The 144,179-nt window shown below is 38.9% G+C and overlaps 3 protein-coding genes, 1 long non-coding RNA gene and 1 other non-coding gene across 8 annotated transcripts; 2 read left to right on the forward strand and 3 right to left on the reverse strand.

Annotated features, from left to right (window-relative positions):
- Positions 1-1,292: 1,292 nt before the first annotated feature.
- Positions 1,293-22,658, reverse strand: MEP1B (meprin A subunit beta). The gene is made up of 14 exons (XM_010977656.3): positions 22,596-22,658; positions 20,764-20,782; positions 19,877-19,921; positions 19,749-19,792; positions 17,016-17,094; positions 13,353-13,470; positions 12,443-12,621; positions 10,674-10,892; positions 9,893-10,045; positions 8,369-8,584; positions 5,319-5,762; positions 3,641-3,820; positions 2,131-2,257; positions 1,293-1,506 (listed from the first exon to the last, which is right to left on the reverse strand). Exons 1-14 carry the CDS (start codon positions 22,656-22,658, stop codon positions 1,293-1,295), a joined length of 2,100 nt encoding a protein of 699 aa, XP_010975958.3.
- Positions 22,659-38,362: 15,704 nt separating this feature from the next.
- Positions 38,363-65,430, reverse strand: RNF138 (ring finger protein 138). Of its 2 annotated transcripts, XM_031438998.2 has the most exons (8): positions 65,389-65,430; positions 64,884-65,073; positions 54,221-54,386; positions 52,616-52,731; positions 44,496-44,552; positions 43,558-43,669; positions 41,907-42,014; positions 38,363-40,706 (listed from the first exon to the last, which is right to left on the reverse strand). In XM_031438998.2, the coding sequence occupies exons 2-8, from the start codon at positions 64,991-64,993 to the stop codon at positions 40,638-40,640; spliced, it is 738 nt and encodes a 245-aa protein (XP_031294858.1). In that variant the 5' UTR covers positions 64,994-65,073; positions 65,389-65,430; the 3' UTR covers positions 38,363-40,637. The 2 variants fall into 2 exon arrangements, with proteins under 2 accessions (XP_031294858.1, XP_064337592.1); XM_064481522.1 differs by lacking the exons at positions 64,884-65,073; positions 65,389-65,430 and adding an exon at positions 63,767-64,720.
- Positions 65,431-65,583: 153 nt separating this feature from the next.
- Positions 65,584-105,334, forward strand: LOC105086722 (uncharacterized). 2 transcript variants are annotated; one of them, XR_010378661.1, is made up of 3 exons: positions 65,584-65,667; positions 68,973-69,359; positions 104,315-105,334. It is a non-coding gene; the product is annotated as an uncharacterized LOC105086722 (long non-coding RNA). The 2 variants fall into 2 exon arrangements; XR_836948.3 differs by lacking the exon at positions 104,315-105,334 and adding an exon at positions 69,580-69,809.
- Positions 72,990-73,096, forward strand: LOC116148840 (U6 spliceosomal RNA). The gene has a single exon (XR_004132438.1). It is a non-coding gene; the product is annotated as a U6 spliceosomal RNA (small nuclear RNA).
- Positions 76,343-108,561, reverse strand: RNF125 (ring finger protein 125). 2 transcript variants are annotated; one of them, XM_064481523.1, is made up of 6 exons: positions 108,193-108,561; positions 94,636-94,789; positions 91,071-91,165; positions 88,420-88,507; positions 82,788-82,895; positions 76,343-80,347 (listed from the first exon to the last, which is right to left on the reverse strand). In XM_064481523.1, exons 1-6 carry the CDS (start codon positions 108,354-108,356, stop codon positions 80,261-80,263), a joined length of 696 nt encoding a protein of 231 aa, XP_064337593.1. In that variant the 5' UTR covers positions 108,357-108,561; the 3' UTR covers positions 76,343-80,260. The 2 variants fall into 2 exon arrangements, with proteins under 2 accessions (XP_064337593.1, XP_010975581.1); XM_010977279.3 differs by having other exon boundaries at positions 88,417-88,507; positions 108,193-108,550.
- Positions 108,562-144,179: the final 35,618 nt, after the last annotated feature.

The following is a 144,179-nucleotide window of genomic DNA, read 5'->3' on the forward strand; positions in this document are numbered from 1 at the left end:
TAGCCCCAATCCAGTGGCTGTTGATGTGGGAAGCCCCCTTGCTTCAATTCAGGACACCTAAGGGACCATCCCAGCCCCAGAGCTCCCTTAGGGGGTGCCGAAGTGTCAGCTACAGCCATATCACAGTCCAGTCTCACCCTCTGCCTGCCAGCTTCCCTCACTCCATCACAGGTGTTCCCAAGAGCACGTCCAGGTAAACATCTTGCATGCAAATATTCATCTCAGAGTCTGCCTCCCAAACCCATCTGAGACAGAGTACTTTCAAGAGTCTGTTGCTGTTGTGGGGGAGGGTATAGTTCAGTGGTATGTTCTTAGCATGCACGAGGTCCTGGGTTCAATCCAATAAACAAACAAACAAACCTAATTACCTCCCCCAACAAAAACTCAAGAAAAAAAAAAAGTCTATTGCCATTATACAGAACTTCTGAGGCAAGACTAAACCTTCTACTTGAAAATCTTGCCTTAGATAGCTACCACGCCTGCAGCCAGAATAGGTTGGAATCTTCTTTAATGGAAAAGCCCTATACGTGCCTAGCACTCCCTTCCTACAAGCCTGAGCCCGACCTTTAGAACCAAAACATTTACAGGTCACCTCTCTCCTTAACCAGGAAGGTTGAAACGTGTAGGCAAAATCAGGTTAGACTTCAGGAGGGTCAGGGACCCCTACCCCAGAAAAAAGTGCACACTATACACAATTCTGGATTCAGTTCCGAGAGGATAATAAACTTTCCCCCCAAAGCCTCCATGGACCCCAATTTAAGAACCATTGATTTGTAGTAAGGGTTACAGGCACTCATAGTCTCAAAGCCATTGTCCCCAGCATAAGAAATAAAGAGTTTGTTTTTGTTTTAATGGAGGTACTGGGAATTGAACCAAGGTCCTCAAGCATGCTAAGCATGGGCTCTACCAATGAACTATACCCACCCCTCCTCACAAGAGTTTTTGTTTTTTTTTTAAGATATAAAAAAAATCCTGGAGGATGGGAAGGGACAGACTGGGATTTCAAAATGTAGAATAGATAAACAAGATTATACTGTGTAGCACAGGGAAACATATCCAGGATCTTGTGGTGGTTCACAGTGAAAGAGAATGTGACAATGAATGTATGTATGTTCATGTATAACTGAAAAATTGTGCTCTACACTGGAATTTGACACAACATTGTAAAATGACTATAACTCAGTAAAATAAAAAAGTTTAGAAAAATAAAATACATAAATAAATATAACAGAAAAAAAACTTTTTAAGTCCTGATTTTTCATCAATAGGTATTGAATAACCAGATATCAAATTCAACTTACATTTTCCAGAGTCGTATTTGCTGTGTTTGAACTTGTCTTTGTATGATACTTCTTCCGGGTAAAGTAGACACTGATGAGGGTGATTATCAGCATCAGGGCAAACATAGCAGCCGTGGAAGAAACAGCAATAATGATGGTGTCTCGTCTGGAGCCTCTCTGTTCACACCTTTCTCCCATGTACCACCAGTCTTCCCCCGACGGACACCTGCACATTCAGAATGTGACCCACAGTTATGCGTTGATATTTAAACCTGAAAATCTCCACAGCTGAAGGAGTGGGTCAACACTCAGGTCATGAACAGATGGGATTATTTGTCACTGACTCTGGACTAGAGGGGTTGATTAGTCTAGCACAGGAGGCCAGGCAGGGCCAACAGGAAGGAACAATGGAATTGCTCCAATTCTGGGACTTAAAACTGCAGCTCCAAGCTGGGACAGGAACGGAGCGTCGGTAGTGGAGAAAATTTGGTCCTCAGTGTCCCAGTCCCTCCATGTCCCAGCTATGACCGTGGCCAAGCTCTTCTCAAAGCTTAGGCATCTCCTTCTAGAAGATGGGGACAGTCCCGCTTAACCGCACTAGACCTTTGTGAGGACTTAATAAAACAGGTAACTCATGAGGACTGTTTCAAGCAATTAGAATATGACATGCTACCTGTGCATAAATAATTTCATTGTTCTGTGGCTACCCGAAGTCTCACATGGAGAGCAAAAAATAAATATCCTATGAATGGTTTTGAGATGAAAATCAACTGATTTCATTCAAGTGGAATATCAGTACTGAATCCTACATTGTGGGAATGGCAAAAAGTCGAGCAAGTCTGATCCTTACCTGCACTCAGCATTGCCTTCTCGGACAATGCAGATACCGTCATTCTCACATCGGAAGCTTGCACAAAGATCATCGCTGCTGAAGGTTGGGACTGGCTGGCTTTGTGTAGAATTAAGGTGGGATATGTCTACAGAGGGCGGGAGGAGAGCATGAAGGGAGATCAGTTTGGACGTTAACAAGCATTTGATCTTTAAGTTTCAAAATAGATGCCCAGGATTCAGGCTTGTGAGAAACTCAAGTCATCTTAAAGCATCATTCGGCAACATTCATAGGCAGTGAAATAATAAATAGGCAGGTTGAAATCTCGACACAGTTGGGAGCTGGGTGAGCCCAGGGGGCTACAAAGGAACACATGCTTGCCTGGGCCTGGGCTTGCCTCAGCTTGCAGAAGGGGTCCACACCCACATTCCCAGCCCTAAGAGACCGACAGGGAAACCAAAGCTCAGAAATGCGAGGCACCCGAGGGGTTTGCCCAAGGTCACGGGTCTCTTGCCTGGTGGAGCCGGTTGGTGGATATTTGGTCCCCTAACAACCAGGGTTGCACTCTTGGTGGTGTTTTCTGTTACTTCTGGTCCAAACACAGTCCAAAAGACTTGATGAGTATATGACTTTGTCCCTGATACATTTTTTCCTCCCTTGGCAAAAGTTATTTCTGAATAATTTTTTCCAAGATGTATTGCCTAGATTTACTCTCATTGACACTGACGTCAAAATTTCATGGGTTTTATTCACACCATCTTTCATCACAAAAAAGATTCTGATTTACTGAGATGCAAGTGGGTCTCTAATAGGAAATGAGTTAAAATCCTACCACATAAAAGATGAAAAGCCACCAGCATTCCTGGAAAATGTGTTTTGCGGTTGCCACGGCTAAGAAATTTTAGAAGGCAATAGATTAATGTTATTAATGGCAAGATATATGTGTGTGCACATCTGTGTATATATACATATTTGATAAAGACTATCCATTTCCAGTTTAATTTTATGTGCTTGTGCGATATTTTTACTTCTGGAATCCTAAATTCTAGGGTAAAATGGCGATACTTTTTTCCCTTTTGTTTTGGGTTTTTTTGTTGTTGTTTTGCTTTTGTCTTTTGTCAGGGAGGTGGGGGAGGGAGGTAATTAGGTTTATTTCTTTTTAGAGGAGGTACTAGGGATTGAACCCAGGACCTTGTGCACGCTAGGCATGCGCTCTACCACTTGAGCTATATCCATCCTCCCCCACAAAATGGCTATACTTTAACTTATTTCTAAAGAAGTTTTCTGGGCTAAAGGTTTCCACTATTGCTCTATGTAGTGATAATTAAATTCCTTTTCCTGGAGCTGTCACTGTTTCCATTTAAATTATTTTCATATTGTTAATGATTCATACCCAAAAAAAACAAAACCCACTCATACCCATTTCCTCCCACATTGCTAATATATCTAAAAATAGAATCCAGAAAAACACAGAAAATAATCATGGGTCACCAAAAAAATAGCTTAGATAAAACTATTTTTATTGACATACCTTCCACTGTCAGTAGGATATAAACATCATTTCCTTTTATAAAATCTCTGCTTTTCAGCTGCTCCAGGGTCATAAAGGTGCTGGATCCATAGCCCCCACCTCTTCGAAACTGAGTTCCATTAGAGAAAAAAGCTTTTCCTCCCACTTTGGAAGGCCTGTCCCAAAAATAGTTTCCATTACCTGAAAAGGCAATTTATATTAATGGATTGTATTTAACGTCATCATAGCTTTTGGTGGTAGGAAAGCACAGGCAATGTGAAACACAATTAGGATGGAGCGCAAAATAATTAAATGATGCTATGGACTTGTGATGTATTCCCTGGCCAGTCACAGGAGCTTGTTCACATGTTCTGTCCTAAAGGAAATGAGACTGTGTGGCAGCGAGGACCACATTCTGGAATACGAGTGGAGTGGTACCAGAAGTTTCCTAGGTGGTGACCGACCAGTGTAGAAACTCTTCTGCCCATTAGAATCATTCTTTAGTGGCCTTCTGAGTTACAGAGAGTCTTTGCAACTGAGTTAAATCAATGTGTTACTGAGAGAGTTTTTAATATTAGTGTAGAACAATCTATCTCATTAACTGAATTACTCACCTCATAGAGCAAAGTCCTTCAGGGGTAGAAACAGTGAGAAGCAGTGGTTCTGAGAAAAGGGGCGACCCACCCAACCCTGAGCGCTTCTCAATGTCATTCAGGGAGAAATGTTTTGGAAAAAAGTAAAGAAATTCTGAACATCAAGTCCCTACAGTCCTCTTTGTCAATATATATATATATTTTCCTATCAGATTAGGGCTTTTTTTTTTTTTTTGCCCATGTCACTTAGGTCCATTCTTTTCATATACAGAATTCAGATTTGGCAATAATGTTCACCTTGCCATAATTCTATTTTTTCCTTTATTAGGTGCCCAGAGGGCAAAGGATTATTACAGCTAGAAATGTAATCATTGCTTTCTGTTTTGAGACTGGAAAGACGGGGAGTGACGTCATCATCAGCAAGCCCTCCAGAACTTTTTAATAAGAAGTTATGGCCCATTCTCACACCCTTCCCAGCACTACAGAGCATCTATTCAACATCTTCCTTCTGATCACAATCCACCCCCCATGACAAAAGCTGAACTGTTTCTGACCATTCCAGGGGCAAGACCAGGACATTATGGGTTAGGAAAACTCAACATCTGAGGGTCTCTTCACATCAGACCCTTGCACAAGCTTCCATACTTGATCTGAAGAGATATTTAAAACACATCTGTGGGGTTATTACTACTGCCTCAATTTTACTGCTGAGGACACTGAGGTTCCACGGGATTATCTGCTCAAGTTCACAGAGCTAATGAGACACCAAACTTGGACTTGATCCAGGTGTGTCTCTTTAGAGCCTTGATCAGGCTCTAAAGCCAACCCTCCTTGCAAACCCTGGGAATTCAGGTACCGCATCAATCCCCAGGAGTACAGTCAATATCTTCCCAGTGTGTTGGCATCCCTGCTGGCTTTCCTGACAGTCTCCTGCCTGGGAGACGCTGTCCACAGCTGCTGAAGCCTTTCCCCTAGCTATCTTCTGATCCTAAGATTTGGAGCTCAGAGTTCCCTAGGTAATGACTATGCAGCCTTCCATGCCCAAATCACGCATCCCTCTTAGAGCAATGATTGTGTGTGAGCAATTAAGAAGATTAGTCACGAACCGCTGATCATAAATGGGTCTGTCGTGATACTCAGCTCCCTGGACATACACCGTCGAATGTCAGGGTTTTGATCCAAGATTGTCATCGTGGCTTGTTGCCAAGGACATGGCCACTGTAACTGATCATCGTTGGCTCCAGAGATCAAGTGGAAATATATTCCTACGTTAGTCAAATTCGTTAGTTTCAGGGAAACCTGAAAGGCATAACCTTTAGAAGAATAAAATGGAGGGCTGAAGAGAGAGCTATTGGAACTGTCGAGGAGCTGAGTGAAATTCCTTATATGCCAGGTGTGATGGGGGCACTGTGTTTCCGAAAGATTGATGTCATCAATAGACAGGCCACCCAGTGAGGCCCCAGCACCTCTGACCCCTCCGAACACCACTCGAAATTTGTTGGTCACGTTCAGAGTTACGTGGCGAAGTTGCCAGCTCCCAATGGGTATATCTGCAAAAGAGACATAATTATTTCAAAGAAGGCAAAGGACGATGAATCATGTGCCAATCAACAGGCTCTAACTTCACGGACAAATGACCTTCCTGGGGCTACTGCTTCCTGCAGGTGCGAGGGGTGGATTTCTCACTCCTCCAGCCCAGGCCTATTTACTTCGAGGTACTTCTGTGAGGCGGGGCCGCTCCCTGGAATATCTGGATGTTGTTTCTCAGAGAGGTCACCCTTTCCCAGAGAAGGGTGAGCAAACAAGAACACCTAACTCATGAATACTCCGTGCCCTCCTGACCAGTTACCTCCCATTCAGTTAGTTAAACAGACAAGCAAGCTCAATACTCTACCCTTGTGGCCCAGATTCCTGTAATTCTCAGCCAAAGCCGCCTTTAAACGATTTATACTTTGATGGCAACACTTTCTTCACATGCAAAATTCTCAATCAGCTTTTGGGCAGTATTAAGCAGGAATTCATCAAACCCTAGAAAGTCCACATCCTCCAATTTACTCTTCACGCCACTGGCCAGGGACTCAACATTACAAATATTTATCTGATATTTGGTACCACCTCCTTTCTCCCCAAACCACACTTCCCCCTCCACTATGATCCCCTACCCCTAGCTAGCAGCACGTGGCGTGCCACCTTGTGGTATTTTCTTATACCATGTACTGTGGGAGCCCATGACTGGGTTAATAAATTGTAACAGACCCCAGCCACTTGTGACCTTTAGGAAAAACGAATGTGCTTTGCTAGCCGGCGCCTGTGTGTCCGCACTCCTGTCTCCTTGCTGTAAAAAGCAGAAGCAATACCTTGCTTGTATAGTTGAGGTTCTAGCTTAGGGCTGCTTCCAGTGACAAAACCCACAATGTACCTCAACAAGAAGCAGTCCATTTAAAATTTTTCAAAAGCCCCCCACTCTGGTAGAGAATAGCTCAGGAATCCATGTCAAACTAGTAGTTAACACAAGGCTTAAACATACTGGTGCTCAATGAGAAATGCAATTGCTTTTGAAAATAAGTTAGAAATATCCAAATTACAGAAAATGCTGTTATTGTCCATGGAAGGACTCTAGATTGAACAAGAACCTTTCATGAGAGCTTCAACTTCATCTTATCGGTACTTTCAGTTTAAATTCTGAGCTCCTCAGTAAGTTTCTTAAGTACCTTTTGTGCCACTGTCAATCAGTAATAACACCCACAGATTGCTAATGCAAAAGGTTACACATGGTGGGGAGGGTATAGCTCAGTGGTAGAGTGCAGGCTTAGCATGCACGAGGTCCTAGGTTCAATCCCTGGTACCTCTGTTAAAAAAATTAATTATCTAAAAAATATAGTTAATTATTTTAAAAAGAGAAAAATTAAGTTATTTTAAAGAATAATAAAAAGATTATATGTGTATAATCATATATGTGTATATGTAATAATTTAAAATACAGTCTTATAATCATATATATTATATGCATTAGATACATATAACCCTAGTATATAATGTGTGGTATTTTATAAATGTATATATAAAACAAGATTAAGAGCCTCAGCTTGTAGGTTTTCATGAAGGAAACTATCTATGTTTCTCACTGTTAAACAGGGGGAAATGGCAGGACATATGGCATAAAGTGGATGGGCTTTATAACAGGTTTTAGTCAATTCATTCAAACCAAGAGGACCATATGTGCAGCAGACAGTGATACAGTTGCCACCTCACAGCCCCTCCCTTCCTCGGGGAACCTTCTGAACCAGCTGCTTGAATCAGTGGTCAGCCTGAGCCACCTCCCTGACACATGACTGGAAGGAAGGGCACGCGTCGTCCAGTCGCAGTGGTGCCCTCTCTCCACTCAGCACCTTCTCCAGAGCCTGCATTTGACCCAAGTCACAGCAATGAGAATCCTTCACTGGGGTTTTTTTTTTTTTAAGCCAAATATTAGAAGAGTCCCTTCTCCAGTCGGAAGGCACATTCGGTAAAATGTAAGCTAGGAAGTGAAGCAGCCAGAGCATCAGTTTCATGGACCAAGCCCATCTGAGATAACAGGGAAGGTCCTGCCTGAGGCCACGTCCTTTCTTATCTTTTCTACAATTTAGTTACATTCAGCCAGTAACTCTTCCAATTTTGCCTAAGCTAGTTTCCATTGTATATTTTTTTAAATTGAAGTACAGTCAGTTATAATGTGTCAATTTCTGGTGTGCAGCACAATGTCTCAGTCACACGTATACATACATATATTTGTTTTCATATTCTTTTTCATTAAAGTTAATACAAGACATTGAACATGGTTCCCTGTGCTGTACAGAAGAATTTTTTAAATCTATTTTTATATATACTGGCTAACATTTGTAAATCTCAAATCCCATTGTATTTTTATTACTCTCCAAGAACTGACCTCCTCAGTGCCAGAGACTGATCTAAAGTTTCTTCAGCGAGTGTCACATATTATGTAGCACAGAAGGGACTCTCATTTTAGCTTCCTAAACACAGCATAAAACAAGGAGGATCAAGTTTTAAGTTGAAAAGCGTAAGTCCATAGCCCCTACCCTGTTGTAAGTTGTTGCATTAAGTAAAGCGTTAAGACTGCCTTGCTCTGAGCCCAACAATAAGAATGTTGACATTGCACCTTTTATTTCTTCCACAAGGGTTAGAGTGCCGTTCACACTGGCTGCAGAATACTCCCTGACATAGATGTTCAGCTGGTCACCTTCACTCCCACTGTTATACACATAAAATTGCAAGCACTGAAACCCTCGTTTGGGGTATAGGATCCTGCTTTCCAGCAGTGCTCTGGCCCCCTCATTTACGGAGCTCCTGTTGAAATGCATGAAGAAGCCAGCACCTGTCAGGAAGACAAAAGCAGACCTGAGAAAACAGAGACTGGCTGTAGGAGAGCGTGTCTTTGGACACTGTATTTCCACTTACTCCCCACTGTCTGCAGGGCACTGTGTGCAGGGCATTTAAATGCAGTTCTTGGAGCAGGCAGTTTATGAAAAAAGCAACACTAGATAACCGTTTTCTTACTATAGACGTTAGTTTTCAAGCATGGAAAAAAGTGTCACCTGTCTATCCTCTCCCTCTCTCTCTTTCTCTCTCCCCTCCCTCCTTCCCTCCAGCCTTTCCTCCTTCCTTCAGGACCACTATCCCCTATTCAAATCTACATTTAAAAATATATATTTTATTGAAATATATTTGACATGTACCACTGTGCAAACTTAAGGTACATAACATGTTCATTTGATGCATTTACATAATGACATGATTGTCATCGTAGTAATGATTCGCATTTCTATCACGTTACATAATTATTTCTTTTGTCAGTGGGATTAATTAAGTCTAGTCTCTTAGCAAGTTTGATGATTATAATACAGTATTGTTGTCTATGTTCACTGTGCTGTACATTAGATCTCTAGGGCTTATTTACTGCTTGTTGCAAGTTTGTACTTTTAAACATCTGTCCTGTCCCCTCAACCCCCCAAAAAATGAAAAAGGAAAATCGTACCTCCTTGCTATTAGAGACTTCAGCTCCTGCCCAGACCATCTGAGCTGTTAAGCAAAAGCCCTGAGTTCTGAAGTCCTGTTTTACATATTTGCTGCCACAAATGTGCATATAAATAAACATTTGGCCCTTGTAGCAAAATAGATGACTATTTAATTCAAAACAAAATTCCAGTGGAAAAGGATACTCCTCTGAATAAAATTAAATAAATTGTACTTTCTACCTTCCTTTTTAAGCATTTTTGTGACAAGAGCAACCAGCTGAAATTCTGAAACTGATTAAGTCACAGCCTGGTGCTGTTCACTGGCAAGTCTCTGGGATTCCACAAGCTTCCAGAAAACCACCCCACTGCTCCAGAGACAAGAATCCTTCAGGGAGGGGCAGTCCCCTCCTGCTGTGGGCACCTACTATGGGTGGAGGCTTCACACAGCCCAGTTCTGATTTGTAGGAAAAAAGCAAACTCAGAGAGTAAAAGCAGAGAAATGAACCACATCCTTCTAACACACAGAACTGATTCCTGAGTAGCGCCGGATGGGTTAACCTTAATACTTCTGATAGAAATGAGCACTAACATCCCAGGATTTCACAGGGGAAAAAACAAAATGCCAGAGCCACTGACAGTAAGATCTGGAAGTATGTCGTTCCTGTTACCTTTGCACTGGCCCATGTTGGAATAATCACTCTCTGGGCCCCCAGGAGCCTCGGAGACCCTTCGCCAGTCAGCACTGTCTTCTGAACTTTGAATCATACCACACACGTTTTCCAGTTCAAAATCACACGAGTCCATAAAGCTCAGGGAAGAGGCTGCGAAAGCAAAAATACAATCATCGACGTTCTAGATAAAAGCATGATAATCGAAGTAACAAAAACGGAGCTCATCTAGAGGAACTGGGAATTTCAGGCTGACAATACAGGGGACACCTCGCTGATTCTGGGTGGCGGTGGCTTGAAGACCTCTTGATCCCTGCGGAGCCAAGACACTGAGCAAGATTCTGTAGCTCTGAATAAGCTGCCTGCCCCAGGTCTTTTTTTTTTTTTTAAACAAATTAACTAATTATTGAAACCTAAATTTACACAGTGATTCAGACTAATAAACCACAACCCACATTATCTGATCCCATTTATATTACGACTGTACCCCTCGTTTTGGGTGAATTAGTAATAGCTTCAAAAGTTTGAATGGGCATGGAGCTACAGGACTCAATCTGTTTGCATATCTGAAGGCCAGAACTTGTAAGAAAAACCCCTGTCATAGATTGGAATCAGGTGTGATTCTGCGTTGTTTTTATTTTTTCCTGAATATCAAACTATGATGATGAACCTATAATTTCAGAAAACCCAGCAAGGCTAGGCAAAAATGGCACAGAGCAGAATTTCTTCCCACATAGCAGAGAGAAACAGAAGTCATTTCAAAGAAGTCATTGTCACATACTACAGTTATACAGTCGATTCAACTTCAAGATATCCAAGTCACTGAAGTCCATTCGTTGGCCGATCACATCCATGAAGTCCGGGATTCTCGTTACAATTGTTGGCTCTGATCCATTTTTGAAGGCAGTTTTACTGTAGTGCATTACTGAATTGTAATCGTAGGGAACATTCAGGAAGTCCGATTCTTGGTCATTACGGATGATAAAATTGTGTTTTCTGTCTAAATGATAGAAAAAAATCTCTAATTACTTGAGGTTCACAAAATTTAGTTTATTTAACATCAAAACCTCTTAACTTAGAAATAAAGACTATACTAACCATAGTGCAAACTTGCTACCAATGAGCTATGGTATTTCAAGAGTGTTTCATACATTTTTATCTTAGTTGTAATATTCAAGCTTAGAATTGTGATACCAGCCGTCATGCTAAACTTATCTAAGGTTTCATTACAGCCCGAAGTTGGACTTTAGAATTTGGCTGAAGGTTCTAAGAACTGCTAATGGAGAGAAGCATTCTGAAAGGTGTTGTTGAAATAGTCACTGTCATTGGCAGGCAGTGATGGAAGGTGGGGGCATCCACAGCAAATGGACATGAAGGCAAGAGGACCTTGGCAGATGTGCTGGGATGGGACCAGGGAACCACTGACAGTAAGAGTGAGTTTTTTCGTTGTCATACATACATGAACAGTCATTAGAAAGGATTGACATCATCAGCAATTTTATGGTTACTGGAGTATGTGTAGATGTATGTAAATAAAGACATTCAGAGAAGATTCCTGACCACTGAGCCTCATACTAATGGGCAACTGGTTGCAACTTGAAATCGAATGGTTTTTGTGGACACAATAAGGTGGATTTGATCGTTAAAGGAATCAATGAGTTATCAAATCTAGGCAGAAGTTTCTAACAAAAATAAGATGTTGGGACGTCTAAAGAGTCAGTTTAAAGCTAAATATTTCTCTTGTTCTAGAAATCTTTTAGTCTGCTTCAGAGCTTCACCCCAGCTGACATCACCAGACTGAGTGTGGGCGGGGGTGGGGGCAGGTAAGGAGCATGAGCAGTGCTGTTAAGATTGTGACGTCAGGGGGCCTCCGCACCTAGCAGCCCTCCCATGACAGCAATGCCATGCCTCCTCCCCCAGACCCTGCAGAGGCAGGAGAGATGGGGAAACTAAGTGTCTCTCTGGAAATAGTACACAAAACATGGTTATTAAAACCTTTCTGACTTGGAGCACAAAGTCACAAAGAGTTTGGAGCCCTTCAGCCACTGCAGTGTTTCTCAATATGAGCTCTATGGAATAACAAATCTCAATACTCTACAAAAAGGGGGGGAAAAAAAGACCATGATCAAGTCACATTGGGAAATGTTTCTCTTCTTGCAGATTCACAATTCACGTTAGTCTAGCAAAGGCGTCAAATGGTACAGCAGTGTAAATAATGCTAATTTCTTTTGACCTAGGATTTCCCAAACTGATTTGACCGTGGATTCCTTTCCACACATCTGTGAACAAACTGTGGGACGGAGCTCCACAAATCATTCTCTGGGAAACATTGGTTTGTAAGCTCACCTCCAGCTCCCACTGGGGCTCTGGAACACCCCAGCAACCTTCAGGCACTTCAACTCACACTGAGTTAGAGCCAACAGAAGTAAGGAATCAAAACATCAGCGTTTTCCCACTAGTAAGAGTCGGCGCAGATGGCAGAAGAGGGCACGCGTTTAGAAATTCAGTATTTAAACCTAACAATCGTGTAAGAAAACAAGAGAAGTGTACTTGTCATAATTCTGTCCCAAATTATGCTGATGTAGTCATCCCGATCGGAACGCGACTGTTCGTGCCAGAATCCCAGCGCATGGAGAAACTCATGTTGAACTGTTCCTATTTTGTCACAGTTCTTCCCGATGGAGAGTTTTTGCATCCCAACACGCTGATTTCCCACTGAAGACGAGCAGCTTCCAGGAGAGTTTACAGGAGAAGGGGGAGAAGGGATTATAATGATGCAGGTTGAGGTCTTTGCGCAAAATCCCTAAAGCCTAATTCACTGAGTTAGCACCTAGATCCTTCACTTATGTCTGGACACCATGCATTTCTCTCATAACCCCGGTGAGGTATGAAAACAACCTTCCAGACCAGATCATCTTTGGAGAACTTGGGCTGACACCAAACATTACAGAGGTGTAAGTCATCCTCCAGTCAGCCAGTTCCTGATTTTTTTCTGGAAATTTCAAAAGTTTCCATATGGTCCTTGGTATGCTGATGAACATTAATAAGAGTCTTAGAGATACGGCAACCTCTCAGAATTGCTAAACTTGAGTCAAGTAACTATCATCTCCTTAACCCAAATAGTCAGAGTTCTGACATTAAAATAAATCTAAATACATTCACACGCACACGTGTGCACTCATGTTTTACTTGAAACAAGGAGTCTGTAAACTACAGACAGGCTGAAGTTCACAGAGTCGTGGGATGGATGGCACATGATCCCACCTTCCTTGTCTTACCATTGGCAGTCTGGTTGCATGTGAGAAAACACTCTGTTTTATGGCTAGAGAAACTAGACCCAGCAAACAGCCCTGGAAGCCCTCACTCCCCTCAAGGTCAGGGTCTCAGGCAGTTGCTGGGCTATCACGCCCCAACCGCAACAGGTCTCATCGGGACACAGAAGACGAACTCTTCCATTTACCCACTGCCGTTGTACACTGATACATAGTTGGCTTCTCCAGACCAAGGCTTGAAGTCAATGCATGTTTTCAGGCGATAGCGTTCAAACGCTTTGAGGATAACTCCCTTGGCATTCATTCCTGAAGGAAGAAAGCAAACACAAATACACTCATTAAAATTCTCACCATTGAACTCTTCACCATGGAAACAGGCCATGCCATATATTACTTATTATGAGTCAGTCTCTTCATGAATGTTTAGTGTTTTATTTTTATAAAATGTAGTATTCAGCTCCAATTAAGTATCACGTGCAAGTCGTTCTTTAGATGTCTTATTTCCTCCATATTTATTTCTTCAGAGCCATTAGAGGTGCTTTACCAAACAGCCAAAGGGAGTTTCCCTACCTCAGAGAACAAATATATTGGTTTACAGGCAACCAAAATGAACATCAAAACATCCAAGCTTTCCCATTATTAATAGTCAGCTAGTCAGCTTCACCTAAGAAGCTCACAGTAGAGTTCTCAGTCTGAGGAACTTGAGATGAGAGGGCCCTTGAATGGGCTAAAATTGTATACACAATGTTATGTCTGTATCTATCCCTGCGGAGTTCATTTTCTGGGGAGAGTGTTCATAAGATTTGCAAGTGAGTTCAGTGTCCAATATAGGAATAAGAACCATTACTTTGAAATTGAGTGATGCTAACAGGTTAGATAGACATGGAGCTCAAAAAAGGCAGAGGCATGAGAGCAACAGAGACGTGCAGGAAAAGAAGCTCAGAGAGCGACCTCTAGAGGAAGGGGCTGTATCAGATGCCTGTGGAAAGATGGTCACAAATGCAGTCAGGTACCCGTGAAGTGAAGGATGGTGGGAGACAGTATGGCAGAGTAGTAGGCGCGTGGACTTTGGAGCCAGACACACCTAAGTTGTCCCCTATCCTCACCACTTACTTTTGATGTACAACCTTTGCCAATTTAAGTCACCTTTGGAGCTTTAGTATTATCATCAGATCCATTGCGAGGGGAATCGAGATCAGCTTTGCAGGGATGTTGTGAGAAGCAGAGAAAGTAGAGGTGAAGTCCCCAGGACCGTAGTCCCCCTTATCTGTGGTTTCACTTTGTGCAGATTCAATTACTCACAGTCACTGAGGTCCGAAAGTATTAAATGGAAAACTCCAGAAATAAACAATTCATAATTATTTAGTTGCACACTGTTCTCAGCAGCCTGATGAAATCTCATGCTATCCTGATTGATCCCACCAGGGACACCCAACCGTGAACATCTGTCATCTGCTCCTCATACCCAACCATCAACATTGTCACGGCTCCATGACCGGGTGTCACCCGAAGCAGATGGTCCCCCTCCTGACACTTCGTCAGGTCAGTGTAGTCCTAACGCTTTACATCCCAGTGCCTACGTCATTCACCTCATTTGAGTTCATGATGTGGGCATTTTATCGTCTCATATCATCACAGGAAAAGGGGTGAGTATAGTACAGTAAGATATTCTGAGAGAGAGGCCACCTTCACATAACTTTAGTTACAGTTTATTGTTATAATTTTTCTATTTTATTAATTACCGTTGTTAATCTCTCACTGTGCCTTTATCCCTTTCCTCCTCTCCCCATCCCTCACCTCAAATCCGGCACCCAGGCAAAGAATTGTAATTCATTCACAGGAAGCTATTCATGGACACTTCTAGTGTTATGCCTCTCAGGTAGGTTGCATCTAACAGCCAAATGACACCCAAGGCTTAAGCTAAAAGTCTAAAGTCCTGCTGGTGGAATTTCACATGTTGGCTCACCAGAATCTGAGTAACAGTGATCTCTGATCTTTCATGGAACACAGTATGAAAATAAAGCTGATCTATGGATCACCTGTTAAATGCAAGGCACTGAGTGAGAAGTTCATCCGTACCCATGGCTTCAACCATCTCCTCTATCTTGAATAACTCCCTGTTAGATTTCATCGTGAATGGCCACACCAGACGCCAAGCTGTTATATATTCCCGCCACAGTGAGCTTGCTGCTTTTCAAATTCTGCGTGGCACATACTTCTCTAACCCACCGTCTTCCAGACACATCCCCTGTTCCTGTTAAAGGCACTACCGTCCACCCATTTGTCTAAGACAGAACCTTGGGCGCTAGCAGCTCTTTCCCCAGACCCACCTTCTTCCTGACCTCTTGCAGTCAATCACCAAATCTAATCACCTCCTGAGTCTCTTTTAGCATTATCCACTCTGTCTATCCTCACTGAGAGAGCCTTGGTTCAGAAACTTTTCAGTCCTTCCCTGAATTTCTTCGAGAGTCTAACTGATCTCCCTGCTTTCTTGTTGCCCCACTGACAACACATCTTCTGTACTGCAGCCAGAGGGGTAGCAATGCCATTTCTGCATTAAAACTTTTGGTGGCTCCACATTACCACCCGTATACACACCAAGTTCTTTAACATGGGAAACACTCAAGTCTTTCCCAGTCTGGATTCTGCCTGCTTGTTCAACTTCATTATCTCCTCACTCTCAACCTAAGTCCAGCCAGAGGGTTTCTCCCTTCCCCGAGCCTTTGCACATAGCGATCCATCTGCCTAGAGCACCCTTCCCCTGCTGTCCGAGGCTGCACTAGCCCACGTGGTACCTTCTGTGAGTCAGAAAGAGCCACCTCATCTGGCAGACACTGCAAGTGCTGGCTTGGCAGGTGGATAAATAGAATTTCATGCAAAGAAATGAATGTCTCCTGATGAACAGAATGCAAACTTCATTTCAGTCCCACTTGTCCCCCTCCCAGGCACCTATGTGTGGTATACAATTTACACAGCCTCATGGCAGCCCTACCATATAGTATCCCCTGCTCCCTAATGCATGTGACTTTATATCTAGGCTGAGTTAAATGTCCTCCACCACGCTCCCATAGCTCTTCAAACATATCATGAATCATATCGTTTATATAATTCTATTATAATTAGATTTTTAAATTAAATTTTTAATTTTATTTTGGGTGGCTGGGGGAGGTAATTTGGTTTATTTTTTTTTTACTTATTATTTATAACAGAGGTACTGGGGATTGAACTGACATTGGTCAGTGATATCGTTTCTGTCAATCCACAGGTAAAACGAGGGCTATATTTAGAGTTTTCTGTTACAAAAAATTCCTAATATAGAAAAGCTGTCCTTTCTTTTGGATGAGATTTTTCTGACTTTTTAGAGTTAAAAAGATCATTTATTCTATGAAAAGAAGATGATAAAAGATAATGTATTCTTGTTTAAGTTCCTGACTTGGTAAAGTAAAATGCTAGTAAAACAACGCCAGTTTCTAAAGTTTTGTTTGGTTGTTCTTTGTTTTTACCTCATGTGTAAAATCTGAAAATATGTGAAATTACTGCTTTAAAATAAAGACCAGCTCCCTAGTCTTTATGTCCCACGCATCCAATACAGAGTAGGCTCTCTCCCATAAATGTTGGTTGAATTAATCCTTTTATTGGTCAAAACTCAGCAAATATTTCAGACGAAATAATTTAGATTCTTTTCATTGTTCATTTTGCTTTTTTTTTTTTTTTAAGGAAGTGTATATAGCCACACAAAGCAACACACAAATAAAACCCTTAGAGACCGTATGAGTCTACCCTTGGAAAGACTGTCATCACATTCTGCCAGGACATACATGAGTTGTGGATATTCCAAAGTGCATACGAACCCAAGCTGTCATCCAGGACATATGGAATAGTATGAGGCCACCTGTAGTTTTCTCCGATGATGGAATTTCTTTCTTGCACCTGTCAAAAACATATGAGAAAGGGTTACCTGAATGAATCAGGCAAAAATTTATGAAACAATCAATAGTTATTCTAGAAATCAAGAAAGTAAAGCTCTCCTAGCCAGCATGTGTGCATCCATGTACACATTGTGTACCCCTACTTTTATATTATAACAAAGGTTTTGTGAGGAAATCACCAATTTCTATCATTAATTTTGTTGCTAACGTTGAAGAAGGAATCATGCAGAATCATGTACAGAATGACTGTTGGAAAACTGAACCATAGACATGGTAGAAAATATACAAGAAGAAAGTGATACCAAACCTCAGTGACATTGGTCTCATAACATCCGAAAAAAATCACACATGAGCTAGGCCAAAGGTTTCAAAAATTTTTTAAGTATTTGAAATTTGTATAATAGAAAACTAATAATATTTCATTAATGCATTCATCCAGCCAATGCAATGAACATTGTTCAGGAGAACAGAGAGCGACTGCTAACAAAAGGACCAAGGCCTGTACGTTCCTGGAGCTCATGTCTAGTGGAAGAGACAAACAGCATGCAAGAAGCAAATACGATTAAACAGAATACATGTAATAATAGTACAGGAAATTTAAAAAGGGAGATGTGGACAAGAATAAAGGGACGGGGGAGTGCATTAGATCAAGGGGTCAGGACAGGACTCTGAAAGATGACATTTAAAGTGAAATGGTATATTCAATATCTTGTAGTAACTTATGGTGAAAAAGACTATGAAAACAAATATACGTATGTTCATGTATGACTATAAAGCATTGTGCTGTGCACCAGAAATTGACACAACATTGTAAACTGAGTATACTTCAGTAAAAATATATAGAGAGAGAAATTTAAAATTTGAGAATTGAAAAAAAAATAGTCTTTCTAATGGAAATTAAAATGCAAAATAAAAACCTTTCATACAAAAATAAATACATAAATAAAGCGAAATGGGAGTGATAAGAAAGAGTCAGGACTGAAAGGGGCCCTGGAAGGGTCATTCCAGACAGAAAAAAACAGTAGTTGTTCACCTCTGAGGTGGGACTATGCTTGGTCTGTTTTGAGCATGTTTTGAGGCCAGTGGCCTTGTGAGTTGGGAGAGAACAGAGATGACATAAAAGGAAAGAGGACATGGGAGGAGAGGTAGGCAGGAGTTAAATGGTGCAAGGTCTTGAAGGCTAAGGGTAAATCTGGATATTATTCCAAATGCAATAGGAAGCTGTTGAAGAGCTTCAAGCCAAGAAGTGAAACGGTGGCATTGCCTCAGTTGAGGACATGTTATACTTGATGTATCTCGTAAACATTCCAAGGAAACTAACAGACTGGCATCGGGCTAGACCAGCCGGGAGCTCAGAGTTCCACTTTGGAGTCATCAGTATAGAGATGATATTTAAAGTCCTGGCACAAGGTAGGATCAGAAGGAGATGTTCATAACAGCACTAGTTACAGTAGCCAGTACATGCGAGAACCTAGATGTCCATTGATAGGTGACTGGATAAAGAAGTTGTTTTATATATATATATTTATATTCACAATGGAATACTACTCGGCCATAAAAAAAGAATGAAATAATGCTATTTGCAGCAATGTGGATGGACCTAAATATGATCATACTAAGTGAAGTAAGTCAGACAGAGAAAAACAAATATTATATGATATCAGTTATATGTGGAATGTAAAAAATTATACAAAAGAACTTATTTACAAAACAGAAACAGACTCACCAACATGGAAAATGAACTTATGGTTACCAAAGGGGAAAGGGGGTCGGGGGAAGGGTAAATTAGGAGTTTGGGATTGGCTGATACAAACTACTAGATATAAAATAGATAAACAACAAGGTCCTTTTGTGTAACACAGGAAACTACATTCAACATCTTATAACTACTTATAATAAAAAAGAATATGAAAAAGAATATATATATATATATGTATAACTGAATCATTATGCTGTATACCAGAAATGAACACAACACTGTAAATCAACCATATTTCAGTAAAAAAATAAATAAATAAAAATTTTTTAAAAGAAGGAGAGAAGAACAGACTTAGGACTAAGTCTCAGACAGTGCAGTTTTGTTTCTTGAGTTGAAGTTCACAGTGGGGGTTTAGAGGTGTTTAAGCTCATTTAAGCTATATGAAACGTACCGGTGTTCACCTGCGTGCCACGATGGCTAGGTAAGAACCGGTACTCTTTATGAATAGTTTGGGACAATCTTTACTTGGCAACACTATTTTCAGCTGTCAGGATAGAAGTCACAAAATCTATCTCTTATGGTGAAAACCCGGATTCGCTGAATTTGCAAATTCAGTTTAATTTTGCTTCAAGTAGATTTAATCAGTGAGGTTCTATCTAAAAATGAGAATATCATATTGTTCCAATAATGGAAATCAATCAGATCAGTAAGACCAAAGCCTACAAGGTGAGTGACAATGGCTTTAACCACACAGACATCTGAGTAATGGCTGGAAGACATTATTATATGAGTCCCTTAGTGTATAATGTACTCATTGAATAAATGTGTCAACCAGGATTCTACACCCTTAGAGACAGTTGAGCTTAAGAAAGCCCATGCTGTCTGATCGTTTTCAGATACTCTGTATTTTCACTTGCAATCGTTAATAAAAAGTTCTTCCTTGCATTATTTCTCACCTCATCAAGGCTGATGTCTCCCTCAAAAAGATCCAGTCCCAGCTCTGAGAGGGAAGGTAAGAATTTATATTAGCAAATTGGATTCAATCTTCCCACTTAAAAAAGAATGTAAAAAAAAATCCACAAACCTTCATTGATATCAAATATATCCCGGTCCATTCCACCATCTATATCTTTAATAAAAATAACAAAAAAAAACACATTGAACATTGTGTTTATGCAAGAAGGAAATCTTTATCAATTACTGATTAGAAGTAAGCAAAGTTCTTTTGCCTCAGAAAGTGATTACCAGGTTGATTCAATATACACTGATTGATTGATCGATCAACCAATCGATCGATTGATTGATTGAGCACCTCCCATAAGCCAGGCGTGGGTCTCTGGGACTTTTGCATACATTCTCTTGTTTTATCCATGTCCCTTGAATGCCAAATGACTTCAGGGATAAGAAACTGATCACCCCATATAATATTAAGAGTAATTTGAAAGACTAGATTAAATAAGAAGAAAATTTTTAAATCTGGTTAAACCAGCCCGATCTACCCATATATGTATATCCCTTGCTAATAGCGTACCTTGGAAATCTCAAGGAAAATTCCTCATCTATATTTGAGTTACTCTTTTAAATTGCAAAGGGGTGGATAATATGGCCAAGTCTCTAAGTGAACAACTGAATAGGACAGACATCAGGTCCATCTGATTTGGCACAAAATAGCAAAAATAATAATAATAATAGTAGGCATTTATGGGATGCCAACGTGTCAGTCACTGTTTGGACTTTCTTACACTGCCATCTATTGTTTTTTTGCTGAGTATGTGGAATCCTAGGGCAGAAACAATAAAACACTCCTCAAGAAATCGAAGGAAGCCAGTGTTTGATCAAAGTTCAATGCAATTATGCAATTATGCGTTGTGCTTAGCATTAAATGTATCCTAAGTTCTTCTGTTCTGTTGTTCTACTCTTCATGTAACTTTCTTTCACTATGACATAGGGCAAAACTCAAAGTAGACTCACCAAAGTTTTCCGGAGTTGGCTGGGAAACAAACACATGAAAAAAAAATTATTAAGATGCCCATGACATAAATGTTCTTATTGGTTCCAATTTATATCTAACCATTTGAGGGGGCTTCTTTTTTTCATTAATATTATGGGTTACGTCCTGGCATATATTCAAGAGAGCTAAATTGGAGTCTAAGATAACTTTTTGATCCAAGGGTCTTCTCACTTCATATTAAAAAAATGAAACCCTGTTGTATGAATTCGAAGAAACAAAAAACCAAATTCACAGATTTGAAAAGAAGGCAGAACCTAAGACTCATATGTTCAAATAAGTCATCCCTTTAAACTTGATTTTCTAACGGATTCATGGTTTTGTGTTTGAAAAACCTAATTTATTCTCAACCTTGAAATAATATTGTAATTTATAATTTATTATTGTAATGTATAATAATATTTATAATCATTTTAAATATTATTGAAGACCTCATGAACCATGGTTTACTTTCATATTTCCCTCAAGGCTCTGCCTTCAAAGACAACAGCAAATGTTTAAAAAAAAATCAATGGCAATTAAAAAAAAACTTCTGAAAATAGATTCTCTATAGGTGACCAAATGAAACTCAGACCACATGCACAATGGAAAACATTAAGTAAACCTGAGATTTCTTAGTAAAGTCTAGTTTCAAAAGCCCACGGGACTGACAGTTGGTCTGGGTTATATTCCTGTTTCCACCAGCAGACAGCAAGTCGGTCTCCTTCCTGATAATCTGAGTGTCTGTGCCATATGGTCAGTGCCTGCTTTGCCTGAGTGTTGTGAGGGTTACGTGACGTAACCTGAAAGAACTTGGTTAACTATTAAAAAAAATGTCATACAAATGTAAGATACAGTCCTACTAAAATATAGCTTACGTCTCTAAATGCTGGAGTCAGCTGGAGTGTTTGGCAAGCAGTGGGAACAAACTGGTTGGATGGCTACCATCCTGTTTGATGTTAATCAGTGCCATGATTGTCTCACACTCCAGCCACACACAGCCACACACTCACAGAGGAATGCCGAGGCTCCTCCTGAAGAAAGTTGTCGCGTATTTGTTCACAATTACAGTTTCAATACGTCTTAAATGGTATTCCCCTTCTCACTGCTCTAGCTCTGTTCACACATGACCAGCTCACCATGATAATTGTTATTTTAAAAATTCACAACTAAAGGTTCCCCCCAAGTATTTGAAACTTCATTTAAAACCTCGGGTTGGTGTGTGATCCAAGCTGCCTGTCCCTGTAGAAAGGTTGATCTAACCTGATGAGGAAGCAGAAGGGAAAGCCCCCGCTACAAAACTTGGTGTTTGCTGTGCCCGACATTCACCCCTCACTCCCCTACACCTCATGCTACGGTAACAGCAGTATGCATCACATTTCGCAGTAAAAATGGAATGATTTTTCAATTTCACGTTTTCCATCTTATCCAGAGAAAACTTGGGGGGAGAGTACAGCTCAGGGGCAGAGTGCGTGCTTAGCATGCACGAGGTCCTGGGTTCAATCCCCAGTACCTCCATTAAAAGTAATAATAACTAATTCTAATTACCCCCCCCAAAAAAAACAGAAAAAAAAAGAAACGGAAAAAACAAATTAAAAAAAAAAAAAAAAGAAAACTTGCTACACAACAATGAAACTGAAGGAAAAACATGACCTCATGTCACTGTCCCTGACTTTTCCTCTGGTGGGACTTCTCACGCCCCGTGCCCTGCCTGTCCCTGTCTGCCCCTACTCGCCAAAAAGAAACGCTTCTGTCATTAACATTATTCCTTAAAAAACAAAAATCATACATTATTTTCCATACATTGTTTCCTTACCAAGCCAGAAACCAGGAGGAGAACACCAAAGAACAGAAATGAAGACAGACCCCAAGAATCCATGCTGTCCCTTCCAGCTGAAAGTTGCAAACTAGGAAATTCAGAGGCGCATTTACTTCTTAAAAGGCAAACATCATAACGTATAGCCTTTGATCTCAGCCATCCACCTGGCACATCAGCTCCCTGCAGCAGTAAAACCTCCAATCAAAAAGTTAAAGTCCAGGATCCCCAACACATTCTGCAGAGTTCATTGGCTGGTTTTCGTGTGGATCTTTTTTTTTTTTTCTTTCCTGTGTCAACATTAAATTGCCAAGTGCCTGGTTGAGACTTGTTCATGAAATAAGTTCTCTAATGTATAATACTGGTCCCCAACATTATTAAATGACACTTAATAATAAATAATAAATAATGTAAATATTTGGGAAGCTCCTTCTGCTCATCTAGCCCTGAGCTGCTTTAATATATCCACTTATGTCCCTGGCTGTTTATTGTTCATTCATTTAATAAAAATGTATTGAGTTACAAAATCCAATAATGTCCTAGAAATCTGGCCTACTTGATAGTCACATACAAAGTAGCAAAGCTGCAACGTATGTCACTCCTGAAAACTCCCGCCAAGCAAAGTCGAGTGAGAGTTAAAGGCGAGGCATAGTCACTGATTTTTCCGAAACATTCGTCTATCTGTTCCCAATCCATCTCTCAATTTTTTCTCACTTTATCTTTCTTTCCTCAGGATAATTTCTCTTTAGAAACAGCCTATTCTCTCACTTCCTAGGGTTTCACCCTCAACTTAAGTGTGATTGATCCAGGATTGTGTTTTTGAAAGACTCATTTTTGCCCCCAGTATTTCCTTCCCCACCCTGGACGGGTCTTGGTCCCATTCCATGCTAATGGGAAGATTGAAAAGACACGTCGCACAGACCGAGGACTTGGGAGGATGCTTCGTGAAGATAAGCAAGTCAATCCTGCCCTCTGAGGACAGAATGAGAGTTAAAAGGGAAAGTTAAAAATGGCAGGGGTGATGGATTTCTCACCTGCTCCCTGGGACCCCACAGATAGTTTATAGGATCCAAAAGCAAACACACCTATTTCCTGGCAAGAGATCCAGGGAAACAACCACACTCTACAAAGGAAAGCATGTCTTCGGAGGAGGAGAAAAGCTCCTATGAGGCCGGGAGTGGCCCGGAAGTATCACAGAAAGCCACCAGGCCTGAGGGGCCATGTGGATAGTGATCTTCTCCACAGCAGTTGCACAGACTGACAACCACAGGCCAGACAGAGGGATGGACGTTTCCGAGGATGCTCGTGAGGACAGATGACACTGGGATGAGCTAGGGCCTCGGGCTATTAAGCTAGGGCACGAGCCTAAGGGTAAAAGATGGAAATCCTGAATTGGCTGCAGTTAAGTTTCTCTGACTTCTGTGGATAGGGACCCAAAATAATAATTACGGTCACAAAGGTATTTATAGTGTACAGTAGCTTTTGTGAGCTGAGATGTAGAACTGAGACTCCGGACTGCATTCGATGTGCCAGGACAAACAGCTCACATTCGAAGTTAGGGAATTGGAAGCAGGGAGAGAGGAAGTACCAGTTCCTAGGACAGGCGGAGCCTCTTTGGAACCCTAATTACAGCATACGGACAGAGCCTCACTCGGAATCTCACGGGGAGGCACTGAGGCACGGCTGAAATCCAACCATAATGTGTTCTGACTACAGTTAATAGAGAGCTTGACACGTCCTTCTTTCCTGGTTGTCAACGAAGCTCTTTAAGGCAGAAGATACACTGGGCTGGTCTAACATATCCCTAGGCCCCGTCACTGTACCCCAGCCCTAGGAAACTTCTTCAAGCCTCATCATGGAACCTGGAGCTGGATCCTAGGAAAATGTCTCTGCCTCTAGTTGCTGGTCCTCCTCTGGTCATCCTTTCTCCCAAGAATTCATGAACAGGAAACCCAGTGCTTGAGATTCTAAGCCTTAGGGATTGCTCTGAAAGCCCTTAAACCATCAGGAAAGCACAGTTCACTTAGGAATGTGACTCTCAAGATCTCCATGGAATAAGCACATTGTAGAGCTGAGCGTAGCAGATCATGAGTGTAAAAAACTTTCTAACAGGAAACAGTACAGAGATTGCAATAAAGATCTGAAAGACTTTGTATCTTCCTTCTTGTAGTGCCTGTTTCCTTAGCCTCATTCTCCTTCCAAAAAAAGGTTTCAGAAACAGAGTTATAGGTACAGAGAACAAACAGGTGGTTCCTAGAGGGGAGTGGGTAGGGGAAGAAAGAAATAGGGGAGAGAGATTAAGAGGTGCAAACTTGCGGTTGCAAAATAAATGAGTCATAGGTATGATGCACAGAGCTCAGGGAACACAGTCAGTAACCATGTGATCCCTTTGTATGGTGACACATGGTTAGACTGATAGTGATGATCACGCTGAAATATATAGAAGCATTGAATCACTATGTTGTGTAACGGGAACTAACTCAGTGTTGTACGTCAATTATATTTTAAAAACAAACAAACAAGCTCATAGAAAAAGAGATCAGATTCGTGGTTACCAGAAGCAGCGGGTGGTGGGGAGGGGGAATTGGATGAAGGCTGTCAAAAGGTACAAACTTCCAGTTATAAGATAAATAAGTACTCAGGATGAAGTGGACAACATGATAAAGATAAATAACACGCTGTATGTTATATATGGAAGTTGTTAAGAGACCATATTCTCAGAGTTCTCATCACAAGAAAAAAAATTTTTGCTACTTCTTTAGTTTTGTATCTATATGAGAGGATGCATACTGTGATAATCATTTCATGATATATGTAAGTCACATCATCATGGATGTAGTCAAATCACCTTAAACTTACACAGAGCCGCATACCAATTATGTCTGAATAAAACTGGAAAGAAAAAGAAGTTTTGTAAGTTATTTCATTAGTTTCCCAGTACTAGCTCTTTATGAAATCTTATAAGCTCTTCTATAACATATTGGGGAGGCACATATATTTAAATTAAAATTAAATTAAATGGATCTATGAAAAAGGGAAAATGGGGGGTGTGTGATAACTAAAGGGATCCCTGAGCAGCTAGGGGAACACAAATTCAATAGGGGTCCAGCCAAGTGAAGGGCAAAAAGAGCCCCTGAGACATCTGCTTCCCTGGCATTGAGCAGATTAAATCACGTTCTTCACACAGATTGTATAAGCCTCTTCTCCAAATTACCATCTATTACCCCATTTTTCAAAATTGTGGTATGTTACTGTATCATTCAGAGTTCTCCAGAGTAGCAGAACCAATAGGACGTGTATATAGATAGAGAAAGAAATTTCTTTTCAGGAATTGGCTCATGTCATTATAGAGGCTGGCCAGTCCAAACCTGGGCCAGCAGGTTGGAGACCCAGAGAAAAGCTGACGCTGCAGCTTGAGTCCAAAGGCAGTCTGCTGGCAGAATTTCCTTTTCTTTTGGGGAGCTCAGTCTTTTGGCTCATAAACCCTTCAGCTGATTAGATGCGGCCCACCCACATTCAGGAGGGTAGTCTGCTTTACTCAAAGTCTACTGATTTAAATGTTAATATCATCTAAAAAGTACCTTCACAGGGACATTTAGACTTGTGTCTAGATGTCTAGATACTGTGGCTTAGCCAAGTTGACACGCAAAATGAACCATCACAATTAACTGTTTTGCTCTTCTTTTATCTGCAAGACTCTTCACGGTCACCTGTTTATGGGATGGTCACAATAGAGGTGGCTGCTGTTGCCACTTCATGCAACTGGCTTGACTGTCAGCCACACCCCTGGCTGAAGACAAAGATGCAATCTATTATAGTTCTCAGATACCGGGAAAATATCAAAGGACCCAGAGTAACCCTCCACATTTCAAGAAGCCAATTGGCTGAATCAGTGAGGAGCAACTCTAGTCCCACATAGGACGGTCTGCAAAGCTCTTCTGCAAAGAGGCAGCCCACAAAGAAACAGTAGGGGGGAAACTGCTGCAGCATGATGAGATAAGCATCTTCCTCCCACCACGACAAAAGGATCTCCTGGTAGCTCCCAAAGTTTTGCAACCCTACTCTAGCTCCACTGGCGATGAATGAAGAATTCACTCCAAGCTAGGACAGGTCCAGAGTGGGCATCTGCTGACTCTGTGATGGAAATGGTCACATTTGAGACGGTACCTAAGTTGATATCTGTACATCTACTTCATGGGCCTGTTCAAGAGTTTTAATGCCCTCAGACTCAAGTCCAGTTTACGACCCCTGTAGTTCAGCCTACAAACACCTGGAAGAAGGGATTAATCACTATTCTGTGCTTTGGTTACTCTTCTTATGGTACTCATCACCCCAGCTTATAGTTATTTTTTCTACATCTTCCTCTCCCAAGTAACTAACAGAAACCATGCGAATTTGTAACTCTAGTTGTCATGGGAATTGGTAACTCCAGTTCTTGGCACTTAATAGGTGCTTGGTAAACGTTCGTTGGAAGAAATGGAAATGAACTATTGAAAACCAGTATCTCGAAACGGCTCCAGATGCTATAAGCCTACCCCATCTCTCCACTAGGCACATAGCTTTTCTTTTTTTTTTTTTTAGCACAGAGTCCAATAAAACCACATGGTTGTGTCCTGCATATTTTTGTCCAGTAAGAACTAACATTTCCCACTGGAAAGTAACGCAAGGCTTTGTTGTGATCTATTGTTCTGGGTTTCCCGTGTGCACATCAGTGCTTCACGGTTTCTTTGGGCCAAATCAGACTTACGTGCAGTGACAAAGGAGACTTTCCAGAGGGTGGGCTCATGTACACCCAATACTAACATGGTTTAAAAAGTCACTCACTGATATGAACATATTCAGCATATGCTCACTCCATTCATTTTCAGGAAAATTTCTGCCAAATGCCTAATAACCATAGTTTGTCGGTTGTTCTTTAAGTAAATATGGTGTTGTTTTGTTTTTTTTTTTTTCACGGAATGAGAAAAGCAGCTAGTTCACTTCGCATCTCAAACAATCACATAAGTGCTTTTCCTGAAAGACATGTAAGTTGAGAGCATGCATCAGTGGCTCTCTGGGTCAGTTAAGGTGACACTGTTAGAGGCCCTTACATGCAATCACTGAAGCTTAATTAATCTCGTTTAACAGCGAGCAGGTGGCCCCTTCTAGGTGCCCAATACAACGTGCGTCATCCAGCCTGTTTTCCTGGTGTTGGCTTTTTGCTTCACTTTGTTTTACAGTGTGCCTGCGGAGGTAAGCCACCCAGACGTGTGCTCCAGTGACAGATACTTTACAAAGAATGTGTCAGCGACACTACCTGCCGCAACAACGGGAAGAAAGCGAAAGGTAAACAGGGTCCCGGCGCATCACACAAGACTGGGCTGGCGCCTCCGGGGATGAACTTGACTTTGCTGTGGCGTCGCTGAAGTGTCTGGGTGCCAGTGGCCCTGTTTAAGCATTTGCTGCTTCTGGGAGGGGAAAATCTGCTTGACAGAAGCAGATTTGAGAAGTTATTCTTTTCCTTTCCTTCTGTTTTCTGGGCTCCAGGTTTTTTGTTTTTTTTTTTTAATTGAAGTATAATTGAGTTTACAATGTTAGTTAGTTTCTGATGTACAGCGAGGTGATTCAGTTTTACATGTATATATTCTTTTTCACGTTCTTTTCCATTATGGTTTATGACAATATATTAAATACAGTTCCCTGTGCTATATGGTGGGACCTTGTTGTTTATCTATTTGATATATGGTAGTTTGTATCTGCTAATCTCAAACTCCTAATTTATCCCTCCACCCCCTTTCCTCTTTGGTAACCATAAATTTGTTTTCTATGTCTGTGAGTCTCTTTCTGTTCTGTAAATAAGTTCATTTGTATCATATTTTAGATTACACATATGTGATAGCATATGATATTTGTCTTTCTCTAGCTGACTTCCATTAGTATGATAATCTCTAGGTCCATCAGAACTTTGGGTTCCAGCTTTTCACTCTCAGTAACATTCAGCCTGGGCCACATTAATCACGGAAATTGTTGAGAAAGAGAAGACTGAGTGTAGGATTCACTTCATTGTTGTCAACTGTGAATAGAGAAGTTCTCCGAAGCACTCGGCTGTGTGTCTGGGTCTCGCTCCTTCCCGTAATGTATGTGTTCCTCCGCAGCTGTCACCAAACTTTTTGCCTTGAACCCCTTTTCATTCTGAAAAGTGACTGAGGGACCCCCACAAAGAAATTTTATTGTTCTGAGTTATCTATCAACATTGACCTTATTAAAAATTAAAACTGAGAAAAAATTTAAATAAACATAATTCATTTAAACATAACAATTTAAAACCTAGCACATGTTAACATAGATGATACACTAATGAAAGATTAGTACATATTAAAAAACAAAAATAAATTGGTGAGAAGGGTGGTATTGTTTTATATTTTTGCGGGTCCCTCAATGACTGGCTTAATGGCAGACAGGTGGATCCTCAGATGTGCTTCTGCACTCAATTTGTTGCAAATATTGTTATGATTAAAGTATAAGAAGAAAATCTGGCCTCAAACAGAAATGTGGTTGAAAGAGGAAGGAGTGTTCTCATAGCTTTTTTGGATCATTCTAGCTGTTCTTCTCAAATACTGCACCCACTTGACAAGCTGTAGTTTCTTAAACCACGTCAGTGAACTTTTTGCACTCTCTCGTACTAAAATCCATTGCTCTATCTTGCATTTCAAATGGGTCCTTTATCTGTATGTGATTTGTAATGTCATTCGTCTTTTAGAAAATCTAGATCTTCCAAATGTTAACACTTTTCATTTTACCTTATTAGATGAATCTCTCTGTTAATGTCGCCATCAATCTCATCAGAAACATTTATAAGAATTTGGGAAACTGTCAAATTCATGATGGCAAGGTAGGGGTTTACCGCAATTCTAAATTTCTCTTGAAAGCTCAATTTTTTATCATTGGCAATAAATACTGTTAGCTGGTTTTCTGGACATTTTAGGCTTGTCCCATTGATTTTCCAGCAAATTCCATAACCACACTTTTGTCTGTCAGTTGTTCTTTAAGTAAGTATGGTGTTCCAGGAAAAAAGCAAGCTTGCTCAGCTCACAGTTCAAACAATCACACAAGTGCTTTTCCTCCAGACAAAGATCATGTTTGAAATGGAGCAGAAGTGCTCTGTGTGAACCTCCATTTTTGTCACACATAATATTAAAAAGATGTGCACTCAAGGGTCTAGACTGAATGAAGTTACTTTTTATAGCTTCATCAGGACATTTTACAGGGAGACTGTTTTGTTGAGGCACATGGTTTTTATAAAACAAAACAATACAGAAAAGTTTTCTACTCAGTTCTGCTGTGAACCTGAAACTGCTCTGAAAAATAGTCCATTAATAAAAAAAAAAATAAAGAAAGGAATGGAAAGCAAAAATATTCCTTAAAAATTTTTTTTTAAATAAACAATTAAAAAATTATATATAGGAAGCCACAGTCTGGAATATAAACCAAACTAGAGTACATACTGGAGACAAGTATGTAAGGAAGTTCATGAACAGAGGAAATAACTGAAGAAAACTAAAGTATTCTTTCATTAACACATCCATGCATCTGTTTCAAAATATCAACAGAGAGCCACAGCCAGACACTGTGCTAGATGTTGGAAATATAGAAACAAATGACATGATCTCTGCTCTTAAATAGTTTACAGGGGCACTTAAATCAACTGTAAGGATTCAATCTAATGACGGTTATAAAAGAATGCATGTACCAAGTGCCAAGGTCACGCAGCGAAGTACTTGCTTAGAGCCGACACCTGGATTTAGGAAGCCAGTTTAAGAGCTAGCGGAGATGGGCTCTTGGGCCAGTCCTAGTGGAGAAGACTAGAGAGAGCCCGGTTTTACAGGGTTTACTGGTCTCCAAAGTCACACTAAGAGGGGGAGAAGGAGCCCCATCATTCTGAACTACAGACTACGCCCTCGGGTGGGGAAGAGAGTCACGGCGACAGCGTCTGAGCACCGGATGCTCAGGTCCCTGGTGGTGTCATCACACCGATTCCTCACACACACACATGTCGTGGGAACCTTCGGATGTGGGTCCGTAATGCTCCGCTGTTCTATGAGCAAGGACTTTGGCTTTGACAGCTGTCGCTGTGGGTTCCAGGCCCTTGTGTTGTTGCGAAAGGGGCCAGAAGGGGAAGATGTGCCTGGAGTAGGGGAGAGGCGATTCATTGCAGGTTTGGGTCAGAATAAAAGGAAAGAACAACATTTGCTTCAAGTGTCACAATTCAAGTGTTATAGTGGAAGCTGCTGGTCAGCGTTTCCATGGAGATGGCTCCTCGGATGAGAGTTCTGAAGGGTTGTGCCCAGACCAGGGACACGAATGAGTGACACCTCACAGATGCAGCAGGTTAAGTCATCGTGGTTTTCCCACAAAGTAGATGGGATGTACAGGCTACTGTTCCATCTTCATTGGAGGGAAGAGAGAGGAAAAAGAGAATGAGCTTAGTTGTGGGAAGAAGTGTCATCTTATCGAGTTGTCACCCTCCAGATCCACAAAATCTCCCAACCCTTGGGAACCCTAATCTCCTTTCTGCCTCTATGGATTTGCCTATTCTGAACTTTTCATATAAATGGAATCATACAATATGTGGTCTCTCGTGTCTGGCTAACTGGCCCTTCAATTCCCAGTCACAGTGCATTGCAAACCACTGCCCTGCTGGTCGCAAAGAGCCCCTTTCAAAACCCAGACTCTGCCCTCAGCACTCTAGGTGGGGTTTGGAATGTGACTTCTAGATAAAGTCAGGGTCCTTTTTCCTCTTCACTCCTGATCCACTCCCCAGTAACATCTTAGTTAAAAAATAGTGTATTTAAAATAGCATGGGAAGACTCTCAAGTTTATTTTGTCATCCCATTGTAATTGTGCCATAAATCAATTTGCTGTAATATGTTTGAACATTTATATATGCATGAGAGCTACAGATTGTATTTTATGGTATTGGCATGATCTAAAAAAATAAATAAAATGCCATCTCAATCTCTCATAACCAAACCAATATACACTACACGGTATTTCAAAAGTTCAGCCTCCACCAGACCTTCAGTGCTTTGAGCCTGGCTCCTAGATTAGACTCTTTGAGGCGGAAAGAACAGACTCCGTGAGCTTGGCTCCCAGGAAGGCTCCCACTTCCCCATTGGAGTCCCTGTCTTATCACCTGCCACACCCTCCATAAACTGCTCTGTCTACTCTGCTCTCCTCACCTCCTCCGGAACACACCTTCCTACGCCTGTTTCCTGGCACTCTGCCCTGGGAATACTGCCCCCCTCCTATTACAATCGAGGTATAACTCACCTCCAAAGACCAAGTCAATGTCTGTCTGCTCTTCCTTGACTTCCACAAGGTGATCTCTCCCTCCTCTGAGACGCATCAGAATTTATTTTGCCATACACCTCTGGAGATGTTTTTGTGGAAGTCTGCCCCTTCCTCTTCCTGGTAACTTTATCTCGGTTTCCCTTCAGTTCAGCTCAGCAAACGTTTATTGAACATCTACTGTATTTGAGGCAGGATGGGACGCACTGGTTCCTGATTTATCAGTATATGTTTTATGTCTTTATAATATATGAGATAAATGTTATGTAAAACATATAGACATTTATATGTGTATATTTTTATAAAGAGTAGAGTAGCCTTTATTAAGAGGATTAGGTTCAAAAGTAAATAGGTGAAAAACCAAATAAAAGAAAATTACCCCCCAGAAGTGCTCAAATAGTCTATAAACCCCACAGTAAGAGGTACAAAGCCCACCTGAGAAAACAGCCAACTTGTGCTTGAAACACCTCAGACTCCGTGGGGTTTCTTGAGTGACCCATGTGAAGTGTGAAGGTGATGAGACTTTGCTGTGTATGAGCATGCACTTGCATGTGCCTGTCCTTTTTTCTAGGAAAAACAACATTAGAAAGATGTGTGCAGCAAGTACTACAAATCACAGCCTCCTTCTCCCTTCCCTGTTCGAATTGCCCCAATATGACTGTCTGGCCACATATATCCCAAGCAACTGGTCTGTCAAGGTTCTATCCATAATGTCATGGTTCTAGGCTGCCACCTCGTGGCTGTTACAGGTATGTGTTTCACCAGCCTTATTGTGCCTCTTGTAATTTGATGCCATTTCCAACACCTTCTACATTTTCATCCCTACCACTAACTCCACCCTGCTTTTAGGAACAGCGTGTTCCTTATGTGACAGATGAAGAGTAGAAATATGTCCTTCCTTCCCCAGAGCTGCCAGTCTTCCTGTCATAGACTCATAAAAATGGATTACAACACTTTACATCTTTCAGTGTCCCAAGGGCTTAAAATCATGGCAAGGTTGCACGTTACATTAGAGTCTGGTTATAATTATGGTTTTCTCCCCCAAATTACCATGTCATTTTTTATTTTAGAACTCCAGTGTCCCACGAGCCATAACAAATTCCTTCCATGAGAATTTCTGGAGCGCCAGTTAGCCTCTGCCTGGAGGACCCCAGCCCCATGAGGAGACATGAGGGATCGCAGGACAGTGCTGTGATGCGATCTTCTTACATTGAAGATCTTCATCCACTGGGAGCCTGGGAAAGAGCATTTGAATCTCTCTGAAGGAGTAAGGGATGTCTTAAGGCTGAGGCTTACGCCAGAAGGTCAAAGGACCCAAGGTCAGGCGGAGGTTAGGCATTCCAGGCAGAAGGAAGAGCAGCACTGTTTTGATGCGAAGCACTGGGACTGTATTCCCAGCGTCTCCAGCCCAGGCAGCACTCCAGGATTTTGTTTTTAGCAGACTTGTTCAAGCATTCCTAGGAGAACCTTACATATTTTTATTCTTTTCTAAACAGAATCTCACACTGAACCATAGGGTATTCCTGAGATACAGTTTGACCAACCACCGCATCACCCGATGTTTGTTCTCTCTTTCCTTTACGCGAGCTTCCCATTTCACATTCACTTATTCAAAGGTTTTTTTACAGCTCATTCATCCCTTGAAACTGGACCGGAAACTGGCTGAGACTGACATCTCCAAGAAGTTACCAAAAAATCACCTTCACTACCTAGTAGGGGATGGAAAATGGGGAAAGAAAGTCCTGCTTTGGCCCTCTTGACATGAGAAGCCATTTTTGGCCTAAGCCATCTTGGGATCTTTGCCTGCCTTTGAACAGGTTTCATCATCAATGGTCTTACAAGAGTGAGGGAATGCAGGAACAAAGGAAAAGCAGTCAAGAAATGATATTTCAGCGTTCTAGCTCCTCCTCGAGGGATCTACCTCACAAGCTGATGCAGTCTTTGAGTTGCAGGGAGTAAGGCCCCCACTCAGACAGAGGATGGACTCATGATGTTGACTTTCCTAACTTTAGTCAACTAAAACTTGGACTCTCTTGACCTTGGGCCCTATTCTATGCTGTGTTCTCCTCTGTTCAAGCCCCTTCATGAATATGCATATATCCTTAGCTTACAACTTCCTCAATTTTGCTGTTCAGAGGCACAGTGTCTAGGGAAAGAGCCCCAGTGTTCTTCTTACTTGCTGCAGGTAAATAAATCCTTCCTTCTCCCAGTCTTTGCCTTGGTTGTCTTTTGGCTCGACACCCACCAAGAGGTGAACCTAGTTTTTGGGTGAACAGCAGATGCCCACTAATTAGCTCAGAGATGGACAATCCACAGTGAGACAGGAAGGGGGCAGGGCACAGTCATTCATGGAATAACACAGCAATTAGCACCGAGATGGCGGAAAAGTCAACACCCAACAGACCCTGAGGCCCAAGACGGCGGGAGATTCGACCTGCAGGGGACCTGGGGCTTCATTACACACATTATAATGTACTAGCATGGTGAGTGACACACCCAGACATCATTACAGTTCCAGGTGAACCATGACAAGTCGGAGAGGGTGGTGGCCTAATTCCTGGGAATCCCTGCCCCTTCCCCAGGGTAGTTGGAATAATCCTCTCACTTGTTAGCATATAAAAACCAGCAACACAGCACCTTGAGGCCTCCAGGTTGCTCTCTTGCCTTCTGAGAAGACCTATGGAGTGTGCCTCTCTCTAAATAAATCTACTTTTACTCAACTATGGCTCTCTCCTGAATTCTTTCCTGCATGAAGCCAAGGACCCTCATTTGGTGGGGTGCATCCCAGGGACTCGACACAGACCTGGGACACAGCCATCCTCTCACGCCCCATTTTCCTGTATCAATGAGACAAGCCCTTAGGAGCCTTAGGAGATATATAATTAAATCTCTATCAAAAGAATTTAGGCTTCTAGGTCATTTCATTCACTATTGGGCTAGCTTCCTGTATATAAAAGACCTAAAGGAATCATGAGAAAGATTTTCTGAAGTACATTTCACGGTCTAAAGGTAAATCCTTTAGAGAAAAATGGTGGATCCCTGTGAAGTTCATTGGGTTATAAGCCAAGGCAATGTTATTTATTGAAGAGGAAACAAAAGTAGGAGAGAGAATTATTGAGCACAAAAAGCTAATCAAGTCTACCTTTAAACTGTCATTGGGGAAAGAGGGTACAGCTCAGTGGTAGAGCGGGTGCTCAGCATGCATGAGGTCCTGGGTTCAATCCCCAGTGCCTCCACTACATACATACATAAATAAACCTAATTATCCCCCTCAAAAATAAACTGTCGTTAATTTATTTAGAATTTGGGGGAAGAGTGGGGGCAAATATCTTGTCCTTTGCAGTGAACACTGAAAAAGGTAAATGAATGAGTTAATGATTAGTCAAAAATAGACCTGAACGAATCATAGATTTATAATAAATCAAATTAATATATTTTCTTTAAAAATAGGCATAAATGGGATGTGATTATTCATTGATATTAAAAAAATTTTTTAAATGAGGAACCAGGTAAGAAAACAGAATTGATTGAAAAAATGCAAAATTCAATACTGTAATGGTGCAGGTACACGCAAGATTAGTGGGGGCAGGTCTGTATTTTACCAAGAAAGGACTTATTAAAGTGACCTATTTTAAAAAGCATTTGAATATTAACACAACAGTGTTCAAACGTTGTAAAAATAACTACTTTTTCAAAGCAAAACATGCCAACACAAATAAGCAAAAAGTGGATTTCCTGGGAACTTAAATCCACCTAAAGTAGTGTGAAGTATTTACTTATCTGCAGAATTCTTAAAGCACCTTTTGAAGTATCAGAAAAAATCTAAACCACCAGCTAGCACACAAAAATAAAGTTTCTCACAACAAACAGGTAGCTAGCTAGAGAGAATGGACAGATTTATGGATGAAAAGATCAAGAGAAAAAGACTTCTTTAAGTACGGAGTTTTTAAAAGAAACTGCATACAGTGTTGCTTAGGGATGTAACCTTTGTAGGAAGTTTGTTAGCAGTCTTTTTTACAGGAATAAATTTGCTAGGAAACAGTGCAAGAACTTGTTCATATTCTAGGTGAGCAATAAGCAACCCATACGTGGGAAGTGTGCTGATTCTTCAATAGTATTTTCTATGAATATTTTTCTTAATATAGCCCAACTATGTAAATGTTTAGAAAATTATTTTCTTACATTTAGTATTATATGCTGACAGTATATTTTTAATACCATACCATATTCATTATGGGCTCATTAAATGTTATATGAGATTGCTTTTTAAAAGAAGTTCTACATTTAAGAATGTACCACACTTTTGAGGGATAAAAATCATATAATCATTTCAATAGATGCAGGAAAAACATGTGACAAAATTCAACATTCATCAATGATAAAAACTCTCAACAAAGTGGGTACAGAGACGACATACTTGAACATAATAAAGGTCATAAATGACAAATCCACAGCTAACATCGCACTCAGTAGTGAAAAGCTGAAGGTTTTTCCTCTAAGATCAGGAACAAGACAAGGATGCCCACTCTTCCCACTTGTATTCAACAAGTAACAGCCTCTTCAATAAATGGTGTTTTAAAAAAAACTGGGCAGCTACATGCAAAAAAAAAAAACTAGGTCATGATCTTACACTATACACAAAAATTAACACTAAGTGGATTAAAGATTTGAATTTAAGACCTGAAACCATAAAATTTCTAAAAGAAAACATAGGTTTTCTTGGCATGGGTCTTAGCAATTTTTTAAAAAAACCTGACTCAAAAGGTAAAGGAAACAAAAGCAAAAATAAGTAAGACTACATCAAACTAAAAAGCTTCTGCACAGCAAAGGAAACCATCAACAAAAGGAAAAGGCAACCCAAGGAATGAGAGACGGTATTAGCAAACCATATATCTAAAGAGGTTAATATCAAAAATATACAAAGAACTCACACAACTCAACAACAAAATAATTAAAAAACAGGCAGAGGATCTGAATAGATATTTTTCTAAAGACGTACAAATGGCCAACAGGCACATGGAAAGATGTTCAACATCACAATCATGGAAATGAAAATAAAAAGCCGTAAGATACCTACCACCTCAGAACTGTTTATACTATAGCCAAGATATCAAAACAGCCTAAGTGTCCACCAGTAAATGAATGGATAAAGATGTGTTACATACAAACATTGGAATACTGGCCATAAAAGACACACAATCTGAGACACGGATGGACCTTGAGGGTATTTTGCTAGGTGACAGACAAATACTGTATAATTTCACTTATATGTGCAATCTAAAAAAACAGACAAAATAAAAGCAAACTCATAGAACAGAGAACAGACTGCTGGTTACCAGAGGGAAAAGGAATGTGGGGGAAGGTGAAATGGGTGAAGGGGATCAACTGCACGGTGATGGAGTAACTAGATTTATGGTGGTGATCACTTTTGTAGTGTATACAAACATCGATTTTCAATGTCATAAACCTAAAATTTATATGGTGTTACATACCAATCTTACCTCAATAAATAAAAAAGAATGTACCAAAGGTTTTGCAGAAGCCAACAAGTAGATCCTAAAATTTATATGGAAACGCAAACAACTAAGAGTTTTGACAAAGAACAAAGTTGGAGGACTTTCTTATGGATTTCAATACTTACCATAAATTTATAATTATCAAGACAGTGTAGTGCTGGCGTAGGGACAGATACAGTTCAATAGAACAGAATTCTGAGTCCTAAAACCCTTCTACTAAGGTCAATAAATTGTTATCAAAGGTGCCGAGGCAATTATCTGGGGAAAGGCTGGCCAGGTGCTGGGTATCCTCGTAACTCTGTCCCATTTCCCATCTTCATTCAGAATTGTACTGCATAATTACACTGCATCCCCAATGGTATCACAGAATGAGTACTTTGCTCGTATTTCTAAGTTTTATACTACATGTATTTACATGTATTCTGGGCGGCACTTTTTCTACACATTTCACTGCCTCCACAAAGGGTTTATTCTTTGAGTAGCCGCCTAAAGAGGTTCCTATAAAGTTATGATTCACTGAAGACTAGTCATTAATAGTTATTAAGCACGCAACAGGTGTTATGACACTGTATTTGGCAATATATTCTTCTAACCCTAATATCTTATTTAAGGGTAATACTTCCACTTTAAAATGTCTGTTAAACAGTTAACTAGCTTTCTGCCTGGCTGCTAGCAAGGCTTAAAAATCCTGCTGCGTGAACATTTGACAAAACAACTTTGTAAGTTGATTAACATTTGAAATAAAGAGAAAATAGGTTTATAAAGTTAAACCCAACATACAGCATCAGCATGTGGTAGCTTTCGCCTACCTACTTTTTCAAGTGCAAGATAATGGGTTATCTCCTACATGTCTTTCAGGGTGAGTTACGTGAGTTAAATGTTACCATGTTTGCCTCTAGACAAAATTTTAATTAGACACACAAGTAGGAGAAAACCACGTTTAATTGAAAAATAAAGCAATACATCTCAAATAAGATTCTGTTTAACAACATAAACTGTAATTTGTTGAGGGTAATAGCTTTCCTAAAAGTATTATGAAATTTAGGTAGAGTTATCAATACAGTTTCCCTCCCTTATCCTAACTCAGCTATATGCATATTAAAAACAAGGAATTTCTCATGAATTTAAACTATCTGTAAAGGCAATCCCTACTCCTAATTCATTGACAAAAGGATGGGAGGTTTTAAACAAACATTTGCATACTGAGGAGTTCCCAAATAACAGCAAATAAAGTCAGTATTTTCCTTATGAAAAAACATCTATGAAAGACACATGACTATTAATGATATTTAACTAATCCACAAACTTCAAAACACAATTTCATCAAGATGATCCCTACAAATTTCCTTTAAAGGAGTTCTCAGATCTCAGAATGGTTTTAACTTGACATACTGGAAGTACTAAATTTTGAAAGAAAGTACTAAAGTTATTGCTTTAAACTGGAAAACCTATGGTCAAGTCTTTAAAAAGAGTTTGTTAAACAGCTATCCTTACAATTACACTCACGTAACTGCAGAGAAATGTTCAAGCACATAGTAAACATCACTATTTTGAATGACAGAACCAAGGCATATGTTCACATGTATGGCTTTTTTGGTGACTGTTATTACTACCCATAAATAAAGTCATTACTGTTTGACTGAAAAAGGTTTTTACAAAACTCCACTTCCAAAATTAACATTTTTTATTAAATCAAGTTTAAAAAATGTTCACTGTAAAAAAGTCAACAAGGGTTTTAACAAAACCAAAATATACCTTTTTATACAATATATGTATATATTAGCAGCAAACTACTTCTGAGATTTTCTTTTGTTTAGTTATTTATTTCAAAGAAAGAATAAACATTGTATATTAGTATGGAATGTCAGCTAATCCACCTTTCATCTTTTATTCTGGGATTTGGACCTTCTAGTACAAGTTATTTTGTTTTTCAATGAATACTAAGAACAAACCCAGTTTTGACTAAAAAGCAGTGAGACAGAATGGCTGGTAGAACCTGTCCCATTACTGCAGTCATACATTATCTCTAAGATAACAAGTGAGCACCATATGAACAGGTAATTGTGTCGGTGTGTAAACTCAATTTTTAAGGTATAACAGTAGCCAACTGGACGACTTAGCGTGTTACTATACTTCTTAAAAATTTGGTGATATACAAAATTTTAATCCAACCAGATATTTACTTCAATCCTATATTGCTTGTCCATTTAAAAAATCTTACTAGAAATTCTGTATATGACCTCACAGCTGCATGCATACTTGTGTGTGTGTGTATACACATACAAAAGTGTATGTGTATACACATACATCTTTAGCTTCGAATGAATTTCTAAACTGAGATGAAGTCAAATCTCTCATCTAAATATATATGTAGAATGTAATATCACTAACTGAAAGCTTAGTTTCATCTTAGCTAACCAGAAATTCTAGCAACTGAAAATTCTGAGGCCAAAGAGCTGTAACTCAGCTCACTGTACTTTAGGCTTAAAAATTCTTTAGCCAAACAAAAAAGTTTTGAAATTATCTACTGCCCATCAAAGTAAAATTTTTCTCGATACTTCCTTCTAATAGCAAAAAGGAAATATCTATACAATGAGCTTTTACTTTTTAAAGAGTTAAAATTATTAAAGAAATCTCACTAGTCTTCAAAAATACTAAACGTTATATAAATACAATTTTCTTATAGTTCAATTCTTCGGCTAGAATCTGTATTAAAAAAGTTTCCTTTGGATTGTTTTGTTTAGCACTTCAAGTCTCCATTCTGCAACTCAGAAAACTGGCTCAGATTTGTTAGGTTTATATCCAACGCATCTTTCAGAATTTGGTATTGTGTTACCTGTGCACAATAATGTCAGTGGGAGGACCTGCACCAAATTTCAAAAGCAACGTAAGGTAAAATTCAAGAATATGTAATACAGAAAAGGCTAAGTACAACAACGATTCCCTTTTCACCATTACATTAATGAAATATAATCCTTTTACTGCTTTTAAAGATAATGTCCTAACTTTCATTTCTTAACTTATCAAGAGGATGAAGTTTTTAGATGGCCCACCTTTATTTTTCAATTAAAAAACTAAAACAACACACTGAATTACTTTTATTAATATACATATCAAGTTACTGAAACGGTGACTTCATGTAGTTTTCTCCTTAAAGATGGCACTTGCAGGTACAAAGATGCAGAGATGTTTACAGCCTTCAGATGTTTACTTGAAAAGATTCTTCAACAGCAGTTTGATACTGGGTTTCCTCGTCTAGCTGAAGATTCTAAAAACAGTAACATTAACATGTCAATAGGAAAAACATACTCAATTACTCAATACTTTGCCCAATAACTTACATATCTTGATCCACATTACATATACTTCAATTTGTTGCATTATATACTATCCTTTAAAATACAAGAAATTAAAGACCTGAACTTTAATAAAAAATTAAGCTCAGCTATAATTATTTAGCAATAACTGATAAACCAGAAAGGTCAGCAGAGAATGAAATGTGAGAGTTACAGTGCCTCATGATAAATCATTAGCTGGAAGTAGTATAGTGAAGGGTAACCCACAATCAGAAATGATAAATTTTGTGTCATCTCTAGAAAAGAATGCCAAATGTCTGAAGGTAAATTCATTTTAAAGAAAATAAGCATTTATTACATTAAAAGAGTTGAATTAACAATGTCTTAATCACAATATAAAGCTACAAACTAAAGCTCACTCAATCCGGTTGTACTACTACTCCTTAGCTTAAAAAATTCTATTTTCTTTCAATTAGGTCCATGGATTTGCTTTAAGATAGGCCTCCACTGGACAATCTCAAATAATTAAAATTATATATTCATCTATGGCAAGGTAAAACAATCTGACAATTGGATTAAAAGTGGTTCACAAAATATGTTTTATTTTTCCAAACACATAGTTCTGTTCTTACAATGAGAATTTAAGAATAACCTACAATTATGTCACAAAAATGATAAAATTATGAGTAAATCTGAATTTTACATACATTTGAACTATTTTTAAATAGCATGACTAAAAATGCAAATTACACTATCAAGAATGATATAATTTCAACACCGGAGAGCAAAGAAAATGTAAATTGTTTATGCTGTTGTTAGATTTGCCTGTGCTAACTTAAACTGGGAAACAAGTATGAACCACTCTTTGTCAGGATTAATCTTGAATTAGACAAGGTTTTAATTCACTGAAGATAAATAAAAAGATGCAATTTCCCAGTTAATAAAACAGAAGTCATCTTTTTAATTATCATGACACATTTGGGAAGTAGGTATTAATTTAAGCTCATGCTTTGCCAAAGATAACCTATATTATACAAACAATAGAACATGCTCTGTAACCATCCAGTGTGATACAGTATCTCTCCTCAAAACTCAACTGTAGATTGAAAAAGTTAGTTTAACTTTAATATTTAAATGGTATTTTCTTACTTAATCTTGAAAAATTCACTTACCACAAATTCTCCATAATCAAACTGATGCCTTTGATTTAGATGACTAACGAAATTTCTGGTAATCTGGCTAGGATCTCCCCAAGGAAGAGACACACAAATAGGACATGTCTATGAGAAACAGAATGTTTTAAATAGAAGATAATGAAAATAATCAAACACTGTAATTATTGAAAGTATTAAAATAACATGGGTTTATGTTACTGAAAACATCTACATAAATGCATTTTCTAAGGGCCAAATTTCATGACTAGAGAATTTCTAGACCAAATTACCTTAGAGAAATCACACTAATAAAACACAACACAATAAAAAGAGCGATCTTACATATTCTTCTACTTAAATCTGATTATTATATTGTTTCAACAGAAACATCACATCCAGCCTTTACCAACTATAATGATAATTATCATTAACCAGTATGTAATCTCATTAGAGCCACACAATAACTGTAGCTTAATTTCATTTAGAAGTAAAATAAAAGTAAAAGAAGCTTTAAATTGTGTCCTTAAGGTTTCAAATGAAGTATATATTAAAAAGTAAATGGATTACAGACTAAAATGAAATAACAGAACTTTAGTGACTATAGCAGAAGTCTGTGCTATGCTGAATAATGCCATGTAACAAATGAAATCTCTTAAATATGAGATTTCTCCTGGAGATGTCTCTGGCACTGCATATATTTATTTAACAGTAAATGACCCTCTCCCAATGAGCAAGGTATACGAGAATTTAAGGGCATACTGAGGCACATTCTTCCATGACTTTTTCTAGCACATCCACTTAAACTGCTTAGATTTATCCACAATCCTTATTTTATCTGCAACATATGCCTTCTAATTTCTGAAGAAAATATTTATACATCAAAATGGGAAGTATCTTGGGTGGAGGGTATAGCTCAGTGGTAGAGCACATGCTTAGCATGCATGAGGTCGTGGGTTCAATCCCCAGTGCCTCCACATTCAAAAAAATGGGGGGGGGGGTAGTATCTCTACCAGCTCAGTTTCTCCTGTGCCATCCACAGTTGAAATTGGAACCCATGTTCCAAAATAGGAGTTGTAGGACCATTAACCAATCTTGGAATCCTGAACTCTGCTCTATCTTCCTCAATCATCCAACAAATCTTACCACTTTCTTACACACCCTCAAACTGGCATCAAAAATAAAAGTAAGATTCTTTTCCTTCCTTGCTTTATGCACTCATATACTAGATTCTGCAAGAATGTAATTTAAAATATCTACTGACTTTATTCTTACTCACAGGTGTTTTCACCTGCTGCAGATTCACCTGACCAGATACAGGCTACCTGCATCCTACAGACCAAGAAACTAAGAGGCCCCAAGAGAGTCCGGTGTTCTCCCACTCCTCAGAAAGGAGTCCCCAGTCCAGCTTTTCTTACTTCACTCTTTTCCAGGATATTCTCTTACTTTACTCTCACAAAAAGCATCTCCGTTTTTATAAGTTAGTTACTGGAATTTTAAACACCTTATTTTGCTGCACAGTTACCAGTCTTTTGTTGACAAAATCTATGACAAAATCTACTTTACTGATAATGCCCCATCCAAACTTAAATCAACTACTTTCCCTTGTACACATGAAGTGAAAAAATGGAACAGCATACCTTAAACAGAATCTTAAAACATATGTACTTACCACAGGGACTATCTGAAACAGGTGGTTACTGTTACAGTGATCCAGTAAACGCTGTCTGGTAAAATTTGACTCTTGACACAAGGGACACTTAAAGGTGGGATGTCCAGAAGAACTACAGAACAATTTTAAATGAAGCATACTGAATTTGAAATCGTAACATGAAAATGATGCTCTCCTATTTTTTGAACTATTACTTTTAAAAAGTTATAATTATTAGACTAATCAAAGATTCTCTCATTTGAAAAAAAAAACATGTTTTCAATAAATAATCTACAACAGACGTTCCCAAACAGCATCAGTTTACAGTACCCTTAGTGTCAGTAAATTTTTTCATGGTGTTCCTAGGCCTAAACAAACAAAAAAACCTAGTTGTTCCATTCATTAAGTAATTAGGGTCAAACAACTTAATTTAGTCATTTCTGTAACCAACAGATGTCAGTGTATGTTCCTTGAAATTTTTAAATATCCCGTGGTGTCCCAGTTTGCAAATGGCATATCTAGAAAATTAAAACTTTTAAAAAATTCCCATCAATATGGTATCTTTAATTATCCTAGTTACTAGGAATCTAACATACAAAATTCATAGGAAAAGTGAAAAACAAAAGTACCAATCATCAGAATGATCAACATCTCAAAACATTTTGAGGATCATGCATCACTGAGATTTAATACCTCTGAGTTCCAGCAAGGGACAGTTCAATACTGACAATTCTACCTAAATTATTTATGGAAGAAACCCGACCACAGTGAAAGAGGAGAGCTAAACTCCTCTAATTTAATGTGATCTGTAAAAGCAGCAACTGCATCATTTAGTTCTAAACTGCTAACTTCTAGTTTGTCTGATGATTTAACTGAATTTTAAAAATTTAATTTAAAAATCCATTATTATAATGTGATAGGTATTATTTACTAAAGTAGAAGAATTTTCAAAAGCTTACCTTGTATTCTCTTGATAAGCTTCTGTGTTATCAGATGTGGATGTTTCACTCCTATTACTTAAGAAGCACGGGGTAGGGGGTACAAGTTAATACCTCAAGTAATAAAGCACAATACAGATTCATTAACTCAAATTGTAATGAAGAAAACTAGTCTGAATTTGTTTAAAAAGCCTGAACTTCAAGTAGTTCTGAACTATGATGTAATTATGACATTAACTTTTCAAATAAATTCTGATAAGAAGATTGTTTATGAGGTCCTTATTCACAGCCTTTAAAATTAATTTATGCCCAGTAACAAAAGTATAGAGAATACAGAATTTTGTAGAACTATCTTAAATCCATAGCATGAATATTTCCCCAGGTCTTTCAGACTTTCAAATTAAGAGACTACTTTGCTCCTAACCAGACTACTAAGTTTTTGAATGCTGGGGTAGAACCAAGAACTTGTGAACTTTTTGACTTCTAACTAGGATACAGTTAAAGGTTGTAGCCTCCAAAATGGAGTAGGTTAAGAAAATATTTGAATGTTCATTATGTTTATATTTCCCCAAAAGGAACTAGGCTTTCCAACATTTAATATACAGAATAACTTGATGTCCTCCCTAGAACCCCATGCCAAAATCATATGTCATATGCAGTATTAGAGGAATCCTGAGGGAAAAGTGGGCATTCCATATGGGGACTGTCACTTATGCATTACAGAATTTCATCAATGTAGTCAATTTTATAACAAGGCCTTCCAATAGCAGAAACATTAAAATAAAAATGAGATAGGCAATGGACAAAAAGTTTGTACCACACAGAGCTTTGCTCTTACATCTCAATACCAGAGTTAAAAGAGCTGTGAAACTTAAAAACCAATTATTCATTTTTCTTTTACAAAAATCGATTATTCATTTCTTTTACAGACAAGCAGTACTGTATCGTCTACCTAACAGATGTGCACCAATGACACTCATTTCCCTTCTATGACAATGTTACGTCTCCACACCTAATTTTATGCAAGTAAGCTTTCCTTATTCCATACCCAAAGAGGAGACTATTAAACCATTATTTTGCACATTTTTGTCAGATAATAACTTGTCTCTGCAAGTAAAGTGATATTTTAACAATGTAGAGACTAAAAACTGCTTTTTAAAATAAATTCAAACAATGGAGAGTGCATTTATTAAAGGGATATTATGACTATTACCAAAACAGTATCATCTGTTTTTTAAAATTTCTTATCTATACACTGAAACATGGTAACAGATTTTTCTAATCAGTTTTTAAATCTTCCAAATAAATACAACCATTGGGTTTTGAACATGCCCTTATAAAGCAGTATAACAACTTCCAGTTGGTTTGTAAGAACAACTAAAACATCATCAGGGAGGATGACAATTTTAACAAAAGTCTTTTTGATATTTATTGAATGGGACTGAAAAATTTAGGAATCTCAACCTCTGACAGCTTCCATTTCGATCTATATTTTGTATACTATGTAGGTATCTTTTTCAGCCATGACAGTCATCAAGACCAAGTATCAAAGTAAAGTGAATTTAGATCCAAATCTTTAAATTACTGTCACTGTGTTAAACCAAGATTTTAAGAAACTTTAGAAACCACAGTCAACAATATTGTTTTCAATGAAAACAGTGATAAAAGTTAAAGAATGAAAATATTTTATACCACCAAGTACAGCAAAAAAATTTTTTGGTCTGCATCCATTTTATGTAAGCCAAATCTTTTTAAGACTGACAAAGTTCATAACATTTTGTAACAAAGACAAAAGAATACCATTGACTGACAGCACAATCATAAGGCATTTTTTTTTTAATGGAAGAGATACCATATTTCTAGGTGGGAAAAATCAGAATCATATGATAGCAATTTTCTCCAAATTAATTTATGATTTCAAAAAATTCAACTTTTAAAATGCTTCTGATCAAAAGCTCTACAGGAATTTTTGGGAAAGTCAAAAGTCTGATACTAAAATTCATATGGAATAGCAAAGGGCCAAGAATAGAAGAAACAATTTTTGAAGTAAAACAAGAGGGAGAATTTTCCCTAATATTAAGACCTATTGTTAAAGTCACAGTAATTAAAACAGCATGGTACTAGAGAATAAATGAAGCAATAGAACAGAATAGAGACATATAGGACCAAAATGGCATTATAAATCAGTGGGGAAAAAATGGACACCTCAATGAATGGAACTGAGACAAATGCTTATCACATGGGGGAAACTCCTCCCACCTCACATTATACATCCAAAATAAATGTGAAAAGAACAGCTTTAAAATGTTAAAGAAAATATCTTCTGTAACTTTATAATGTGGGAAAGAATTTCTCAAGCATGACAGAAAAAGCAAAAAGCATAAATAAAAAAAATATATATATATAATACCGCTGTATGTCAAAAGACACAGTAAGACTAGCCAAAGACTGATCAAAGATATTTGCAATCAGGCAATGAAAGCAAAAATAGGAGGGACTGCATCAAACTAAAAAGCTTCTGCACAGCAATGGAAACAATCAATAGAGTGAAAAGGCAACACATGGGATGGAAGAATGTATTTGCAAACCATAAGATCTCTGAAATACATACGGAACTCCTACAACTCAACAGCAAAGAAACTAATGACCCAACTACAAAATGGGCTAAAAATTTGAATAGACACTTCTCCAAAGATGATACACAAATGGCCAACAGGTATATAAAAAGACTCTGAATGCCACTACATCAGGAAAATGTAAATCAAAATGACAACGAAATATCAACTCACATCTATTATGATAGCTATTATTAAAAAAACAAAATGAGGATGTGGGGAAACTGGAACCTTTGTACGCTGTTGGTGAGAATGCAAAATGATGCAGCCGCTATGGAAAATAGTCGTAGGAAAGTTCCTCAAAAAAATAAAAAATAGAACTACCATATGATCTAACAATTCCACTTTTGCATATTTATCAAAAATAACTGAACTTCGGATCTTGAAGAAATAGCACTTCCATGTTCACTGCAGCACTATTCACAATGGCCAAAATACAGAAACAATCTTGTGAATGGATAAAGAAAAAGGTGTGAATGAACAAAGAAAATGTGCAAAAAGAAAACATACATGCAATGGAATATTATTCAATCTTAAAAGAAAATCCGCAAACGTGATAACATAAATGAACCCTGAAGACATTATGCTAAGTTGAATAAGCCAGTTACAGGACAAACATACTGCATGATTCCACTTATATGAGGTATCTAATAGTCAAGCTCACAGAATCAAAGCATAGAATGGTGGCTTCCAGGGGCTGGGGAGAGGGAAATGGGAGTTGCTAATCAACATGTACAAAATTTCAGTTACACAAGGTAAGTTCTAGAGATCCGCTGTACAACACTGTGCCTATAAACAACAATACTATATACTTAAAAATCTGTTAAGAGGGGAGATCTCATGTTAAATATCCTTACCACAATTTAAAAAAAAAAAGAAAAAAAAAACTGTGCATGACTATGTCATTTTATGCTGTGGTATTATAGAAAGCAGTTTTTAAAATACTAGCATATCTCATTTCTAGTTTTTTTTAAAATATGAAGAAAAAACTCAAGTTCTATGTTTACATGTTTCACAAAACAGCAAAAAAAATTGTTTTTAATTCTTTGGGAAAAAATGTAAATATATTTGTACTGTACATAATAAAGAATTATTATCCAGAATATATCACGAATGCCTGTAAGTAAGGAAAAGAACATTTTATCTAATACTTATACCAGACTTCTTAATAAACAGTTACTTAGCCACTTAAAATGTTCAACATCTTGGAGAAACTGTTAGGAACATAAAACTATTTGCAACTTTCATTCTTTCAGTCTTTCAGTCTTTGTGAAGAGTTGTATTTGGACTAAACTGTTACGAGCCTACTGACATCCAGTTATTAATGTTTATAAAGAGTCAAGATTACATGAAAAGCCTGCAAACAGATCAAATAATTTCCAAGGAAGGTAAAACAGACGTGGGCTCTGGTATCTTAATGATTACATGCAACCTCCCTCTCCTCCTCCTCCTCTTTCCTAGTAGCTAAACAGAAAGATACAGTCTTATATGTTAAAAGCAGGATTTTAATTGTTATGAACTAGAAATGGCCTCAGTAAAATAACCAGCACTGCTACATAATTTTTATAAAAAACTACCCCATACCAGTTTCATTAAACATCCACCAACATTTATTAGTTTACTGTAAATAGTTTTACCCTGACTGATCTGACTGAAACTAGTGCTGGTTTATTTCGGATGACTCAACTGGAAGTTACAGTGCTTACAGATGGAAAAGGGGACTGCATATGCCTTACCCATTCCTGTATATTCATTAACATGTAGAGTGTGCCCAGTAGTTCAGAAGGCGCAATAAATGTATGTTGAATTAATGAAATGATCTAAGGGTTTTAATCTGATTTTTTTTTTTTTTACTACTGATAGGGGCATGCAAATACCATTTTAAGAATTTCCATAGCCACAGAGTTCAGAATTTAAATCACCCATTTGTATTTATAAGGGAATACTGTGAACTGTATTCTAAGAAAACATGGGCTCTACTCTGAGGTAGTCCCTTGACTTTAATAAAGCAATGAATTTTCATAAAATGCCACCAAATCCTGCTCAGCTAACTATTATTAACTATATGGACCTGCTTTCTTTTTTAACATTTTTTTTATTGAGTTATATATGGACCTGCTCTTAATAAGCAATATAAAATAAATCTGCTCCCCAGATACATGACAAAGAGTAGAACCCTAAATTCTCCCAACTGAATGCTTATTAAAAGCTTAACTGCCAGAAATAATATTCACGGAGAACTGCCCGAATGTACAGAACCACCATACCTAGATTAAGCCAGATTATCAGAGAAAAGCCCCTGGAAGAAAAGCTTTAATAAACTGCAATAAGACACTGCGATAGCCTACACTGAAAGTCTTTGAAGTACAGCCCTATGTAACTCGTTCTGTGTTTACCACAGGAAAGATGACGTTTTTACTGTGTTCATTTCTTCCTTTAAGGACCTATGGGCAAAGCTTCAGTACCCTCTCTTTTAGTATCAGGAATAGCTGTGTCTCTCTTTAGGAACTATTTGGTTTACAGTATCACAGACACTGTTAATAACAGTGGGTGTTTTCTTCTCTGTACTAACTACTTGGAAGCTGTGAAGCACAGTGTCTGGAATATTACAGTACATCTGGGTATCTTTTGCCCCTCTAGATCTTCTCTTGGCCTTTTATTTTTCACCATGCTCTGTGTACTGAGAAACTAACCTTCATCAACAGGTTCCCTTCTCTGCTTCCTAGACGGGTTCAGCCCAGCAGGAAATTTAGAGGAAGAAACAAGAGGGAGGTCAGGATACTTATTTCCCAGACTCATTCCCAGCAAGACTGCCTTGACTGGTTGCATCGCTCTTCAACTGTCCTCTCCACACAGCTTTCTTTCTCCAAGTTCTGGTGTCTACTTTCTCCCCTCCCCTCCTTTACACAGACCAGACTGTATCACTATTCCTTGTGACTTTCTATACCCTGCTTACATAGTGCACCCAATACTCTACTCTTTAAAAATAGTCCCTTCACTAAGTTCTCGTCAAATTATCTAATTTGAGCACAGTATCTGTTTCCTCCCAGGATCCTGACTATACTCTGCCTTCATATCTTATATTTCCTACTCTTTTTAAAAAAATCTTCTTTTCCTCCTTCAACAATTTCCTTACCAGAAATTCATATACCAACTCAATTTTTCCATCGCAATTAGAATTTTGCATAGGATATAAACATGATCAAGACTAGGGAGCCTATTCTAGATAAAAAAGACAAGTAAACAGAAAAGATTTCAGAATAGCTAGTACTTGGTCTAAGTCTTCAAAGAGAAGGAAAAATCCACTAGCTGCCAAAGTGTGGGTTGGAATGGTGGAGAAAATATGGAGGTGAGGAAACGATGATGATGATGATGATAATTAAAAACTAACATTTACCAAGTAAGGTACTATTCAATATGCTTTACCTGTATTTACCTATATATTGACTCCCAACCCAATGAGGTATTAATAGTATTATCACTATCCCCTCCTTCCTTTTAAATAAAGGAGAAAACTAAAGTACAGTTTTTGCCAAAGTCATACAATTAGTAAATGAAAGAGCCTGGTACCCAGGCAGTCTGGCTCCAAGCCTTCATTTTTAACAACTAAGCTATATTGCTTCTCTAGGATGGCAAGGATATGGTGGGAATAATTCAACATGGCTAAGACATACGATCCAACAATGGGTAGCCAAGAAATACAATGGCTAAAAAGAAAGGCAACTGCCAGATCAGAAAAGGCTTTATAATTAAGTAATTTTGTCTTATTAAGCTGGTTGTTCAATTAGAGCATGGAACTCCTTGAGAATCTTGACATCCTCTCTCCAGAAAAATGCACATATAGTATACACAAAAAAATCAGGCAGTTTAGGTAGTTCACAGAACCCTGACTGGCCCAACTCAGAATGAGAAACACTGCTCTGGAGCAATAGAAAGTCACTGACAAGATACAAAAAGGAAGGTATAAGGACAAGGAGAAAGAGGTCAAAATTGCACTTCTGAAATATCACTTTGGAAATCGTATATAGGACAGATTAAAGGAGGACCACCAACTAAAAGAATACTGCAATAATTCAAGTCAGAGAAGATGGCGACTTGAGCGAGGAAGTGACAACAGGGATAGAAGAAAGCACAGATGAGGAATACTGCTATTGGGAACAACAGTACCTATGACCTATTGGATCTGAGAAGTAAGAGGGAAGAAGGCACGTCTCATGAGAAGAAACTGAGTCATTTAAAAAGCAGTGATTGCCCAAATCATATATACTAGGAACTTTGCTAAGAGCTGGAGACACAGTTGTTGAACAAGACAAACATCATCCCTGCACTTAAGAATAATCTGTTGGGTTAATAACAAATTGTTGAGTAATTTCAATACAGTACAATAATGAAAAAAAAAAAAGCACAAGGGATGAATCTAAGAGAACTTAAAAAAATCACAAGATAGGAGTAACCAATTTTATCCAATAACAGAGTCAAATAAAACAAGAACTTAAAAGAATTTTGCAGGCTAGGCAATCAGAAAATTACTAAAGACCTTTACCAGACAAATTCAACTGAAGAGTAGAGAAGATGCCTGACTGCAGTATACGTGCTTAAGAGTGGTTAAATTACTGAAAATTAGCAACATGTGAAATGAAATGCTACTAAAACAAAATCTTAAGAGACTGCTTAACATATTGTCTCCCGGGAGCCATTCTATATTACTGCCACTGCTGCCTTTCTTTACACAATTTTGTGTGTGCTTCCTATCAACTTTTTAAAAATTAAACATTTCATTTTTTAGAGATACATGTATCGGTGGTAATACTATAAAGAAAAGCTAAAGAATGAATAATCCAAAAAAGAGGGTAATGGCTACTTCTGGGAACCTGGGGTTCAAATGGGCATGAGCTCACGAGGAGATTCTGAGGTCCTGAAAAATATTCTGTTTTTTGACCTGGTTGGTGGGAACTGGGTATTTGTTTTATCACTATTTTTTAAGCCACACATATGTACTCTGGCCATTCTTCTGTGTAAAATACATTTAATAAAAACATTTAATATATATAAGCCTGAGATAAAAAGATACAAACCAAGCCAAAATCTAGCTTTAAAAGAACTGAGACTAAAACAGAACTAAGAATTTAGTAGTACCAAGTCTCACTTTTACATGACATTTTATCAAAATAAAAATTTCAAACAATTATCTCTTACAGAGTAAAAAAGGTTCTAGTTTGCAAATACATTATGGGAAGGGATTTTCTCTAGTTTTTCAAGTAATTTCAGCTGCAAAAGAAAATGCCTTCAACTCACAAATCTATTTTTTTATTCGGACATGTAAATTTTCTTAATGATTTTTACATAACATCAATCTCCCAGATGCAATTTTACATGCATCAAACAAACTTAGGAAGATAAATGAAGGCAATTTACTTTAAAAACACAAACACACATAAACAAAACAAAAACACCTTATCATACAGTCCCTCCAGAATTTCCATTTCAACTATAAAAACTTTCTTTTTAAGAATAAATATTGCTTACCTGTTCCCTACTGAATCTTGAGAGATCTGAAAGTTTGGAATGATAGAGGAAACACCATACTCATCTTGATACTTCTTACAAGATTTGTAATGATGTCTCATGCGATAAAATTTAATCTGTAAATTATTGATTAAAATGTAATGTGACTTTCAAAAGAACAAATATTACATGATTCTATTTATATGAGGTACACAGAGTAGGGAAACTCATAGAGACAGAAAGTAGAATATAGGTTACTAGAGAGGACATGGTAACGGGAAGTTACAGTTTAACCAGTAGTACACTTTCTGTCTGGGATGATGAAAAAACTCTGGAAATGGATAGTGGTGATTATTACACAATGTTGTGAATGTACTTAACGCCACTGTATTGTTATTGTGTACTTAAAAACAGTTAAAATGGTACATTTTATAGTATATATATTTTATCATAATAAAAATAGTCATAAAAATATATTAAAATTTTTTTAACTTTTAATTTAAAATGGAACTCATAAGTCTTGAAATATTGTCAACAAAAGAAAAAATAAGATAAATAAATATTCCATTTAAATAAGAGTTTTTTTAAGTAAATGATTTAGTTCTTGAGTAGGAGCTGAAAATAAGTGGTAAATTTCTATTCATTAAATGCAGAGACAATGGAGATGAGTCCAGCTATCTGTAAACTCACTGAAAATTTACAAATAATTTTACACTTAGAACAAAAAATACTAATAACAGACAAAAAATAAAAGTATTAAGAGGTTGCCCCATGGCACTAGGCATCCTTTTATTCCTCAACTATGGGAACCTGACAAATTTAGGAAGTGCTTAAAAACACTAAGTTCCCAAATTAACACTTGGAACATTTTTCAGTTTCTCTCTGAGGGGCAGAGCCGGAATCTCTCAAGTGTATTTTCCAGTTTCACTTCATTGCCCTGTCAGTTAACATCACCCTCAAAGAGATGGAAAAGCAGGCATGCCTCGTGTGAATACATGAAATAGCAATTGGTTTTGCTCATTGACTCTATGATGTTTGAAAGCCTAACGACTTCTCACCATTTCACTCCCTCTCCAAGTGATAGAATAAAATCCAGATTGGAGAATTAATGCCAGTTATTTGCCAATACATAATTTTCCCACTTGTTCCTTAAAAAGTAAGCAAAGTCTTCTTCAAATATTTTGTAATTTCTGAGATAAACACATAAAGCACAGCAGGCAGTTAGAAAAGTCCTCGTGGCTACATAAATCCACCTGGTCCATTTCTACATGCAGAATTGCAACAATGCTACCACAAGAAAAAACTACTTGGGGGTTGAATCTGTACCAGGATAGGGTTTAAGTGAGTTAAATGCCAGTTTGTTCATTTAGTTCATTTAGTAGGTAATCAATGAGCGATTATTTTGAAAAAAAATACTACACTAAAATTTATGGCAAAATCAGACACTGTATCTTCCAGCCTCTGTTCTCAATAAGTTTATAATCTAGTAAGATCTACAGCCACAGCTTTTCTGGCCTTTTCTACCCAGTTCCCAACCTAAATATAGTACCCGTCAAGAAAATTCAAACAGGAATTTCAGAGTAAAAACTTGACTTTCAAAGAAGAACGATGTCACATTTACTCTACCTGTTTTGCACAGCATCTGCAGCTACCAGAAAACTTCCTCATGATATTCTCAAGGTCTAAGGCCCGTTCAGGACACGCTCTCTCTCTTCTAGTCACATTTCCACGACAGAGGGGACAATGTATTCCACTTTCTCTCATTGCAGTCAGGAAACATTTTCTACAGAAACTAAACCAAACATTTGTGACATGTTAACTACTGAAAAAAATATTCTTTTCATTTTGGTGATTAAACACAAGCAGTTATGCATATGTAATCATGCTAAACGAGTTAGGCTATTTCTATGTCCATGAGGCTAGAATTTTAAAAAAGCATAATGTATTTCTCAGCAGAAGACTAATGATTGGACTAGATCGGAATATAAAAGACTGTTTTACAACTTTTAACATAATATAAGAAAAATAAATAATATGTAACATTATCAGAGGAAGCATGGTACAAAGGAATGACTGGATCTCATCCTGACCGTGTTGTTTAGCAGCTGTGTGATGTCAGGCAACACACTTAACCACAATGGACTTCCATTTCCTCCCTTTATAAAATGAGAGAATGGACCACACATCGGCTTTTGTCTCAAATTGATGTACTTCAAGATGTTGTTCCATAAGATATGAACAGGTCTCCTACAGAACAGCATCCAAATTGATTTTGAAAATTTAAGGATTATTCCAAGTTACTAAAGTTTCTCTGATAAAGAAAACAAGTGTTGCCCAAACTTCTGTAATTCCCCCAACAGTGTGCAGTGGAACATAATGAGAAATACTTAAGAATCCGTCCAGCTTTAAATACCTATAACCAACATTCTAATTGCAACCAAACTCACCAAAGTCTTTATTTTTCTCCCCTAACCCAAACAAATACCAAATTTGATCACCCAGCTTTCAGAAAAATTGGATAAATCATAGCCATCTATACCTGTAATCTAGAATAAAAATACATTTAATACAAACTCCTATAAATATACCAATCTTCCACATCTATACTAACAAAAATTGAGCGGTAATAATGTAATAACAGATCACAGAATCTGAGTTTCCTATCTGTGTAGCACTGAACAAGTCACTTTTCTCCTTTAAATCAGTTTCCTCACCCATATGATAATAAAAGTATCTGTACTTGATAGGGTTGTTCAGAGAATTAAAATAAGTAATGTAGTAAAATGCTTATCACAGTATTTTTGACAGGAAAGTGCCCAATAAATAGTAGCTAGTATCACTAAAGTAGCATTAGAAGTGATTACCAATACATTAAAACATTAAAAATATTCAGGGGAGGGGACAGCTCAAGCAGTAGAGCGCATGTTTAGCATGCACGGGGTCCTGGGTTCAATCCCCATTACCTCGTCTAAATAAACAAACAAACAAACCTAGTTACCTCTCCTCCACCAAAAGAAAAAAACACACCTAAAAAAAAAAAGCTAAAAAAAAAAAAAGATTTTCTAAAAAAAAAAAATAACCCACAAAAAAACATTAAAAATATTCATCATAACCAAGAGTTGAAGAAATGCAAAGTAAACAAGACATAGATACCTTTTTCCATTGTCAAAAAACTAATTTAAAATAATAATAGTAATAATAATAATAATAATAATAATAATAACAACAACTAGTGCTAAAGGATATAAAGAAGTGAGTACACTACATTTCTGAACAGCAATCAGTCAACACGTAACAAAATCCTTAGCGTCCCAAAATTCTGAATACCATTTTGAGTTTTAATAACTTTAGAAGTATAAATACTACAAAGTTACAAAAACCATCATCTATAAGTTTAATTGTTTAAATTAAAAACTGAAATTCGGGGGTGGGGTATAGCTCAGTTGTTAAATGTAAAACATTTTGGAAAAACTTTTAGAAAAATATAGTAGAAAATATTTACAACACAGAACCATACAGTTCTCAGACAACATTAAAAGCACATTCCATAAAAGGAAAATTTGATAAGGAGGACTTCATAAAAATTTTAAATGTTTGCCATGCAAAAGACTGTTAAAAAGACAAAAAGACAAATCAAAGATTGGAAAAAAGTATGTGTAAATCATGTATCTAACAAAGTAGCTAGAATACATAAAGACATCTCAAAGCTCAATAGTTAAAAAGCAAATAATCAATTAAAACATAGGCAAAAGACATTAAAGAGACATTATTTTACCTAAGAAGATATACCGACATGAAATACGCACATGAAAAGATGTTCAACATCACTAGCCATTAGTAAACTACAAATTAAAATCATGAGGTATCACTACACAAATTGAAATGGCTTAAATTTTAAAATAACAACATGAAATGCTGGTAAGGATGCAAAGAAATAATCACTCATACACTGCTGGTGGGAATATAAAATGGTACAGATACTGTGGAAAATAGTTTGGCATTTTCTTAAAAAACAAATCAAGCAACCATCATATGACCCAATAATTGATTCTTGGGCATTTATCCTAGAGGAACAAAGGCTTAAGTTCACACAAAAACCTGTACATGAATATTTAAGGCAACTCTATTTGTAATAGTCAGAAACTGGCTATTCCAGATACCCTTCAATGGATGGATAATGAAAATGTGGTACATTCATACCACGTATGGATGTATATTTAGCAATAAAAGGAACTAACAGACAACTCGAATCTCCAGAGGATTATGCTGAAGGAAAAAAGAAATCCCAAAAAGTTACATATTGTTTAATTCTATTTATGTAACATTATATAACATTCCTTTTTTGGTAACAGCTGTATTGAGATATAATTCACATACCATACAACTTACCCATTTAAAGTGTACATTTCCGTAGTTTTTATTGTATTTACAGAGTTCTGCAATACTTAACATTCTTGAAACGACAAAATTACAGAAATACAGAACAGGAGAACATTAGTGCTTGCCAAGGGATAAGGAGGGGTGGGGTAGGATGTAGAGGAAAGTGGGTGTGGCTATTAAAGAGCTATGAGAAGGACCTTTGTGGTGATGGAAATGTTCTGTATCTTTATCCATGTAGATATATTGGTTATATTTACAAGATATTACCAGTAGGGGAAATTGGGTTAGGGTACATAGAATTTCTGTATTATTTCTTACAACTATATGTGAATCTACAATGATCTCAAAATTAAAAGTTTAACTTATCCATATATTATAATGCATATTCTCTTGATAAATATACAATAAGTACTTACTACATAACAGATACTAGGAATATAACAAGGAACTAAAGTGACAAAAAACCCTACTCCAATTATAGCATTGTGTGCATGCATCTTGTGGCAGGTCTGTGTGTATATACTATATCCAAAAACATTTAACAAGTCATATTATACTGTGCTAAGAATAGCAAAAGTAGTTTATGAAAGTGAAGATTCTTCAAAGAATCAAATTATTTTAACAATTCAAAAATAATATAGAGGGAGGGTATAGCTCAAGTGGTAGAGTGTCATGCTTAGCATGCACAGGGTCTTGGGTTCAATCCCCAGTACCAGAGTAAGTGTCTACTCACTCTAACAGTAAGTAAACAAATAAACCTGGTTATCCCCCTGACTAAAATCCAAAAATACTAAAAAGATTTTTGAAACAATGGAAGAATGCCCTCTAAGAAATGTTGAGTCAACTAAGTAAGACTGGTAAATTAATTAAGATTCAAAAGCACAATCATATATCTCAGTAGATTCCAGGTAGGTCTAATAATAGACAATTATTTTTCTAAAGATTCAACAAATTAAAAAAATGAGTAGCATTATAAATTTAGATAAAGAGAATCAAATATGTCAAATCTGAATGTATAAGATGTAATAATATTAAAACCAAAGAAACTGATAGGAAAATAATGTAAAGTAAGTAATAAATTATAAAGGACTATTATTAAAACATAATCATAGAAATGATTACAAACGTACCTAGAGCATACTCTTAATAGTAAAATTATAAATTAATATATAAAAGTTTAGTATGGAAAATGCACACAGCCTTGCTAGTAACTGAAGAAACAGATTTTAAAGTGACTTCTAGACACTATTATGAACTGTATTAAGCTAACAAAACACTGCTAAAAAAAAAAGCTGGCAAAAAAAGATGATGGAATACAGATATGCTTTTATAGTATTAATGTCATTGTGTAAGTTAGCCCAATTTTGTGGAAAGCAACGTGACACTTATATAAAAAGCTGTAATTATTTATTGAGCACTTAATATGTGCTAGGCAGGGTTCCAGAAACTACATTCATTATCTTGAGTTCTTAATAAATAAATGTTTTAAAAGTTCCTTTATTTTATAGATGAAGCAACTAAGGCTTAAAAAATAAATAAACCTTTGGGGGGGGGAGGGTAATAGCTCAATGGTAGAACCCAAGCTGGGTTCTATCCCTGTACCTCCATTAAAAAACAAACCTCTAAGAGGCTGAAGGCAAGATGCTTCTTACTCGAAAAACAAGGCCTTGTATGCTCCCTCTACCTCAGGGTCTTTGCCCAGAATGTTTCCTCTCCCCAAAATATTCTATGCACAAACATAGCCCTCCACAAATTAACACCTACCATCACTTAAATTTCAGCAACAATTTCATTTCCTCAGGAAAGGTCTTTGACTAATTAGCCATCCACCCACCAACCCACCATAGATCTGGTCCCCTTCTTATACTCTCTCTCTTTGAACCTATGAGTTTTTAAACTTTTTTAAAATTTTAATTTTTTTTACTCCATGACATCTGTTTTGTTTTGGGTTTTTTGAGGGGGAGAGGGGCAGTAACTGGATTGACTGATTGAGATACAGGGGATTGAACCCAGGACCTCATGCATGCTAAGCACACACTCTACCACTGAACCTATGAGTTTATAACTGCACACTTATCTGAGTGTTTATTTGAATTAAAATGTCTCTCACCAATGCCAGCTCTGATGGCAGAGAACATATCTAACTGGACATCACTGCATGCACAGCACTGTTAACACAGAGCTGGACGCCTAGTAGGCATTCATTAATATTTGTTAAAACAATGAATGCTAATCTACCTTAATCTAATCAAAAATCTTAACCCAAAGATATAATCCACAATCCTCAAATCAAAACCATGAGCACCTTCCATGTACAAAACACTTCAACAGAGCTATAATCCTCCTCATGACACAACTGACAAATGCCTTTGTATTCACCCTTTGACCCAGCAATTCCACTTGTGAGAATTTATCTTACAGGAAATACTCTGACATGTGAAATGGTATTTATACAAGTTTAACCACTGTGGCATTATTTGTAACAGCAAAAGATTAGAAACAACCTAAATGTTCATCAATATGAGACTGGATAAATAAATACTGATACATCAAACAATGGAATACTGTAATATCAAACATGTTCCATGGGTCAGAAATTGCTGTCTGGTTTGTTGAATGCTAGAGCCCTAGAATCCTCGACAGTATTGTTGGCACATAATGGACAGTCAGTGTTGGTTCAATGAATGAAAAATCTACAACCGCGCGCACACACACACGAGTAAGAAAGCCATTTATGTACTGATATACAATAACCTCCAATACAGTAACATGAAAATAGTAAGGTATGCTATTTGCTATATGGTAAAGAATGCATACAGTATGCTGTTCCTTATGTGAAAAACAAGAAAATTCTATTTACAACTTTTATACATATACCTCTGGAGGAATATGTAAGGTAACGGTAATTGTGGAAGAAAATCGTATTATTTCCTTTTGTACTTTTAATATTGTGAATCACAATAATAATACCTTTGATATTAAATAGCTGGACAAAAAACTTGACATAGATTCCTTTCTGTTTACAATAATCTAGTTTTTGTGTTATATGCTGTAGTTATTAAACTAAATACAGTTGTATATTTTATGGATTTCGAAAACTATAAAACACATAATACAAATTATTACTCTTATTCACAACTATCACCTCATTTAGTCCTTGCAAGAACCCTGTAAAATAGGTTGTTCCTACCCATTTCATGGATAATAAAACAGGCTGGAAGGAGTTAAACGACTTGACCAAGTGATACAGCTAGTAAGCTGTAGTCACCCAACACAGACTCATCATTACTTTATTCAATACCAAATGCATACAGTAGGCTCAGGTAAGAAGCAGATCTAGGTTGCTGCATTTTAAGACTTACAGTCTACCCAGTGAGAATGACATCAGTCAAATCACCTGATTCCAAAAATATTATGATTACAAACTGTCATAAGAGGTACAAAGCGAAGTTATTCAGGTCTTTTAACTTCAATTCTTTCCTTCCTCTGTACCAACAAGCACATTTCTTATTCCTTATCTTCCTTTTGCTAGACTAGTTGAATCTGCTAGATAGAGCTTTTTTCAAAACAAAGTAGAAGGGGGAGGAAAAAAGGGGCAAATCAAGATTACTAACTATTTCGATGTATCAAAGGAGACTGCATCTCTCAGATGGTGTACTACTCTGAAACAATTGTAAAGGTTATCTTTAAGTTTCTCCCAACTTTAAACTAGCAAATGCCAGATGAATTTCTCTTCTTACCCATTCTCCAAACAGGCTGATCAACAGACACGGCGAGAGTAAAGCAACCTTCCCATCCATCAAGCTCCTGCTTTTAGTATTAATTTAAAATCTGGTAACTTTAATCTTCTTAGTCTGTAATCAAAATCATTTCCCCCCAAAACTTAAAATATCTGATTTTTAAAAAACTTTAAGTTAGTCTTCAAGACAAAATCAAATCAATCTTGTTACATAATTAAATTAAAAAATTGTACCACTTTATAAATAACCATTTTTCAAAAGGATTTAGATAAGGTCTTAAAAATCTTAAGAAAAAAGATGGCCTAGAGCAGCATCTTTAAATCAGCAAGAGCCCATAGGAGCCTGGCTTCAGAATTACAAGTCTGTAGGAAAAAAGAAATTTTGAAACTATATATTTAAAGCACAACTGCCCAAACAAGATATCAATAAAGTTGCTAAAATTATAAGAAACATTAAGTGAAAATTCAAGGACTGGATAATCCAAAGCAGGTCAATAAAGAATCACACATAGATGTCCAAAAGCAAACAGATTAGATACCCGTTTTTAACATCTGGCAAGGCATCAACTTGTCATTACATGTAACTTTCATTGTGATGGAGCTTACTTCTAACAGTGTACAGTTACCCCCTTAACCATTCAAAACAGAGAAGGGAGGTTTGGCTCAAAGAGCCTCTGAAGATTACAAAGGGGGAAAAAAAGACATAAATACCTTACCACTATGCCAGTCTGTACCTTCTGAAACATTACTTTGAATACCTGCTCAACTTTAATATTCTTAATTCATTTTGACATGTTTTTCAAAACATTACATCTGACCACTCTAAGGTATCTGATGCTGCTGACTACAGTTCCTTAAAATTTTTTTCAGTTTGACCTGTCACAGTCTATCCTGGTTTTCTTCCTATCTTGTCTATTCCTTCTCAGGCTGAACTTTTCTCCACTGCACATTTAAATATAAATTCTCCAGCACTCTGTACTACCTAGACAGCCCTCTGCTATCTTTCAATTTCTTATATACCTCCCTCAGAAGCTACATTCACACTCACAGCTTTAGCTCCATGTATTCCAGATCTAAGTACATACACTTAACTATTGGACATACAATCATCAAATCTTACACAATCTCCTCAAAATGCCAGGAATCTCTTCTCTCCATTCCCACTATCATTACCTTGGTTCAGGTTCTAATCCATTTCCCTCTCTGACACAGCAATGAATGACCTCTTCACTAGTCTCACCACTACCAAGCTAGACAAGACTACTAAAGTAAATTTTAAAATTTAAATGTGACCATGCTACTCCGATGCCAAAATTATTCAACAGATGAGGAAAAAGTTCAAATTGGCTTACACAGTAAATTCCTGCCGACATCTCTAAGCTCCATCTCCACTACACTCATCCTTTGGCTCCAGCCAAACTTTGTTGTCCAGATACAGTCATCCTCTGTAACCCCTCCTCGCCTCTGCATATGCTGTAAACCTAATCAGGGTATTCCCCAGCAAACCCTGCATACCAATTCTGATTACTTCATCCAAAACAGCTTTCCTATACTCACAGGCTGATTTAGGCACTTGCTCTCAATGCTTACATAAAAATTTCCTCCTCAATTTCCTGCATACCCATCACATTCATGTACAGGTCTTTTCCATTAGACTATTAATGGTCTCCAGAGAAACAGAACTCTGTATTCCCTCTACACAGCACAGAGAAAGCATTCAACAATTGCTGTTTGAAGGGATGAACGAGGATTAAATGAAAATTTCTATTTTGGTAAAGTTATTCTAGTGATCATGAACTTGCTCCTTTTACTAGAATGGGCAAATCCTTCACTGTTGCTGAACTGGCAAAGAAAACTTTATTTTCTAACACACCAATAGGAGCACAAAGCTCTTATCACCTCATCTCTCACTCCTCTTGAACAAAACACTGATTTTGTAGCCAAATATAAATTTGTTTAAAGGCACAGGTTTGTCTTTTGTAAAAAGGAAAGAGCAAGTGACATTCTAAACTAGATTATTTTTTTTAAAATTCTATTTCCCCACCAAACTCCTTCTAATCAAGACCCTGTTCCACCATTACCACCCCTTCCAAATAAAACTTTTCCTCCCTCTGCCTTAATTCATTGCTCAGCCAGAACCTTAGAGAAACTGTGTGTGTTTGAGAGGGAGCAGTGCTGGTAAAGGAGAGGATGGATGGAGGAGAGTAATTTGAGTAGTAGAGTAGTAAGTGTCCATTCCTCTTTAAAAAATCTACTCTATATTTCATTTCCACATTCCAGCCCAGTGAGTTGTTTTGAGAAAAGCCCTCAACAATCATCACTACTCTCTTTTCCATAGCCTTGAGGTCAAGCCAAACTACAGCCTGGTTTAATAAAATGTCCCACAGCAGAAGTGAACTAGAGCAAACTGCATGGAATTCTGAAGGGAACTAGAGATTACAATGAGTTCTGTGAGGTCAATGACCCAAATGGCAACTGAAATGATTCTATCCAGAAAAGACCTACTTCTTCACTTTGACCTCCTTGCCTCCCTTCTTCCACCCACGGCCATCCCAAGCACATCAAGTCATAATAATGAACACTGACAGACTAAAGACCAAAAAGTATACATTGTGCCCAGAACATCTCAAAATATTTTTCTAACAATCCGCACTTGTTGTACCAAATAATAAAGGAATTCCAGATTGTCATTCATCTCCCATAAGCAGCAAAAACATAACTGGCTTAACTTCTATTATAAAAAGTTACATACTCTTTGGGCTTGCACAATCACGACAGAATAAAGACAGACAGTGTAGTTAAGACGGGATCTGAAGCAGGGGGAGGGTATAGCTCAAGTGGTAGAGCACATGCCAAGGTCCTAGGTTCAATCCCCAGTACTTCCATTAAGAAAAAAAAAATTAAATAAGTAAACCTAATCACCTATGCCCCCCTCAAAAAAAGACTAGGGAATCAGAGTGAGAAGAGTGGGTATCAAGAAACAACTATAAGGAAGTTTGTGATTAAGAACCCCAAACTCAATAACCCATTCTTTACAAAATTACAGAACCTACCGCCAAGTCGAAGGAGAAACTGATCCTCTTCAGCTATTTGCAAGCACACAGAACTTTCAAGCCTAAGTGTATTTTTTCAAATAGAGATTTCTAGGCCTCACCTGCCAGAAATTCTTTCATAAGTTTGGAATGGAGCCTGGGAATTGGTATGTTTACTCTGAAAGTTCCCCAGGGATTCTGATCAGCAGCCAGGTTTGTCAGAAGTGCTACATCTTCACAAGAAGGGTTCCTTCTAACCCTTACTGACAGCTTAGCAGTCTATAAAATTATCGAAGTTCTTCCTACAAATATTCCAAATCGAACAGCACCAGGCCACCTCACCGACTCCTTCTGCGGTCTCCATCACCCCTAGAGTTACTGTCTTCATTTCAGTTCATGCCTCACAAGCGCAGTCTTTCTCATCACCACCCTTATAGTAACCAAGTAATAAGCAAAAGGGTAAAACAAAGGGAACCTATCACTTCAATACCCGGAAATCCTGTCAGTTCTAACATTTGAGGGAAGCAAACCCGTTCTAGGTCATTCTAATCTGCGCTGAATTTTGCACGCGTCGAAAATACTTTCAAGGATGGTCTGTGAAGCAGGGATGAAAGGTGAAGTGAGATAAGAGCTCCAGGATCGGGAAAGGGTGGGCCACGGTTCTGAAAGGAAAAGGAAAACTTGGGAGCGGGGCGGGTCGCGGAGCGGGGGGAGCGGGCCGGTGCGAGCACCTCGGCCGGTTTTGACACTCGACACCCCAGCCTTCGCTCAGGTTGCTAGGAAACAAAAAGGCTCCACGTTCCCAGCAATTCCTCCCGGGCCTGCAGGAGAGGAGAGGGGCCTCGGGGCCCGAGGACGCCCCGGGGACAGGCCTGGGCATGGCCCGGGGGCGCGGAAACAAGGGAGACCCGAGGTCCGGGAGCTCGGGCTGAGGCGCCGGGCGCAGGGAGCCGGCCGCGAGTTCGCAGGGCGGGCGGCCAGGGCTCCGACCGGCCGGGGATGGGCCCTCGGCGCCGAGCGGCGCTCCAGGAGGCCGCGGCGGGCTCGGCCCCCGCCAGGCCGCAGCCCAGGGTCCGGGTCGGGATGTGGGGCCTAAACGACCACCCGGCTCCGCGCGGGGGAGGGGGCGTCTACTCACACGTGCTGACAGGCCGCGGTCCGCACGGGCGTTTTGAGCACCTCCTGACAGACGGGGCAGTAGAAATCGTCTTCCGTGTAGGACGTGGCCGCGGAGAGCTCCTCGGCCATGGCGGGAGATGCGGGATCAAGGCGATGGCGGCGGCGGCGGCAGCGGCCGAGGTGGCGGTAGCGGCCAGGGGCCCGACTCCCTGCGCGAACCCGGAGGGGGCGGGGAATCACCTCAGGAAGCGGCTCGCGCCAGGAAGGGGGCGGGGCCCGGGAGGGGCGGGGCTGAACGCCGAGACGCCGCGGCCGCACGCGCCGGGCGAGGGTCGAGCCTAGGGCTGCTCCTCCTGCAGGGGCAGGGCGGGAAGGCGGTGCCTGGCGGGAGGCCGCGGCCGAGAGGCCCGTGATTGGCCTCACTGTCGCTTCCATCGAAGCCGGGAGCCGCCCCTCTGGCCCGGGAAGGGCGTCCCCAGCCCGCCCTCAGCCCACAGCCAGCCCGCCCCAGGCCACCCCCTTACCTGGCTCCGCGACGCAGCCGCGGCTCCGCCCTCAGCCTTTTTCGGTGCCTCCGGCCTCCCTTTTCCTGGTTTTTCCGTTCCTTCCCCCACCCCCGCCACCCCCACCCCACCCCCACCCCCGCGCAGCCGTTTTGCGCCCCGCGGCAGCCTACTCTTCTCAGGGGCTGGGCGCCCCGCCCTGCCCCGCCCTGCCCCGCCCCTGTACTCCGACTGCGTAGGCGCTCACTTAGGAGCCCCGGAGCCTCGCGGTTGGTGAAGCAGCTTCCCCGGTGAACGCAGGTAGAGAAGCCCGGCGCCGCCCTCAGGCTTCTGGTCTTCCGCTGCTGCCTTCGCAGCCGAGGCCGGGAGGGGGGTGGCGGTGGGAGTGCGCAGTGCTCATCGGCCCGAAACCGGGCCGGGCCCGAGGCTCATGGTGCTCCGGGATCCCACCGCCCCCTCCAGCAGCTCTCCCGTGGCATCGCGCTGCGTGCAGCCGGCGCGGCCGGTCACCGAACGTAAGGGGCTGCGAGCGCAGGGCCGAGGAGTGGGGGAGGGCGGCCTCCGTAGCAACCGGCGCGTGGCACCTGTCCCAGGTTGTGACATAAACAGCTGGGTGCCCACCTGTACACCCACAGCATCCCTACTGCAGGAATTCCTACTTCTATCAAATATATTGGGTTTTTCAGGAACTTTTCTTCAGAAAATGGCACTAACGTTAAAAATTTGGTCCCTACTGTTTGCCCTTGTCAGTATGTTTTGACCATGTCAAGATGTGTTATAAACCAAGTACTGTTACGGGATTTTAATCCTTTAGAGAGGAGAAATTAAAAATAAGCTCCTTGAGAGGGTTTCAGCTTTCGCCCTTAACACAGTGTGACTGACGAGTTACAGTCACAGATGCGTTTTTCCACCAATACCTTTGCTTTGTTGTTTGACGGCTTTGAAGAAAAATGAGATAGAAGCATGGATCTAGGCGTTTCACCAACATTATTCACCAATTTAAACTTTTTTTTTCAATGGGCCCTTAATTCTCAGTTATGTCCACACAATTGATAAATCTGTAAGTTGAGATCACAACCACCTGAAAGGAGCCAGAGAAATATGGAACATGATAAAGCATTCTCCGTTCACTTCAGAAAAGAAAAAAAGGTTTCATTACCATGCTTTGTTAAAGCTTTCCACTATGGACTAAAAGATTCATAAATAGAAGCCACTGAAGGGCCTAGTTAATTCAATTCCATCACTTATTGTCCATATTGTCCGCGACACTAGGTTAGATGTCATGCATGTATCATGAACTTTGAGTTCTAAATTCATTTACACTCTTGGGTGTCTAACAAAATGAAGGGACAAAAAATGGTGTCTGCCAAAGTATTAAATTTTTCTTTAGTGGTGACTATCGTCAGGATAGGAAGTAGAATGATTGGATTTGTATGGACTTAGAAAACTTTATGGAGGAAACGACAATTCCTTCTTAAAATGACAATTCCTAGAATAATACCAAGTTATTTTCCCAGTGAGCAGCGAATTCCCTCCACCAAAGTACATTTTGTATTTTTGTCCCATTTCCTCCCTTAGCAAAAACAGTAGAAGCAGAGCAGAAATGCTAATTTTAGCTTCAGAATTCTTGGGAGGAGGAAGAGCACTTGATGGGAAGGGTACCTAATAGCAATAGTTCAGGTGCTTTTCAAATTCTCTTGTAAAATACTTCTTGGATTCCAAGTTTCACATCTTTGATAATATATTCCCAATCGTATTTTACTTACTTTTACCACTTGAGGAAGTAAAGCATATTTTCTACTCAATAGAATCTTTCCCTTTACTTAGTGAGAATCCTTAACCAGAAAATTAATTTTGTGACTTTAATTTTATTTGCTTCATTTTTTTCTCTGTAATGGCAGCCTTACTCATACCCTAATCCAAACATGTTTGTATTACTTCCTCACATACTCTAGGAAGTTACTTGGCATACATGTAAGCATATAGTTGGCCATATGTGGAAATCCATCAAAAATGTGGGTGTAAGGAAAATGCAGTTACCCTCTGAGAGCTAAGCTTAGAAAAATAAACCTTAAATGCCAAAAGACACAGTCTTCTGTCTTGGCAGCATTTCATGTGAAAAACTACTTGATATTTTTATGGCAATGTCACAGATTTACTTAAAATACATTCAGCTGAGTAAATAAGACGTCCTCAGCCTTGGGGCAGTTGGGTGAAAACTCTAAATGTTAGTCCAGTTTGACAAACTTAGTCTGTTGCAATAATTTAAACATTTAAGTTTAGATTTAAAGTCTCTTAATATTCCATCTCAGTTGATTCCCCTCAAAATGATATTGGAGAAGATAAGAAGGAGGTCGGGGATAGCTGGTATGAACTTGAGATACCACTGGGGAATCTTTGGTCCAGAGATCTGCAAGATCTCCTTTGAATTCTTGATGAACTTTTCTGCCGAAAGGATCATTTTGGCTGCTCTCTGAGATGCAGTGAGTCCTGGACATTCTGCTTCTGGTACCTGCTGGTGAGGGCTTCTCTGGCCTCTCAGCTGGGTGAAGGTCCTGTGGTGTGCCCTGGTTGACTCAGTCTCACCAATACCGTGAACCATGTGAATCTCTGCTACAATCATCTTCCAATTCCTTGACCCTCAACATGGCAGGCTTCTCATTCTCTCAGCATAACTAGTGTCCATGGCATCCCTTGGGGCCCTCCCCTCTGTAACTCTGGAAGACCCATTCCTTCTAAACATTCCATGTCACTGAATTTGCGTGAAGTGCTGACCCCTAAGTTGGTTCTACACAGCCCAAATTCAGAGGCAGCGGTGCTTTCAGCCCCTGAGCCCTGGGCACTCCTCTCAACCTGCCTAACACACCTTTCTTATACTCTGTCTCTCTTTACCAACCACAGTCCCTTGGCCAGGAAAAAATGGACCTTTGCCCTCACCTTTTAGGGCAGACTGGGCGCTCCCATATGCAAAACTCTTCAGTCAAGTCCGCTAGGCCAGGAATTGATATTCAAAAAGGGGAGAGAAATGAATTTAGAAAATTAATTTCTTTCTTGACAAAGCCTGGCTTTGTCTCACTACAGAACCTTAAAAGCCTGCTTGGCTGGTAAAAGAGCTTGCCTTTGAGGAAGTGGACAGGGAAGCTGGGAGATGGAATGGGAGACAGGCTCGTGTTTGGTTTCCCTGTATACCCTTTGGTATCTCTTTAAATTGGTACCATGTGCAGTGTTGACATCCATCGTCTGTCCTGGCTGGCCAGTGCCATTTGATTTCAGCTGTTAAATATTTTCGGTATTACTCCTGACCATGCACATAAATAACCTATTCACTGAAGGCATGTAGTTTAATTGTTTAAGCCTGTTTTGGAAATGCTCTCAAAAAAAAAAAAAAAAGCAACATTCCTGTTGAATTAATACTGATTTCTTCTTTTCCCCACCTCACCACAACACATGCATACACGCAGGCAGATGGATGCCTCAGGCTGAGCAGGAAGGAGTCCAAGTGAACAAAATGTGAAAGGAAAACCATAATAGACACCATGTTCCTATCAACAGGCATTCACAAACCCCACTTCCATCCGCCACTCTAACAAATGATTTTTGTTTAGGTATCTCCTCTTTTTCTCCGAACCGTGTCTTTTGGGAGGCAACCCACAGTCTTGACTGAAGCGGAAAAACCATGATGGAAATGAGCCAATATGGATGGGCCATTGCCTCTTGCCAGTGGCTTAGACCCAGGCTTGTGACTCAATTAAGATCAAAGAAATGTGACAAGAATTCTTCTGAGGGGCTTCACCAAGTGCTTTTCTTTGCTGATCGAAAAAAACCAAATAGGAATAAAAAACTCCGTGCTGCTGCAGGATGTTCTCTGATCTATCTGGGCTGCCTGGAACTCTGCAACCATCGTGGAATCATGAAAAGAAGGAGCGGGAGGATAAGCCAATGTGCTGAAGAGGTCAGAGCTGAAAATGGAAGGAACTAGGTCCTTTATATAGGTGAGCCATTCGATTAATCTAATCAATTCTGCAACTACCTTACCTCCTATCTGTTAAACCTTAAGCCATTCTCAGTTGGCTTTTTTGTTATTTGTAACTCAAGTATCTGAGCTAGGCATTTGCTTAATGCCTGTCAGATCCATTTCCCCCAGTGGTCCCCTGTTCTGTTCTGTGTTGCTGGAGCTGACCCTGCAAACTGTTTCCCATTTTCCCTTGCCAGCTGACTTCTGGCTATATTCAGCCAATGGGAGGCACTGACGAGACACTGGAAAGAGAAAGGAAGGAAGAAGCCAAGATATTTCTCCCTTTGTAATTTATCATAAGAAATATATATTTGGTCTTTGACCCAGTTTGGGGCGCAGACCTCCTAAAAATCTTGGAATTTCCTAATTGATAAGAGAGCAGTAAAGGTGTCTTTTGTTATGTTAATAAAGTGACTTTTGGAAAGCCCCAGAGGGTGGAGCCTGGTCCCCAGGCAAACCAACAGTGTAATTAAAGGCTTGGAACTTTCAGTACCACTCCCAGACCTCCTTCCAGGGGGCCGAGGGTTGGAGGTGGGTGGTGAAGATTGTGTCCAGTCACCAACAGCTGATGATTTAATCAATGATGCCTATGCAAAGAAGCCTCTAAAAACCCCAAAGGATAGGTTTTAGAGCTTCCCGCTTGGTGACCACATGGAGATTGAGGATAGTGGCATACTTAGAGAGCATGGACACTCCACACCATTTGCCCCGTTCTTGATGTACACATCTCTTCATCTGGCTATTCCTGAGTTCTATCCTTTGATAATAAACCAGTAATCTAGTGCGTAAACTGGTTTCCCAAGTTCCGTGAGCCACTCCGTGTAGCAAATTAATTCTGACATCTTTGTCATTAGTTTGCCACGTTTAACATCCTCTTTTGAGCTACTTATGAGAGCTTTCTTTCCTGATTGGACACTGACCCATTTTCCTAACTGAATCAACACTTCAGAAGGATGAGGGGAAAGCAGAGGAGAAAGAAACACTGCAAAAGGAGTTCTCTTCCCAGAAGAGTAGGAGTTGAGTTACTTTCCATTGCCAAGTTTAAATTCTCTCCTCACACCTCCGCAAATTAGCACAAAACGGAAACTCAAAAGTGAGATCTAATTAAGTATAGAAAATAAAAGAATTTACCCTTTTTTAGTCCACCCCAGGTTGGGACAAATTTCAGCTTCATAAAAGTCATTATACATATGCATTTTCATGCTACTTACATGACATTTAATGTCATATCAGCAGTATTTTTATGTACTATTATAGAGCTATATTTTAAATAATATTCCTGTTAGTAGCCCATTGGTCCTGTTTTATCTAGTGGAATACAGCCTTCATGTTACAACTGATTCACATAAAGGTGTGTATAGTCCCAACTTGTGACTGTCACACTTTTAAGAACGTGCAACTGAGACCCCTATATTCCAGTCAGTCTCCATTAAGTGCATTCACTTGGAAGGGATGTTATCAAGAGAGATGGGGCAGCCGTCTCCTTCCTTCCCCAGGCAGAGAATGCCAACCAGAAGAGAGCAAACCAATAGTGAAACAGACGTTCTGAACGCAGCTACAGTTGTTTCACTGCATAAGCTTTGCTGTCCTCAGAGGCAGAGCCATGGGCTAGACCAGAAATGGCAGTAGATTTCAACCAATCAACTCGCATTCCATCTTTTTTTTGATGTTCTTTTATTCACTTTTGAGAGAAAGATTTGAATTTGAGGGTAACAGATCCCTCTTCCCGTCCTTTCCCCTCGCCCCTTCTCACTTCCTCCTCCTTTTTCCTTTTTCCTTTTTTTCTTGCATTGACTTCACACGTGTATAGACATCTTCTGGACCTTGTTGTGTCCTGGGCTCAAGGCCAGGACAAAGGCAACTATTACAAGATGAGTTCTAGTGTAACAGTGTAGGCGGAAGTTTTTAAAAGCAAACAAAGCCTAATTTTTAGAGAACCCTCCAGCACATAAACACTCTTCTTCCTGTTCATGAAGTTAGTTATTCCAGCCATTATCCCCTCAATACATATGCATATTATGTCTCAAAGGGAAACAATCTAAAGCCCCCTCTAGCCATGTTTCTAGAGGCAATGTCATGACTACTATTTTTCCAGTCCAGTAGCTCCTACTTCTTCCTTTAGTTGAGTCTTATGTGGTCCAGTTTTAATATCTCATGATCCTGCAGTCTTAGACTAAACCATAAGTGTAATTCCTATCAACCACCTCTTACGTACCGCAAAGTGGAACAAATACAACAACAATAAGAACTTCCATTTAGAACGTGGAGAAAGGAGAAGAAACCATAGGATATGTATGTACTGTCTGCTGTTGGACAGAGTTAATGAAGCAGAGCAGAAAACCACTGAGTCTCGTGGGCATCATTTGGTTGACTTGACAGTGGTGAGAATTCCATTATCAACGAATCTGCCTTTCTGATACTGCCCGCTGGGATCATTGCTATTGCCAGGGGAACACCTCAGAGGACATCAGAGTAGACTGCCCTGTCTAAGGAGAAGGGAGGGGTGTATCTCATGTGCAATTCACTTTTTGTTGGAGGTATTAAGGTACAAAAATGAGACTCTTCCTGAGACTCTTGAGGAATTAGGACATCCTGCCACATTGATTCCAGTGACTCCCAGGCCTGTCACACAGGTTGGGTTTTTGCTGGTGCTATGGTTCTGATAAAACTTTAGTCACCTGTCTGTCAGTTTCATTTTAGGGAAACTTTCTAAAAGTAAACAGCAAAAACTTTGCCAGGGCTGCTAAATTGAAGAGATAAGGCTGGTCTATACTCGTGAGCAGTGTCTGGGGAGAACACATACCCAGTGCACCCTGTTTGACAAACTGTCTCTCAGGACAGTGTGAAGGGAGAAACTGGCTGGGCTGTCAGAGACCTCTTCTTCTCTATCTTCTAGAATATCACTCTGCCCCAAACTGAACTCTGGTCCAGTATACTTGCCATGGCACTGTCATCCTGTTCTTCAGCAGGGGAGCCAGCGTGAGGCTTCGTGGGGTGGCTCAGGGAGTCATGGTACCCCACATCCTCCATTAATTCCTCCCCAGTTGCCAAGATCTCACACTTTCTCAGTCAACATTTTAATCTTATACACAGAAAGGGAAGTGAATCAGGGAACTCGACTTCTTCACTTTAGTCCAGCAAATGATTACTTTCTTTTTTTAAAAAAATAATTAATTTATTTAATTTTTTAAAGGTTTTTTTTTTTTTTTTTGGTGAGGGTAAAATAATTAGGTTTGTTTACGTACTTTTTTTTTTTTTAATGGTGGTACTGGGGATTGAACTCAGAACCTCATGCATGCTAAGCACACAGTCGACCACTAAGCTATGGTCCTGCCTCTCTGATTACTTTCTTGATTTAGGCCTCAGCATTCTCACTTCCCAACCCTTCTTTTTCTCCTGTTCACATCCAGGAACATCTTAGGGAGCATCCAAGTTTCTTTTGTACTCTATTGAAGGTAAACAGGAAAATGTAACATTATCTGATTTGTCAGTCTGGATCTAATCTGGAGAGAGATTTGAACAGAAAAAGTTTAATATAAGGAATTTGTAACTCTCTACTAGGGGTTGATCTAGGAAGTAAAGGGAACTCTGTGGAATATAGGTTTGAGTACTTACATCGGCAGCACCTGTACCAAAATCAGAATGATACAGAGAAGATGAGCATGGCCCCTGTGCGAGGATGATACTCAAATTCATGATGCAGTCCATATTTAAAAGAAAAAAAAATATGAGATTGAGATAGAATACCCAAAGAAGGACGCTGCCTCCACCACCTCTAGGGCTGAGATCCAGGTCTTGCTGGAGAGGGCCCTGCTGTGGCTCACTGGATAGCAGAGAAGTTACTGTGGTGCCATGCTGTTGGAACTTGCTAGAAGTCTGTCCTCTAGGGTACCAGGGGAAGCTATTTTTCACACAGAAGTGTCTCATGGGAGGCATCCAGGGGGATGTTGGAGGAAGCTTCTGTGTCTGGGTGCTGCTGGCCCTGTGAGCTACTGGACGTGTGCGCACCAGAACTTGGAAACAGAGCTCCTTTCCTCCCGCAAGGTGTCTCAAGTGCCCCCTATTGACAAAACTTCTTTTGTCAACTGGCAAAGGAGAGATATTTGGAAGGCCCAGATTCATTTTCATGCCGCGGGCAAAAAAAGGATTCAGTTTGAAGCTGAAAATTAATGGATTCATAACTGGCATACTGATACTAACCCATTATTGACATTTTGCTACTAAGTCCTCTAAAGTTTCACCCTCCATGGCCATATGCCAGCAGTTTTACATCTGTACACAAAAACTTAAGTTTCTAATCCTGCAACGGAGGAATCTTTACTGCCCCATGACCCCAGCCTAGCCACAGCTCAGCTAGTTCTACACTGTCTCTTATGATCTAAAGTAAGAATTCCACTTTGGGTGCTGATTTTTATATCACTTAGGACTCTTACATTGAAAATTGCAGAACCCAGGTTGAACGAGGTAAGGGGGGAAACAAATTTTAAGGATGCAGAGATAATGCATGGAGCGCGTATTCGTCAAATTTCTTTTGGTTGCAAGTGATGGAAATCCAAATTAAAATGGCTTCAGGAACAAATAGAATTCTCTAGCTCCCATCATTCTGGTGGGGAAGCTGAGATAATGCTTGTTTGAAACCAGAGGCTCAAAAGATAAGAATTTAGTTTCTCACTTTCTCTTGGGTCTGCTTTCCTTGCGTTGACTTTAGTGTCAGGCAAACTCTCCCCTCCTTGTGGTCCCCAAACACTAAATTATTTGAGCTCAAGATATTCAGTGTGAAAAACAACAACAACAACAACAGTAATAGTACTCATTACAAAAACAAGAACTGCCTTCCCTTCCTAAGAGTTCCATCAGGAATCTTACAATTAAGTGGTACTGACTCAGACTGGCGACTCAAATCAATAAATGTCTGAGAGAATGTACAACCACTGCAAATGGGGACAAAAACCAGTAAGCAAAGCTGTGTGTTTTAAATTTCATCAGATGTCTGGAGAGAGACCTGTGAGAGGAAAAAATAGCAACAGGGAAGAGCTTTGTTCAGTCTCTATATTTAAATACTTTATTTTTGAAACCTGAAGGGTTTCACCAGTGACAGGATACTTGTTACCTAAATTTCACCAACAATTATAATTTCCCAAACTGGGTGGCATAAAACTATATATACACCAGGTTATTTTGTATGCCCACATACTAATTTTGTTTGTTTGTTTATTGTGGTACAAAATATATAATACAAAATTTACCATTTTAACCATTTTTAACTGTACAATTCAGTAGTGTTAACTACGTGTACCGTATGCAGCAGGTCTCCAGAACTTTTTCATCTTGCAAAACTGAAAGTCTGTATGCCTTGGACAACTTCTCTTTCCCCCTTCCTCTATTCCCTGACAACTACCATTCTATTTTCTGTTTCTAAGAGTTGGACTACTTTATGAAAAAAAAATTCTTATTAGAAAGTTATTGTTTCTCTCTTTAAGGTAGTTTTAATACTACAGTGCCTCAAGGTTGAAATTTCTGGAGAACACACCCTTGAAATACTATGAAAGGATAGTATGATTTTATATATAAGACTTTGACCTTCTTGGCATACATTATTAAGAATGCATCAAAAGGACAAAGTGAAATACGCTTAGAAGCATATCAAAATATAGTGGATATTGGGGGAGAGATAAATTGAGAGTATGGGATTCACAGATAACACTATTATATATGAAACAGATCAACAACAAAAAAAAGGATTTACTATGTAGCACAGGGAATTATATTCAGTATCTTGTAATAAAAACTCTGATGGAAAAGAACCTGAAAAAGAATATATATGTGTATAACTGAATCACTTTGCTATACACCTAAAACTAACACAATATTGTAAATCAACCATACTTCAATAAAACTAAAAAATATATAGTGGATATAAGTACTGAACATTTTCCTCATTTTATCTGATTACCTGGGCCAGCCGATTTTACTCAGTTGCCTGGGTTAACTCTGTAGCAAATTACTACACTGTATAATCTGGAGCAAGTTAAACTCAGCAACTCTAATATATAATGTACTGCTGTCCCTCATCTGTCTTGACTAGTCTTTCGCTGTGTTTCACCCTCATTGGGTCTTTTAAATGGCTGCTTTGGGGCAATGATTAGCCCTAAGCAACCTTCTCTGAAGCCTGCAGGATTAAAATACCAGATGATTCTCCAGACGAAAGATAAAAACTTAAATATTTCTTAGCCTCAAGGATCTTAGACATCGGTGTCTCTCTTTAATGTTTTACCTTATTTACTTCAATAACTATAACCCAAGTCTTCTCAAGCCATCCTGGGTTCCTGCTATTTTTTAGGATGTCACTCAGCAGTCATCAGAGGTCATGCCAATAACACCTGTGCTCTGGCCTGTGCCTCTTCTTGTGAAAAATCCAAAACACTTCCATATGTTCGAGCATATTCTGAACTGGAGTACCCATGACAGCAAGAGCCACCCAAAACTTAATACGTATTTAGCAGAGAGTAAGATGTACAAAATTCATCTTCATTTTGCCTTTTACATTTCAGTGGAGCCCCTGGGAAGCAGAACCAATAGTAACTCCATGGTGCTCACCATTACCTTGGTGTAAGTCGGGGTTTCTAAACCTCATCACTGCTGACATTTGGGCAGCATTAATTCTTTGTTGTGAGGGGCTGTTCTGTTCACTGTAGAATGTTGAGTTGCATCCCTTGCCTTGACCCACATCCCTGGGCCATACCATATCTCAGTTATGACATTGTGACTATGTCAAATGTCCTCTGGGTGGCAGAACTGTCCCCGATTGAGAACTGCTGGCCTAAATGAAGGTAAATTTTTCATGATAGATATTGCTGGATGATGACAACTTAAAAAGTATATTAGGTTTAAGAGCATAAAAAGTAATACATTTAATGTAAAAAATTATCAAGATCCATATTTAAGAACAGACACAGTAGATATTTTAATGAAAGCAATGGTCCTGCCATTCTTTATTTCTCACAATAATACATATTTACAGAAGGAAAAGAATTGTACATTTTAACTTCTGATCATTATACAGATTTATTTTTTGCAGTTGAATAATAAAAGGATGAATCTTTTAGTGACTTTTCAAAAAACTTCAATGCTGGAAGGTAGTAATTACATGTTAAATATTTAATGACTGGAGTAAGCCCACTTCAAAACAAAAGACACTTAGCACCCAGTAAAAGTAATAAGCAACATTATTAGAGCCGAATCTTTTAGGAGATCTGACCCAGAACTATCTTTACTGTAAATTCACAATCCAATTTTTCAACCTACATTTTAGAAAGTTAGGTGAAAAAAAATACGTAAAAGAAAAAAATCTCCGTGGGTTTTTGTAGGATTAGAAGTATTTAGCTTTTAAAGAATAACACGTGAATCAGTTTTCCCCTCATAAGGCCTTGAAAAAGTGGCAGTTGGCGCTATAAAGAAAATGAGCGAAATTTTTTTGTTAGTAGTCCACAGCTTCAAATAGTGATTTTCATTTTTTGAAAACAATGAATTATAAATTCCTTTCTATAAAAGGTTAAAGGCACAGTGAAATAATGAGTAGTAGTTGCACTTCACTATTTTAGAACTCAATTCAAAAGGCAAAATGATTCAGGTGCCAGCACCTAATTTGTCCTCTAGGGGGCGAAATTATCATAAAGGGAATCCAGGGATGGGCTGGAGAATTGCTGCCCTGAGGTTAATAGTAGCAGGTGACTTAAACCTTCACTTAAAATACAGTTTTTGAAGTTTTTTTTTCAAGTTTTACAGATTTTAAAGATGCCTTCTGTATTGCTCTGAATTTACAAAAGTTTGTTTTCTGGATAGCACTAGTGCTAAGAAACATGTTCTTTTATTCTTAAGGGACTAGATTTTCAATCTAACAATTACCTCTGAAAAGCTTCTCTCCTTTTGCCCTTGTTGTCCAATAGATTTCTTTTCTTTTGTACTTTTTTAACGGAGGCACAGAGGCTTGAACCCAGGACCTGGTGCATGCTAAGCACACGCTTTACCACTGAGCTATGCCCTGCTCCCCAGTAGGTTTTGCTTTATTGGATGGTCCAACCAAATTGCAGGAAGACAGGTCGTGAGACTAAAAATCTGCTGTTACTTGTTGGCAGCCGTGAAAAGCAAGCCTGAAACCAACATCTAAAAGGGAGGAAATACAGCCCTCTGGATTCCATCCAACTTCACTAATCACGTTTTTCTAATCACCTTGCAGGGGATGGCAGAACAATAAGCAAGGCTTTTAAGAAGTAATGAATAATTTATTATAGAAGATTTGGGGGAACAAGATTATGACTACATTTATGTGTAAGGAACAAAGAAGTTTACAAAAGATTATAGTTAAAAAGTTAACTACAGCCAAATAACCTTTTATCCCCGAGAGTTGAAATCAATAGTCTTCATAGCTTCTTTGCTTGCTTTCAAGATGGGACTGTTATTCTATATCCTGAATTTGTCATTAAAGAGCCAGATACAAAAAACAGAGCCATCAAATAAGGAGTGGTGGCAAGCAGTGAATATACAGTTACTTGGAGAACTAAGGCTAAATGGGGGATAAAAGGGAGAGAGTACTGTATGTTTTACTAATATGTTCTGAAAATGTTGATAAAGCACAACTTCAAAAAAATAAGAGAAGATTGGGGAGAACAAATGAAAAAAATTTTAATTGTTCCAGTTATCATAGTGGTGGTGGTTTATTAATATTATTATTCTGAGACTGTTGCATGTGTAAAGTAGATAAAGGAAAAGAATAATTGTGGGATATTCTAATTCTGCCATGCCCTGTTTCCCTGAAAACCAGGATTCTCATGTAGAAAAATAGAAGGTACAACTGTAATAGTAGGGATGAGGTAAAAATCCTGTAATACTCAATTTGATTTAGACTATCAAAATAAACTCATTAAGTTTTTACCTTAAAAAAAAAAAAGATTCTTACTTAGCTCTCTCCTAGAAACAATGACCGATCTAGTCTGTGAACTTAACAGCCCCAATTATGGTTTTGAAGCACTGTTTCTCACTGAAAGTAACCAGGCTTCTTAAAGAAATGGCAGATTCCAGGTCTGGGACAGGAAACATTACAGGTTGAAAGTGGAAAAAATATCTTGTCGTATGAGACCACAAGGAAGCTATTAAAGACAGCTAGACTTTAATAGTCCTTGTCAAAAGAACTCAAAGCCGACTTAATGAGGTTCCCAGTGACCAAAGATAGGACAGTTTTAACTTTAATAAGGTAATATTTAAAATGGATTAAAGCCTATCAAAAAGTTTGAATCCATGCATTCACAACACTTAAAAAAAGTGATCTATAGAAGATGATAAAAAACAAGTTTATTACCTTGAAAGTTGGTAAGTAAAGGGGAAAATTCAAATGTTTATTTCCCCTTTCCTATGTGAACTTTACCACTGGTTAACCAAATAGTAGATGCGGGGAAACACCTCTTTATAAAAATGTTCCAACTTATAAAAGAAAAAGAAATGATAGCATATTCTCCAACCTACAACAAATCAATGGATCTCAAAGGCACTGAGTATCGATTTCAGCTGACCTCACAAAAAGAGGGAACCAGACATGCTCTGTGCCCTCTGATGAAAGAATACACCATGACCTATGGTCTGGCCAAAGGCTGGACCTGAGTCTGAGCAAAGCTCTGGACCCATGTGTCAATATCAAGGACAGAGGAACATGCTGAATTGTGCCATGAGTATGCAATTAACAAAATACAGGGAGTGAGACCAGATTAATTTTAAGGAAAAGAAAGAAGGGGGAAACCTGTAAGTTAAAAAGAGATGTAAGAGATATATCTAATAAAATAATTTTAAATGGATGATGCTAAAATCTAGTGTGTAGAGATACACACTTGGGTGATAAAATAATAAAGAAACACAAGGAAGTGAGTACTATTGAAGTCAACGTAGTGGTTACTTCTGTGGAGTTGGGGAAGAGGGTTGTTAACTGTGACAGGACACACAGAGGACATCCAAGGTGGCTGGCAGAGTTCTAAAAGAGTGTTTCCTTATAATAATGTAATAAGCTACACATTTTCTATTTGGTTTTCAGTATTTATAGTTTTTCTAAAGGTTAAAATTTAAAAAAAAATCAAAGCCCTTAGGATTCTCCACTAAAAATTATGGATGTGAATACTTGTACTGTAAATATCAGCTGATGGTTCTTAAGAAATTGCCTGTATTATAGAATATTTCTAAATAATAAGCTACAAATATTTGAAAATATAATATTAAATTCTTGTGTGCATAGTTAAAAAAGTCAAAGAATTAAGTATACATTCCTATCATGAAATTTATTTTGTTACAGTATGATGTTATACAACTTGGTTAAATGGATGTCTTTAACTTCCAAAATCTTCTTTCCCTACTCCCATACAAGGTTATTCATGTTATTCCATCAGAGATTAGAACAAGAGCATTGGGACAGATTTCATATTCCCTTGAATGACCACACTCTGTTTCACCATCAGTCTTTTCACATACAACAACAATTCATTATCTTGCCCAACCATGAGATTAGCCTATGTAGCATAACACACAGTGTCATCCGATTTGCAAATAAAGATCCTTCACCCACATACTCAGCCATCTGTTTCTCTTCCATATATTAATAGCTGACGGAGGGTACTTGATGCCGTTAAGTGTCTAAGAAACTCAAGAATGTAAAACGGACCTAAACCATCAAAATGAAAGCAGTTTTACAATGCAATATAACGATAAATATGGACAAACATACAACTGTGTTGTACACCTTTTTTGCCCAACAAGCACTGGGTTTTCCTCCAATTCTTCAAGCAGCATCTTAGAAAATGGTGCAATTGTATGGTCTCTTTCCTTTTCCTTTTAATAAAACTATGTGGTGTTCGAGTGATTCACATATTCCAGAAGTGACCGGTCTAAGACCCTTTGGATAAGAGCTTCCTCAATTATATTAAAATCCTACAATAAAGAAAAATAATTAGAAACATACAGTCAGAAAAAAAAAAGAAAGAAACATAGTCAGAGATGACCATTTTCAGATACTGGGGGCATGAGAGTTAGAGGAATGCCTCATTTTGCAAAGTCATGCCCTGCATTTAGTGACCTGTCCAAGTTCCCACAAAAACTCACAGAACCCAGGACTTTTGCTTTCTATTTCATTTTATTGCCTATCAATTAACTAGTTATTGTCCCAGTGAAATAGTCTTGATCTGGAATTTTAAGGTTTTTGTCTGATCTAACTAGTAGTTTTTAGCCAACATTACAAATCCTGGTCAGAGTGCTGTGCTCCACATAAACATGTAATATGGAGTAAAGTTAAGATATTCCCGTAGGGTTCACCAGTCCCAGCAGTACTACTGAATATCTGGTTCTGAAAAAAAAAAAATGTCGAAAACAAAACTCTCTTTCTCCTTGCCTTGCTACAGTCAAAACGGAATTCAGAACTTTAGGTCAGCACATTCTATAAATAAAACAAAAACTATTAAGAACTCCATCCTCTGCAATTCATCTCTTCTTTGCCAATAAACTAAAAAAACAAAATAAATTATTGGAAGTCCATTCTAAAACATAAAAGCCAATAAATAAAATCCAAATGAAAGACATAAAGCACCAGATTTGGACTCAATACAAGGTTTGTTCTGAGGCAACTTACTAACCTTTGAGCATCAGCTATTTCATAGCTAAGTAAGGATAATGATATAGTGCTCACTTCACAGAAGCTGCTGCAAGGAATAAAATGAGATAATTTGCATAATGTGCCTAGCATGGTACTTGGTAGTTTAGGAAACAAAAAAATCAAAACAACACTATTTCAACCTCCCTTCCACATCCGATAATATGGTTTTGAGTGGGTGGAAAGTATTCCCATCCAAGTGGCTTCTTCCTGACCAATCCTGGATCATATTCTGAAAGATCTTGAGAAGAATGAATGGAGATGAAGAGCCAGAACAGATATGGAATCAACCTGGCTTTTAGAACATCTTATGGAGGCAAGCTAGAGAGGAACCTCTAGGCGTTACAAGAAATGAGAACACGTAGACCAGAATGAGGCTCTGCTGGGGGCTTGTGGGCTTCAGTGGCCAGAAAAGAGATTATCTGAGAAACAGACTAGAGCATATGAAGCCTCTGTAGTGCCATCTGTTCAATTCTTCCTGTGGTCCTGATACTCCCATTTACTCTCTCCCCATCTCCAGATGCACAGCTCTCTACGTGGGTTATCTCATTTATTCCTAGTGCAAGCTTTTGGAAGCTGTTCATGCTCTCATCACTTAACAAATGATCAAACAGAAGCTCCAAAGTTAAACACCATGCCCAAGGTCACAGAGCTCCTACTGAAACCCAGGTCAGAACCCAAGTTCCTTGTGTTGAATCTGGGTAATCTGGGTGGGCAGATCAGAATGCATGTGGAAGATTGTCAAATGACAATCCTCAACAGTTATTAAATTCCATTTTGAAATTGCATAAGAAGAAAACAGTCAAAATTATATGCAAATTCAAATTTAACCCTTAACATTTCACATACTGAGATAAAAGTAACAATCGAATGTACTATTTTGGAACACGGATATGAGTGATTTTCCCTCCATAACAGGCAATACCCGTTCGCTGAGAGGGACTCAGGGGACAACATATTCCTCTCACGCGGCAATGGCAATGCAAGGACCAAAGTAGAACAGGCTGTGTTAATCTTTTGCTTGTTACTATCATTTCTGATAATGGGAAACACAGTCATAAGTATTAGAACGACTCATATCATATACCATATCAGACTTTTCTTTCATCTTAAAAAAATTCTTAACATAATGAGATTGGCCATGAATTCGAAGTTATTGATGGGTACCCCCTGATGGGTATACAGGTGTTCATCATATTATTCTGTCTACTTTTATATCTGTTTAAAATTTTTTTAAGTTTTAAAAAGTCCAATAAACATGAGTTTTATAGAATTTAAATGAAAAATGGAGCCCATGTGCCTCACTACACTGATGATGTGGTATCTGTCATTAGTCATCCAACGTATTATAAAAGGAACGCAAATTCTCTGAGCCATTTCATTACTGGTATGATTTCTTCTCAGCTATATAAGATTTTAACCTCATAAAAATTTAACTATATATAGGGAGGCACTAGAGTAGAAATTAAAATAATTTGAAAGTAAAAGCTGGGTCTTTATACAAATGGCTAATTACATTACAAAGAAAATAATTTTGTCTAAGGCAGATTACCATTAATAGTCAATTTATAAAACACCATGTTTTTACAGTTTCCTACTTAATGCTAATACTTAACATTTCAGCTATACATATATGTTTCCTCTGTAATCTTATTTGCGTGGATTAAGAAAGGTAAGCTTAACACAGCATAAAAATATAATGTAAAAGTAAGAAAATATACTTACTATGAAATCGTCGTAAAACAGAGTGTGACTGACTTGCAAATGTCTTATTAAGCTGCCATTGAAGCCGCTTGGATTCTCATTAGGTATTAAACGGCAAAGTGGACAGAACTAGAAATAAACAAGAAAGAGTTTTAAATAATCATTAGTAGTAGAATTAGAAAATTAAATAACCATTCAACAAAGTGAATTTTAATTTTATGAATCTATTAGCCATACCTTGGTATTACATTTTAGAATTGCATAAATATTAAAGCAACATAAAAAAACTGCATTTATTTCTTCATATGCATTTTTTAAGAGCATAGCTATTTTTTCATATTTATCAATTTATTATTTAAACAAGATTAGAGTCAGTAGATGGACCATAACTCAATTGGTTACCTGCCTCTTGAAACACGTTTTTCTTGGTATGTGGATATTTTGTTATTACACATTACATTATCCATATTGTTTACTTTGGGGGGATTATTTTCTTAGGATAAATGACCATAAATGGATTCAAAGATCAAAGTTATGAACATTTATGGTCCATAATATATCTTGCTCTATAATTTAATATTGCCACCAGTAAAATAGATTGTAACACACCAGCATCAAGCATTAGTATTTACACATATTTTCCTAATTTAATAGCCATTAATGGGTCTCTAAGAAAACTTTCCCATTTTGAAACATGTATAACTCACAAAGAATTGCAAAAAGAATACCAGAGAAGTGCCATGTCGCCATCACCCAGCTTCCCCAAATGGTAACTTCTTATGTAACTATGGTACATTATCGAAACCAGGAAGTTGGCAATTCACTAGAGAACACCTGACTTAGATTTCACCAGTTTTCACGTGAACTCATTTTCTGGGGGGGGTGGGGGGGTGTAGTCCTATGAAATTTCATAACTTGTATAAATTCATATAACCATCAGCACAATCAAGATACAGAACTGTTCTCTCACTGCAAAGAACTCCCTTGTGCTAACCTTTAAATCTTCCCTTCTGAACCCTGGCAACCACTGGCTAGAGAATTTTTCAGATTGGCTTTTTCCACTGAGCATAATGACCTTGGGATTCATCCACATTGTTGTTGTCAAGAGTGCTGTCCTTTTCATTGCTGAGTAGTGTCGCGTGGCATGGGTGTACCACAGTTCATCCACTTACCTCTGAAGGTCATTTGTTGTTTTGGGCTGTTACAAATACAGCTGCAATGAACATTTGTGTAGAGTTTGTTCTGCATAAACATGTTTTCATTTCTTTAGGATAACTTTCCAGGAGTGTGATTGCTGGGTCATATGGTTAGTATTATGGTTAACTTTGTAAAAAATCTGCCAAACTATTTTCTTTTTTTTAATTGAAGTATAGTCAGTTACAATGTGTGAATTTCTGGTGTACAGCATAATGTCCCAGTCATGCATATGTACAGATACGTTTGTTTTCATATTCTTTTTCCAAACTTTTCCAGAATGGCTGTATCATTTTACATTCCCACAAGCAATGTGTAAATTATCCACATTCTTGCCAGCGTTTGGTACTGTCAGCATTTTTTATTTTATTCATTCTGATAGGCGTGTAGTGGCATCTTATCATGGTTCTAATTTGCATTTCTCAAATGGCTAATATAAATGACTCTTTTTACGTATACTGCTTTATTATATCTTAACGTATGTTTTTTTTAAAAATTCTATTTTTTCTCCTGGATTCAATCCCCAGTACATCCAATGAAATAAATATATAAATACATAAACCTAATTACCTCTCCCACCAAAAAACCAAAACAAACAAATGCCATGTATTTACTACTATTTGATCCCTGTCTTTGAGTAACTGGGGCTCCCTGCAGGAAGAAACTACATGTGTCTTGTTAACCCATGTGTTCCCAGTGGCTGGAAAATAGTTTTCAGTTTTATCCCAGCCTCTCACTAACTTAACCTTGGCAATTCATTAATCTTCACCTGTAAAAGGTGAATTATCTGTTTTGCAGGGCTCTTGGTAGATTTAGAATAACACGTCATTTAACATTTTGAAGCTCAGTCCTTGGCCACTATTCTTATCACTCAAGCAGATACTTCCAATGCAGCACAGCAAGGGCTACATTCAACATATGAAAAGGCACTATGTCCTACTCTGTGCTAGGTTCTCTGCCAAGGGCTGGGCATGCAGTGGTGAACAAAGAAATTAAGTTCCATGGCTTCATAATAATTTGGACAGAGAGACAGACACAAACTACATACACAATTGATGAATCCTGATAACTGAGAAAAAAAGAGGGGAGAAAAGCAAGAGCTGAAATTAATTTGCATGTCAGGGAACTGAGAAAGGAAGATTTAAACTGAGCTCTACAAGATAAATAAGAGGTAATCAGTGAAAGAAAACACTGGGCAGAGAGAAGAGCCAGAAAGTGTGGCTCTTGCTGAAACATCTTCCCTTGACAAGATAAAATACTGAATTTCTCTCAAAAGTGGACTCATAACTCAATCTGAAGCATGCTGTTTGTGTCATTTGCCTCTTTTGAGTTCAATATTCCATAGATACCATTTTTCAAAAAATAAAACATGGCAGAATTACTGTGTGACAAAAAGGAGCTGGTGTCTTCTTTTTAATTTTTATTTTTTATTGAAGTATAGTCGATGAACTGTTGACTTCTTAAGGCTGCATATGAGAAAAATCAAAATGTCTTGATGTTCTTAACCTACTACCCCAGGCTTGAGCAACTCAGAAAGAAAAGATTAGTCGCTTGCGGTTTGATCTCTGAATTATCTAATTATATCTGGAAGGCAGAATCATTTGCCCAAATCTCTAACTGCCAAGAAATTTCTTACACGTTGTTAGTCAGATGATGTCACTGATCTTATCTGCAGACAAACCCAGCGCAGTCCTTTGAAGCAAAAATTCCTTGTTAACTTCCACACCAATCCAGAATCAGCCCTCCTCCAAGATCTCCCCGCAGGCTGTTTTCGCCCACGTGTCCTCACTGGGGATCTGTAAACACATGAACCCCAGCCCTGTTACAGTACTACCCCCAACCTTTTCATGACCACAGTGTTTACCCTGACTTCCAGCGGCACTAGATTCTTCAGTGACGTGTGTCTTCAGCTTCTACACTTAGGCAAACACTAACACAGGAAACCTGAAGGTCTTCTGTCCCAGTGACACCTTCAGACAGCTCTAGTGTATCACAGAACTGTGGCTTTTCTGAACAATCTGCTTCTCTCCTGCCTCAAGGCCATGACAGCATCCTGGTCTTACAGTAAAATTTTAACACTTCATTGCCCCCACCCCTCCCAGCTTGGGTTCCTCAACTGTGAGAGTACATGGCTTCTTCTGAGAAATCTTTAGTCTTGATTTTATATAGTTCCGGAAGTGGTAGTAACACACCGTCACCACCTGACTCATTTACTGCCACCCTGTGAAAAAGGCATCATCAGTATCATCACCCCCATTTTATAAACAATGAAACAGATTCAAAGAGGTTCATGGGGTTTTCAAAGCATATCTCCTCCAAAGCAAATTCCACGGGCAATCTGATCTCACTATTCCTGGCTTATTTCTGTCCTTATGCCGGCTCTTTAATGACTTCTATGACCTCTAAATCCTTGAAGACTCAGCATCCAAGGGCCACCTTCAGTCTGATGGCAACCTGAGCAGCACGTGGACTGGATTTCTGCAGGAGTAGGTACACAGTACCAAAGCCCTGGATTGCTGCTATGATGCAGCCCATGGTCCAGAGTGCCCAGAGTTCCTCCAGCCAGAGCAGCACCCCGGGCACTACTGGTCAGGGCTCAGGCTGTGTCACTAACACCTCCTTTATCATCCTTCCTAGGGTTGCTAGGAGACGGCAAAGAGCTCAGTAAATGGTAGTCATTATTATGCCATCCTAATGCTTTCTTCAAACTTCCTCTAGTTCTCCAGGTACCTGTCATAAAACACCTGAGTCCAGTTCCTCCCCCAGAGCACCCTGAGCAGGAAAAGCCCTTGACAATCTCCCCTGCTTCTCCCAGACATACCAAGCTCCCATCTAGCCATTCCAAGAACCAAACCTCTGGGCCATCAGGTTGAGTAACAAATACTTTTGCCGGCACTCTGGGGCTTTTCTCCTTAACTTGCTGGTAGAGCACAGATGTTTATGCCCTGCAGCTAGACTATTAGGTTCAAATGATAGGTCTGCTTACTGACCAGCTGTAAGACTTACTTCTCTGAGCCTCCATTTCTCGTCTGCAAAATGGGGACAATAATTATATCTATCTCACTGGATTGTGAGGACTATCTATCAATCCTCTATCTTCTTAAGGCTGCTTGCTCTATCTGCTTAAAGATTACTTACATTTCAATCTCATCCACTTTCTAAAAGATTTTTATGAAAAACAACCCCTTAAAACTCAAATAAAAAACCCCCCAAAACTCATACATATAAAGCCCACACACACATATATACATACACACATGTACACACATATAACATACAACTAAAATAAAATTCAAAATAATCTTCAAGGCATCATTCTACATCTGTTAGGCTTCGGTAATTTGGGGGGGGGGGAGGAGGTAATTAGGTTTATTTATTTTAACGGAGGTACGACGGGTTGAACCCAGGACCTTGTGCATGTTAAGCATGTGCTCTACCACTGAGCTGTCCCCTCCCCTCTAGGCCTAGGTAATTGTAAAATAAATGTACCCAATCATGGTCAAGTTAAGGTGAAAGTGATTTACTTCTGAACTGCCGACACAAATACAAGTCAACTCAAACTTTCCAGAATGCATTTCAGGAGTTAATGAAAATTGGCACTCTCAGTCCCAGAAATATCGATCTAAGGAACTTCCTCTTAGGAAAAAAATCCTATAGAAGAAAAAGTTTAAACGTACAAGAATGTCAATTCAAATCCCCCAAATCGGCAATAATCCATGTTCGAAAACAGTAAAATGGCTAAGTTAACAATGATACACCACTCATCAACTACACAAAAATGAAAATTGTAAGTCACACGGCACAGTAGAACTAAAATGCCAAGTTGAAAAGAAAAAAGGTAGCATTCATAATGGATCTAGGAAATGCTAAGCAATATGTGTGTTTAATGTGGATGAAAATTCAAACCATGAAATAAAACAACAGATTAATTAAAAAAGATGAATGACTTCTACTTTTCATTTCTAGTGTATTCTCATCATAACCTTATTTGCATTATCAAAAAATGTGTTTAACTGAGGATGTGACCACAGTTAGCATCTTAAAGTTAGATCTTAACTGTGCATTTTGCAGAAAGGTTTTATGCTGTTTTTTTGTTTGGTTTTATTTTTTAATGGAAGTACTAGGGATTGACCCCAGGTAGAGCTATGCAAGCACTCTACCACTGAGCTACACCCTCCCCGCTTAACTATGCATTTTGGATCTACTTAGTTGATTATGCTTACGATTATCTGTAAGAGAGAATGTTGTCTAATTTCATAAACGGAAGAGTGATTTTCACATTGGTAATTCATCAGTTTCAACTCAACACTTTCATATCTTGTTAACATAGAATCACCATAACCTTGACATAAATTATTTGTTATGATATATCTATAAATAGAAGCCCACTAAATGGATTTTCTAGTGTATACTGAGTTTAAGCATTGCAGAAATGCATAGTAACACAAATCCTCACCACGGTTCTCCTTTCTGATCTGTGATGAGTAATACAATGATCCAGCAGGCTCTCTTCATCCAATTCCCACTGACAAAATGGACATACACACCTGGGAAATGTGTAGAAAACAAAATATTACTGAAATTGCTGTCGATAATTAGTAGTCACTGAACTAGAGGTAATAAACAGAATGCAGGTGGATCTAGTTTCTAGTCCTCATTCTTCTCGACTTGATATTCTTTTTCCTATCCTGATGATAATCTTGGTGCCTCAGTTTTTTCTCATGAGGAGTATAAATATGTAACCTCACGGGGACAGGATGGAGATACAGTCACAGTTTACTTGCAGCACTTTATTGTCTTTGGAATAGAAGTACCATCTGAACTTCCATTCACTAGAAACAGGATCACACCACCCAGCCACACCTGCGTTACTTTTCCTGTCCCTTGAACTTCCTGCCTTCCCTAATTCAGAATTGGGTGCTACTTGTTCTCCAACCAGCATATCTAATGACACCAGCATATATAACTACAGGGGTCAACTCACAGTATTAGCAGCCAGTGAAGAATGAAAAGTGGCCTGCAACTGCCTTGCTAAGTCCTTATGCACACCTAGGAGTATCTGTCCCTTGCATCTGTGCGATCCAGTGGAATAGCCACTAGCCGTGTGTGTCTACTAAGCACTTGAAACGAGGCTAGTCCAAATTGAGATATGCTGGAAGTACAAAATACACACTGCATTTTAAAGGCTATATATATATAGTGAAATATCTCAATAATTTATATGTTGATTACATGTTCAAAGGATAGTATTTTGGCTACATTCGGTTAAAGAAAATATATTAAAATTTAATTTCACTTCTTTCTTTTTAGTTTTTGAGTATGGCTACTACAGAACTTAAAATTACATATGTGTTCTGCATTATATTTCCACCGCACAGAGCTGCCTTAAATTCTTAGGGACAATATAAAGGCTTGGAATATTCTTCTCATTTTCCATTATAGACAGAGATTCCTGTTCTCCAGGACTTGTATTCTGGACAAGCTCCCTATGTAAGGATTTTTTAAAATCTGAATTATGTAATAAGTTCTTCTATAAAGCAAAGATTTCTATCTTCAATGCAACTATTAATCTATCCTGTAAGACTGATTAATCAACAATCCTTCTCATTTTCTATTATTTTAATTCGTTATTATTTAATTCTAACCAGCAGGAAAAATTTGTATTTAAACTAGCTTTTGTATATTTTAAAATTTTCATAAAGCCTATCAACCTTACAATCAAACCTTCACACGTTCTCTACTCATTTGTTATCCTTCTTTCCTATTGGTTCTGGTGGCCAATCTAACAGAATTCATACTCTGCTTAGAGTTAAGACACTCATTTACAATTTATAACAGAATGGTATAAATCTAATTCTATAATAAAAGGTACATTTGCAAAGTAATCTCCAGTAAAACCAGAGGAAGGGGGTGGTCATTTTGACTTTCGGGTTAGGAAATTTAAGCTATATTTTGAGCCGTATACTTCCTTAAAATAAGCAGAACTAAAATTTATCTTCAAGAGAAAAAAAAGAAATTACATTCATACCGAACACCTCTGTTGGACAGCTGAGTTCGTAAGAAAATTTAATGGTTTCGAGGAGAGGTACAGCTCAGCAGTAGAGTGGGTGCTTAGCATGCATGAGGTCCTGGGTTCAATCCCCAGTACCGCCATTTAAATAAATCAAACAAACAAACAAATAAACATAATTAACCCCCCTCAAAATTAACGGTTTCAAGCCATCATCCTTATGCAGGAGAACACAAATCAATTCTTAATTTCTTTAGCAGAGGCAGATGACAACCTTCGTAATTACTCTGCCCATCAGAATAGTTATGACCCTGATTTGTTCCTTTTTTTTAAAGAAAAAAAAATCGTTAGTGATCAATATTCTCTACTATACCTACTAGCCCTACCCCACCCTCTTCCTCCAGCCCCATGTAGGATGATGACCCAGCAAGCAGGTATAAGATTCAGAATGCCTGGTCCTGGCCTGTTCTTTTTTTCTTTTTCTTTTGGAGGGTGGGGATGGGGGATAGTTAGGTTTCTTTCTTTCTTTTTTTTTTTTTTTTTAATGGAGGTACTGGGGATTGAACCCAGGACCTCATGTGTGCTAAGCATGGGTTCTACCACTGAGCTATACTCTGCCTTCTGATCTTTCTTGTTAGAACATGTACTGACATGTCACTTCCTACCTTCTAAAGAGAAACCAGCAAAATGGGACGGAAGAAGCTGGGGAACTGTGGTGATGGCAAAGTAAAGACAAATAACATCTTAACCGTGATCCACTTCAAGGATCTGTTAGTCACAAAGCAAGAGCCTAGCAGAAATCCAACAGTTCTGCTTTCTATTTTTGTCTCCTCCTTCATAGAAGTTCATCTGAGGAAGTTTCCCCAATGTCTCCAGTGTTTGGTTAGTTCTCGCAATACAAAGTTTTTGAAGCAGAGAGAGCAAAATTCTTTCATAATTATTGCTGTTAACAATTGATTATGAATAACAGGTATTATGGTTAGAAGCCTAAACATAACTACCTACATATTTTCACGATGAAAATGTTAAACTTTCCAGCCCATTAAATTCCTTACAGGCATATCAAATTTAGCATTAAACTGTATGGTACTGAAACAAACCTTGTTGTTGTCTCCCCAAGTTCTTGGAGCGGTCCATACTTATCTATGTACTTCTGACATGTTCTTATGTGTGCCCTCATTTCACTGAGGCAAACCTACGTAAAAGCAAATGAAAATAAGCTCACTGTTGAAAAGGGGCTCACTTAAAAGGCAATGAAGTCTTTTGTGACCCAGCTTTATTGCTTTCCTTATTTCAAATAAGGTCATAGTGTAAAGTCAGTTGATTAAAAGGACACATTCATGATAATAACACAACAAATTTAAGGCATTATCATGAATAACACTATTTAAAAACATTTTTTTAAATACTTAGAAGACTCAAAAGTTGAGTTCTTGAATTTGGTTCTCCTAGAAGTGTATGTTTTTTAAAGTGGAAAGATGCATATTAAATCAAATTTACCTTTTTGGGGTGCCATTACCTAAATCGGTGATGGAAAGAAGGACATAAGAAAGAAAAAGGGGAGAGGAAAAAAAGAGCAAAAGGAAGGGGAAAAAAAAGAAGTAAAAGAAGAGACAGAAAGAAAAACAAAGAGAGATAAAAAGAATACATAGATGGATTTTAGAGATGTCCAGAGTAAGTAAAAAGAAACCCTGTGCTTCAGGGAAAGATATAAATCCCATGGCTCTATAACACGTCCAGTCATATTACATGAATTCACAATACACAGTATACTTAATGGCCCCATTAAGAGCAAACATAAAAGACAGCTCTCGCAGTCCATTTTTATGAAGGCAGAAGAATAAAGAGCCCTTGTTCTTCCAGATATACATCCAGGGATCCTAACCATGAGGGGTCTGTTGCTAAATAACACATGTTCTACTAAATGTATCATTAGAAACTCTGATAAGATCTGGTGCTAAAGGAAGCGGTACAGCTGTGGCAAGGTGGCCGACACACCCTGCTTCTTTCTGCCCAAGCTACGGATGCTGAACCTCAACCATCTACCACATCAAGATGAGCAGTTATAATTACTTCACGAAAGACAAAAATAAAAGCAAATGCAAAAGTAAGAACAAACCCTTGCTTTATACATATCCATCTAGAAAGATGTAAAAACTAGGACCAAGATCTAGGCAGCTGTCTTAAAACAGACTGTCTTACAACCTTTAACATCCAACTTTGCACAGCAGCACTCTCTCAACTCTTCAGTTCTTGGGCTTAAGGTTTCTTCCTCTTTGTATTCCTTGATCAACGAAGAGACGCAGTCCTCATATAAGTTATCAATTTGAGGACTATATCCTGACAAATGAATTGATAAATTCATAGAGCGTCTAGTCTAGACACAAAGCTATGTAAACCATTGTCAGCGGTGGCAGAAGGAACATAAACCACTGTGCTTGCTCTAAAGGTGCTTATAATCCAGTGGAGGAAAAAGAGACAAACCGGAGATGTGTAGACAAGTAGACAGGAAACGGTTTGATATTGGGGACTGGAATACTAAAGCCAGGCTTCATGGAGTAGAGATCAGGCCTGGACTCGAAAGCATAAGCAGAGTTGAAAACGGCTAGAGAAGACCTAGAGATTATCACCTAGTGAAGTAAGTCAGAGAAAGAAAGATAAATATCATATAATAGCACTTACATGTGCAATCTACAAAATGTGATACAAATGAGCTTATTTACAAAACAGAAACAGGCTCACAGACATAGAAAACAAACCACAAAAGGGAAGGCAGGAGAGGGATAAATTAGGAGTTTGAGATTAGCAGATACACACTATTATATATAAAATAGATAAACAACAAGGACCTACTGTACAGCACAGGGAACTATATTCAATGCCTTGTAATAACCTATAATGAAAAAGAATATATATATTTGTATAACTGAATCATTTTGCTGTACACCAGAAACTAATACAACATCATAAATCAACTATACTTCAATCAAAAAAAAAAAGAAATGGGGGGTTGGTGAAAAAAGGCAGGGGACCTCCACCCAGGATAACAGAGAGGATTTTCTTGTTTCTGTCAGACACCAAAGCTGGGATAAAGAACTAGATGACAGAATAATATCCAAGTTTGATTTTGTGCATGTTGAATTTTACATGATGACAAAATATCAAAGTAAAAATAAGCAACAATTATTATTAAGAATGAAAGAAGCCATTGATTTCAAGGATGTACTACATTCCACAGTGCTAACAGCCACTTATGTTTTATCACTTACCTTTATAACCACCCTGTGACACTAACATTATCTTTTCCCTCAATTTACAAAGAGGCAAACAAAAACTTAGATTAATAACTTGCACCAAATTATAAAGAGTAAGTGAGAGGATGAGTGTTTGATCCCAGGATGTCGGACTCCAAAAACCCTGCAAAGACTCTGCAGTCAGGCAGCCGTGAATAGATTTTTTTGAGTCTTACATAAATATTAAAAAATGCACTGAGCATTTATTACGCACCAGTCCTTTTCCAAAGTGCTGGGTACACAGTTGTCAATAAAACAGACACAGTCCTTACCCTCCTGGAATCTGGTGGGGATAATGGATATTAAATTTAAAAAATCACTAAAGCATAATTATAAATGGTGACAAGTGCTGTAAAGAGAAAGCACAGAGTGCTAAGAGGAAGTACACAGGCTACAATTTAGATGAACGATCAAGAAAGACTCTCTAAAGAAGTTAAGATCTTCAGTACACGAGCTCTCTTTTGAGCTCTAGACGGGTAATATCTAAATATCTCCCCCTTAACAGTCCAAATTGAATATATCTCAAGCTCAACTCTGGGTTGTTCTCCAAATCTGCTTCCCTGTATTGGCACTTTCACCCACTCGTCTCAGAAACTCGGGAGGCATTTTTGACACCTCACCCTCCCTCACCCCCACATCCATCCGTTACCAGTTTCCTGCAACCCCTCTCCTGAATACACCTGGGAACAACCTCTTATTCCACACCTAACGCTGTTACCCGAACCCAGCTCCCTTACCACCTATCCTGAAGGCCACTAACTGGCTTCACCAGTCCCGCTTCCACCTCCTCCAAACCACTTTCCACACACATGCTAGAGTGAGATCTTAAAAATATAAACCCGATCAAAAGCTTACACTTTTCCTATGACTCACTGTTGCATTTGAGATAAAATCTAGACTCTTTTACACAGCCTCCAAGACCTCACATGATCTAACCAGGCTAATATAGCATCAACAGAGGAGAACTGCGACAAGGAGGAAGTGGTCGAGAGAGAGAAATACTGCAAAGCCCAGAATAATATAGGTGGAATTATGCCACCAGATTTGAAAATAAAGCTATTCATTGGGTGGGCTGCAACAGGGTAGAAGGAAAGGAGGCCACAGAATAGGGGGATCACAGGAGTAATGGGAAGAGAGGAAGCAGAGGTGGTCCATGAAAGCATTTGTTTGAAAAATTAGGTGATGGTACGGTCAGGTGTCCTCTGTCCATACATATGGACAGTGTCGTGGAGGGAAGAAGAGGGGAAGCTGAGACAATAAACTCTGAAAAATCGGGGTAGGATGAGGTCAAAGGCATAGATGAAATGATTAGATGCATCACAACTTCCTCAGAGGTCTAAGCCAGTAACTGAGCAAAGGCAGGGTCCCATACCAGGGTGTCACACTCGGTGCAGTTCTGGAACTCGGATTTCATTCTCTTGGCCACATCAGTTGCTGGAACTCCTTCTGAGGGAAGGTACGCCCGGCAGTAAGGACAAGTCCACTTATTGTTCTTCAGACTGGTAGCGATGCAGGAACGGCAGAATCTACAGGAGACAGACCAAGAATGCATCATTTTCCTTAGCAGGTACAAAGGAGCCACCCCTAGGTGTTCACTTGTGGAAACTGTATTTTAATGACACCTTGTACATTGAGAGCTGTCCTGCCAAATGAAAGGTCCGCCTGAATCCCACGCTTGCCAGAGAGGCTCTTACCTTCCCAGTAAGACTTCTCTGGGGTCATGTGGGTCACATGTTTCCCCCATCCCCATGCCCACCTCTGCCCATTTAAACAAAAGATGGCAGACAAGGTGGAGAAACAGCATATAAACAGAATTAAAACTATAACTCAAATATTACTTAGCGATAAAAATGAATGAAATAATGCCATTTGCAGCAACATGGATGGACCTAGAGATTGTCATACTAAGCAAAGTTAAGTCAGACAAAGACAAATATCCCATGATATCACTTACATGTGGAATCTTAACAAAAAAAAATGATGCAAATGAACTTATTTACAAAACAGAAACAGACTCACAAACGTAGAAAACAAATTTATGATTACCAAAGGGGAAAGGCAGGGAGGAGGGATATACTGAGAGTTTGGGATTAACAGATACACACTACTATATATAAAACAGGTAAATAACAAGGTCCTACTGTATAGCACAGGGGAACTATATTCAGTATCTTGCAATAGCCCATAATGGAAAAAAAAAATCTGAAAAAGAATATATATAATGGGTATGTATAACTGAATGACTTCAATGTACACCTGAAACACAACATTGTAAACCAACTATACTTAAATAAAAAAAAAAAACCCATTACTCAAAGGATATCTAATGTGTTTTTTCTCCTCTTTAATCCTACTTTACCTTACAATTTACGGGAGGAGGGTTGGAAATAGGTCTTTGCTCTGTGGGGTTTTGTGTGTTAGGTGAGAAAATAGTAGCATGTTGAGGAGGTAAAAATTATCTAATCAAAATTAAGAATGTCCTCCAAGTCAAAAAATACAGTCTCTGGTTTACTTAAAGATGATCATGATAAAAAAAAAAAAAAAGCCATGATCAACAAAATACACAGAAAATCTTGACCTATTTATAGGAGCTGTTGAAGTAAAAGTGAGCGTTTAGATAGACAGGTTGTCCACATCAGCATGATCTGATAGCTTTAACTCGGCACATAATATCTATTTGAGAATACTAATTTGTGGCAAAAGTTAAGCATTTTAAAGTTTAAGTATACTATACATACTGAAAAGTTCATATATCACAGGTATACTGTTCAATGAAATTTCACAAACAAGATTCTCAAGCCTACCAGCCGTTACTGATTCTTAAAAGCACTCTCTTCTGCCTCTGTTATAAAAGTCTTACGCTCACACAGGGGATGCTGACGTCTGCATTGTTCTTGAGGCATCTGCTTGATGTTTATGCCTGCCCAGCATCCACTTCCCCTTTTTCTTGCAATAGCATGATTTCACTCTGCAGGAACTGCGTCTCTTATTATATTAGATACAGTCTGGTGAGACCTGAGTCAAAGTGCCCACAAATCCCGTGCTGAAGGCGGAGCACCTGATGCTGGCTGGACTGAGGAAGCAAACCTTCTCTCTGGGAGATGAACACTAAACAGAGTGACATAAAGATTGGCTCTGCTCTTTATTTAGGACCCCAGATCTGCCTGGGTTCCTGCCCTTTTCTTTCTAGGTGTTTTTGTTATTTATGGTGTTTGGTAACTTTCTATTTTAATATAATTTCAAGCTTGATACAAGGCTTTTTTTAAACAAAATTTTAAAACACTTCCACATATCTTAATTCATTTGACCTTAACAAACCCCTAAGATCATTATTTCCTTTAGATATGAGGAAACTGAGGGACATAAAGGTTAGGTTACGTCTGCAAGGTCACACCTACAGGAAATCCTGAACTTGGTTGGTCTTAAGCTGGGGTTTTCTGACTCACGATTCAATAACCTGTCTTTCCACAACATCAGCTGCCCCAGTTGGAAAGAACACTACTTTTGGAATCAAAAGACCTAAGTCTTAGTCTGTATTTACTTCTCTCTGCCTCAGGCGATTAACTGTAAAGTTCTAAGGCACAATCTGCCCTTGCATTTCTTTGAGTCCCTAAGAACTGGTTCTCAGGGTGTAGGCTTTGAAGAGTATTTATTACCAATGATCCAAATGCTTAACTCACAATTATCATTTCTAATACAACACCTATGGTTCTGACATGAATTCTTTATATAATTTAGGAGTAAGCAGATAACACGGTGTTCTTGTCAACCAGAAGTCTGTCTTCCCCCTTTTCTCACAAAATTTATTTGAATTTTATGCCAATACACACAACAGACTAATATATTGGTGCCAAGCCCCGCAGTAGCTCTCAGCTCTCACAGGAACCCTCAGTGCTGCTCCGCTTTCTCCTTTACCCTGACTGATGGCACACTGAGGTTCAGAGAGGTGTAGCAACTTGCTGAGGTCACACAGCCAGAGGACAGTAGTGTTTGAGGATAAACCTCAAACAGTTTGGGGACAAGCTCAAAGTTGGCAGTCTTTTACAAGACACTTTTAATTCCTCCCAAGACATGCAGAAGCAGCAAAGGTGTGACATCACTGATGGACCTGGATAAGCCCATGGGCTTTACCTAGGACACTTCTGTTGCTACTTTGTAAATGCCTTGCACAGGTTTTTGTAACAATTGATGACCATGACCATGAAAATTCCTAGTAGACACACATGAAAAGTCACACACTTAAGGCATTTTTTAAAATGCAGTCCCTCACTATGACTGTGCTGTCTGTACAGTGGTGTTGCCTGTGGCATGAACCTCTCAAGTGAGCACTATGTAGGTGATGCTGTGTTATGTGACAATATTAACTGCAAATCTGGTAGATGAGTCAACTAGCTGTGCTCCTTTTAATAAAAGTGATTATTAACCTGAGAAAACACATCAAGACCAAGGTGTTTTGGAACAGACTGAATTTACTGATTATGAGTACATAAAAACCACAACCTTTGTAAGCGTTATCGTAAAAAGGTACTGGATGCTACTGCTGCGCAAGTCTCACTTTCTGGGGTGCAGAACTGCTTCCTTCAAAAGGTCTGAGGTGAACATTCTCTCCTTAAAGGTGTAGTTACCAAATGCAAATCATGAGAGCGGGAGCATCTAACATCCCTACCCCAGAACCTTGGTATGAAAAGTATACACGCGATCCAACGTTTTATGAATTGTCTAATCAGAATTCACACAGGGCTCTTCAGGGTTAGGTAATGCATAGCAGGGCACAGAGACAGGATGACTCAAAACTCAAACCTCTTACAAAGCAGGAAAGTGTAGAAGTGAATATATAGTGTGAGCTACTTGCAGGTTTGCAGATGTACGAAAACACCTGGGGTGAAGAAAATAAGAACATTTACCTCCCTGATGGAGAAGTGGGAACTGGAAAGAAAGGGGTATTTGGCAGAAGAAGGGTATTTTCCTTGTCGAATTTTAGGTTTGAACAATGTGACCATAATGTATTACCTATACCATAACTGATTCTTTTAAAAAGTTAAACACTTACAACCACTTGGCATAAGTGATCTGGTAGTTTCTTAGAAAACAAAACTTAGAGGTGCCCCATGAGCCTGCAATGCCAAGCCCAAGTATTTACTCCAGAGAAATGAAAAATATGTCCATCTGTACGAGAATATTCCCAAGGAAGGTTTTCATAATTGCCCCAAGCTGGAAATAATCCATCAAGAAGCAAATGAATAAAGAAACTGCAGCAATGGATGGAATACTACACAGCAATAAAAAAGAGAGAAGTACTAATACAAACAATAACGTGAATGACCCTCAAAGACATAGTGAGTAAAGAAGCCAGACACAAGTGAGTACATCCTGTATAATTCCACTTACATGAAGATCGTGAATAGGCAAAACCAATTATGATAGAAAAAAATAACAACAATGACTGTATGTGGAGGCGGACCAGGTAGCAAGGGGCATGGGGGAACCATCTAGGGGCAATGGGACTATTCTGTATCTCGATAGGGCTTAGGGTCAAAACTCAGCAAATAGTATACCTAGATGTATACATTTCATAATATGTGTAATTTACATTAAAAAAGCCCATAAACAAATACTGAACACTGGTTAATATTATGCATGCTGATATGAAAAGGATAGAGCGTGCTGATATTTGTAACCTACTCTGAAATGCATCAAAAAATACGATGGATTGATGGATGGATAGGTATGTGATAATTATGAGGGAGAAAAGCAAATATGGCAAAATCAGCAGTTGCAGAATACAAGTATGGATATTTGGGTGTTCACTGGACAGTTCTGTAACTTAGCTGTATGTTTGAAACTTTTCGTAATAAAATATTAGGGGAAATCAATCACCTTACTATAACTTAAATTTTCTTTACTCCTGAGAAAAATTCACTTGGAAAATTAGGAAGGGAAATGTTTGGAGGATGAGAGGCCTGAAATTTTTAACGGAATGTGATTTGAAGAGAGAAACATTTAAAAAAAAATTTATTTTGAAGAGCATCCAAATTCAGTGTGAAGAAAAGATTATTTTGCATTCTTGATTATTTAAATAAATTTAAAGAGTTCAAGGGGGGAGGGATATAGCTTAGTGGTAGAGCGCATGCTTAGCATGCGTAAGGTCCTGGGTTCGATCCCCAGTACCTCCACTAAGAATAAATAAATAAACCTAATTACCTCCCCCACACCAAAAAAAAAAAAAAAAATTAAAAAAAAAAAAGGCTGAAGGGGGAAAAATACAGAAAATGAATTTGTATGGCTTTTAGAAAGAACAGTTATTCCAAGGTTGAAATGAAGACTTTATAAGAGAACGCATAAATCTGCACACATCTCCACAGCACGCATTCACTGGCGAAATTTGTAGTAATAGCTTGTGATTGCCAGACAGTGTTCAACATGCCCGAGATGCAACTATGGCAGCGCCCAAAGTGCCTGCCCTCAGAGTTCTAGAAAGCAGAGAGAGGAAATAAACAGGTAAACAAACAGCGCGGCAAATGATAAACGCCCCAAGAAGAATAAAACTGTTGACAATAAAAACAGAGTGGGTGGGGCACAGAGAACATCAATCAGGAACTAGATAGTGTCTAAGAACTCTGAAACCAGCTGGAAACTTAATTATTCCACCACTATTGTTTATTTTATTAACCCCTTTCTGTTTCTCTAATTAAGTGATTCGCCATAAAATTGGTATAATGTAAAGGGTCGGCTTGGTATTGGAGGCAAATGGGGAAAGGGTCGCTGAGGACACTGGGTAAAATTATGTACATGATTTTAAGAGGGAAACCTGCACCCTAAGTATAGTAGGTTTCAAGAGGAAAGGGATGCATTAGGGCCTCCGAGGGGCTTAGGGCTAGACCGGCAAAATATGTATCCAGAGGTGGTCCCCACATGAGGTTCTGGAAGAAGCCCTTGGCAACATGTGCTGGGTCTGACATTTGCTTCATGTCCTCAACACTGAGTGGCCTCACTAGGGAGGCCAACGTGAAGCTGAAGGAGAATCCTGAGCTGGCCTGAGGGGCTTGAATGTAGAAATAGAATAAGGGGAGTTGCTATTGTCATTCAAAGTGAGAATGCACGTCTCAGGCTAAAATATTCCAGCACAGGGCAATAGGGCAATAAACACACACACACAGACACTCTGGCACCAGTCTCCCTCTTCACCAGTGATGGAGCAGCCTGGACAGGCCCAAGTGCAGCTGTTCTTGGAGCACAGGCCTTCCAGCCAAGCGCTGAGCCTATATGGTCCCTTCGATGCTTTTATGTCTCCAATCAGGTGACACTCAAAGTCCATCCTAGGACCATCCAGCCTCCAAAAATGGACTCTGCATATCTCTACCCTCCATCACATGCTGATTTTTATACTCATCCCCATAAGGAAAATTTTATTTCCTTTAATCTACAATCTTAGAGGGCTGACTACAACCCTCAAACACTGTCCTCAGCTTGCTGTAAACAACTGTCAATTAAATAGGATTATCTAAGGCTGTACTTCTCACACTTTAAAATGGATATAAATCCCATGGGCATCTTGTTAAAATGCAGATTCTGATTCAGCAGACCTGACAGGGGCTGAGATTCTGCAGTGCTGCTGGTCCTCGGACCAGGAGTCAGGTTCTAAAGAGAATCACGGATAAAACTCAATCTGCGACATTATTTGGGTTTTGTTTGTTAGAGAATAAATACATCATGAATAGATCACTAATATTTAATTTGCCTATGTCAACACTAACGTTGCTAAGTAAACACAGCAGTTTAACTACCAGATGAGGCAAATTTCAGCTTAATTACATCTTTCTGAAATTTTCAGTAATACAGGCACAGATGAATAACCCTGTAAAAGGAAGAGAGTTCAAAACTTGTCATGAAACTCCTGTCTGTTGCACAGATTACACAGCATCTGTTGGCTGGCTTTGTGAAGTGCTTGTCCCAGAGTAGTATCTACCAAAGTATCCAAACTTTGTCTTAGAGTCGTTCATTAATTCAAAATATTTAACACCTACTAAGTGCCAGATCTTAAAGGAGTGGCAACATGGAAAATAGCATTCCTTTCTTAGAGCAAAGGCTCTCAAGAGTTTTGAGGCCTTGATGGTACAAAAGACTTCAATCATCCTGTTTTAAGTGATGCTTACCCAAGCACATTGGAAGGAGGAGACATTCTATACACACTTGTTTTAGCATCAGAGGCCTGAATGGCTCATAATTAAACTGCAAAATTTATCTTAAAGTCAAATCACAGGCCAACAGGCACATGAAAAGATGTTCAACCTCGCACATCATCAAGGAAATGCAAATCAAAACTACGATGAGGTATCACCGACCACTCGTGAGAGTGGCTATCATCAAAATGATCACAAACAACAAACATCGGTGAGGATGTGAAGAAAAAGGAAGCCTCGTACACTGTTGGTAGGAATGTAAGCTGGTGCAGCCACTGTGGAAACAGTATGGAGGTTTCTCAAAAAGCTAAAAATAGCACTACCATATGACCCAGCAATCCCACTTCTGGGTATATATCCGAGAAAAACAAAAACACTAATTTGAAAAGATATATGCACCCCAATGTTCACAGCAGCATTATTTTCAATTACCAAGATATGGAAGCAACCTAAGTGTCCATCAACAGATGAATGGATAAAGAAGATGCAGTATACGTATCTACAATAGAATACTACTCAGCCATAAAAAAGAATGAGGTTTTGCCACTTGTTAGCAACATGGATGGACTTGGAGGGTATTATGCTAAGTGAAATAAGTCAGAGAGAGACAAATACTATATCATATCATTTATATGTGGAATCTAAAAAATACAACAAACTAGTGAATATAACAAAAAAAAAAAAAGCAGACTCAGATATAGACAGCAAACTAGTGGTTACCAGTGGGAGAGGAAAGGTGGGAGGGGCAATATAGGGGTAGGGGAGTAAGAGATACAAACTGTTAGGTATAAAATTAGCTACAAGAATATATTGTACAACACAGGGAATATAGCCAATATTTTAGAATAACTATAAATGGAGTATAACCTTTAAAAATTGTAAATCATATTGTACACTTGTAACATATAATATTGTACAGCAACTATACTTCAATAAAAAAATCAAATCACAAGTCAAGTATTCTATCAATGATGGTCTGCAATCAGATGGGAAACTTCTACAAACTCCCACTACTTCAACTACCTGCTTCTGTGCCCATTTAACACTCAACATCCTCTTCAATGGACAAACTGTCCGTTTTCCTAGTTAAGGCCAGGCCCCCACTGTAAATCCTAGCCCTGCAATTCTCTCTTCTCCCCTGTGCATCAAAATCTCCCTTACTATGGGTTCATTGCTATCAGCATACAAAATATTCCATTCTCCTCCTTTTAAAAGAAAATTCTCTTGATACCACTTCATTTTCCAGCTATGGTCCCAATTTCTCTCCTTCCCTTTGCCTCCCAACTCCATGAAAGGGCTTGCTACCTCCCTGTCTCTAACTTGCTTCTCTGATCCCTTGTGAATCCACTCCAGTTAGGCTTTGGAGCCCAGTTCCACTGAAAGTTCTCTTTCCAAGGCCACCAATGGCGTCTATGTCACTAAATCCAGTGGCCAATTCCCAGTCTTCACCCACTTGACCTTTAAAGCAGCACTGTATTCAGTGGGTCCCTCTTCCCTCAAAAATACTTCTTGCACTCACTCAGCCTGCGGGACACCATGTGGTTTCCTTCTTTCCCCGTCGGCTGCTGCTTTTCTAGTTTTCATGTCTCAGCTTCTAAATACTGGTGGGCACCACTGTCCAGTCCTCAGCCATCTATTCTTTTCTAATTATACTTAATCCTTGATGAGCTCATCCAGTCCCAGGGATTTACAATGGGTGTACATTTATGATTCCCAATTATATCTACCTCCAGCCCAGCTCAGACGCTCTGATCTCCAGATTCACATATCCAACTGTGCACTCAGCATCTCCACTTGGTTGTCTCAAACGTGGCTTGTCCGTAACTGAACTCCTGACTTAACCCTGACTCTCATCCTGTCCTCTTAGTCTCTCGCAGCTCAGTTAAGAGCCACACCAACCTCTGTTCAGGCCAAGGGCTTTGCAGCCACCCTTGAAGTCACACTCCGCGCTGAACCCATCTTGCTAGTTGCACCTTCAAAAATATCTCACATCCTTCTATTCTCACCACCTCCACTGTTCTCTCTCACCTGCATCATCACAGTGGCCTCCTAACTCACGCTTTCATCTTGTTCCTCCCACTACAGACTATTCTCAGCAGCCAGAGCAATCCTTTCAAATCAGCTCAAGCCATGACTCTGCTTAAAATCCTCACTCAGAGAAAAAGCCAAACTTCTTACAAATGCCCCCACCGCTTACAACTGCCCTTCACTTACTTTTGCTCCAAACCAGCTTCCTCACCTCCTGCTTTCCTTTAGACCAACTGCACAAAATAAGGTCCTGTTTGTCAGTAGTCCATGCTCAGTAAGTATAGAAATTGAGAGAAATATTTAGAAACTTGTATAGAAATCTGACAGTTATGTCTGTCGAATCTAATAATTTTTCAAATGAGAGCTTGTATTTGATACATTTTTGTATTTTTAAATTCCATTTTTTGATAATACATTTTTTATTTTATAAAAGTATTGGTCTGTGACGGGCTGGAAACTAAAACAAAACAAAACAACCTCACTAGTTCTTTACAACAGATAATTTAAGAAGCATTGCTCTAAATATCCTAAAATTGCAACTGCCCCACATAATTCCTTTGTCTCGCTTCTTTGTCTTATTTTTTTAACCCACTGACACCATCACTATGTAACAAACTACATACTTAACACTCCTTTCTTGTTTACTGTCCATCTTCCTCATAAGAATGCAAGCTCCAAGAGGACAAGCTTTTGTGTCTGTGTGCTCAGCACAGAACAAGACAGGCTGGCTGGATCAGAAAATGAATGCACGCCATACAACGGTAGATCTAACCAAACAACCCACAGCAGACCAAAGCAATAATGATGACACTAAATGAACAATGATATGATTTTAATCTACAGGAAACTGGATTCCCACTGTCTGCTGAGCAACGTGTACCGGTATGCATGGCTGCCTGCCAGGAGAATTCTGAAGGGTCTTCAGGTCAGCCTGATACTGATCTCACTTTTGTTTTGATAACCAGATTTTAATAACCCTTAAAAACTTGTTGAATGGATGTGATGGTTAGCCTTATGTATCAACTTAGCCAGCCTACAGTACTCAGTTGTTTAATCCAACATTTATCTAGGTGTTGCTGTAAAAGTATTTTGTACATGGAGCTAATATTTATAATCAGTTGACTTTAATTAGATTATCCTCAATCAACTCCCTAAAATCAATCTCTCTTTCTCTCTCTCTCCATGTATTTATATATAATGTATTGGTTGTTTCTCTGGACAACCCTCACTAATAGAAAATACATAAGTAAGTAATAAAGATCTATAATAAATCATAGGATAGGTAGCTTTAATCTAAGGTTAAAAAGGAAATCTTTGGGATCACGCATCTGTAAGAATGAAAGCACTGTGGGGACTGCAAGTGAAACAGGTGAAGGGGGCCAAAAGGTATAAACTTCGATTTATAAAATGCATATGTATGACCAGGACATTATGCTGTCCACCAGAAACTGACATGGTAAACTGACTATACTTCAATTAAAAAAAAAGCATCAGGAAACTCTCAGACTCCACTTAGAGAACCACTAATTTGGTGCTCGTACTTGACCACAAATGGAATGTTTTAATCCATTTACCTGAAAGCACTTCAGAATTATCCTCAACAGTTTCATATTAAAAAATTAGGCAAATTCTGCGACGTGGAGCAGCTCATCCCAACTCAGTTCAACGGCTATGTGGTTCTTTGTACTGCGTGGTCTGCTCCAGTTTGTACAGACATCTCTTAGGCCTGTTCTCAACCTCTTGCCCCTTTCCAGTAAGTCCCTTAGCTCCAGCTCCTCCCTCTTTCCCCTAACCCTCTTTCCCAGTATCTTTTGGATATTTCAATTTAGATATCTTCCTATCAGACATTCAACAGGCCTAATGATGAGTTCATTAACTTCCTTCCTGAGCTAAACTCTGCCTCCCTTTATCTCTGTCCTCCACTTTTTCCTCCCTCTGTATCTACCATAGCCAATTGGACACCATATTTCTTTGAATATTTCTTTTGACTGCAAATCAGATTCCTTTTTAGTTTCACTTACAGTTTCAACTCATCTACTCCCTCTTTCCCCAGCTCACTGATAACAGAAGATAAGGCAGAGGTAGGAAGCCTTTCCCCCAAATCTGTTTTTACAATTGATACGTTATGAATAACATCAGTTCGAAAGGACAGAACATTAGAATGGAACTTCTTAAAGTTCACCAAAGGAAAAAAGAACTAAGCTAAGGGTAAGGCTATCCGGGACATCTTGGAAATGTCACAGATCTATCTTTTGTGGCCCAGTTTTATTCTGAAAGGAATACAGAGATCAGAAATAACACCCGTTCACAGGTTTTTGCTTGCTTTATGGAATAACTCAAGGAACTAGAAACCATGTTTTGAGCTTTATTATGGGCTACTTTTACATTTTAAATAGTCATAAAAATTCCATGACTCACCCTAATACAAATGAAAAAACTGAGAGTCAAAAAGTTTAAGCAATGGGGTGGTTATACAGGTGGTCAGTGTCAGAGCTGAATCTCAAATTCTGCTCTCTATCAAGCCCAGGGTTTTACTGCATCATAACACAGGACACACATTCATTCAAGGTATTGTTGCCATTGCTATACTCGCCTGACTTTGAAATAGGTTTACAAACAGAAATTAGCATAAACAACCGAGTTCACCAAGTTTGGAAATTGGTTTCAAATGGGATAATATTATAGAAGTTTCATTTGCATTTCCTCATTTTTCCAATTTAAAGTTCAATGGAAGAGAGTAATTCATTTAGGAAGTACAAATGATATTAAGAGTGCTCACCAATCTCCAGTGCAGAAGGGACTCTAGTTAACATTCATAAAGTGGAAGGGGCCCCAGTAAATTTGCCAAAAGGAGGAGTGTGGAAATTCTGCCCACGGCCAGAACAATGGACATAGATTTGTCAAAACAAAGAACAGTGAAGTGAGGGAAGGCAATTTGTCCAGCCCTTGTTGTGTTACTTCATGACTATTTTTCCAGCTGCTGGTTTCCTATTCACTCCAACAAAGAAAAAGATTACACAACGGATTTAACATTTTATATTATCCTTTAGCACAAGTAAAACACGGCAAACAGTAAGTTATAGCATTCAAAACGCAAACCAGGGAAAACAATCTCCAATCAGATAACCATCTCCAATAGCAAAGCTGCCCAATTCAGTTCTACAAAAGGAAATCTTCAAGACTTGATGTCCACTTTGTGTTGTGTCTTTGGTACACCTTAAAAGTTTTAATGCAAATATAGACAAAATTTAAATGTGGTTATCCTGAGGTGGTTACTGCCCTGAACTAATCAATAGATTTCATACATTACACAATAACATCTTGCCTTCCATCTTGGCCTTGGGGAATTATGTCAATGTGCAGCTGGGAAGCAACATCAGTAACCAGACAGGAGGTAAATTAGCCTTGAGTTTAAAATACAAAGCTGAAACAACAGGCCCTGAAAATATAGCCACAAAACACATTGTGTGGGCTGCAGATTTTTCTCCCTGGTTCATTGCTGGGTTTTTCAGTATTGAAAACTGCATCTCAGTTACTAGGTTATAGGTGTCAAGGACCACCTAAGTCCTCTTTACAAGGTTTTGTGCACTTGAATTTACAATATGATACTTCTTTTTTCCTGGTAAGCCATTAGGAACCTCATCAAACTAGTTAGTTGGTGGTCCAAAGAAGAGATTAAGTGGGCTTCCACTCTTGTTCCATGTAATCCCCTCTTCCCCGGGGCTCCAGCCCCCCCCCCCCCCAATTATCCACAGTCACACCCCCAAACACTCACAGGAAGAAAGCTTCAAACTAAACAGAGAACACAAATTCACAGCTCCAACTCCCACTACTAGCTACTCAGGCACACATTAAGGACATGCCAATTTTATTTAGGGATTTGTTTTTAAACTCTTCCTAGAAACCACCACTGCTGTACGCCAACAGCGAGTTTTAGTTAAACAGTAGGTACGTGGTTTTTAAGACAGTTATTTTTATCTGTACTTCCTACCCACGTGGGGAGGCGGTGCGTAAGGCAGGTAGTCTGCAACCTCCGTCACTTGGTCGGCTGGGTTTTAAACCGCTCCATTCAAGGGCTTGGGGGTAACGTTCAAGCCCCAGACCCCACCCTGACGAGTTGTCAAACTCTAACGACTACAGAAAGCCACTAGGACGGCCCAGCTTGTCTTGATCTCTGAGGGGTTTGGTCGTCTGTGTTGGGAAAGGGAGTTGGGGATGGAAGGACAGTTTGTACAGATCCTTCTTTGCTCAAGAGACCGGCCTTAGCGGGTGTTCTGGAAACACGTGCACAGAGCCAGCAAAGCAAAGCCGACCCGGTTTCCGGGAGGAGAGGGAAGCACCTCTGAGTGGAATAACTGTGCTCTGCGGGAGCCCCCTGCCTTGGGCCGAGGCGGGTGCTGCTTCTCCAGCCAAGCGCACCCTCCTCAGCTGGCAAGCCCCGGCTTCCCGCGACTCGCGCGCCCGGAATCCCCTTCCCGGGGGCGCCACACCTGGGCTTCCGGACGAGGATGCCGGGCCCGCTTGATGCTCTTTTCTCCCCCTGAAATCCTGTGTCACCTTCAGGCTGGGCACTTTCCCCGTGGCCCCCACTCGACGGGTCCAGGTTTCTCCCTGTAGCAGTTCCTTCAAACACTGGCTTCTGAAACCTCCATCCCCAAGGCTCCCCCGACATCGTCCTCCCCAGGGGGTGGGCACGCAAACCCACCTCCCCTGGCACTTACACGTGGCCGCAGCGGGTCCGGACCGGGTGGTGCAACACCTCTAGGCACACGGAACAGTCGAAGGACGTGACGGGCAGCTCCGGGTCCCTCTTGCGCTCCAGGGCCCGCTGGGTGGCCGAGGCGGGCGCGGATTTTCCGCTATCGCTGCTCAGCAGGGAGCCCATCGCTGTGCCTCCCGCCCAGACGGCGGCCAAGAGCTCGGTGGCTGCTGCCGGATTGTTTTGTTGTCCTGCGGTGAAGGAAGGAAGTCCCAGCCCAGCTGCGATCGCCGCCTCCCAGCGCGCCCAGCTAGCGCAGCCCAGAAGCTGCCTCCGCCGAGGCGCCCAACCGCGGTCTGGGGCGGGCCAAGCGCGCGGCCGCGCGTCTGAAACGATCTTTGGGGCGCTGCCTTACTTGAGGCGTGGAGGCGCCGGCGGCCGCCGCCCCTTGCACGCTGCGACGTCCCGTGGCCCTGGGAGGATTGAAACCTGAAACCTCAACTGCAGAGCTGAGGACCTGGGCGGGCAGTGAACCTTCCTGGCTATCGCTTGCATCCTCCTTCTCAACCACTGTAGCAAGTGAATGTGAAAGTGCGGGCGTGGTCGTGCGTGGTCGTGCTTTAAGGGAATCAGAGAACACCCACTTGTAAGGTGATGGTCCTATCAGTCTTGCTCTGTTGTAATCATAATAGGCTACAAAGATGATCTATGCGCGTCTACTCAGGTCATCTAATCAACACTCCATTAATGGAGAGGTAGCATGCGCAGTGGGAAGTGTTCTGAGACCTGGATGCGTATCCCAATTCTAGGACGGGGGTTCTAGTGCTAAATCCTAGGACACTCCCCCGCCCCCGCGCCCCCGCCCAGTTTCTTCACTTTAGGATTTCCTGCTGTTGTTTGTACTCCCCTCTCCCTCCTCTTTTTAATATTTATGACCAAATATATCATTTAATTCACACAGTTAGTAAGACTTCTTTAGTGCCTGCTGCATGCCAAACTCCTTTCTGGTGATGGGGACACAGTTCCGAACAGGCAAACAAAATCCCAGTTCTCACAGAACTTATTCAAAAAAAATTGTTTGGAGATAATTATAGATTGACACTCTTATTATTAAAAATAATCCACAGTAATGCCTAATATGCACATGCAATCCACACAAGAATACATAATAATTCTATAAACTTCATCCAGTTTCCCCCAGACTTTACTTTTATTTTTTAATTGAAATATAGTTGATTTACAATGTTGTGTTAGTTTCTGGTGTACAGCATAGTAAGTTATACAAATATATATATTCTTTTCATTATAGGTTATCACAAGATATTGAATATAATTCCCTGTGCTACACAGTGAGACCTTGTTGTTTATCTATTTTATATATAGTAGTTACCCCAGACTTTACTTTTAATGAGAAGATGTAAATAATCAACAAATAAATAAATGAACAAGTTCACTTCAGACAATAAGAGCCATGAAGATGGTAAAACAGAGAGTGAGGATGTGGGGGAGGATAAGAAGATCAGGGAAGACTTTTTGGATGAAATGACATTTGAGAAGAGTCATGAATAATGAAAAAGAGTCAGCCATTCAAAGATCTAGGTTAAAGTTGGCTAAGCAGCGGGAACAATGAGTGAGGCAAGAACAACAACAACAAAAAAAAAACAGAAGGGTGTGGAGCTGGAGCACAGGGGATCAGGGGTGTAAATGGGATGAGATGAGGTAGGAGACAGGCCTGATCATACCCAATCTATGGGCCAGGACCAAGGGTTTGGGTTTTATTCCAGGTACCATGATTTGATTTACTCTGACTGCTGTGTGGTTTGGGAAAGACAGGAACGAAATAAGAACAGAAGCAGAGAAGCCAAGTAAGAGGCTACAGAATTGGTCCAAGTGAGGATAATAATGGCCTGAATCAGGGAGTTATCTGGGTAGTATTAAGAGATGGACAGGTTTGTGGTATATTTAGGACAAAGACCTAAAAGAGCTTGCAAATGAATTGGATATAGGAGTGAAGGAAAGACAGCTATTCCTCCTTTTAAAAGAAAAACAGAAACCCTCCCTTGATCCCACAGGTCCCTCAGCTCCTGCCTTATGTTTTCTTTAAGGCCAAATTTCTTGACCTGATTCTCTACTTTTCATGTCTTCATTTCTTTTTTTTAAGTCTTTATTTCTTAATTATTCCCTCCTTCTGCAGTCCAACCTGGGTTCTGAACTAACCACTCTACCTCCTTCTGTCCAAAAACTGCCTCATCACCAGTGTCACTGGTGGGTGGCCTTTATGTGGCTAAATCCAATAGACTCTTTTAAGTCCTTTTCTTGCTTGACCTCTCAACTATATTTGTCAGTATTGACCACTCCCTCCTTGTGAAATACAGTTTGGCTTTCCTCCTCTCTTCCTGACTGTTCTTTCTCAGTCTCCTTCTCTGGCCTCCCCTGCTCCATGGAAAAGGTAAGTACTGGAGATCGTAGGATTGTCTTGGGAACTTTTCCCTCCTGGCCACTCATTCCCTACCTATCAATCTCAAAAATCACATAGATTCTGTTACCATCAAGATTCCAAAGTCTTTATCTTTATCTCTAGTCACTCAAATGCCCACTTACTTGATATAATCACCTGGTTGCTTCAGGAACCTTCAGTTCAACATGTCCAATAGTGAACTCATTAACTTTCCACCTGTTCCACCTCCAGTTGTTTATCTCCCTCTTAGTAAATGGCACTGTAATCTATCTCGTACCTCAGTCCAGACACCTGAGAGCCACCTTTGATTTCTTCCTCTTCTTCATTCACGTTGAATCAATCCCAATCATGATCACAATTCTGCCTCCCATACATCTCTCAGTAGTTCTTGAATTGTTTAGTTTTTCTCTATTCCCACGGCCAGCTACCACTTACTTTAAGTCATTGCATCCTCTTGTGTGACTTGTTGCAGTAGTTCCTATCTGCTCCACCTACATCCACTGTTGCCGCTGTTCAATCTATTATTCACTTGGCAACAAGAGTGACCTTTTGAAAAGCAAATGTCTTACATCATTCCATGCTCAAAATACTCTAATGGCTCTCCATAATCCTCAGGATTAAATTCCAGATCCTTAGCGTGATCTATGAAGCACTGCATGATCTTAGTCCTTCAATAACTATAATTAAGTTAGGATACCTTCAGCAGCCAGGAATAGAAATTCAACTGGAAGTGCCTTAATCAACAAGGATGTTCATGATCTAATATGGTAAATTAGTCCAGAGGTAAACAGTTCCAGAGTTGGCTCAGCAGTTCAGTGATGTCCTCCAGGTCTCAGCCCTTTGCTATCTCGTTTGTCAATAGTGTCTTCCTCATGGCAGAAAGATGGCAGAACTGCCCCAATAATCACATGTAAAACCATCTCCAAAAACAGGTAAGACAGAATTTTCTTCTTCAAGCTCCTTTTTCTTTTAGTGCTTCTCATGGGCCTTTTTTCTGCAGACTTCCCCTTCTATCTTATTGGTCCAAGCTGGGCCCCATGACCGTTCTTAATGCAGTCGCTAGCAGAAGACAACGAGGGTATGCTCTAACTGGCTGAAACTCATTATGTACTCCATAGGGCTTGGCACTTCAGTTATCTGAGCAATATAATTAGGGGTTCTTTTATCAAGAAAGAAGGTGAGGAAATTGGATCGGCCAACAATAGGGCCTCCTACAATAACCCCACTTTGGATCCCATCTGCTATCACTCTCTCCCTTACTCTGCATGGTCCTAAATTTCTCTGCGTCTTTCAATTCCTTGACTGTACTAAGCTCCTTCTGATTGCAGGGCCTTTATACCTGCTTTTTCGCTCTGCTTAAACACTTCCTACCAACACTCACCACTCCCAACTGTATTTCAAATTTCAAGCCTGTTTGGTGACTTTCTATACCACATCTGTCTCATACCATCTCCTCGATCGTCTCATAGTCTGCTGTATTTGCCATCCTATTTATCCTGCTGTGGCTACTCTAAGAGTTAGACATAATGAATGTGTGGGAGGTGATATGTGTTGTCTGTTTTTTTATCTTAAAAAATTTTTTAACTATTTTTTAATGTCTATTTTCTCTGTTCTTATTTTCTTTTATTCTTCCTTTTTTCAGCAGGTAGTGGGGTTATTTATTTTATTTATTTATTTTTAGAGGTGGTACCAGGATCGAACCCAGGACCTTGTACATGCTAAGCGCATGCCCTACCACTGAGCTATACGCTCCCCCCATGCTATCTATTTTTATATATGTAATTTAATACTAATACAAGGTATTTATTATTTGTTCCATTTTTATAGGCTCAGAGAATTTAACTTAGCAAAGGTCACATAGCAAATACATGGTAGGACCAAGTTTTAATTCTAGATCTTTTGTTTTAAAATCCACGTGCTTCTCACTAAGGCACCTGTGTAGCAATGAGAAGCAATAAGAATCTTAGAAAAGAATAAGACAAAATTAGGTAAATGAAGGCATGAAATTGGGACCTAGGAGGACAGATGAACATGAAGCTTCTGATATTATTTATAAGGTTTTTAGTAAACTTATAAAATTGACAATGATGATGATGATGATGGTATTAGCCAGAGAATAAATTTATGTTCTAGACTCTAGGCGCTAAAGGACATCAGAAGTATAGATTAGTATGAAAGAAGTTCGAAAGCCCTATAGTCAACATCTCCAGTATGAAGAAAGCTAGTGAATCTCTTAGTGAACCAAAAGGAGAATACAATTGTCAGGAAAAAAAAGGAACATACTTTACTTACTTATTTCCTTGTAGGACTCAAAAAAGAAACAAACTTATAATTTCAGTTAGTGTTGAAATTAAGAGAAAGACATCTTTATATTCTTTGAAGTTTATTGTTAGTACCTCAAACTTAGAGGAAACTTAAATGTCCATAATAGGAAAATGTTTTTGTAAACTAAGGTAAATTTGCTTAACAAACAGATAAAGCAACATTTAAAACTGTACAGCTTGCCTTTTTTAGGCCCATTTGCAGTATTTCACTTAAAAAATGCACATAGGTGAAATGACATGGGTGTTTATTATAGTATTGTTTGCAACAGCAAGATACAGAAATTTTTTAAATGCCACCTAATAAAGGACTGATTAAATACATTACAGTACAGTTTTAGTAGGGAATACTATGTAGTCATTAAAAAGAAAGGCAACTCTATAACTCTCCTCAAGGGAAGCTCTCCAACATATATTACTGTGTGAAAAAGGTTTTCGGAGCACAAGTGTATGTATTGAATACTTTCATGTATATTTTTAAAAGCCTGTATGCTTACACACACACATATATGTACCTGGCATATACATATTAGTATCCTTAAAAATATACACAAGGAATGAATAATGTGGTTGCCTCGAGGGAAGGGAACTAGTTGCTGGGGAACAAGAGTGGGAGGAATTTTACTGCATGACCTTTTGCATACTTTGACCTTTGTACTGTGTGTATGCACTGCAATAGATAAAAATTAATAATTTTAACATACAAATACCCTTTAACTCAACAATTCAAATCCTTGTACCAACGTGTGGACAAACGTGCACAAGGAGGCACAAACAGGAATGTCCTTTGAAACACTGTCTGTAGTACCAAAAATATGCAACCAACAAAATTTCCATGGGGAATGATAGAATCTATTATGGAACATACATTCTGTGGAAGACAATGCAGTAATAAAAAGAAACAAGCAACATCTCTTATCATTTAACTATGTATCAAGTATTAGTCTAAGTGCTTTATATGTGTTACCTAATTTAATCTTCATATTAACCCTATGACATAGGTAACTAATTTTGTCATCTTGATTTTCCAGAGAGGTGCAAATAGGGTAAAAACTTGCCTCGGATCACATTTATGCCAAAGCAGAGCTTAGAGTCCAACCTAGGAAATCTCTCTCTCAATACCTGTGAACTTAACCATTGTTCAATACTGGTCTTCCCTGTGATAACATGGTGGTCTCTCTAAGACACTGCTAACTAAACAGGGATGTTACTGAAAAAGGGGAAGTTATACTTCTTATGGAGAAAAAGCTTTGTATATGTCTCACTGAGGGAAGTACAGTGCAGTACATGTTCAAGATTCTAGCTCTTTCTCTTGCTGAGTGAACTTGGTAAGTTACTTCTTTGGTTTTTGTTTCCTCATTTGGAAAACACAGATAATGTTTACTCGTAGAACTGTTGTGAGTGGTTGAATGCAATAACATTGAAACCCTTGCTCATTGCCTGACAGTGTTAAATAAATGTTAGTTCTCTCTGGCTTTGTTTATTCGGCAAACATCCAATGAGAGCTTACCACGTGTCAAGCTCCTCACTAGACACTGGGGACGCAATCTGGAGCAAGACTCAATGGAGTGGACAGCTGTTGTTTTTGTCTGCCAAGCATCTCACCTTTTCCAGCAATAGCACCGCATACTCTTCCTTTGGGGGAATTGTCCTTTCTTCATCTCATGTGACCTTGGTGGGGCTGCCAATCATGTGTCTATTTTTAACCCCTCACTGACCCCCTCTGGCCTGAGGAGGAGTTCCTAATGCTGGGATCTGCCGTTTTCCTGGTGTCTGTCCTTCCTAAGTATAGTTGATACACTTCCTTTTTTTCCTTCATTTTTTCAGTTTTATTATGTAGAATTGTTACAATTTGACTGCCGTATACCGTACATTGCATATAATACATATATACAATATACTGAACATTTTTTTTAGTTTACATATATGTACTGATCATTATTTCTAAGAATAGCTTAGAGCTTTAGCTTTTTAAACTTACATATTTATCAAAGGAATAAAGCCAACCACAAAATAAGAATCAACAGAATGTGGTAATCTAATCATAAGGGACAGTCAAATGTGCTTACACATACTCAAGAAATCAATCATCTAAATTATAAATAATAAGCAGTTCATTTGTGTCTTTTTTTTTTTTTAGGATTCCACATATAAGTGATACCATATGGCATTTTTCTTTCTCTTTCTGGCCCACATCACTTAGAATGACGATCTCCAGGTCCACCCATATTGCTGCAAATGGCATTATTTTATTCCTTTTTATGGCTGAGTAGTATTTCATCATATATATATATATATATAATATATATAAACACACCTTCTTTATCCAGTCATCTGTTAAAGGACATTTGGGTTGTTTCCATGTCTTGGCTGATATAGTTCCTTTTTTATCTCCTAGCTATGCAGTATCTTACCAACTTCCTTTTGTTCTTGATTATTGTATTCAGAGTTGAATTCTGTTGCTAGCAACCGAACTCACTCACAATTTATCCTGTGTTCTCAAGGCCTTTCAATGGCCTGGTAGGTAAGATAGACAGAAATACAGCATTACCTTTTATAATTCAATATGAGACCAATGATGGAGATCTATACAGAGAAAGAGTGTTATTGTTGCTTCTTAGCCCGGGTGGAATGTAATGAAGGGTAAGAGAAAGAAAGAACATTCCGGATAGAAGGGACCTGGTGAGTACAGATAAGAGGGCAAGAAGCAACATGCTCTGTTCTGAGAGTCTACAAGCAGTTCTTTGCTCCTGTAATTTTAAGCACCCAACAGGTGGTAAGAAGAGTAAAAACTGAAGGTCTAGGCAGAGGCAAGATCATGGAAGCTGTATTTGACAGGTGAAAGGTTTTCAACTTGCTTCTGTGGCTTTGCGGAGCCAATTAAGAGTTTAGGTAGAGGAGTGACATGGCCATACTGCAACTTTGACAAGTCATCATTCAGGTCAAGGGCTCTCAGAGTTTATCTAGCATCAGAATCACCTGAGGAGCTTATTAAAATGACCTCCTTTTAAGATATTTCAATTCAGGGAGCCAGGAGTGAGCTATGGAAGCTGCATTTTTAATAGTCCACCAGTGCATTCTGATGCAGGAGTCAAGGGACCATTCCTTGAGAAATGTGTTTCCATGTGATGGAGCAGCAGATCCTTCAGGTTACTTTGACAACAGCAGAGATGTCAGGTGCCAGAAGAGAGTTACTCACATGCATTCCTACTGTAATCTGTCCACCATCTTGACCGTGCCTCCTCAATACTGGAAGACGTTATGCCGGTAAATACCCTGGCACTGAAACATACATATCTCTTCCTCACACTATACACAAAAATAAACTCAAAATGGCCTAAAGACTTAAACATAAGGAAGGACACCATAAAACTCCTCAAAGGGAACATAGGCAAAACATTCTCTGACATAAATTGTAGCAGTGTTCTCCTAGGTCAGTCTATCAAGGCAATAAAAATAAAAGCAAAAATAAACAAATGGGACCTAATCAAACTTAGACACTTTTGCATGGCAAAGGAAACTTTGCCATAAAAAAATGAAAAAACACACATAAAAGATGAAAAGACAACCTATGGAATGGGAGAAAAGATTTGCAAATGATGCAACTGAAAAGGGCTTAATTTCCAAAATACACAAGTAGCTCATACAACTCAATGACAAAAAACCAAACAACCCAATCAAAAAACAGGCAGAAGACCTAAATAGACGTTCCTCCAAAGAAGACATACAGATGGCCAACAGTCATATGAAAAATGCTCAACATTGTTAATTATCAGAGAAATGCAAATCAAACCTACAGTGAGGTATCACCCATACTGGTCAGAATGGCCATCATTAAAAAGTCCATAAACAATAAATTCTGGAGAGGGTGTGAAGAAAAGGGAACCCTCCTACACTGTTGGTGGGAGTATAAATTGGTGCAGCCACTATGGAAACAGTCTGGAGCTTCCTTAAAAAACTAGAGTTATCATATGATCCAGCAATCCTACTCCTTGGCACATATCCAGAGAAAACTCTAATTTGAAAAGATAATGCACCCCAATGTTCATAGCAACACTATTTACAATAGCAAGGACATGGAAGCAACCTAAATGTATGAATGGATAAAGAAGATGTGGTGTATATATAAATGGAATATTACTCAGCTGTAAAAAAGAATGAAATAATACTATTTTCAGCAATATGGATGGACTTAGAGATTATCGTACTAAGTGAAGTAAGTCAGACAAAGACAAATATACGATATCATGCATATATGGAATTTTTTAAAAAAGATACAAATGAACTTATTTATAAAACAGATAGACTCACAGACACAGAAAACAAACTTATGGTTGGTTACCAAAGGGGGAAGGAGGAGGAGGGATAAACTGGGAGTTTGGGATTAGCAGACAACTATTTATAAAATAGCAGATACTATTTACAAAATAGATAAACAATGAGGTCCTACTGGAGAGCACAGGGAACTATAGTCAATATCTTGTAATATCCTATTAGGAAAAAATATATATATATTTTTGTGTAACTGAATCACTATGCTGTACACCAGAAACTAATACAACATCGTAAGTCAACTAGACTTCAGTAAAAAATAAAATAAAAAATAAAAAAGAAACATAGCTCTGTATTAACAAAGATAATTTTTAAAAATTCCTATCTATAAACCTATGGAGAGTAATAAAGGTGCATAGTGTTCTACAGAAAACAAGCACCTGAGATGTGATCTGAATAGTGTTAGCACACCTCATCAGTCTGAGGTATTATTTGATGATAAAATGAGGCACTAGCCTCTCCTTAAAGAAAGAAGAGCAACATCATAGACGAAGTTCTGCTGAATGCAAGACTTACGAGCTCCCCCCTCCCCACTCCCTCACCCCAAGTAAGGACCTGGATCTTCTGTTCTGGTTTCTGCATAATTGGTTTTTCACACTTGAATACTGTCCTCGTTTTCATGCTAACCAATCTCAGTGCTGTTTGTTGCTAGATTTCCCAGCTGGCATTTAGCTAGGGACAGCTGTCCCTGTGCCATTCTGGCCATTGCAGTTTTCTGCAACCATGGACAGTCGTGTTATAGCAAATCTCAAAACATGCTGTCTGACTCCAGGAATAACTCGGTGAAATATTTCTGTAGCTTGAAGTGGGCAGCGCAACTGGCCAACGTTTGAACCAAATTCACATTCAGTGTGTTCTCCTTCAATGAACAGGAAACCATGGCATGGTTAGAATGGGGAAGGATCACAGAGGGCATCTGACCCACTGCTCTCATTTGGCAGATTAGTAAACTGCCAGGGAGGTGAAAGCATTCACGTTGCATCCTTCAGCATTTCAAATGGACACATTTGAAAGAAAAATTAAGTTTAAATATTTGGAAAGTATTGGCCTATTTTAAGAATTATAATCTATTTGGGGAGGCAAGGTCACAAATGATGAAAAGGTAAGTAACAATAAATGATTTAAACAGTAGTTTAAAACAAAATTAGAAGCAACATTACAAAGCAGTCCATGATTAACTGCATACAAATATACGATCTTTTTGTGATTTTGCACAACACCAACAATTATATAAATAGCTGGATGTCCTGCTACTACCTACACAACTAGCCATCTTTTATCACAGAGTAAAATGTGAATGTTTCAGGTTTTAATTCCAAAAATGGGATTGCTTTCTGTGCTGCCATTATAAGCAAACAATATAGATAAATTATGTTTTTTTCACCAGGGGAAAGTGAAGATTTACTTTATTGGTACATATGAGTATATGTATATATGTTCCCATTATGAAAGTCTTCCTTAAGCTAGCAGATAATAATTTAAAAAAAACAACAGACACTATTTTGATTGATTGCTACAGATCATGCACAATGTTTAATGTCAAACACATATACGGTTGTATATATGTGTCAGTATTAAACAGTTAAGTTGTGTTTATATTCGTATATACACATGTGCATTTATATACGTGAGTGTATATTTTAATGTTTACAATGGCACTTGCTTCTTTAAAAACATTTTCTAGCATGTGGGGAGGAAGGTAATTAGGTCTATTTATTTACTTAGAAGTAGAAGTCCTGGGGATTGAACCCAGGACCTTGTGCATGCTAAGCACACACTCTACAACTGAGCTATATCTTCCCCTGATACTTGTTCCTTTCTTATTCCCTTTTCAAAATTTAGGCTAAGAGAGTAACGTGCCCAAATTTGAACACTCCCCATGTGGTGTAGCCAGAGTTTGATGCCACATATTTCAGCCTCTTAAGTCCATGTTTCTGGCCACTATGCAAGCATACATGTCCACAGTACCAATCTTTTCCAATATACCATCAGATATCTAAGTAGGACTGAGTCTGTTCTGTTTATGCTGCTTGTTTCCTTTATGTCAAAAGTTTAACACTCTGGGTTCCCAAACCCCCAAAATAACATACTATGTAGTGAAAACAGGCAGACGATTTTTTTTTTTTAAGGCACAACACAGGTAACTGAAAATACCTTCTGGAATTAAAAGATATCCCTAGAATAAATCAGATGTAAACATTATTATTCCCATTTCACAGATGGAAAATTCCAGCACATAAATAGGTCTAACGCATCATTTATTTCTAGCCGATGCCCTCACAATGTGAAAGGTATATCATTGAGAAACGGACACACAGAAATTACGGCGGAGGTGAAATTCCAGTGATCTGGAGTAGCAACAGCAGATACTATATGGATTTTATGCAGACATTGCTGGGAAAATTAGTGGTAAGAGTTACTGTTCTGTGCCTCAAACTAAAAGAACCTCTCCTCTTAAAAAAAAAATAGCATAGCGGTAAGAGTTGGGGGGTCATTTTTTGACATTTTATCCAAATCTATGTCAGTTGCACCGCGTGAAAGAGCTGTGGTGTCCTCAGTTGTTGAAGTAAACAACTAACTAGTGCCTGTAAGAAAGGGCTAGAGCGAATAGGCTTGGGGCAGTGTTTGTGTTCCTCTTTTCCCTCCGCTGTTGGTATTTGGTCTTATGATCCTTTGTACAAGCAACAGGAAAAGTGGGACAGGGTGGAGAGACATGGTCCACGTGGAAATTACGGGCCGTGGACAAACGTAGGTGCATGCCCCTTGGCCAGCATGATGACATGCTGTGAAGCAACTCTCCAGATGCCATACTAGATAGACAAAGCCTTGTCACAGCTGCTGCCTGGCCCTTTACACTCTGTGTCCCTTTACAATCAGCAACTGATGTTGAAGGAAGAGATGTTGTGGGTCAACAGACACTGGACTAGTAAGTTTCTTAATTTTAAGACTTCAGCTGGCATTATTAAAAGTCTAGCATTTCTCCAACTTCAGTGCAGTGTGAAATGAAAGTTTATTAAAAGCACAATATCCAAGCTTTATATGAAAATCATACAAAGAGAAGAGAGCTTAACTCCGTAAATCCTTCATCAAGGCACTGGGCATCCAGCCTGCTAAGAAGGTGCCACAGCTCTTTTGTAGTGTATGTTTATACCTCTAACGAATTGTATCATCCTTTTGTTCTTCTTTTATTGGTCCCAATATAAAACAGGCTTCCCTTCCAATATATTAAACCAGTTACTGTTAAAATGCCAACGTGGGTCTAGTGAGCAATTTTGTGATCAGAAACACATCAACATAGTCCATCAAATTTGAAGCTATTGATTTTTAAATTTACATATGAGTCCAATCAAAGATGATTCCACTCAAAGGAAAATAAGCAGTTCTGTGTTTGTCTTATATTTAACCTTTGTGTTTACATTTGCTAACCATAACATATAAACTAACACACTCAAAAGATTTAACGATAATACTGCTTCATTAGATTTGCTTCAGAGAATCATCTGGAACTCCGTGGCCAAATGAGAGTGAACAGCCAAAAGGTTGGTCAAAAACTGAAGTTCTCTAACATCACATTGTGAATCAACTATATTTTAATTAAGAACAAAACAAAACTTGAGTTATCAACAGCGATCTGTAGAATAGTAATAATATAAAGAACAAGCAAACCTTAACTGGAACAATTTTTATGTTAGAATAATATAAAATTAACATTGACCATGGGTTAATTCTACCTGAAACATAAAACTTATAGGAATAAAAACTAAACACAAATTGTAAACTGAACCACTGTGCCCCTGGCATATATATGTAAGGCCCAGCTTGGAAATCACAGCCTTTTCTCTAGCAGAGTAGCGGCCTCTTTCTAGCTTGTCTCTGTGTTAAAGTAAATATGCAAAACTCAGGTGATTCCAGGTCAACAGTTGCAGAGGTAAGAGAAGGATCATTGTGTTCTTCACTTTAAGGCTCTGGAGATTCCTCCTTCAGGAAACAGAGGAAAAATCAATGCCAGATGGCTCTCAAGGAGATGCTGCAATTACCTCTGCTACTGTCAAATCCCCTGTGGAAAAATTCCTTCAGAGTCAATCAATAGAGCAGTGCCCCGTTGCAGACTTCGTATCTCATGACCCGCTGACCTCCCTGGTAGAGGAAGCCGCCAGCATGGTCTCATCCCCAGGCCTTAGCAAAGAGTTCCTCCTCACAGTACCAATGATTTATGACTTGGTTCAGACAAACAACAGAAATTTCCTCCCTTTTCCAATTTTCCTTTGTGTTGGAAAGGCATTTTAATCAGTTAAAGAAAATTCATCAATAACATTAGCTACTACTTATAAGGCACCTACTATGTGTCAGGAAAGTGCATCACATAGCTTAACTCTTTTCATCCTTAACTCTTGGGCAAGGGTTATGACCGTCATCTGAAGTTAAATAACGGGCACAAGGTCATGCAGCTTGTAAGTGGTGGAGCTGGAACACGGGTCTGCGAGAAAATGAAGTTTCAGTTTTAACTGCTGATCTGTATTTTCTGTTCTGAAGTATGAAATTTAGAAGAATAACTTCATAAATAATCCCACAGCCCTGATAAAACTACTTTCATTTCCTTGTATTCCCTTTCATTGTTCACATGGGTATGGCTGGGAACTTCTTTTCCGTTTATTGTTTCCTCCAACCACTCTATCCTTTTGGTTCAGCAAGAGTAACTGCTCTCCTAGAAGTGACCTTGCACCCAACACCCTGCCCCCAGCCACCCACTACTGTTTATTACAGTTCAAGGCTGGCTACCTGATCCAAGCTGGGCTGAGAAGTCAGGCATTTTGAAATTCAGGCAGAGAGATTTCAAAATTTAGAGAAAGGGAGGGAGGGAGAGAAAATGAGTCAGTTTCTGTCTATGTTGGCTGTAACGTGTAAAATTCTGAAGCTACCTGTCACTATGTTTCCTCCTTGTGGACTGCAGAATAGAGCTGTTAGCAGTAAGAAAAAGGCAGAAACACTGGAGAGAGATGGAGAAAGAGGAAGACCTTGGATTCTCTCTGGTGTTTCAGTCTTTGGTTTATTCTTGCCTTCTGGTGGGAATTCTGTCCTTGGATTCTGTGAAATGTCCCAATTTTCCAAAAAGTTCTTTGTTTTGAGTAAGATAGCTAAAGTTGGCTCTTGTTGTTGCAACCAAAAGAGTCTGAACTAATACTTTATGGGGAAAAAAAGTGCTTTAAGCAGTTTCCCAGTTGTCTGTCTGATAACAACATCGATAGGTCTGGAGGGGAGGGGATGTGAGTTTAGTCTCGAGATGACCCTGCCATCTGCTGCAGTCAAAGACAATGCAACTGACTTAATGAGCAAGGATGACTTACTGGCTGCTTCTTCTTCCTTCTTTTTTAAATTGAAGTACAGTTGATTTACAATGTTTCAGGTGTACAGCAAAGTGACTCAGTTACACATATATATTCTTTCTCAGATTCTTTTCAGGTATAGGTTATTGAAAGATATTCAGTGTAGTTCCCTGTGCTCTGCAGTAGGTCCTTGTTGTTTATCTATTTTACATACAGGAGTGTGAACATACTGGCTTCTGCAGCTACAAACCAAGAGGAAATGCAGGCTTCTGGGCTGCCAATCGGGGGGGCATCAGCTTCATTTCCTTTCATCTTGCCTCCTCCACGCCCATCTCCTTCTTAGGCAGGTAGTGAGATAACTGCCTGTGAGTTCAAAGAAACTTTCCTAATGTCCCGAACTCATTTCACATTAATTCTTGCTACAATTCTTGTGGCCAGGGCAATGTCATGTGCTGAGGTGAGGCCCGAGATCAGGAACTAACAACTGGAAAACAGGATGGAGATTCATCAGGGTAACTTTCTTGAAGAACAAAGATGCCTCTCCAGGGCGGGGGTAGAACAGATGATGGAGTCTGCTCTAGTGCCCCTTTTGGACCTGCTAGCATCCTTACAGGTGCCACTTCTTCCTCCTTGCTGAGAAGCAGTGGGTCCAGTATTAACAGGAGGACTGGCTGTGGAGCCAGGTTGCCTGAGATTTTTGAGATTCTTGGCTTCCCTCGGAGTCTTTTCCTTGTCCTCAGCAGCCACTGGCCCTGTTATGTTCTTTGCTTAAAGAAGGCACTGGAGTCTTTCATTCGCACTGAGGAGCCTTTGCTCTCTGGTGACCTCGATATGGCTGATTACTGCTCCTGCTGACACAACTACGGAGGCCAGGGATGAGCTGGGAATCTCCAAGAGTGGGTGATCCTTTTGGTGTCGGCAAGCTGAGCCCACTGCCAAACTTTGGCCTGCAGCTGCTTCTTGTGGCAACTTGATGTTTTTCTTGGCCCTGAATTTCTCAGCAGTGGTACTGGATGTGGAAGTGGTTAGCACATAGTAAGCACTATCCCAGGTGTTTAAGAGGCAGCACAGTTGAGAGTGCAGAACTCTCAAAACAGAATAGCTAGGCTTAGATCCCAGCTCTGGCACTCAACAGCTGTGTGACCTTGGATAGCTTGCTTAACCTCTCTGTGCTTCATTTACTTCATCTATAAAACAAGGTCAGTAATGGCACCTACCACATAGGGTTGTGAGAATTAAGCGAGCTGATACATGTGAAGCACTTTGAAGAGTGGCTGGTTCATAATAAGTCCTCTCTCAGTATTTCCTAACATTATTATTGTTACCGTTTATTATCTTAAGTTGAATTCCAAGGAAGCAGACTCTGAGATAGGAATTTAGATGCAGGAAAGTTATTAGGTAGTACTTTGGGATCAACCATTGTGAGTGAGATTAGGACTGGGCAAAAGAAGAAGTTGGACTGTGATGCCGTCATAACAGAGCCCATGGAGGGAGGTGGGCAGGGAGTTGTCCTTCACTGAGGCCTTTGTACCCACCTTATTCCACATCCTGCCTCCCTGTGAAGAGTACTGGATGTAGGCATCCCCTGTGGACAGGTCTAATCCGGAGGTAGGACAATTTCTAGGCTGGGACTTGGCCATGAGGCACTAGCAGACATCACTCGTGGCAGCTGGTGGGGAAAGAATGCCTGGGTCATGGAGGGGAGTTCTGGGTGGTGCACTGTGGCAACCAGTACGTACCTCTTCATACGTGACCCCACTTATGTGAGATGCATTCACTCAGGAGTCAACCGAAAGACATCCAATTGTGGCATTAGCACCAAGTTCAGCAATCTGGGCATTACACTATCATCTTTATTTATTCTAACTATGGCTCCTCAGGGGGTCTATGTCTGCATAATAAATCACCCTCGATACCCTGTGAAATACTCAGAGACCAAGATAACTGATTAAAGAGTTGGAAAATGGGAGGCTGGGCAACAACATACAGTTCCAAACACCTATCTCATCCTGTTGGACAGGAATAGCCAGCTCTCTGTGCCATGCAGAGGGGTGAGGTCCCTGGTTAACCACACTGGCAGTCTTCCTCTGTCTGATTTACTTCACTAGGTATGATCATCTCTAGGTCCATCCATGTTGTTGCAAATAGCATTATTTCATTCTTTTCTATGGCTGAGTACTATTCTATATATACCACATCTTCTTTATCCATTCATACATTTAGGTTACTTCCATATCCTTGCTGTTGTAAATAGCGCTGCTATGAACACTGGGGTACATATATCTTTTTGAATTAGAGTTTTCATCTTTTCCAGATATATGTCCAGGAGTGGGGTTGCTAGATCATATGGTAACTCTATTTTTAGTCTTTTAAGGAACCCCCATAACTGTTCTCCATAAGCACTAACAAATTTTGCAAAGTCTTCAGGCCAGTCTTCTCTGGTCATGCTCAAGAATTCCAAACTCTAATTTTAACCTTTTAGTCTAAAAGAACTGCTTAAGGGAGATGATTATTCTAGAATATAGTTGAGGTAAAACTTAACAGGGGATTATGCTAGCAACAGAGAAGAACAATGAGCAAATTAATTCCTTTGACCTTACTCACATTGCTATCATAATGGTGGTTCATTCTTTATTTTACATTAGATGCTCTGGTTTTGAAATCACTAATGTCAAGGGTTAACTAAAAATGCAGTAATCAAGTCTGCCTCTCCAATTAGGGATCTCATTCAACCTTACAGACCTAACATCTAGCATAAGGTCTTAAACTTGGTAGGAACAGGATGAAGGTTTGTTAAATGCCAAGTGGAATTCCTCGTCACTAGTCACTCACAGTTACTCCACATTTAGTGATAATTTAAAAATGAGCTCTGCTTGGAGTGAAACTTGCACTCCTCTCATCTATCTGTATGCCTAGCATAAAACGCAGGAGTGTAGGGAGTTCTTGAGAAATTGAATTATTAATATTAATGTCAACATAACTTTACAAGCAAGCGAAGTCTTCTAAATTATTTGAAAGTAATTGAAAATAATTTGCTGGAGGTGTATAAATATGTCATCTATATTTATGTAGTGAGAACTATTCTTTATAGGAAAAAAGACAGCCAGTTTTCCAAGGCTTTATCCGTTTATAAAACACATGGAACTATATTAACCATCATCATTTTAATGTCAGTGAGTCTCAGCCCCACAGTCACTGATGCAGGACTTTCACTTTCTTCTAGTTTGACCACAGTATTTCTGGGAATTATCACAAAGTACCGCACGTACGCTTGCAAAAGAGTCCTTTCCCACTGGGCGCTGTCACTGCTTTACAGTAACTCCTTCATCAGATTGCATCACATTTAGCTGGGTGCTGCTGCAGACCCTCGCAGGGCTGTCCTGATTCTTTGCCTAACACGGGGTTGTTTGCCTGGTACTCCTACAATTTTGAGAGGCACCACTGTCTCTGTTGGTTTCTACTACTGAAAAGGAGTATCCTTCTCTATTAACAAATAGAATTATATAGAGTATTTGGGTTGACTCATATTGTTATTTATTTGTACACATCAAAATTTGTGTAATTTACCATGTATTTTAATGGTATTTTATGCATTGTACCATATTTGATTTAACAAATCCCCAATTACTGGACATTTGGTTATTTTGTTTTTTACTCTTATAAATAATGCTGCAGTGAACATCCTTGCAAGTCAAAACTTTTCCTTAATTTCCTTAATTTTTCCTTCAGGATCATAATAGCTAATGTGATGATTTACATGCTTCCTAAAAACAAGGAAGTGATTTCATAAGTAGTTCAAGGACTGAAGAGTATTCAGAATTTAGAAGAGCAATGGCTAAAAATAGAAAACTCGGGGGAAAAAAAAAAAGAAAGCAAACAATTATACCATGTATACCAGCTTAATTACCAGCTACAGCAATTCAAGGAAGAGCTGTCCAGTGGCCTAGCACAGCTATCCTCCTGGCTACACTGGTTTTATTTAGAAACTGCTTACCATCAAGTAAACAATGTGGTTTTGGAGCAATTTTCAGATGTTTTTATTGTTTTCTTTAAAAATGTAATTAAGCCATGTGAATCTAAAGAAGAGTACAATAAAATAAGAACTAAATGAGTGCCTTAAATTTGATATTTTAACCTGTTTAAGTAGTATAAGGATTTAAACAGAAGTAGAGTTTACGTCAGAGCACATTCCAGAGAAATTAACAAATGGGAGCTCGAATGAGGGCAAAGGAAGGACTTGAGGAAGATTCTAAAGCAGATCTGCTGTTTGATATGCTAGGACCACAGGACAATTAGCTGAAAAACGGAAATTAGTGAGGAGACTGCAGTCCTCAACATTTATGTCAGTTCTACTTAATCTCTTCTGCTAGTTTCGTCGCTGTCAACCAGAATCTAATCTGGTTTGCCAGGGGCAAATCCCAGGTCAGCTCTCTACCTCTTATTCCAGTTGTCTTTCTTTTTGCTCATCATAACCCTTACTCACTGATAGGAAATTTCTTTCCAGATAGATCACCCAGTCAAGATCACTATGTTGAGTGACTTACATATCTGTTGTCTGCCTGAAATAATAATGGCTACGATTTGTGTGTACTATGCACTGGAGTAAGGTCTTTACTTTCATTATTTGATTTTATCCTCATGATAACCCTAGGGTACTGTAATCTGCAAGGAACAGGCACTGGACTAAAGGCTCCTCAAACAGTAGGAAATTGTACTGGCTCACAGAACAGGAAGAACAATCTGTTCGGGCTTCGGGCAAGGTTTCCTCAGGGTTTTGGCTCCATTTCCCTACAATTCTGCTCAGTTCTATATGTCAGCTGTGTTCTGAAGCTGATTTCCCTGGTGGTGTGGGTGCTGGTGGCATTTGGGGCCATTTGTGTGCTTTTTGATATATGAAGTGAGAAAGAGACTTCCTGTCATTCTGCTAGCAGAGTAAGAAAACTCTTTCCCAGGAGCCTTTATTAAGTCCTTTGTATTAGCCAGAGTGGGCTGCCGTAACTAAATACCACAGACCGAATGGCTTAAACAGAAGAAATGTATTTCTCACAGCCCGGAGGCTGGAATTCCAAGATCAGAGTGTCACTATCGTCAGGTTCTGGTGAACACATTCTTCCTGGCTTGTGGACAAGTTCTCTCTGTGTCCTCACATGGCAGGGAGAGAAAGGGCAAGAGAACGAGAAAGAGAGAAAGAAAGAGCTAGCACAAGGTGCCGGCTGTCTGCTGTCTTTCTTAATAAGGGCACTAATACCATCTTGAGGCCCCACCTTCATGATCTCATCAAACTCTAATTACCTTCCAAAAGCCTCACCTCCAAATACAAACACCGTAACATTGAGGATTAGGGCTTCAACATATGAATTTTGTGGGGACACAAATCAGTCTATAGCGTCCTTCTTTGTATCTCTTCAGCCATCCGTGGCCCAACCATTAGCACAGAAAATGAAATTCTCATGATTGGCTTGGACAGATCAGCTGAGGTGAAGAGAATTTGGGGGAGTGAATCACAAAGTCTATGGTTAAGTCGGTACATTTTGCAAATCAGAAGACTGAATTTGAGTGATGTTAAGTGACTACCGAAGATCAAGCATATAATGAGTGGGAGAGCAAGATTTAAACTCAACTGACGCCAAAGCCCTTGTTCTTTGTACTGCATGATGCTAGTGTCACTTGCTTGCTTTTCTAGTTTGCAGCTTATCTGTCCCTGCTAGTTTCAGATACCTTGCCCTGGCCCTTGCAGTCTGCACGGACAACCCAGGACCCTGAGCTCCATGCCCCATCTTGGGCTCCAGGCATGGAGGGCCAGGCCCCAAATTGAATAGTTTTCCACTGTTCTTTAGACTTTGATTTAAGGCTTTTTTTTTTTTTTTTTAAAAACACAGTTCTTACTTTTTAAAGACCTTTTAGGTACTCCTTACTTAACGTCTTTGGTGGAATATCACCCTTTCACTTCCTGAAATCTCTACGCCTATCAAACTCAGCTGCTTACAGAACTCCAAACAGACCGCTATTAGATCTCTCTACGCTTGTTCAACCTGACCAGAGGCCTCTGATTGGATTTTTGTGACCCTCCTGGTGGGAAAAAATAGAAACTTAGAAGTAAGGCACTGTGACACTGTGCTTTATGATGAGAAATATATATTTGGTCCTTGTCCCTGGTTCTGTTTCATATAGCTCCAAAAACTCTTGGAATTTCCTAAGTGCTAGGAACACTGGGAGCATCTTTTGTTATAGTATTTGGTCTTTTATCTTTGGTTCCTGAATAGCTCCAGAGCCATCAAGGTCCAGCAGGTACTGACTTTGAGGTTCCCAGCAACTACAAGGGCAGCATGTTTACTGTCCCCCTTCCTCCTGGGCTACAGTTCATATTTCAAGCCCCTCTTGCCCCAATGTATAAAGATAGCTTCTGCCTTGGTTTCTGGTGCAAAAGTCATTTTTCTGTTATCTTTCCAAGCATCCCAAACCCAGAATGACATAACTGATTGTCCTAAGCAGAACCCTGTTGAGGATGGAAGGGATGCCATTTACACTTATATCAAGACAACAGGTCTCACGCAGAACCGTCCAGGCCAGTTATCCATGCTTTTCCTGGTACCGGGTCTTTGCCTTGCATTTTCCTTTCCTCTCCTCAAGGACCAAGAGCCTGTCCCTGACACCCAGGCAGGTTGGGAGTGGAGGTCGCCACCAAGCAGGATCTCCCAGACAGGGATTGCCTTGCCTGAGGACACTGTCCTTTGCCCTCCTGGCTGGACTTCTGTTGTCAGCTGAGCCAGACCCTCCCACCCTCTTCCTAGGGGTGTGAGTTTGGCCAAGTCCCAAGATTAGTGCCTGTTTTACTCTGAGAAAAGAGCCATGCTTCCTGTTTAGGACAAGCACTGCTGGTAAACCAATTACCTGGTTAAAGTACAAACAGTCCTCAAATAAGGGCACGGAGAGGCAGGGAGCTTTGCACTGACAGGTCTCTGCCAATTCCACTTGTGCTGTAATCTACAGCCCTCCCAGCCCTGCACGAAGTAGGTCATTGGGTCAGAATGCTTTGGGGAATTCCAGCAAACCACAGTGCCACCTTGGCCGCGACTCCCAAGTAGCTTTCCTCCTGGGGGTTTCTCCATCTCTCTGCCAAGTCATGCACTTGGGTTTCTCTAACTCCTACTTTTAGACACTACTTGACACTAAAATACTTCCCAAGACACTCCTGTCTACCAGGATAATTTCTCTTTTAGTTCAAAGCACTTGCGATCCAAGGCCATGTTAAAAATGCACGTTGACCTAAAGGGGAAAAATGGCGATTGTGACATATAGGATGTCATCGCTTTTGGGTTATCAGAAGACTGATACTTCAAAAGGCAGAGCTTTTAACGTGGGACAAGGGGGATCTCTAGACATCATCTGACAAAGAGTTATCAGTATAATTTCGTCTCCTCGAGGGTAGTTTTGGTAGGTAAGAGGACAAGATTAGAAGAGTCCAGTTAAAAAAATCTTCCTTAGAGTAATTTCAACCCCCTTTGACTGGTCTGTATCTCTCTTTGATGATCTCGCCACTTCTGGAAATTAGGATAAATTCAATTCAGGAAGCATTTATTGAGGCCAGCTTTGTGCAAGGTATTATACTAGGCACTGGTGATACTAAGAATAATAAGACAGCCCTTGCCTTTAAGGAACTCAAAACCTTGTGGGCCACTCAAGAAAGAATGATGTAATCCACGGAACTTGTTATCTGCCCCTACACAGTCAACATGTCAGCCCCCACATGCTGTTTTTATTTCATTTCAAAATTATATTCATTCTTAGAAAAGCAAAAGAAACACTAAAAATGACCCACCACCCAAGGATACCTACTGAGAAAGAATAAATTCTATATGCCTCTTTCAAGGAAAATTTCCCAGTTGATTTCAAGCACATTTTAATTTCCTATGTCTTCCGGAGATTTTTTTGGTTGTTGGTCTTTATGTATGAAGTAGTTTAAATACAACTAGATTCACATTTATAGTAAATCCCAAGGCATAATTCCCTCCCACCTCTTTCAGGAGCCAGAGAAAAGAGAGGAGGAGAGAGCATCACGGCTGTCTTGATAAAGCTGAAAAGCTACCGCCTGCATGAGAGATGTACTCATTCCACTTTTCTTCAAAGGGCACCTGAGTCTGGGCAAACCTAGTGGGCACATTTAGAAGGAACATAAGCAAGAGCCTTCTAATTATCAAGTTTCTTAAAAATAGAATGGGCTGCCTTGTCAGGTAGTGAGTTCTTCACTAGCTTTAAACAAAGCCAAAGTTAGGTAACCTCTGGAAAGGGATGCTGTAAACATGAAGATGCCTATATCTTTTCTCAAGGCATCTGTGGCCTGCACTCCAGAAATGGGGGGACCCCTGAAAGAGGCTGGGCCAGTTTGAATGGCACTGAATGTTTTAAAGGCCTCCTGTTTTGCTGGCCTCTAAAATACCGAGTACAGAATATTTATTGAATGAACCTCGTTCTCTTAGGAGTGGAGGGAACTTGATAAAACACGATGTTATCTACATCTATGTGATTATCCAGGTTTGGAAACTCTCAAGGAGGTGTTAACACTGGGATTGCAGATGAGGATCACAGGCTTTGCCAATAGGAAAACTCACATCTGTTTGAGGAGTGACTCATGTTAGGCTGAAAGGCTGTTGCTTTAAAAAAAGGAGACAGAATCTGGGACATTACTCAAGCATTTAGAACAAAGTTTAAACCCATACTGGGACCAGTGCCTGGGTATTTATCAACTTTGTAAATGAAAACAAAATAAAGTGGAAAACAATCTGGTGAGATGAAGTAAGGAAAAGAGTCAAAGGTACATTTCACACATTGGTGAAGTTGCACTTTTAATAATGTTGTTGCTACAACGTGCCATTGATGACAATGTAGAGACAAGTTTTAAACCAGTTGGACATTTCCCTCACAACTGTTTTAAACAGGACTGTATCACCACTTTCAAGCACTGTTTGGATACTGTATAGACCCTCAAGTTTACTTAATTCACTGTCTGGAAAACCAACATTCTCGGACCCAGTACTTCAAGTTATAGAGAAATACTTACGAGATCTCGCAACCCACTGCTGCGTCATCTACAGAGCTGGTTTAGCTAATTAACAGCTCTTCTTTTACATATCCTTACAAACTCAGAATAGCTTCCACCTTAAACCCATATTCTGTGCCAGGCATTGTTCCTTACATGTATTAACTAATTTAAGAAAATCTGCTTTAGAGGTTAAAAACAGAACTTTTTTATATCAGTTCTGTGTCAGAGATAGGCATAGCAGAAATGATCTTTGGGTTTTTTTTTTTTTTATTATTTTTGTATTGTCTTTTGTGCCTATGTTTCTTTCTCAAGGGATTTTCACACTTCACTTTACATGAGCCTTGTCCCAGAATCTTCAGAGAGGAGAATTTATCTATTCCAAGACTCCTAAGATCACCCCCTCCCTATATACACACAATCAGAATCTCTGCAAGCAGGGCTCAGAAGGCTAAATTTTTAATGAGCACCCCTGGTGATTCTTATGGATATTAAAGTTCGAAAACCACTGCTGTTGTCCCTCTTGAATTATCCAAAGTATAGCCCCCTTCTGCTTTCTCCTCTGGAGCCCTGCCCCTCCCCGGGCATATTCCTCTTGTCAGTTTCTCTTGTTTTCTCTGCTGCTGGTGCTTCTACCCTCACTGCAGGCAAAACAGAAAAACCTGCACCATCCTGAGAAAATATATTTGGACCTCTCTTCCTGTGTTTTAAAAAAAAAGCCATATATTGAGGAAGATGTAGAATAAAGAATGCGCACCCTAGGCAGAGACAGTTCTCATTAATAAGGTCAGGATTACAATCACTATGGCACGTACATGTCTTCAAGATTTGAACCCAGACCTCATCACTAGCTGTGACCTACAAAAAGCAAATACTCAAAGTCCTTTTGTTTTTCAGATTTTCCCATCTCTCATAAAATATGCTTATTTATCTAATAGTATATTATTATTTTTGAGAAAGTAATATGTATTAAAACAATATTAAAAGGAAACAGTGAAAAATAAATGTCCCTCCCACAGTAACCCCAACCAATGACACACCACTGTGGCCAGTTTATACTCCAGAAATACTCTATGTATACAGGCCATATAAATGTATATATAACGCCCCTATCATACAAATGGGAGCGTACTTTATACAACACTGTACATCTTGCTTTATTCATTGAACAAGAGATTTTATAAATTGTTGCAAATCAGTACCTCATCCTTGTTCACAGCATATCCACAGTGTTAGAATGTAATGTAGTTGTGGTTCCTCTTCTATTATTTGGATTCATCCTCGGTAGATCCTAGGTTTAGTCAATAATATTGCACAGTTCACAGGTTAAAGGAACATTAGAGGGTACAGGGGAGGAGAAATTGCTAAATCATACTCCAGAATTTGCTAGAGCAGTTTTTTCAACTTCAGGTTGTGACCTATGGGTAGATTGTGAAATCAATTTAGTGGGTTTAAAAACCTAGCACATGTTAAAAAGAAAGAAAAATAGAATAGAAAAGATGTGCAGCACATATAAAAAAAGGTAAGTATTGTCTTATGAAACACTTGTTTCAGTTTTACATTTACAAGTATGTGTATACTGGTTTCATATATGAAATACGTCCCTAGCTAAAGTCATAGCAAAAATAAATTTGAAAACCATTGTCCTCAAGTGTACTCCTTGGAAAAATAAATCCTTTAAGTCTTAAGAAAATAAAATGTAAGAGGTTTGTTGTGTTAAAGGCTAAACTGAGGTCTGTTAAAAATTTGAAGGGTTTATTTGAGCAAAAACCGGTTGGGACAGGGATGCCCCAAACCGGAAGAGGTAAAGAGTGCCCGGCCAAAAGGAGCCAGGGAAAGAGTTCTACAGAGAAAGTACAGAAGCAGACAAAGGAAATTATTTGATTGGCTGTAGCTTAAAGCCTAGGTGGCTGTTTGTAGATGACTGTCCTTAGGTTTCAATTTCCTAACTTTGAGGCTTTTACAGGTTTAGATTTCAGTTTGCTCAGTAGGCAGACGGGGCATTAGATCCACCTGTCTAACGGCCTCCTTGTTTAATTAATTTAAGAATGGACAAATAAGTTTGGCAAAGTCTGAGAACCAGTTTGCCCTTTAGAGATTCAAAACTCGTATTTATATTTTAAAAGCCCTGTGAATCCTGCAGTGAATAAACCTGTTTAAACATATTCCAAAGATGGGCTACAGAACTTCTTTTTTTTCAGTATGTCAGGGATAACATCTGTTAGCATCCTCCTGCACAGTTGTTGGTAGTTTTCATCCACGCTGTCATGGTCTCTGATTTCTACTGACAAGTTATCATCTCTGAGAGCGCTAACTTCTGTCCCCAAGTTTGAGCTACCTCAGTCTAACCCGGACAATCATAAAGAGGGGACTCTGGTGTGTGTGGACAGAGGTGTGGGCCCCTGGCAGTAAGGAAATAACAACCTAAGTCAGTTTGCTCAGTCTCAGCATTGTACTCAGGATCAAATTGCTTTACTGTGTCTTGCTTTTGATTACACGTTTAAATCCCAGGGTTTCTTCCAGGTCTGTGGCTAAGACCTCTTCTCAAGCATCCTCCAATTGGGCATGCTTATGTAACTAATCTAGGGCACAGAGCTTGAGATCCCGGGGCCTTCCCTTGGTAATTCCTTCTGCAGCTCCACTACTGTTACATAAAGAGCTCTGAATTAAGAGTTTGGAGTCCTATCTAGGAATGACTCAGTAATTAACTGGACTGAGATGTTGCAACCTTGGATAAATTATCTCGTTGCCATGTCTAAGATAAAGAGGTTGTACACTGATTTTGGAGATCCCATCCTGCAACAGTGTTTCAGGTTTAATCTGGCGTTTTTGATCTTTACAGTAATCCTGAAACTTCTTCCCTCCAGCATTTTCCTCCCGTCCTCCTTTTCTGACTTACTTTCCAAGTTTTTGAGGGTCTGTTTCTCGTCAAGTATTGTATCAAAGGCTGGAGATGTGATGGTGAACAAATAATTTTTACATCCTGTTCCCAGCCATCACCTGCTGGACAGCATGGTGATTCCCAACTCTGTCTGATCTTGGCCCAAGTGCATTTTGATAAGGGCATTTCTTTTCTGTGATCACTACCATTACTACAGAAAACATTTTCTTCATTTCACAGAAACAACTACTCTGCTCAGAAAAATAAATGCATGACTCATATTTACGTGAGAAAATAGATCATGCCAGTTTCCTGTTTGGGAGGCTTCCCTAAATAACAGCCCTCTTTGTTCCCTGGGAGAAGAGCTGTGATATCAGTAAGTGCTGGACCTTACAGCAACAGCTGGCCAAGGACTACATTCATGCCCTGAGTGAGTCCGATCCAGGGGAATTCTGTTCAGGCAAGACTCACTTCTGAGCAGCTGACAGTCTGATTTAAAATTGAATTCAATGAAAGTGGTTACTGATGCTAATGCAACTATTCCTTAAAAAGGGTGGGATATCTATGTTTTAAGATTAAATATCAAGTATACCGAGACGGTGGATACAATAATAAATGTCCCATAAACTTTTAACTATATATTCTGCAAGTTTTCTTAAAAACATGCACATATACAGACAAAAATAAAAAACCAAACAAACAAGCAATACATGCTGGCTCTTTAATAAAAACACTCAGACATACTCTTGGACGGCCTGCTACATACATGACAGTCATTGTAAAGTTTTGTTTCTTTTAAATTTAATAATATATAATATTATTTATTTAGGTGTAACAATTTAGGCTTTTCCCCAATATTTTATTATAAAAAATTCCTAACAGAGACAGGTGGAAAGAAATGTATAGTGAAAACCACCCTCCACCACCTAGGTTCTACAATTAACACTCTACTAAACTTGTTCCATCACACATTTATCAATCTACCTATCCCTGTAATTCATCGATTGATCCATTTTATGTTTTGAGGCATAAAATTTGGTTTTTAAAAAAATTCTTATTTGTTAAATGACCTTAAAAAAATTATACTCTCTCAATGATGGAAGATAATAGTTTCATTGTACTTTGTACTGGTCAGATCACATCTGGGACACTGTGTTCAGTTCTAAGCACTGCATTTTTAGAGGAACGTGGACAAATGAAATTATTCTCAGAGAAGTGAGGGAAAAATGGAGAGGTAACTTAAACCATCCGCAAACGGAAAAGCTAAAGAGGGTGTTTATTTTGGACCAGAGAAGAGCGGATTATAAGGGCACACAGTAGCTGGCTGGCTCTCTTCAAATATGTAAATATGTAAAAGGAGGCAGCATTCTTAGTATATACTTCTCCAGAAAGCAAAACGCAGACAGAGGGTAGATGTCAGAGGAGGCATATTTTAGCTCAGCCTAAGATGTGGAGATTAGATTTCTGCTTGGGTATTGGATCATCAGAGGTAACCAAACAGAGGCTAGGCTATCACTTGGCTGGAATATTGTAGCTTTTAATCCATTTTGAATATTTGATTTTATGTCCTTTCTTGCCCTTTGGTCAATGTGAAACCCAGAATCTGATGAAGGAATTAGGCCACACCGCACAATTCTCTAATACATTTGAAAAGCTTTTCCTGGTAAAATTTGATACAGAACTTGGGTCTTTGGAACCGTATTTCTCACAGCTCCAAATTAACTGCAAAGTTGTGCCTGATCTCATTCATATTCCTGATGTATATTTGCAAGCATAAGTAGTATAAAATATCTCACACGATGACCTCAAGGACATAATTTGCAGATATGTAGAACTTACAGAGCCAGAAATGTAACCTTTCAGCTTTTTAAAAAATTGAAACTTCAAGGGTATTTTCTTAAAATAGATTGAGCTCAGCTTGCCCTGCAATTTTCTGGAAGAAAACCTGTTATCAATTTTCAGAGAAGCATCCCGGGAAGTGCTCTCTGACTTTCAGAAGTAGGAGGAAAATCACATCCCGTGGGCATCACATCCTGTGTGTGGGCAGAGTGCCTCTATAAAGTATCAGTCACAGATGCACTGCTCTGACTGAGGGATGGGGGCGTGAATGACAGGACAAAGTCAATGAATGCATGTTGGGTAAGGGGGGTGGGGTGGGGAGAGGGACATGATGGAAGGGTGGAGCTTTGCAGAAGGGGATAAGAAGAACTGCAAACTCAGCAAAGCAGTTGAGTTTATGCACAGATGCGGGCAAGAAGATCGTAAAAAGATTGAGTCACCTTTCCTTTCCAGAAGGGCAATTTAGATGGATGAAAGAAGAACTGTATACTCTCAGATTTTAATCTATTGATGTTGAAGAATAGAGAAGCCTACAGATTCTAATGATGGTAAAAATACTGCTTTATATTTAAATACTATCATATTTTTCAAAGTTCTTTCACATTTTATGGGACCAAATATAACACTGTAGACACTTTAAAATATTCTTGAAATTTTTGGATGCTCAAACCTGCTTAATGGCTGCCAAGTTTAGTGTCAAATATCTTTGTAAGGCCAGTGAATTTAGTGGGTATCAGTGATGATCTGGGCCTTTTATTTTTACAGTAACTAATACAAAGTCCATGTCTCCAATTTCACATCCTGGCCCACTGTGTAGTTTGGAAGTTAGAGTTAGTTTTGTGGTGCAGAATATTGTTCAGAAGGAAATTTGGCCAGGACATTGACTTGATTATTTAAAAATATGAACAGCAGGTCTAGGATGTATCTTATAAGTTTGTTCTGGTTTATTCTAATAAACTTTATGGTCATATGGTTTTAAGACTTGTGCCAGTGATTCCTCAAATTAAAGCAGAAATGTTAAGTATTATTTTTCCAATCAATATTCTTCATACCTTGTGGTTTTTCTCAGAAAACACCAACTCTGTTATTTCTCAAATACAATATTAAGGATTCTGTTCAAATCCATTTATCAAGTATTACCAAGGAGAAAGTCAAAATATAAGTTATGATGTTACAAAGAGTCATGGCAACAGAAAGGGTATAGCACACAACAGGTAAGAGTATGAGTCAGAGTCTGACTGTCAAGTTTAAATTCTAACTCTACCACCGACTACACAAGATTTCTTGGGTGAGTCAATTAATTTCTCTGTGCCTTGTTTTACTTAGTTATGCAGTGGGAATAACAACAGGGCCTATTTCTTAGAATTATTGTGAATTTTCAATGAATTAATACAAATAGAACACTCTGAATGGTGCCTACCCTGTGACAAATGCTCCGTTTAAGTGGTAGCTATCATTATTCAAGGATTTCTACTCAGATTTTAGGAATTCAAGCAAAAGTTTCTATAAATTTACCATGTACTTTGAAGTACAGAAAAGGAATTTTAGATCTTAGATCTTTTAAAAATTATACTTCTGACTATTTCAGAATTTCAAATCAGTGGACAAATATAAATATAATAACTTCCAGATAAGTAAAATGAAATAACTTCATTTTAAAAAGTGAGAGAATTTAGGTCTATGTAAAAATGAGAGAATTTAGGTAGATGTAGATTAAGGGGTTTGCCTGAGATGTAAAAGAGGAAGATGGTATCAGGCATTCTGTCTTCTGATAACCTCTAGAGCATTGCTCAAACATGTAAACCATAATCTGCAAACAAAAGTAAATAAATACACAAAGCCAACTTTGGACCACAGAGAGTATTAACACTTTTGTACCCGTTGGTGTTTTTATAGATGTGGCTTTAAACGCAACATGAGTTCAAGTCCAACGTGAGTTTAAGTGAGTGAGTTGAGTCATCTTACCTCTGGAAAATGTACTCAATTGCTTTTCCATGACAGCAGCCTTAAGACAGTACCCTTTCATAGACAAGGTAGAATGATTAACTGGGGAAAGCAAACCATACAATTCAAACCAAACAACGCCCTTTGCTCTGAACTATTCAAATAACTGTGACTGAATTGGTTGTTCTTTGTTTTACTTTGTTTCATTTTAGAAACTGGGGGATCAGCAGGAAAAGTGGATGAAGAAAGAACTAAATTATCCAAACAATTATCTTGGTTTTCTACCCAGGGTCAGTCAGCGCTGACCCTTAAAATAGATGATAGGAAGTGCTGTGAAGTGTTTTGCCCCCAAAATAAGACTCCTCGCTCCTGTCATGTCACTGTTACAGCATAATTTCTGTTTAATTTTTATGTTTTAAAAGTATTGTCATTATTAAGATGTTTATTTTAAGCTACTATCAGCCAAAACTTGTATTTGCAGTGTCACTACTGCCCATCAGCAGAAAGCAACGCTAGTACATTGATTTCTAGATACTTAACCAGCAGGAGAAAATGTCTGAGATGTGAGGGAGGGCACAATTTTCCACTGGAACATAACCAACACCCCAGAAGCCTATCTCACGCCCCTTTCCCATCAATATTTCTCCACCAAAGTTAACCACTATTCTGACATCTGTTATTATAGCTTAATTTTGCCTGATGTATTTTGTTACATAAATCTTATAGTATATCTTTGTACATGTAGCATTAGTTTATTCTTTTTGCATAGTATTCCATTATGCGAATACATCCTAATCTATCCTACTCTAGTGTCAACAGACATTTAGAGCTACTATCAATAAACTGTAATGAACTGTCTTGTACAGATCTTTTGGGGGGTAAATACATGCATATGTGTTAAATATGTATTTGAGTGGAATTGCTGGGTCCATAGAAGTATATTTGGCTTTATTAGACAACTGAGATGTGACTTGTTTGTGTTTCTGAGAGGGTCCTGGCCTAGGTAAGCAAGCCAGTAATGGATTCATTCAGTTCTGAGGATTCTAAATGTAAAGAGCAGCTGGAGCCAATGGGAATGAATCAACCAAACTCCCGTCAGCAGAATATGAGAGTTCCAGTTGCTCTGTATCTTTGCCAACACTGAGTATTGGCAATGGGATAACTTTAGCCATTACAGTAGGTGACAATTGAATGGGAGCACCCTTTCACATGCTTATTGCGCATCTGAATGTCCTCTTTTGTGAAGTACTGGTGCAAATCATTTCCTATTTAAAAATTGAATTGTCTGTCTTTTTCTTATTGATTTGCAGAAATTACAAATATATTCTGCATACAAATCTTTTTGTCATATATTTATATTGTAAATATCATCTCCTATTCTGTGACTTGCATTTTTACTCCCTTAATAGTATATCTGTTGAGTAGAAATTTAAATTTTAGTCAAGTCCAATTTAGCAATCTCTTTCATACGTGTCCTGTGTTATGTTTAGGAAATCTGCCTATCTTAAAGTCTTTGATTCTATGAATTTTTGGAGACTTCTTGCAAGTGGAATCATGTAGTATTTTCTTTCTGTGATTGACTTATTTCATTTAGCATAATATCCTCATGGTTCAGCTATGTTTTGCATATGGCAGAATTTCCTTCTTTTTAAGGCTGAATCACATTTCATTGTGTGTTTACCCCACATTTTCTTTATCCATTCAACTGTCAATGGACATTTCGGTTGTTTCCACAGCTATTGTGAAGAGTGCTAATACTTCTTCAAGATCCTGATTTTAATTCTTTTGGATACACTTCCGGAAGTGGGATTGTTGGTTCATATGGTAGTTCTATTTTTAACTTTTTTGAGTAACTTCTGTACTGTTTTCCATATTAGCAACACCATTTTGCATTCCTACTAACAGTGTACAAGGGTTTCAATTTCTCTATATCCTTGCCAACATTTGTCTTTTGTCTTCCTGATAATAGCCATCCTGATAGGTGTGAGGTGTGATCTCATTATGGTTCTGATATGCATTTCCCCGATGATTTGTGACATTGAGCATTTTTTCATATGCCTGTTGATCATTTGTATTTTGGGGACAGAAATATCTATTCAAGTCCTTAGCCCATTTTATTAACTATTAATTTCCTTGCTATTGAGTTGTAGGAGTTCCTTACATATTTTAGAGATTAACCCTTTATTGGAAATACGGTTTGCAAATATTTTATCCTTTGCTTATGTTGTCTTTTTTATTATGTTGAGTGTTTTCTTTACTGTGGAACTTTGCAGCTGAAACTATTTGAAAATAATCTTAAAATAAATCTCCTTTTTCTGCCTGATTCTCTAAGTGGCTATGCCTTTGTAATGATCTCTCTTTCTCTGTCTTCTAAATTTTCTCTTATTATTCCCTCTTCTATATTCTGATTCACAGCTCTGAGATAAGATTACACAGGAGATATCAGTGAACTAGACTTGTGTCTTAATGGGCTATTACAGTTCAGAACCATGGAGAGCAGCCCACATGGTTCAAACTTCTGAGTCATGACACAATTATCCTAGGTCTTTGTTGGCCTTGTTCTAAATCCTAGAGTTTAGAGCAGTGTCTAACCTATAAAAAGTAGTCAATAAATATTTGTTGAATGAACTGAATACTCCACAGTGAAATCAAGTGCATGTAGGACTATAAAAACTTTCATAGCTCTTGATGCTTGCCACCAAATTGCTTTTCAAAAGTGGGACATTAATCTACAAAGCCATCAAATAAAACTTCTATGATTTATCTCTTTATATCCTTCACTCATTTATCTTATGTGGGTGATGAATTGAATGCTTACTGAGTATCTGCTCTCTAAAAACTCAAAATTTAGATGGGAGAACAGATGAGAAAACAAATATGATTATATTACAATGAGTTAGATTCTGTATTAAGCTATGTTATGAGACACATAGAGGGACATCTTATGGTTAGATTTGAAGGTTGGAGAAGTCTATCTCATGAAAAAGTGAAATTTGAGCTGAATTTTGAAAGAATAAGAATTAATCAGGTGAAAAGAAGGTGATGCAGAGTGGTGCAGATTAAAAGGAAGTTTTATATAGATTTCATTGCCTGCCCTTTATGTAATCCTTTTTATAGTACATGACTGCTTGTCATGACCATAGCTAACTGAAGCAAGGATGGACACCTAAAAACAACCAATTCTTCCATCTGTTTTAATAAACTGAACAGGGAGACAGAGGGAATACTTTATTATATCATGTGGAATTGGGGTTTGGACGATCATATTAAGTATGGTGCAAAATGAGTAAAGAGGAAAAGGGGTGTGTGTGTGTGTAAGAAAGAGACGAAGAAGGGGAAGAGGAGGAGGAGGTCAAAGAGGAGGAGAAGAAGAAGAAGAGGAAAGAGAAAAGGGCTTAGCAAAAAGCAGAAACTCCATAAGAGAAAAGGAGGCTGAGATGCAAAAGACTTTAAGAACCTTGACTGAGGAAGGAGATTTGGCTCTAACATTTCTTTTTCTGTTTGCATCAAGCCCAGTTATATTTCAGTTTTTGCCCTTGGATTTTATGAAAAGTCTATATGGTAACAACTTACTTTCCTTTGCATTGTACTCGAGTTATTTTTAGTGGGTCTCAGTTTTTCTGTTACTAAAGCCTTAAGCAAATTCTATTAAAATTCTATTCTAACTTAAGAGAGTTCTTAGATTTAAGAAAATTCAAGTGTTTCAAATATGGTTAAAATTTTACATTTGAGAAGCAAAAGACTCGGAGGAGGGCAAAGGCCCAGTCAAGATACATCCTAATAAGTGCCATGTACTGAGGGGTAATCACTGAAAATTTTTGTGGAAGTGAGTAACATGTTTAGATATGCATTTCAGAGAGTTCACTTTGGAGAATGAAACTGGAACTGGGCAAGACTTGAAGTTGAGAGAGCAATTTAATTGGCCACTGAAAAACTGAGGTGAGGTATAATGAAGCATTAAAGGGAGATGATAACTGAGGATAGAAAGAAGAAATGGGACTGATTTGAGAGATGCATAAGAACAAAAAGAAGGAAAGATTTATCATAAATATAACAAAAAGCAAATATGTTTCTCATAAAAAGTCCTTATGAGGAACTCTTTATATGAAAAACATATTTGTTTTCTGTTATATGTATGATAAATCTTCCCTCCTGTTGTTTTGTTTTCTGAATTTTACTACATTTTTGGCCAAATAATAGTTTTAAATTTTGAAGTAGTAAAATATACTCACTTCCTCTTTTGTGATTTTTATATTCTTAACCTTAGAATTGAATTTACAGATTAATTTGGGAAGAACTGCCATCTTTACAGTGCTGAGTTCATAAACAAAGTGTATTTCTCTATCCACTTAAGTATTCTTTTAAATTCCTAAGATTTTCAATAACATTTTTGTAGTTTTCATCACAAAGTACTTTCATGTTTTAAAAACAATTGTATGTATCATTATATATAAATATTATATCCGTAGTCTCAAATATCTGTTATTGAAAAATGTATCTCTTAAAATGTCTATTTCCTAATTTCTAATTGTACTAACATGTAATAGCACAATTGGTTTTTTTGTATATTTATCTTTTATCTAGAAAACTTATAGAACTCTTTTTCTGTTATAAATAATTTTTCTATGATACTAAAATAGATTTTCTATGTAGAATATAATCTTCTGCCAAATAATGAGAGATTTATTTATTTTTCTTTCTGATCCATAAACCATGTATTTCTTTTCTTTCCTTTTTCTTTTTTCTCTCTTTTTTTTCTTTTTATTTATTTATTTATTTTTTTTGCTTTATTATTCTAGCTAGGTCCTCCAGTATTATGCTTAATGGGAGTAGTAATAGTAGACACTCTTAACTAGAGGAATCAACACCAAGAGAGTTTAGTAATACTAAATGTTAATGCACCTAATAAAGAACTTCAAATTACATGAAACGAAAACTGATAGAACTGAAGTGAGAAATAAGACAAATCCACAATTATGGTCAGACATTTCCATATTTCCCTCTCAATAATTAAATAGTAGTACACCAAAAATCTTAGTTAAAATTTTAGTCTAAAGACATAGAAGGATACATCCTTCTATGAAGATAAATATAAGGGTATACAACTAGACATAAGGATCATATTGTGGGTTGAATTGCATCTCTCAGAAGGATATATTGAATTCGTAATCCCTATACCTATGAATATGACCTTATTTGAAAATAGGGTCTTCGCAGATGTAATCAAGTTAAGATGAGGTCATGCTGGATTATCGTGGGCCTTAAATCCAAGGTCTGATGTCCTTACAAGGAGAGAGAAAGAGATTTGAGGACATAGAGACATAGGGAAGCAGACCAAGTGACAACAAGTTGAGATTGGAGTTGCCACAAGCTCAGGAATGCTAATGGTTGATAGTACCCACCATAAGCTAGACCTTAGGGTCTTCTAAGGGAGCATGACCCTGCTGACATTCTGATTTTGGACTTCTACAATCCAAAACTGTCAGAAAAGAAATTTCTGTTGAAATTTTAAGCTGCTCAGTTTGTGGCAATGTATTAGAGTAGCGCTAAGAAACTAATACAGATAAATATGAAAATACAAGATAAAGATATAGAGGACTTGAAGAACACTATTAATCAACACTACATAATTAACATTTAGAGAACATCCTTCCAACAACCACAGAATCCATCATTTTTTTCAAACGTGCAAAGAACATTTGCCAAGATAGACCATATTCTGAGCCTTAAAACAACTCAATAAATTTTAAATGATTCAATCATATAAAGTACCTTCTGACCAAAATGGAATTAAATTATAAATCTATAATAGAAACATATCTGAAAAATAAATAACACACTTCTAAATAATCCATAAAATAATAGCAAAGAGA

Source organism: Camelus dromedarius, chromosome 32 (genome assembly GCF_036321535.1).
Source record: "Camelus dromedarius isolate mCamDro1 chromosome 32, mCamDro1.pat, whole genome shotgun sequence".
Taxonomy (NCBI): domain Eukaryota; kingdom Metazoa; phylum Chordata; class Mammalia; order Artiodactyla; family Camelidae; genus Camelus; species Camelus dromedarius.

Coding starts and splice junctions, on each gene's coding strand:
- MEP1B (XM_010977656.3), bottom strand. CDS start 22,658: ATGGATTCTTGGGGTCTGTCTTCATTTCTGTTCTTTGGTGTTCTCCTC. Junction 17,095..19,748: donor GAGACATCAGCCTTGATGAG/GTGAGAAATAAT, acceptor TGTTTTTGACAG/GTGCAAGAAAGAAATTCCAT. Junction 1,507..2,130: donor GAAGGCAATGCTGAGTGCAG/GTAAGGATCAGA, acceptor CTGAATGTGCAG/GTGTCCGTCGGGGGAAGACT.
- RNF138 (XM_031438998.2), bottom strand. CDS start 64,993: ATGGCCGAGGAGCTCTCCGCGGCCACGTCCTACACGGAAGACGATTTC. Junction 44,553..52,615: donor CAAGATTCAGTAGGGAACAG/GTAAGCAATATT, acceptor GTGCTTCTTAAG/TAATAGGAGTGAAACATCCA. Junction 40,707..41,906: donor TTGATTATGGAGAATTTGTG/GTAAGTGAATTT, acceptor TACTGTTTTTAG/AATCTTCAGCTAGACGAGGA.
- RNF125 (XM_010977279.3), bottom strand. CDS start 108,356: ATGGGCTCCCTGCTGAGCAGCGATAGCGGAAAATCCGCGCCCGCCTCG. Junction 91,166..94,635: donor GCACCGAGTGTGACACCCTG/GTATGGGACCCT, acceptor GCTTTTACGTAG/GTTTGCCTCAGTGAAATGAG. Junction 80,348..82,787: donor TGTTTTACGACGATTTCATA/GTAAGTATATTT, acceptor TCTTTATTGTAG/GATTTTAATATAATTGAGGA.